Raw genomic sequence first — 113,935 nt, forward strand, 5'->3', positions numbered from 1 at the left:
GGTCACTGGGGAAGGTGCATCTGGGTGAGGAAGCAGTAGCAGGATGTAGTATGGATGCCCCAGAGCCAAGATGAGGATTTAAAGGCAGAAGATGACTGTAAGAGGAACTAGTAGCAGAAGCTTGGGGATGTGATGGCTATTTGGAAATGGAGGAAAGAGTCAGAGAAGTGAGCAATTTCCAGGATATTTGGAAATATATTGGCTTGAGGTTACTCCTATGAAATAACTTGACCAAAAAAAAAAAAAATCAGACACTCTCAGAACTGAATGTTTCTTTTGTTGTCATTTTACAAATGGGGTCTCTAAGCCCAGAGGTGGCACATGGGCTGCCCAGACCTGCCCAGACAGGGCTAGGTAGAATATGGTTTCATGGAGTTCCTGTCACGACTCAGTGGTTAACGAACTCCACTAGCATCCATGATTTGATCCCCATCCTTGCTCAGTGAATTAAGGATCTGGTGTTGCTGTGAGCTGTGGTGTGGGTCACAGACACGGCTCGGATCTGGCATTGCTGTGGCTGTGGCGTAGGCTGGCAGCTTTAGCTCCAATTCGACTCCTAGCCTGCCAACTTCCATATGATGCAGGTTCAGCCCTAAAAAGACAAAAAAAAAAGAGAGAGAGAGAGAGAATCTGACTCCTGACTCCTAGTGGAAGAGGAGAGTTCCTTTCAGTAGAAAGCACCCTCACTGAGTATTTACTCTGGTCTAGGTGCTTGTCAAATACTTGGGTCACCAACATGAACCATACCTGGTCCCTGCCGCCAAGGACAAGCAAGCAGTCACCATGAGATGAGAATGTCTAAGAAGAGACACGGAAGACCATGTCTGTACCCAGTGCCTTATAAATTGGAGAGGGAGTCTGCCTCCCACCTATGGCAGCTGGAAAAGAGGCAAGGAATGCCTCCCCCATCCCCCTACCCTGGCACCTTCCAGCAGCCTTCACAGGTAGGCTTGGCTGGAGCGAAGTGACTGAGGGAGAGAATATGGGAACTGTGGGCCTTGTGGGAACCTTGAAGAACTTCCACTTTTACTCTGAGGGAGGTAGGAGCCATGGGAGGAGAAAGAGCGGGAGGGACAAGGGGAGAGCAGAGAGGCAACTGTGGAGGCTCAGCAATAATCAGGGAGAGAGATGAGACAGCTTAGTGCAAGAGTGGGGAAGTGGCAAGGCTGTTGAATTCTTGGTGTGTTTCAAAGGTGGATACCGTGGGATTTGTTTACATTACCAGGGATGCAGGGTATGAAGGTCAGGAGTGGAAGATGATGCCAAGGTCTAAGAAGATAAAGAATAGACTTACATTAACTAAGATGGGGAAGACTATGGAGGGAACAGATTGGGAGGGAATAGATTGGAAGTTCCATTCTAGACACCATCAGATTGAGAGACCCCTGGACCTCCAGATAGATTGTGAGAGAGGAAGCTCCCTGACTTACCACCGCCCAGAGTGCTCTGATACTACAGGACTCTAAGGCAGAAGTCTGGAGCTTTATTTAAAATTATTTTTTGGATCATGGATCCATTTTCTCTCCAGGATAATGCTGATGTCTAGTTATATATTTTAAAAAAGAAAAAAAAAAAAAAAGGAGTTCCCGTCGTGGCGCAGTGGTCAACGAATCCAACTAGGCACCATGAGGTTGCGGGTTCAATCCCTGGCCTTGCTCAGTGGGTTAAGGAGCCGGGATTGCCGTGACTGTGGTGTAGGTTGCAGACAAGGCTTGGATCCTGCATTGCTGTGGCTCTGGTGTAGGCCATCAGTTACATCTCCGATTAGACCCCTAGCCTGGGAACCTCCATATGCTGTGGGAAGCGGCCCCAGAAAAGGCAAAAAGACAAAAAAAAAAAAAAAAGGTCCAACTCCAGGGATTCATAAAACATTGTATCACGTCTTTGCTTTTTGTTTGTTTTTTCTTTTGGGGGTTTTGTTTTATTTTATTTTATTTTATTTTGCTTTTTAGGGCCACATCCAAGTCATATGGAGATTCCCAGGCTAGGGGTCCAATTGGAGCTGTAGCTGCTGGCCTATGCCACAGCCACAGCAATGCCAGATCCAAGCCGTGTCTGCGACCTACACCACAGCTCACAGCAATGCCAGATCCTTAACCCACTGAGCAAGGCCAGGGATCGAACCCGCAATCTCATGGTTAATAGTCAGATTCGTGTCCACTATGCCACAATGGGAACTCCCTGTATCGTGGCTTTGGGTCATTCTCACATTTTGGGAGTCTAGGACTTCACAGCTTTCCTAACAGCCCCTCTGGGCCCCCAGACTGACCTTTCTGCCCCTCCCCCACCCATGCCTGTGGCACTCAAGTGCACAATCTCCCATTCAAGCCTTTGGCTCATCTGCACTGTTCTGCAGTCCCTTTTTTGCACAGGGACTCAGGAGGGGCTAGAGTTTTTCTCTGCACGGTCCACATCTAGCCCAGAGCCTGCCTCTGCAAATTTCATGACTAAAACTGCTTTTCGATTGATTTTTGACCACATCATATTCTTTCCATGAGCTAAGAAAAGGAAATGTCTACCCAGGCTGTACGGAGAACAATGGGTACATTCGCCGGCCCTCAGAAGAGTTTGTGTGTACTTTGGGACAATGTTTATTCATAATTTTATGGGCCACTTTGTGTTGCCCACAAATATCAGTGCACCATTTATTGACATTATATCTGAGCAGTGATAAGACATAAGAATTAAACCTATACGAAGGGAGCAGAACTTCCTCACACTAGGCTTCTGCCCCAGGGACAGCCTTGCTCAGACTTCCTTCCAGGTGGGCCATGGGGCTGATGCATAAAGGACAGGAGACCTGGACAGTAGAGACACAGCTGCCAGTAGAGGTGCCCCCAGCTCTGTGCCCTCTGCCACTGCTTATGGGAAGATGCTCCAGCCATACTTTTTGCCCTGCAGGGCTCACGGGCTAACCTGCCCTGATGCCTGGCACCTCTATTCTTCACTCAAATTCTCAAGGCCAGCAGAGTGTGGCCCCTCCGGAAAGCCCAGGAGCTGCACCTGCATGACCTCTTCTTTCCTGCAGCCCACCACCTGCCCAGATCACACCTTGGCAAGTAGCCCTATGGAAGCAGTGTTTGCTTATGGAATCTTTTTCAGATATTATCAACCAGCCTGTCTCAACTAATTCGCTCAGCCATGGCTTTGGTTTCGAGGGAACTGCTGGTACTGAGATAGGACTACAAAGAACAACAGAATTTTGCTTAAAGCCCCACCACCAGACACATAAATAGGTACCACCCCTTTGGAAAATGATTTGTCAGTATCAGCTAAAGTAGACTATGCTCTCCAACCAGGCTGGGCTGCTAAGTGCTTAATAACTGGCTCTGGAGTGCAGTTCCAGCATGACTACTGTTTAATATATTTATTTATGTTAAAGAACAAGGTAAAAGAGAAACTAGATGTGTGTCAGAACTTCATTCACTTAATGATGTGAGCAATTTCTTTCCTGAATCAGATACATAATCGTTTTCTAGTACTGGAAAAGTATTTTCTTAAATTTTGGGGGGGCTTTTTAGGGCTGCATCTGTGGCATATGGAGGTTCCCAGGCTAGGGGTCCAATGGGACTTGTACACCATAGCCACAGCAATGCCAGATCCAAGCTGTATCTGCGACCTACACCACAGCTCACAGCAATCCCGCATACTTAACCCACTGATCGAGGCCAGGGATCGAATCCGTGTCTTCATGGATACTAGTGTGGTTTGTTACTGCTGAGCCACAATGGGAACTCCCAATTTTCTCAATTTTTTTTTGGTGTTATTTACCTTATAGCTATAGAGATGACACATTGGTTACTTTAGTCTGCATTATGAACATTTTCTCTATACTTTCTTAAGTCTGACTCTAGACCATCAATACAACAATAATATATTCAGCCCGGATTTGTAGCATTTATCAATTTCCATGGTGTCTGATTCCGTATTACCAACGTGGATGGACATCACTGAGTTTGGAGCTGGGAATTGATGAGTAGTATCACATTATATAGCGTTCCTGCCATACAGATACAATAGACAAATAACATCAAGAACAACAAGAATGCAAGGGAAGGAAGGTCAGAGTGGGGCAAAACTCTACAAACTCCTGATAATCTAATGGCTTGCTTTCAAGAACCCAGACAAGCCAGCTCTGGCACAGCACTGCCTAGGTGTGCATGTGAGCACCAAAAACACAAACAAACAGGAATGTCCACAGGAGTGTTACCCCTAAACACCCAGAATGTCTCTTAGTGGTCAATGGGATGAATAAATTACAATACTATAAACTAAGCAATGAGAACCGCTACTGCCCACTATAACATGGCTGGATCTCACAAATACAGTGCTGAGTGAAAGAGGTCGGACACCAAGGTGCTTCAATCATGACTGCATTTATATAAAGCTCAAGAACAGGTCAAAGAAGCTTATGATGTCACAAGATAGGAGAGTGGAACTTTGGGCAGGAGGGGTGGGAAAGTGATTGGCGGGGCAGGAGCGGGGCTTCAGGGTGCTGATAATGTAGGGTCTTTTCCTTGATTTTGGCAGAGATTACGAGGGTGTTCATCTTGTGATAATTCACCTAGCTGCATGTACATTAGCCAGGCACTTTTCTACATGTATGTTATACATCAATAAAAAGTCTATTTTTTAAAGCCACCAGCATGAAGGCAAATGCCTGCATCCTCCAAGGGGGATGTGTCAAAAATGCTGCCCTGGGAGGCTCCCTGGAACTTGCAGAGCAGTGCTTTCTTTGAAAAACCACCTCCTCCCTCAAATGTCAACTGTTGACAAGGGCTGAAGAGACAAGGGGGAGAGGAGAGGAAGGGGATGGATACTTGCAAATGGACAAACATTGTGGCAGCTGAGCTGGGCGTGGGCTCTGGGGAAGGAGGGGAAGGAGAGCGGGAGAGAAGAAAGAACGAATTGTTTGGCAGAACTTGCCAGCATCAAAGCACAGTGCCAGGTGCTGTTCTGATGCTGTGTGTCAGCCACCCCTGCCAGGTGGGTCCTGCCATCATTCTGTCCATCTCACAGATAACACTGAGACTGGGGAGTGAGGTGTCACCACAGAGCCCTCTAGGCAGACTCGGACCCCAGAGGCTGTGCTCCCCTCACCCCAGCCTTACCACTCCCCTAGGAAACTGTGTGTCCCTGCTGGGAAGGAAATGCCAAGAAGGTCCTGGAATGCTCTGCCCTAGAATGTTCTGCCAGTGTTCACCTTCCTCCCACACTGGCCCTGAGCCTCCATAAACTGGGGGCCCAGGCACACTGTTGTCGATCAAAATTAGCTGTGGTTGATAAAGCAGGGACATCAAAGGGGCCCCAAGGAGGAATAAGGAAACAAAGAAAAAATCAGGTCAAATGCTCCCCAGCAAGTGCTGATACCTAGAGCTTTGCAATCAGTCTTATCTCCCTTCCCCACCCTCACCCACCTTGAGTCCTGCAGGACAAGAACCTGTCACCTTGGGGCAGACAGGCCAACTCTTCCAACCCTTGGGGGCCATGGCATGAGCTCCAAACGGGGAAGAGTATTTGAGAGACCTCTGGGCCTGGCCCCCAAGGCCATGCTTCCTCCCCAGCCACCTCCTGCTCTCCCAAAGCCCCTGGCAGCCCCAGGAAGAGCAAGCCCTTTTCCTTTTCTTTTGTGGATTAAAATCTAGATCAAGTCAAACCTCAGTCCAGTGCCCAGCTAGAGTCTCGGGGATCAAGGAAGCTGGGAGCAGAAAGCTCAGGGGTACGGACCAGCTGAGCCAGAGGCAAGCAGCCTAGAAGGTGAGGACAAGGCCTGCTCGATGGGCTCCAGGGTCTGTTCTCCCGGGTTCCGGCTGTGCTCTGGGCCCAGACCAGACGTGAGGGCTGCAAGACACTGTTCACTGCAGAGGGAAGCATAGCTTTCTGCTGGGGAGCAAGAGTGAGCAGGAATGGCGGTGCAGGCTAAGGAAGGAGAACTCATGGGAAACAGGGATTCTTGCAAGTGCAGGATGTTCCCACAGTTCCTGTGACAGCTGACGGTGGCATTGGAGGACCACCTGCTTGCTTAATATCAATCACTAAGCAAGGATGCTAAGGTCACGGGCCAAGGCCAGTTGCAGGGGTGGGAGTTCCAAGGACCCACAGGGCTCCTAGGGAAAGTATGAGACCTCCTCAGAGGAAAGAGTCTGCAGGAGGTACCTGCCTCCTAGGAGGCCCTCAGGTCATGTCCTCCCTGTGCCCAGCCTTGACCTCTTTACAGAACCCACTCATGCTGACTGACCCTTTGCTCCCATGGGGGCTGGTAGTCACACCTGTGAAGTGACTCCTCCTATGTCATCTTTCTCAAAGCTTCCAGTTAGGGTTCATTGCTGTGATGCTGTAGATTCATTGTCACTACAATTTGCTATGTGGGAACCCCTCGCTTCCCCCAGGTGGCAGAAGCTAAGGCAGTGGACTGAATCGAAGCTGGGGGGGACTTCAGTGAGATAGATACCAGAGCTGCCATCCTCCACACAAAGGGCTCAGGAAGGAACTTAGAAGAGAAAAATGCCCTGGGGAAACTTTCTCGACTCTGTAAAGGCCAGTGAGCACAAGTGTTTGTGTTCTGTGAAGAGCGGCTCATGCTTCAAGGGTTCCACCTTAGAAGAGCCAGTGTGCAGGGAAAGCCCACCCCCTCCTGCAGCTGCACCGATAGACCCCCACCCACACCCTAGGCCGGGGAGGAACAAGGAAGCAGCTGTAAGGTTTCCTGCTTCCTTACCCACAGCAGCGCCCTCTCAGGGGTTGGGGCGGAGGAAGGCCCAAGGGACAAGTGACGCCAAGGGACACCAAGGTTGGGAAGGGATGATCTCAGGCAGGTCAATCACCCGGAACTCGGGGACAACATAAACCAGTCACAAGACAAATGGCACCTTCCAGCTTCCAACAGTGCACTGGGCTACAGGAGAGACATTTTTTTTTCTTTTTTTGCTTTTTTAGGGCCACACCCACGGCATATGGAGGTTCCCAGCTATAGCCACCAGCCTACACCAGAGCCACAGCAACGAGGGATCTGAGCCACATCTGCAACCTTCACCACACCTCATGGCAACAGTGGATCCTTATCCCACTGAGCGAGGCCAGGGATTGAACCCCCGTCCTCATGAATGCTAGTTGGGTTCTTTAACCACTGAGCCATGACAGGAACTCCTGGAGAGGCATTTCTAATTCACCACTTTGAACCTCAGTTTTCTCATCTCTAAAACAGGAGTAATAATCTCCCAGAACTGTAGTGAGGATTAGATATTTATATATTTTTAAAAACTTGGCACAGTGTCTGGCCCATTAGAGAAAGATTGGTTCCAGCTTTGGCCACTGGGATCTCTTTCAGGTTGGTTCCCATATGCCTTTGCTATGCCCCATCCTTGTTTTTTGAAAATGTCCTTATTTTCTGGCACTACAAGAAGCTCCAGGCTCATCCTGTATGTTCCCCACCCCAGACCTAGAATCAGCTGTTTTACCAGGGAGTCGCCCTTTCTTTTACTGGAGAATGATAGTCAGAAACTAAACATTAACACTGGGCATACTGGTTGCTACTGGGCGATCTCAGCAGAGTGAGATAATATAGGTAAATCATGTACACAGATGTACTTACATTGTTGCTGGTATCTATCCAGCTGTGGATGTACTGAGCTGCACTGATGTCTCCATTCTAGTCTGGTCTTCAGGATTCACTCTAACCTCTTTGTGTATCTGTAACTTCCCTCTCCTGCCGTGTAAACAGCCTTTACCATCCCATTTCCTTCTTTGTTCAACCCCAGCACACCTGTGAAGCAATTTCAGCATTGTAGCCCTCTGGAAAACAAATTTACCAATTAGAGTATGCTGTTTACAGCCCCTTTCATCTTTAGCCTTAAAATTTCCAGGCAAAACACTGTTTTCTAAAGTAATTCTGATCAGCCCCCTTTCCTACCAGCCACTTCAATGTGGCAATATGGTTATGGCATGCATTTGTGTAAAATTTGTGTCAGTCATCAACTTACTACCTCCCAGCTTGAATGCACCCTTCAGCAAGGGCTCTGAGTTGTAATTCTGAGCTGCGTTTTCTTTAGAGCGAGCACCGTGAGCTTTCTCAGCAGAGGGCACTGGAAGGACATCGAAGGAAGTGCCCTTCTGCCATTTCCAGCATGGGCCAGGAGAGGGCAGTCTGAACTGCAAATTTGCAGCCTGGATCTGATGATGGCCTTTCCCAGAGCCCTTGGAACACAGAGCAGGGAGCCCCTGGCAGCAGCCTGTGTGGCCTGCTGTACGCCGGCCCCCAGACTTCCTCTCCAAGCCCAGCTTCACATATTGAGCTGCCGCCCCCATGCAAGACTTCACGTGGCCCAGGCACTCAGGGCGCCTCCTGGCCCCCAAAGCTCCCTGTGAACTCTCTGCTATTTGCTGGGCTGACCACACCTTCTCCAAGGAGATCTGAACCCCTTCCAAGTTGGTCCTCTCTTAAGCACTCTCCCTCAGCCCTATGGTACTATATAGTTTCCTTACACCTCAGAGTTACTCTTACATTATGTACTAGTTGTTTATTGACTCTTCTGCTGTCCCAGGAGCACTCCTGGGAGAGAAGTTTCCTTGGCCCCAGAAAAACATGTCCTAGTTTAATAAAGCTGCCCAATTAAGGCATCTTGGGACCAAGGCTAGTGGGATGAGAAATGCAAACTCAGGCTGGTGGTTGTGCCCCTGGGTTGGTGGCAGGACAATACAAAGTATGGGTGAGAATTAGTGCAGTTTAAACTCTCATGAACTTTCAAAATCTGGCTTATCTACTGAAGGCTCACATGTGAACATGCATACCCTATGACCAGGCATTTCCACTCTTGGTTAAGTACCCAACAAAAAGGCATATAAATGTGCACAAGAAGTAGTAGTAGCCCCATTATTTATAACAAGCAAACACTGGTGTGGCTACATAGCAGTTTTCATTCAATGGAATATACAAGATTGGGAATCAGTAACTTACTGCAGCCTGGCACAGCATGGATGAATCTCACATACGTACTATTGAGGAAAAGACATGTTAAAAGATAAACTGAAGCACATTAAAATTTTCAGGAATTCGAGCATAGCTCAACTAGAATGAGGCAGCACCAAACTGAAGGTCCCTGAATGTGCTCCACTGACAGAGGCTGGGAAAGAGGCTTTTATAGAGAATACCCAGAAGCTAAACAAGGAAATTATCTGACTGGCTATAGCTTATGCGGTTAACTAACTTGGCAAAGCTGAGTTGGCTGTTTGTGATTGGTTGTTCTTCAGTTTCATTTTCTCAGATTCCAGTGCATTGATTCTGGCTGAGGTTTTCCTTTGCCTATGAAGGCTACCAAGCCAGCAGAGACATCTCAGTCTAACAGACTCCTTGCTTAATTACTTTAACAGAAGCAGGGTTTGTGTTAGATATTTTAACAAAAATTACATTTATTTAAAAATAATAGTCATTTTTTGCATGATTAACAGTAGATTTTTTTTTTTGCATGATTAACAGGAGAATTATGAAAAAATGAAACTCCAAGATGCTCCAGGAGAGGCTAAGTGTTGAGGGTCCCTGCCCACTCTGGGGGTTCTCTATTTTCACAGCCAGAGTAGGCCAGGAGCTCTGCAGTCAGGTACCTTGGGCCTTAGAGTGCCTCTGAGGACTGTGCTGGCCTGTACATCTCATTCAGGTATTCATAGGTACCACTGAGCTGCCCCAACTTCTGTGCCAAGGAAAGGATTCATGCAGCTAGCCACTTGGTCTCTCATTTGTTCTGGATTGTTCGTTACATAAGCCTGGTCCAGGTTCTGAATTTTAGCTCAGAGGGATGATGAATTTCAGTCAATAAACAGATAATCAGGAATGGGAAATTTATAATATAGAGAGCAAGTAATCTCAATGAGAAGTGAAAAATTCTCACTTAAATGATAGTAATAACAGAGGTGCAAGAGTTCTCTTTGTGGCTCAATGGGTTAAGAATCTGACCAGGATCCATGAGGATGCAGGTTTGATCCCTGCCTTCATTCAGTGGGTTAGGGATCCAGTGTTGCCACAAGCTGTGGTGTAGGTCGCAGATTCAGCTCAGATCTCTTGCTGTGGCTGTGGTGTAGGCCAGCTCCAATTCAACTCCTACCCTGGGAACCTCCATGTGCTTCAGGTGCAGCCCTAAAAAAAAAAAAAAAAAAGAAAGAAAGAAAGAAAGAAAAACAAACCAGAGGTGCAAATGAAACTTTTAAAAGTTCCAAAGATGAAACATTCTATTCTTAGGAATTACTGATTAGGAGATTGATTAGGGTTTTGTCCATCTGAAGGAGGCATGAAATTGGTTTATAAAACTCTTTTTTTCTTCTTACACTCAGTGTAGGACAGGGACGGAGCAAAATGAAAGAAAAATAGTGGAAGATATTTGTATTAAACTTGACTTAGAGAGTAATTTTCTTGGGGAATACGATTCCAGAGGCTAAGGTGGCCAGATTTGAAAGAGAAAAGAGGCCTCTCTAGGAGTTCCCTTATGACACAGCAAGTTAAGTTGTCACTGTAGTGGGCAAGCACAGCCCCAAAAAAAGAGAGAGAGAAAAAGAGGCATGTCTTGACTGAAATGTCCTCAAAGTTGGGGCTCTGAAAGAGGGCCTTATTTGGGGGATAACAAGATCAGGAATGATGGCATGTCCCAGGAAGATCCAAGGGAAAAAGCAGCTAATTATCAGCGAGAAAATGGAAGTGATGCCCCCAAGAAAGCACAGATCCAGAAACTGCTGAGAGCTACCCGCTAGAAACTGGTAGCAGCACTTGTAGGACCATCCCCACCCCTCCTTCACCCCACCCTCAGACCCCAGACTGGGACAGTTCTACACAGCAGTCACCAAATTTGGACAGAATCCATTTAACATTCATTCAAGTAATTACGAGTACTCAGGCACTGTTTAGGTCAATAAAAATTCCCTGATCTCCTATTTCAAACTGGTTTCCTAGACACTAAGTCTATGTCAGGATGTGATTTAAAAACAAAACAGGCGTTCCTGTCGTGGCTCAGTGGTTAACGTATCCGACTAGGAACTATAAGGTTGCAGGTTTGATCCCTGGCCTTGCTCAGTGGGTTAAGGATCCGGAGTTGCCGTGAGCTCTGGTGTAGGTCGCAGACGTGGCTCGGATCCCAAGCTGCTGTGGCCATGGTGTAGGCTGGTGGCTACAGCTCTGATTAGACCCCTAGCCTGGGAACCTCCATATGCTGCGGGAGCGGCCCAAGAAATGGCAAAAAGACAAAAAAAAAAAAGATAAATATAGCATGGTGAGAGGGAAAGAGTGTGGGGTGCTGTTGTAACTAAGGAGATGAAGGAAGACCTCCTCACTGAGGTTACACTTCAGGGGAGACAGGGAGAAAGTACCTGAATGAGCTGTGCTCCAGCTTCTCCTGTTCAAGGAAGAGCTAGGAGGCCAGCCTGGCCACAGGATGGCACCGGGACACTTGAAAGAGCTCTGGCAACTCTGGAAAGGCTGATTTTTAAGGGGGAACACCAGCGGAAGAACTTGAGTTAAGGAGGTATCAAAATCGTCCAGCCAACAAATAATGAGGCTCTTTCCTCTTTATTCCAACCAACGATGAGGATGTGCTCACAGGCAGAGGAAGGAAGGAATGCACTACCTGCTGACGTTGCTTCCTGCTCCTTGTACCTGGTGGAAAAGCAGGCAGGTGGCCCCAAACCTCAGCACCACTAGGAAAGGCCAGGAGGGTTTAAACACTTTGTATTTACTTCCTCACACTTTACCACAAGCTGGGTGGCTTAAAACCATGAAAATTTATTCTCTTACAGTTCTGGAGGCTGGAAGTCTGAAATCAAGTTGTCCCCATGATGACTCATACCTGAAGGAAGCTCCGCTAGCACGTGTTTTCTCCATAGGGCACATCACAGCCTGCTTGTGCTTAGAACACGAGACAGCACGTTGGCACTACATTCAGCGCCACTTTAAACAACAAAATCACCAACAACAAGTACAGAAAAATTGAAATGTGTGGCACAAATAGACCGTGAAAAGGACACTTGTTTACAGCTTGAGAGCTGAAGCAAGAAGGCAGAATGGTGTCTTGTTCCATCTCAGCTGGGAGCCTGCGTTGGGTGACTCAAATTTTTCCCACTCTGTGCCTGTCCCAAGCTTTCAGAGGTGGCCTCTTCCGAGCAGCTGACCCAGGGCCCAGCCCAGTGTTCAGAAAGAGTGTTAGCCATTCACATGAGGAAGGGCCAGAAGCCTGCCATGCCCTGGCCAGGTAACAGGCAGTAATGCAAGCTCCTATTTATGCACAGAAATTTCTCTTTCTGGAGTGGTATGGGTCCCAGTAAGAGTTGAGGGTGTTCCAAATGAGGCCCAGGAAATTGTTTTTATCAAGTGCACCAGATGAGATAACAGCATCAGGCTAAGGGCTCTTCTCTGCACCAAGCATGCCTCACACCCTTCCACATAAAAGGCACATTTCATCCTCAGAAAGCTGAAGTGACTTGTCCACTGTCACAGAGCTGGCCAGAGCCCCAGACAAAAGACCCTGACTTCCTGTCCAGACTCTCCCACTTTCTCAATCTCCTAATCTGCTCTGAAGTTGAAAGTAGTTGGAAGGAGAATAGAAAAAAGAATTTGAAAGACGGAAATTGATTAAGAGGGCTCCTAAATCTGATTAATTTCTTTTTAAAAACATTTTTAAAAAGTTAAAGTATAGCTGATTTAAAATAATGTTGTGCCAGAGTTCCAGTTGTTGCTCAGCAGTAACAAACCTGACTAGTATCCATGAGGATGTGGGTTCAATCCCTGGCCTCACTCAGTGGGTTAAGGATCCAGCGTGGTGGTTAGCTGTGGTGTAGGTCACAGACATAGCTCAGATCTGGCATTGCTGTGGCTGTGGTGTAGGCCAGCAGCTACAGCTCTGATTTGACCTCTACCCTGGTAACTTCCATATGCCATGGGTGTGGCCCTAAAAAGACAAAAAAAAAATCGTTGTGCCAATTTCTGCTGTAAGGTAAAGTGACCCATCATACGTATACATTCCCTTTTTTATATTATATTTCATCAGGGTCTATCCCAAGATACTGGATATGGTTCCCTGTGCTGTACAGTAGGACCTCACCGCATGTTCATCCTAAATGTAATAGTTTGTGTCCACTAACCCCAAACTCCTAGTCCTTCCTACTTTCTCCCCCCTCCTCCTTGGCAATCACAGATCTATTCTCTATGTCTGTGAGTCTGTTTCTGTTCTACAGATAGGTCCATTTGTGCCATATTTAAGATTCCACATGTAAGTGATATCATATATTTGTCTTTCTCTTTCTGACTTACTTCACTTACTATGATCATGTCTAGTTGCATCTATGTTACTGCAAATGGCATTATATTGTTCCTTTTTATGACTGAGTAGTATTCCATTATGTATAAGTACCATATCTTCTTAGTCCATTCACCTGTTGATGAAATTTAGGTTGTTTCCATGTCTTGGGCATTGTGAATAGTGCTGCTATGAACATATGGGTGCATTATCTTTTCAAATTGTAGTTTTGTCCAGATATGTGCCCAGCAGTGGGACTGCTGGATCATATGGTAGTTCTATATTTGATTTTCTAAGGAGCCTCCATACTTTTCGCCATAGTGGTTGTACTAATTTACATTCCCACAAACAGTGCAGGAGGGCTCCCTTTTCTCCACACCCTCTCCAGCTTTTGTTGTTTGTAGACTTATCAATGATGGCCATTCTGACTAATGTGAGGTGGTACCTCATTGTAATTTTGATTTGCATTTCTCTAATAATTACTGATGTTGAGGATTTTTTCTACTGGCCATCTGCATGTCTTCTTTAGAGAAATGTCTATTTAGGTCTTCTGACCATTTTTCGATTGGTTGTTCAAATCTGGTTAATTTCTAACCTGAGCCAAGTAATATGGAGAAATAACACTGGAGGGTGAGGAGGGCAGACTTAGGCTGCCCAGGATGGACCTTTTATTGAAGAAGTTGAGCTGAACTCTGGGGCAGCAGCAGGGAGGGTGGGAAAGAGGTGGCTGTGAGGTTGTCAAATGCCACCTGCCCAACTCATCCCCTTCCGTTCCTCCCCCATCCCCCCATTCCCTCCCCCTTCTATCCCTTCCCTTTCTTCCTGGCCCACTGCTCAGACTGCCACTGTCTGACCCAGCTGATGGAGGCAACCAGGCAGCTCTAGGACTGGTTGCCCCCAAAGTAGGCTCTGTAAGCCTTGCTGCTTCAGCCACAGCACTGCAGGTGGGAGGGACACCTTTGGCTATGGGTCTCTCTCCTTCTCGTGTGCTTGCCACCAGGATTTCTCCAGGTTTCCCTTCCCTTCCACCTCATGTGGTTGCCACGTAACAGAGCCTCAGAACCACTTGGGGAGTGTTTTAGAAATGCTGATGGCCCGACCAACTCCATGAGAACTTCTGGACTTGGAGCCAGTAGTGCTGCAGTTGTACATGAGTATGAATACCTGATGCCTTCTCCTCAGCCCTGCTGAGCTTTGCCAAGCCTTGGCACCCCGCCCCCAACCCTGGAAACCCAGAATTCTCTGGAAAAAACAGGTAAATGATGTTACTCATAGTAGTTAGAGAGAAGACACTTAGCCTATGTTAACTTAAATGTGTCACACATTCTTAAATACTTTGAATGTATTAAGAGGCTAAAGGAAATCTTTATGTGACCCAGAAACACTATCTGGGTATCTTCCAAAAACCTCCTTGCACAATTATTTTAGAGTGTGGTTTTTTTTGTTTGTTTGTTTGTTTTTTGCTTTTTAGGGCCCCACCCACTGCTTATGGAGGTCCCCAGGTTAGGGGTCAAATCGGAGCTACAGCTGCCGGCCTACGCCACAGCCACATCAATGTACAATCCAAGCCATGTCTGTGGTCTACACCACAGCTCATGGCAATGCTGGATCCTTAACCCACTGAGTGAGGCCAGGGATTGATCCTGCAACCTCATGGTTCCTAGTCAGATTCGTTTCCGCTGTGCCATGACAGGAACTCCTCGAGGGTGGTTTTAATGAAACAGAACTAGATGTGATATTTTTCACACAATATTTCACACCAGTCACAGTCAGAAAGATTCCTTTATTAAATATTCTCTGGTCAGCACCTTATCTGAATGAGCTTTATGATGCAGAAGAGCATTTGCTTTTAGGGGGAAAAGGAGGCAATTTCTTCCTCCAGCCACAGATAGGAGCCCAGTGCAGGAATTTCCTTAGTTAACACCAGGCAGGACAGGTGAGTGGATGGTGGGACATGCCGTGTGGAGGGAAGGCAGGTGCTCTGCTTGGGGTGGACCTGAGTACAAGGCCGGAGAGCTGGGAGGATAGGAGTGTTCAGAGGATGGCACAGAGGGTGAGGGGTGGAGTTTCGGGGGTGGGGTGCATGTGGCCTTTTGGGAAGGTGAACTTGGAAGGCCTGGCCTGGGAGGGGTCCAAATGCCATGCTACCGCCCAGTGTAGGTGGGGGTTTCTACTTCCGGAAAGACCCTCGGCTGCAGTGATGGAAAGTGGCTCAAGCAGCCTGGAGGGGCCAAGAGACCAGGACAGAGATGGTTATGCAGGCCTGAGCTGAGACAGGGGTTGCCCAGCTGGAGGATTTGCTGAAGGCAGGTCTTTTCTCTTGAGAGGTGGTTAGTGACACGGGTCAGGCCAGGCTGTCCGTGAACAGGCCTTGTGAAGCACACACGGAGAGACTTGCCTACTCACTCTGGACTCTGCCCTGCTCATCTCAACTTCCTCCTTCCTAAGCCTCTCCTGGAGGAGACAGGGATGATGAGGCACCTCGGGGTATACTGTGGCCGCCCACCCACGTGGAGCCCTTGTAGCCTCATTCCCAGGACCCAGGAACTGCAAGGGCTTGGTGTCCAGTGGATGGAAGAGAGGGCTTCGGAGATGCCTTGGACAGCTTAGTGTCTATGGAACACTGTCCCACAGAGACTTGGCACAAGCAAGAGAGGAAAGAGCAAGAGCTGGGAGGCAGGGATGCAGGGATTCGATCAAGGTCCCAGGATGGCCATGTCCTCCTGTGCGTCTCTCCTCCCAGATCATCAGCCCAGCAGCCCAGTGGATAAGGATCTTTAAACATTAGAACTAGAAAGGGCAACTGCAGCCTGTCTCCACTGTTTACAGGGAGTAAAGGTGTGTTCCTGGTTAAAGATGGGCAAATGGCAAAGCCCGCCTGAGATCCACCCTTCCTATCATGGAGTCCAGGGCCCTCCTTTGGTAATAATTTGCTGGATGAAGCCATGCGTTCCACGTCTTTCGAAATTCCCTGTGGAGTCTAGTGCTGTTCTTAGAACTTAGAGCCAGAATCAACTGATCTTTGTCCTTGGGGCAAAGACCCAGTACATGCCCAGTCCAGGGATATAAGGGGCAAGCAGGTCTGAATCCTTGCTCTCCAAAACAGGAAACCTGCTCCAGTTCCTGTGTCCTGCTCCAGATCTGTCAGGGCCCAGGTGACGGTGATGTGGTCAGTTCACCAGGACCATGGCGATGGGTCAGAACACCGAGGTGTGGAAGCAAGTGTTCCAGGAATTAATTCAGGAGGTGAAGCCATGGCACATGTGGACCCTGATACTAGACAGAAGCCTTCTTCCCAACATCCTGAAGCCAGGGTGGACACAATATCAGCAGTGGACTTTTGCCAGGTAAGGAATGTGATGGTAATATTCCAGAAAAGTCTTGCTTATTTCTTACTGTGCATACTTGTTACTTGTTCAGCTCATACTTACAAAGTGAAGATTACAGGAAGTAAGGTGCCCATCATCCAAGGATGTTTTAGCATCATTAAAGATTTTTTTCCTTATATGGAACCCCAAAACAACAGCAGGACTGGCTGATGCTCAGATAGAAATCTGAGGGTGAGGGGAAAGCATGAGAAGCATCAGGAAAAGAGAAGCAGAGGAATGAATGTTATTTCCCTCAACTGCAGGAGAGTTGGCTGAGCCAGGCTCAGGGCGTATGCTCCCTCCCTGGAAGGCCTGGGGTCCAACATAACCCAGGGGAGAAGCCCTGGATGCTGAAGAGACCCCCCTCAGGGAAGGGGTTGAGGACCAGGGAGCTGGCAACACACAGCAACCTTACCCCTCTCTACTTGGAGAAGATGGATCCTTTTAAAAATAGTGTCCTCAGAAGTCATCCAAAGTCTCACCCTTTTTTTCAAATGGGAAAGCAGAGCCCCAAGGATTGGGGGTGGGAGCTTTGGACTTGATCCCAGAACTGGGGCCATGCTCATTGCCTGCATACCACCTCCCCCAGGAGAGGGTCTGGGTAGAGGAAGCAGAGCTCTCCTCTCCTGGTGGCCCGTACTTTTCCCAGGCCAGGAGCTGGCACTGGGAGCATCCTTTGGAGCAGAGTCTCAGCTCACTGCTTGCAGTTCTGGAGGTGGGAAGTCAAAGACCAAGGTGCCATCTCCTCTCCTGAGTCACAGGTTTTTCATTGTAGCCTCACATGGCAGGAGTTAGGACGCTCTGTGGGGTCTCTTTTATAAGAACACAAATCCCATTCACAAGGGCTCCACCCTCATGGCCTAATCGCCTCCCAAAGTCTCTACCTTCTGGACACCATCAAGGTGCCATCTCCTCTGGCAACATCTCCTCTGGCAGCCATCTCCAACATGGCAATTGTTGGGGAGGGGAGACACAAACATTCAGATCACACATATCTACACTCACCTGTACCTATTTGAGGCTTGCAGCTCAGGGTTCCTGGGGGTGCTGTACTTGTAGCCTTTGACCAACTTAGATCTATGTTTGAAGAAGCCTTGGTTTGTGGTCAGGACACTGGAGTTCCAGTCCTGCCTCTTCTATCCACTACGTCTCTAAGCATGACAAATTCCCAGTGTGTTCCTAAGCTCTAAAGTAATGACATTAGACACAGAATTTGCCCAAGACCCCTTCCAGCTCTGATGGCTTGTGATTTGCCGTTTTCATGGCAGACACACCTGTGGGTCACAGAGTGTGTTGGCGGCACAATGGAGACAGGAACAATCCATGATCCCAGTCAAATCATGTCTCCATGTGCCCCTCGGGCATAGCCCACAACTTGGCCATAATGAGCCAACTGAGGGTCCTGTCTTCTGTCTCCACAGGTTTCAGTGCTCATCATGCTCTCGGAACTGGGCCTCCTCCCAAGTTCAGGTCCTTTTCCACATGCACTGGAGTGAGGGGGAGTCCAGGGGCCAGGTGAAGATGAGGATCTTTTCCCAAAGATGTAAGAAGTGCTCCCAATCTTCGTTTGAGGTTCCCAAGTTCACAGAAGAGAACATCTCAAGGATCCTGAACAATCTGGTATTGCGAATTCTGAAGAAATGCTACGGAGAAGGATTTAAGTTGGTGGAGATTCCTATCATCAAGGAAATTTCTCTTGAAGGGCCACATGACAGTGACAACTGTGAGGCATGTCTGCAGGGCTTTTGCATCCAGAGTGGGTTAGGTCTGGCCACGCAGACACCAATGTCCCCATCACTTCCTACAATAAGCTCACCCCCTATTGAGATAGCAATCCGAATGCCTTCTCCCACAAGGAGTAGCACCACAGAGGATGCAGTGAAGAAAAAGAAGGTAATACCCAGACCCTGGTTTCCTGAACCTACACAAGCTGAGAGCCTCCCCACTTCCTGGAGCCCAAGAGCAGACACCAACTCCCAGAATCAGAGAGCAGACATCAGCTCCCAGAGCCCAAGAGCAGATACCAACTCCTCCCAGAGCCAGAGAGTAGACATCAGCTCCCAGAACCTGAGAGCAAAGACCAACTCCCAGAGCCCAAGAAGAAAGACCAACTCCCAGAGCCCGAGAGCAAAGACCAAATCCCAGAGCCCAAGAACAGACATCAGCTCTCAGAGGTGGAGAGCGAATACCTACCTCCAAGTGGAGAGAAGAGTCCAAGACTCCCTCTCCAGGGAGGTTGACTATTCCCACATAGCTCAAATTTTCAGGAGCAGGAATTTAGGCTGTTGCTGTTGTCTTATCCTAATAATCATCGTCATTGTAATTGTTATAAAAATCACTATCTGAGCCTCAAAGGCATGATGCTGAGTTTAAAAACTCAGACACACAGTCTAATCCCACTGATGTGAAATATTCAGAATACATAAATCCAGAGACAGGAAGTGTCTGTCACTTCCCCTCAATCATGGGGCTGGAGGTGGGGTGGAGAAGGAAATGAGGAACAGCTATTTAATCTGTAGGGTTTTTTCTAGGTGGCGGATGATGAAAATATTTTAGAGGTAATGGTTGCACAACACTGTGAATATACCAAATTGCTCACTTTAAAATGGTTAATTTAATGTAAATTTCACATCAGGTGGTGCTCACTTTAAAATAGTTAATTTAATGTAAATTTCACATCAGCTTAAAAAAAAAAACGAAAAATGCTATAATTTCATTCATTCTCTGGAAAATGGAGGCCAAAGCATTTATGGCTCCCCAAATGATCTGGAATTCTCATGAAACCCAGGACCCTGTTACCAGGAAATTCTACATGGACCCTCTGACGTCAGTCTGTGGCGGCATTTGCTGTCTGAAGCGTTAGACCGAGAACTCCGGCTTTTGGAACACTGGTCTCTGCAGAGGAGCAGCACGCACCTGAGGGCTGAGGCAGGACCATCCACCAAGGTGGGGAGATATCCTTACAACTCCATGTAATTTTTCTTTATACTTTACTATTTCTTGTTGCATGTTATATAATGTGTGCTAACCTATTAGTAGAATGGTATAGTGAAATAATGTATAGATAAATGCATTTGCCACAACATTGTAAATCAACTATAATTTTAAAAATGAGAGTAAAATAGATAAATACGCATCCATTAGGAGCGTGTGCTTATTTCTCATTGTAGGTTTTCTCTATCAAAAACATCAGGGCAGAATTCCCATTGTGGCTCAGTGGGTTACAAACCTGACTAGTATTGATGAGATGAAGGTTCGATCCCTGGCCCCGCTCAGTGGGCTAAGGATCACATGTTGCCGTGAGCTGTGGCGTAGGCCAGCAGCTGCAGCTCAGATTCAACCCCTAGCCAGGGAACGTCCATATGCTGCAGGTGTGGCCCTAAAAAGGTGGGAGGGGGATAAACAAAACCAAACAAAACATCAGTGCAGGAGGGTGGGCAGGGGTGGGGGTAGTCAGGAGCCTGTTCTGAAGGACCAAGGGCGGAAGTCTGTGCTTCCATTCTCACCAGGATTCTGAAAGCAAGTTGCTTTTTAAGTTTTCTGTTCTAATTAATGAGAATAATTTTAAGACTCATTCTTTTTTTTTTTTTTAATCTAGAAATAGGAATCCTGCTGTTTATGTGGCTAAAATGGAAACAATAGACATTTACAACAAATGTTTCTTTTCACTGCCCTTCCTCTCCTCCACCCATCTGGTCCTCTCACCAGGCACAGGCTGGGTCTGGCAGAGGCCCAGCCCACAGGCTCCTCCCCCTAGAGGAAGCTCTAGAATTTGTTCATTTTGAAAAACCAAAACTCTAAAGTCTTTAAATAACCACTCCCCTTTTCTCCCTCCCCTACACCCCTGCTAACCACCATTCTTTCTGTTTCTAGGAATTTGGCTTCTTTAGATACCTCATAGAGTGTTTGTCTTCTTGTAACTGGCTTATTTTCCTTAGCATGATGTCCTCAAGTTCCATCCATGTTGTCTCTTGTGACAGGATTTCCTTCCTTTTTGAGGTTAAATAATACTCCTTGTATGTATGTACCATATTTTGTTTATTCAGCCATCCACTGAGAGACATTGGGTTGCGTCCATCTCTTGGCTGTTGTGAATTATGTTGCTGTGAACATGAGTGTACAAATATTTAGTTGAGACTCTGCTTTCAATTCTTTCAGTTATATACACCACAGAACAATATCTAAATATCTAAAAGTATCTAAGTTTCTTTCCCATTCAAACAGTAATAAGACCCATGGAGGAACAGGAGTGGACACAAAGGGAATTACTTTCTGGAGCTAACTCTTGACGATCATCATGAGTTACCCTAAATTGGTGCCTGGCAAGCATCCCAAATGGTGGTTCTAGAAAGCTAGACTCAAGAAATCTGGTGTAGATCTTGCTATTAATTAAATACACTACTCAGGGTTCCTATGTGGCTCAGCAGGTTAAGGACAGGGACCCAACATTACCTCTATGAGGGTGCAGGGTGGATCCCTGGCCTTGGTGGGTTAAAGATCCAGAGTAGTTTAAGTTCCATCATAGGTGGCAGATGCGGCCATAAAATTAAAAAAAAGAAAAAATGTGCTACTCATGATTTCACTGAAGTGTCTTTGCCCTTTAACTTCCAACATATGAAGAATGGGTATAATAATAAGCTTTGGGAACCAGAACATTCTTCCCCAAGAATTACATTTTGGAGTTCCCGTCGTGGCGCAGTGGTTAACGAATCCGACTAGGAACCATGAGGTTGCGGGTTCGGTCCCTGCCCTTGCTCAGTGGGTTAACGATCCGGCGGTGCCGTGAGCTGTGCTGTAGGTTGCAGACGCGGCTCGGATCCTGCGTTGCGGAGGCTCTGGCGTAGGCCGGTGGCTACAGCTCAGATTCAACCCCTAGCCTGGGAACCTCCATATGCCGCGGGAGCGGCCCAAGAAATAGCAACGACAACAACAACAACAACAAAAAAAAAAGACAAAAAAAGCAATGTGAATGAAGGAATAAAATGTAATTCTTTTTTTTTGTCTTTTTTGTTGTTGTTATTGTTGTTGCTATTTCTTGGGCCGCTCCCGCGGCATATGGAGGTTCCCAGGCTAGGGGTCCAATCGGAGCTGTAGCCACCGGCCTACGCCAGAGCCTCCGCAACGCAGGATCCGAGCCGCGTCTGCAACCTACAGCACAGCTCACGGCACCGCCGGATCGTTAACCCACTGAGCAAGGGCAGGGACCGAACCCGCAACCTATGGTTCCTAGTCGGATTCGTTAACCACTGCGCCACGACGGGAACTCCCACATTGTTTTAATATTCATTCCTATATTCTACTACAAAAATTACTCTTCCAAATTATGCATCAGTCCATATGATTCATGTAAAATTTTCGAACTTCTATTATTTCCTCTAAGATGCTTTAGAATATTTCTACATTTTTATATTTATATGACTAAAGTAAATAGTATTTCTACAAGCCTCATATTTAAACAATACATTTGTTTGGAAGTATTATAAAATAATTATATGTCAATATAGTACTTTTTTAGTTATTTTTATGTAACAATGAGACAAGGTTTTTGCACAAAAGACTGATTTTATTGAAATAAATTTTACACGAGTTATGGACAGTCAATTTATGTGAAAGTCCCATTGTCCCCCTTTTCAGATGTATTTTTACATCTGGCTGTATATAACATATCTTGGGGAGTTCCCATTGCAGCTCAATTGATTAAGGATCCAGCACTGCTGCAAGCGGTGGTGTAGGTCACAGGTGCAGCTTGGATCTGGCGTTGCTGTGGCTATGGCATGTGCCAACAGCTGCAGCTCTGACTCAAACCCTAGCCTGGGAACTTCCATATGCTGCGGATGCTGCCCTAAAAAGACAAAAAAATAATAACAGTAACATATACCCTGGCATGAAATAAAATTCCAAGATCATTCACTATTATGACTAATAAATTTGAATTATATTTTTAAATGCAAATATGAAAATTGTTTGAGGTTCAATTAAAGTGACTTCTCATTTTCCTACTCATTTCATCTCTTAACCTACTTCTTAGAGTTTGTTTTTAAGTTGAAGCAGTGCTCTACTGAAGCATTACCATGTAGCTTTAGAATATTCTGTTTTATGTCTGTTGAGGATAAATATTTAGAATTATGATTAAGCCTATCAAGACAATGTTATGGTATCATTATTAACCATTCTAGGATAAGAAAATAAAAATTACCCTTCATTTCTAGCTCAGATTAACTTCCAAAAAACTCAATTGGCTAGACCTGTGCTGTCCAATATGGTAACTACCTTTGCCTATTTAAATTTAAATGTAATTGAAAATTTAGTTCTTCAGTTACACCATACCTTGTCCAAGGGCTCAAGAAGCATGTGAATCTGGTGGTTACTAAATTGGACAGCATAGATATAAAACATTCCCATTACTGCAGAAAGCTCTACTGGATAGCACTGGGCTAGACCAAAGAGTTGTTGAATCATATAGAAACATGTGAATATATGCATTTTTTTCTTCTTAGTCACAAAAACTACTTGTTTTAACTTACCATCAACACTTTCACAATCCTGTCTATTTTAGCCCAATAGTATAAAAATAGATGTTTGTACAATTTCTCCACATTATACAGTATGATGTAAAAGTCCAAATCCCTGTAATGAATCTCTGCTTTGCCAGTGTAAACCCAGCCTCATGAGCTCCCTCTGGACCACAGAGTCTTGGCCACGGGCAGAGTTCTCCTGTGCTACCTGCAGAAAAGCCTTGCTAGGAACTCCTCGTCAGTGTGGTCATTCCTACTACCTTATATGGCCACCTTGAAGGATGGGTCCCTGGGGGCACTGCCTCTGCTCCCTGCTCTGAGATGGGTCCCAGGACCACTAAGGTGTCCACTCAGGGTAGGCTGACCATCCATGCAGGCCATACAAGCTTCCTGTGACCAGCCAGGCCCACACTTCCTCCACTAGGCTGCCGTCCAAGCCCAACGCCTAGGCAGACAATCCACCCCTTCTTCCTACCTTCAAGGCCCAGTTTATACCTAGTCTTTCCTGAGAGCCTACACTAATAAAATATAACTTAAAATGTAGGAAAATAACAATTTGTATAAAGCCAAGGAAAGCTGTTCTCAGTAAAAGAAATAATGCATTAAAACTCAAAATAAAATAAGCTCTCATCTGACTAGTCCAATATAAATACTCTTTTCATAACCCCTTTATCCTTTGATGCCTGAAAACAGTGCAATCAACTTCAAAATTTGGTCTTTAAGTGATAATTTTTAAAATAACACATTTTCTAAAATAGTATATGTGTATTATTTGGAAACAAGTGTATGCAAATGAACCTCTAAATTATCAATATATAAATCATCAGTTCTCCAGTCCACAGAGAGAGGTATTCACATATTTGAAATTTGAAAATCACTTTTCCTAACTATGACCCTGGTTTCTAGACTTTGTCTTTAAGCCCAAACCATTCATTATTCCTCTCTGACATGACCCACAACCCAAAGATTTATAACTCCACAGGTTAAGAAGATTCCACAGTCTTCCGATAGAGGGCTTCAAAGCTGAAGGCTGAAAGACACTTTGGTGGTATAGCTGGGAACAGATTCTGTAACAAAAGGAAAAAAATATACTCAACCATTCTCCATCCTATTATAAAGTAAAATTACATGCTGTGCCTATGTCAAAACACAAATTATTGATGCTTCATTCTTTGACTACAGAGATAAATGCATTTTTCACCGTTACAAAAGTGTAATCATGCTTTAGAGATATTTAAAGATAGAAGAACACAGTATTATTAAGTCTCATCTTTTGTAATCTTTCCAACCAACTCACACAGCTACATCAACATCTTGGAAACTGTATGATCGTAAGATAATATAGGTTGATAAAATAGAAATAGATGGCCAAGGACTTGGAACTATGGATACCAGGTGGAAGGGGATACAGTTTCTAAGAGAACTTTGGGCTATACCTAAACCACACGCAAGCTTAGTAAATAATCCTCTGTCCACTGGTTGCTGCCTTCTTTCTCTCTTTCTCTCTCTGTCTCTCTCTGGTCAAAGGTTGGTCTATACCAATAGCTCTCAAGGTGTGTTTCTCAGACTTATGCATCAACATCATCTGGGAACATCACCCCAGGCCTGATAAGTTGAAAATTCTGAGGATGGGGCGTGCAGCTGATTCATATGTTCACTTCCTCATCATTCGTGGATCACATGAGGTTGGATGTCCATGTGGACTGACTAAATCTACTTTTTTTCCCTTGTAGCAGTAGACTATCTCAGACATTAATCGGATGGGGAAGGAGAGAAAAGAAAGAAGACAATATGATGAAGGAAAAAAAAACTTAAAAAAATTCAAAGCATCTATCTGATCACATACAGGTTGAACTCTTAAGAAATCACCATTTTTGTAGGTCAAAGCCAGCTGAATATTGGCAATATCATTTGGTTCAACTTAATATGAATATATAAAGGATAGAATTATTATAATTATTTAGAAGTAAATGAATTAAAAATCTAAAATTAACTTTTAAAATCAAACTATTTTAATTGCTTACTACATATATCCAAAGATTAATATCTATTTTCTCTAATTCACTCTTGTATTTTTACATAATAGCACTAAAATATAATTATGATGAATCAAATAAAGTACAAGAAAGTTTTTCACAAGAGGAAAATCATAATCTGTTGATGGACTTTTAGGTTGTTTCCATGTCTTGGCTATTGTGAACAGAGCTGCAATGAACATGCAGGTGCATGTGTCTTTTTCAAGGAAAGTTTTGTCTGGATATATGCCCAAAAGTGAGATTGCTGGGTCATATGGTAGTTCTATGTATAGTTTTCTAAGGTACATCCTTACTGTTTTCTGTAGTGGCTGTACCAGCTTACATTCCCATCAACAGTGCAAGAGGGTTCCCTTTTCTCTACACCCCCTCCAGCATTTGCTATTTGTGGACTTATTAATGATAGCCATTCTGACTGGTGTGAGGTGGTATCTCATGGTAGTTTTTATTTGCATTTCTCTAATAATCAGTGATGTTGAACATTTTTTCATGTGCTTGTTAGCCATCTGTATAGCTTCCTTAGAGAAATGTCTATTCGGGTCTTCTGCCCATTTTTCATTTGGGTTATTGGCTTTTTTGCTGTTGAGTTGTATAAGTTGCTTGTCTATTTTAGAGATCAAGCCCTTGTCAGTTGCATCACTTGAAACTATTTTCTCCCATTCTGTAAGCTGTCTTTTTGTTTTCTTTTTGGTTTCCTTTTCCAAAAGGAAATGCGCAAAAGCTTGTCAGTTTGATTAGTTCCCACTGGTTTATTTTTGCTTTTTATTTCTGTTGCTTTGGGAGACTGACCTGAGAAAACCTTCCTAAGGTTGATGTCAGAGAATGTTTTGCCTATGTTCTCTTCCAGGAGTTTGATGGTGTCTTTCTTATATTTAAGTCTTTAAGCCATTTTGAGTTTATTTTTGTGCATGGTGTGAGGGTGTGTTCTGGTTTCACTGATTTGCATGCAGCTGTCCAGGTTTCCCAGAAATACTTACTGAAAAGACTGTCTTTTTCCCATTTTATGTTCTTGCCTCCTTTGTCAAAGATTAATTGACCATAGGTGTCTGGGTTTATTTCTGGGTTCTCTATTCTGTTCCATTGGTCTGTCTGTCTGTTTTTGGTACCAGTACCACAGTATCTTGATGACTGTGGCTTTGCAATATTGCCTGAAGTCTGGGAGAGTTATGCCTTCTGCTTGGTTTTTGTTCCTCAGAATTTCTTTGGCAATTCTGGGTCTTTTGTGGTTCCATATAAATTTTTTGATCGCTTGTTCTAGTTCTATGAAAAATGTCATGGGTGATTTGATAGGGATTGCATTGAATTAGGAAGATGTGGTATATATACACGATGGAATAAAAAACAACAAAATAATGCCATTTGCAGCAACATGGATGGAACTAGAGACTCTCATACTGAGTAAAGTTAAGTCAGAAAGAGAAAGACAAATACCATATGATAGTACTTATATCTGGAATCTAATATACAGTACAAATGAACCTTTCCACAGAAAAGGAAGTCATGGACTTGGAGAATAGACTTGTAGTTACCAAGGGGGATGAGGAGGGAGTGGGATGGATTGGGAGCTTGGGATTAATAGATGCAGACTATTGCCTTTGGAATGGATTAGCAATGAGATCCTGCTGTGTAGCACTGGGAACTATGTCTAGTCACTTATGATGGAGCCTGATAAGGTGAGAAAAAAGAATGTATACATGTATGTGTAACTTGATCACTATGCTGTACAGTAGAGAGTTGACAGAACACTGTAAAATAGCTATAATGGAAGAAAATAAAAACCATTATATAAAAAAATAATAGAATAGATAAATAGATAAACAATAAGAGCCTACCATATAGCACAGGGAAGTATATGCAGTCTCCTGGGATAGACTATGATGGGAAATAACATTAAAAAAAGAATGTGGTGTGTGTGTGTGTGTATAGTGAATCAGTTTGCTGTATAGCAGAAATTGGCACAAGTTGTAAATCAACTGTACTTTAATTTTTTTAAAAGTCTGATTTAATATTCCACAATGTATCTTTTGTAGTACTTGGATCACAATAGATCATGAATAAATAGTTGATGAATGTAGTACATGAATCATTGACCAAGATCGAGAAAGCCCTCAAATCAGTGTGTTTTCAACTGAATCAACCACATCTATTCTAACAAAAAAATAATAGCTAACTATTGTTTCTCTCTACTTCTGTTAATATGAGGTCCTATGTTTTATTTCTATTCCTGTTAGGCTTTTTTCATAACATTAATATTTATTCCATTTTCATTTAAAAAAACAAAAAAATCATGCAAAGATAAACTTTCACAAATTAATGGTTCTATTATTTGTTTCATGTTTAACACAAATTTCTCATTTCTTTAATAAAATTTCAGGATTCAAGACGAGGGATGGCCAAATAGATTAGAAGTAACTGTATAGAAATTTCTTAAGTGAGAAAATTTTAATTTGCCAATAAATGGTATATTTCATTAATGTCATGAGACATCTGAATGTCTGAATGTGACTAGTCCTCTTCAGACACCTACTAACGAGGGAGGAGTAAGCTCACATGCCTGATATTTTCTGAGAGGGACTGAGGGAACCTGCCCCTGGGGTGCTCATCTTCAAAGTCATGGGGATCAGGCTCCCTCCTCCACAAACCCACACACATGGCATCTTTCAGGGCTGTGCCCAGCTTATCAAAAAAAGAGAACTGAAAAATTAAGAGATAACTTGCAGGTGGGGATTAGAACGAAAAAGACTGATTTATGCCTTTACCTGTGTCCGTGTGCTTGTTGCAGGAGGAAAGGACTCCAAAGTTTCTGGAACATTCTAAAAATAACCACTGGGGAAAACATTTCTGCCCTTTGCTGAGGTACTGGGACTGCCCTGTTCCTCTCACCATCCTATGGGAAACCCAAACCAAATGGATCTGTCTACTCACCTGCCATCTTGTTTTTTTGATTTTTAAATAGGTATACCTTAACTTTATACAAGAGATGACTTTTTTAAAAATAGGAGATAGCTTTCCATTTATTTAGGCATCTTTAATTTCTTTTAATGAGGTTTGTAGTTTGTGTTTTTTGTTTTGTTTTGTTTTGTTTCGGTTTGTTGTGTTTTTTGGGTTTTTTTTTTTTTTTGGCAGTATTCATGGCATGTGGAAGTTCCCTGGCCAGGGATCGAACCTGAGCCACTACAGTGACTTCACCCAACCCTTAACCCACTGCACCAGAAGGGAACTCCAAGATGACTTTTTCTAAAGTTGAATTTAAATGGGTTTTGATATGGAATACTATTTTATCAATATCTTTTCGTTAGAAACCCATATAAGTTTAGTAATGCCACCTTCACATTTTAAGCACTTGTTTCTCTGTCGCATGGTTGAGGATGTATTAAGCATTCTAATGCACTAGGAAAATTTGATGATTTTAAGGAAAGGAAATGTATCTCTCTCCCCCTCTCTCTTTTTTTTTTGGCAAATAGAAAAATAATTTACAAAGTAACCTGCTCCTCCCCAATTAACTTTTTGTCAGCTTGACTTATAGCAATAAATGCATTGATGAGTGAATGGAATTTTGTATATTCATTTAAAATAATTTTACATATGAGTAACCAACCTCTTTCTTTAAGATCTTCAATATAGGCTTTCATAAATTCTTTATCAAAATGTTGGCGATCTCGTTCACTTTCTACCAATTCATCACCATCTTGACACTGGGTATTCTCAATAGGATTGTCCATAAGGCTTATAAATCTATTCAAGAGAGTGTGGGAAATAACACATTTTCACATGTGCATTTGTAACTGTGCAAAACTCCTCTCAGAAATCAACCTTTGTGACATTAAATCCCAATTCTCACTTCTCCTTGGACATCACAGCTGACCACATAATATTAGTGTCACCAGTGTAATTCCACTGGAATCAGTTTACAACAGAGACTGTGCAGAGACTTGATGGGGGGAATGAGTCACAGACAGAGGACAGAGGGCAGGAAGCCATTAGGTGGACAATAATACCCAGCCTCCCCATCAGATATGATGTCTTACTACGTTTGATATTACTTCCACTTAGCGACATCAAACTCTTAAAATGGCTACATTGAAAAGGCTCAGATGAAATCCCTACAGAAGAGTCGTGGGTTTGTTTTTTTTTTAATGGCAACATTTGCGGCATGTGAAATTTCCCAGGCCAGGGATTGAATCTAAGCCACAGCTGCGACCTACACCACTGCTATGGCAACACTGGATCCTTGACTCACTATACTCAGCCAGGGATTGAACCCGAGCCTCTGCAGTGACCTGAGCTGCTGCAGTCAGATTCTTAACCTACTGTGCCACAGTGGAAACTCCCAAGAGAATACTTAAAAGGTGGACTACCGCTACAAAAAAAGAAGCTAAAGAAGAGAAGCTTCTTAATTTCTTCACAATTTTGAAAGATATTTTGAAATTCTCTGGTGGCACAGTAGGTTAAGGATCTGGTGTGGTCACTGCAGCAGCTTGGGTTGCTGTTGTGGTGCAGATTTGATCCCTGGCCTGGGAACTTCTGTATGCTGAAGGCATAGCCAAAAGAAAAGATCTTTTGATATGAAAGATGATATAATTATTTTAATTCAAAATAATTAAAAATCTTTCAAGTACTCTTTGGTTGCACTTGTAGGTCCTGCAGTCTTTCTTTTTTCTTTCTTTATTTTTTTTTTTTCTTCTTTTTGTCTTTTGAGGACTGTACCTGCAGCATATGGAAGTTCCCAGGCCAGAAGTGGAATCAAAGTTTTAGCTGCCAGCCTACACCACAGCCACAGCAACGTGGGATCCAAGCCTCATCTGCAACCTACACCATAGCTCATGACAATGCCAGATCCTTAACCCACAGAACAAGGCCGGGGATCAAACAGGCGTCCTCATGAATCCTAGTCGGGTTCATTACCACTGAGCCATGATGGGAACTCCAGTCCTGCAGTCTTTGGGTGTTAGTGTTGTTCTCCATGGTTTGTAGAAGAGATGTTATATATGTATATAACACCTATTTTAGTCATATATCTTTCCCAATTCATTTTCCTTGAATTTTATTTAATGGGAAAACAAATGTGTTTTAATTCTCATATAGCTGGATCCATTCAACTTTTCCTTTGCAATTTCTTTTAAAATAATCACTGTATGGAGTTCCTGTTGTGGCTCAGTGGTAACGAATCTGACTGGTATCCATGAGCATGTGGGTTTGATCCCTGGCCTCGTTCAGTGGGTTAAGGATCTGGCATTGTCCTGAGCTGTGCTGTAGGTCACAGATGCGGCTTGGATCCCACGTTGCTGTGGCTGTGGCGTAGGCCAGCAGCTGCAGCTCCGATTCAACCCCTAGCCTGGGAACTTGCATGTGCCACAGATGCAGCCTTAAAAGACAAAACGAACAAACAACAACAAAAACCAAAGCAATCACTATACATATCTCAAAATTTGAATAATGCAATGATACTTTTATGTAAAGCAGCAATCTTTTGTCCTATCCCTTTGCTCCTTTCCCATACCAGAGGAACCACTTTCATTGGTCAATCATTGTTTTTACTTCATCTCTCTGAAATATCTTTTACCATAGGACAAATCCTTTAATGTTGTTCAATCAACTGGACATGTTCGTCCCCTTTAACTCCCTCTACCTTCCTAACCCCTCCACCAAGTATAATGGTTAACTACACATTTAATTTTCAACATTTCATTATGAAAATTTTCAAACATTCAGAAAAATTTTACAGTGAGCACTCTGTTCCCACCACCTAGGTCCCGCATCTAACATTTTACTGCACTTGCTTTTTCACCTTCTCACCCCTCTAATCCACCCATCAAGCCATCTGGATTTCCGACGCATGTCAAAGCACATCCCAGACATTGAGTACTTTTTCTTTTACACTGCTAATGTCAATACCAGCCGCGCTCTGATCTGTAACCACATTTCACTTTCCTATCTTGCCTGCAGTTTGAGTCTCAGGAGAGAGACGACAGGGGACCCCAAAGCCCCAGATTCTGGCAGGACATACTAGCAGGGAGCCAAGGGGATGTGCTTTGGAGTCAGCCTCAGGGGAGGGTGCAGCTGAGGCTTTTCAAGTCCATTTCCGAATTAAGAAAGACTGTTCTGTTTTACCCCAGACCCCAGTTTGTATCACATTTGTATGGATGATTTTTCATAGTTTTGAGTGGTTTTCAGATTCCTTTAAGGAAATGCAAAGAAAAGCAAGGCAACCAGGGAGGATTCAACAGCCACTGACCCATGCAGGCCAGTGGTAATGGGAATGTTGAGTGACCGACCAGGGAGCCCTGGGCAAATGCCCCAGTGTGCCTTCAATCAGCAAGTAGCATTTGTCCAGAAATCCTCTGAGCTCTACCTCTGGGTGCTGCTGGCCCCAAACTTCAATATTCTGTAAAAGTACATCAGAACTTCCTGTTCTCAGAGTACAGGAACCATCTAATCTGGCTCCTGAGATGGGTTTCAGGTGCTCCTCGCTCTTACCTTTGTGTCTGAATGGGCCTCTACTGGGCTCTCTGTCTACTCACTTTAAGGGTGTAGATGAGTCACAGAGGGCAGTTGGGAGCTCCACCAAGTGGTCTCCGCTGACGACTAACAGGGTGAGCTTCTTTAGGTTAAGCAAGGCATAAGGAAGATAGGTCAGCTTATTCTTATACAGGAGAAAGGTCTGCAGTTCTTCTAGCCTGAGAAGATATAAAAGGGATTAGAACACAAGGACTTACATAGCTAAGAAAACCAAAGTGAATTACAAATAAATTTTAATAGGAAATCCCTACTTAGTTTCTTTTTATATGTGACCCCTATAAGAATAAACTGAGTTTAAAATTTAATTAAAGTCATGCCAGGTGACATAATTTTTAAAAAAAATTTTTACAACTTAATTGCCAGTTGAAGACAGAGATAAAGCAGCAGGATAAGCAAACTGTACAAACTGTACAGTGGGCCATGATGGAACCTAAAAAAAAAAATCAGGAGTTCCCGTCGTGGTGCAGTGGTTAACGAATCCGACTAGGAACCATGAGGTTGTGGGTTCGATCCCTGCCCTTGCTCAGTTGGTTAAGGATCTGGCATTGCCGCGAGCTGTGGTGTAGGTTGCAGACAAGGCTCGGATCCTGAGTTGCTGTGGCTCTGATGTAGGCCGGCAGCTACAGCTCCAATCAGACCCCTAGCCTGGGAACCTCCACATGCCAAGGTAGCGGCCCTAGAAAAGGCAAAAAGAGAAAAAAATCAGTATATGCTCCCCACAAGTGTCTACTGCATTCCCAAGGGTTAACATGGCATGGGAAAGAAACTATATTAGAGTTGGAGTAAGAATAAACAAGTTCAGCAACATATTTCCTTTTGCATATCATGAAAACAGTTACCCTTCTCTCATCATATTTTAACTTTAAAATAGGAATAAATTTTCAGATGAAAAGAAAATGAGCAAAACATCTCCAAATATGTTTTACTTGGTTTTTCATTTTATTCTAATCCAGTGACACCCCCCCCCACCTCTAGTCTTTTTTTTTTTTTTCATTCATCTGCAAAATTTTGACTGATCCCACAAATATTTCATAAAGTTCCCCCTGTGTTTTTGTTTGGTTGTTTGTTTAAACTTTATGGCCTTACCCGAGGCATATGGAAGTTCCAGGACCAGGGATTGACTCCAAGCCGCAGCTGCAACCTATGCCTCAGCTGCAGCAATGCCAGATCCTATAACCTGCTGAGCTGAGCCATGGGTTGAACCCCTGCCTCCATACTGACCCAAGCAGCTTCAGTTGGATTCTTAACCCATGAGCCACAGTGGGAACTCCTCCTCTTGTGTTTTAAACTAAAACAATTCCCGCTTAGTATCAAAAACGTGGAAAGCATCCGTACACATCATGTGTACCAAGAGTTGAGAAAGGTCATATGAGATAGCATTCAAGACTAAGCTATTTCCGGCCTCTGTGTCCTGACAGCTTACATATGCTACTTTATTTTTTTAAGCTGTTTTTTTTTTGTCTTTTTTGTGTTGTTGTTGTTGCTATTTCTTGGGCCGCTCCCGCGGCATATGGAGGTTCCCAGGCTAGGGGTCCAATCGGAGCTGTAGCCACCGGCCTACGCCAGAGCCACAGCAACGCGGGATCTGAGCCATGTCTGCAACCTACAGCACAGCTCACGGCACCGCCGGATCCTTAACCCACTGAGCAAGGCCAGGGACCGAACCCGCAACCTCATGGTTCCTAGTCGGATTCGTTAACCACTGCGCCACGACAGGAACTCCTATTTTTTTAAGCTCTTTTTATTTGTATTTTATTTTATGTATTTATTTTTTCATAGTCACACCCACAGCATATGGGAGTTCCTGGGCCAGGGACTGAATCCAGGCCACAGCTGCAGCAACACCAGATCCTTTAACCCGCAGCACTGGGCTGGGGATTGAACCCATGCCTCTGCAGGGACCTAAGCCACTGCAGTCAGATTCTTAATCTACTGTATCACTGCAGGTACTCCTACTCATGCTACTTTATAAAGAAGACTGTGGATTCTAAGAGGCCAGAGAGTTTGTTTCATTCACCACTTTGAACCCAGCCCATTCTCTGGGCCTGCCATATAGGACCTAGTAATATTGGTAGAATAAATGAATGAATCTTATGTGACTCAGTATAATAGTTATTATTTAAACATGAAATAGCTACAAGGATATAATTTCAAAACCTCACTAGGCATATCAGTTTTGTTTACAATATTATGTATGAAAAATCAGTAAAAGAAACAAAAATTATTCTGATGTTCTATATAGAATGACATGTTTTGATTCTGTACATAACATATTTCCTTTTCTACTTCTGGGGAGTAACGGCAAGTTAATCATTTGATTCTCTTGAGGACTAAGGTAAATTATTCACCCATATGATGAAGATGTGTTCAAATGCATATATGCAGATTTTTTTTAACAGTAAATACTGTAGTACTACATGTGTCTGTGGTTGGTTGAATCTGAAGATGCAAAGGAACTCCAGGTCTGGAGGTTGATTATAAATTATGACAATTAACCCCATCACTGGTCAAGGGTCAATTAACTGCACATGTATATGTATGATGCAGACTGGGAATTGTCTTATTCTATAAAGAACCAAACTAATTTCCTGGAAACAAGAAATTCTGGGAAATTAGTTGATCTCAGAGAATATTCATGTGTTATGCATGTTTAATTTTTTTAACATGTTAATTACATATTTTATCTCCCACAAAAATACAGTATCTACAGGGGTTTAGTGGATTTCATGTTATCTTCTTTCTGTCAGAGGCAGAGCATAATTTAAAAAATATTGCTGTCTTGACAAAAAGTGAGGCATGATTATCTATAGGTCTCTACTGCCAATAATTTTCCTTCATTTTTTGAAACTTTTTTTTATTATACTTGATTTACAATGTTCTGTCAATTTTGGCTGTACAGCAGTGACCCAGTTATACATATATATACATTCTTTTTCTCATAATATTTTCCAACATGTTTCATCACAAGTGATTGGATAGAATTCCCTGTGTGTTATACATGTTTAAAATGTTAGTGACTAACACATATACCTCACCTTTAGAATGTGAGTAGCTACCTGTCTATGTCTTGTGGCAGGTCATTGAGGTTATTGTTGCTGATATCCAACCACTGCAAATTAGACATCCGCAGGACACAGATTGGGACACTGGAAAACTTGTTTGCTGAGATATCTACGAATGAAGCTTGCTTCAAATTACTTAACTAGAAAAGAAGAATAAAGTATTTGAATTACTTTTTAAGAGTGGGTATTAAGTTTGAGTAATAATTAAATTGATGTCTTTTCCCAAAGGCATTTCGCATGAACATATGGAAATCAGATCAATATGGTATGTATTTTGAGCCCCTTCTCTGTGTCCTTGACCGTGCTATAGCCCATGCTGGGGGCGCTAAGATGAAGAGGCCACAGTGGCTGCCCTCAAGGAGTTTATACTTTCATAAACAAGCAATGCAATTTTATGTAATAAGAACTAGTCTGAAGAAGTTTCCAATTTAAAAATGTTCAATAACACAGAAAAATAAATGGTTAGTCTACCTAACATCACACTGGGGTGAGAGTCAGGGGTCAGGAACTATTTCCCAGAGAACAGAGTACACGAATTGGGTCCTGAGGTTCCTCCACAGGTGGAAAGGTAGGGGAGGAAACTCCATGTGGGGACCAGCATGTGCAAAGTCACAGAAGGCAGAAAGGACAAGCCTCAAAGAAAATATAATGACCTGGGAAAGACTGTTTTAAGAGTTTGGGCAAATTTTCAGGAGGCTCACATTTGAACTGGTAGAAAGACACGGCAAACAACAGAAACCTCCCTCTGAAGGGTATGTCCGTCCACCAGGACTGACTGACAGAGTAGACATGGGGTGTGGGAGCAAGACAGGTCAAGGATGAGCTGGCTTGCTTGTGGCCTGGCCCTCTGAGAGAAGGCTGGGCCATGTCTAAAGTGGGGAGGACTGGGGAACGAGCAGCTTGTGAGCCCTGGCTGTGACCCTCACCAGGACCATCGTCCGGCATTTCCTGGGGTGGCATGGGTGCTGAGAGTGGAAGCAGCCACTTTTTCCTGCCAGAAGTTTTCATGAAAGGAGAACAGTATGCCTTCTAAGACAAGATAGACTCAGTGGCCAAGGCCTTAGCAGAGCCTTGCCAGTGATACTATTTTTAGCCTATTCATTACCAGCAGGATTTGTGAGGTCCTTCTCTCTCTTTAAGCACAAGAAGCTAGTTGAGTTTTACTGGGCCATAAAAATTGTTCACTTTCATCTGCTCCATTTTATCAGAAAATGATGTAAAATCATTTCTGCAATGAATACACACCAAAAGAAACTAATGGATATTTTTAAATTAATGGCCTTCTCAAATCCTATCTGTAGGACTGCTTTAGTTATCTCTAAGTTTTGTTATGAGTATATGAATTTTTAAAATTTTATCCCCTTTATTTATTTCTACTTGTTTCTAATTTATTTCCCCAATATGGATTGAAAAAAAAAATCAGGATCTGCCTTACAGACAATAGGCATCATATATTAAATAAGCCTTAAATAAAAATATTTGCATGAAAATAGGATTTTCTCCCTAGTTTTCCTTTGACAACATTTCTGAACTTAAATTCAGGTTGCAGCCAAGTGCAAGAACATTTTTAAAGACTTTATAAATAGCTGGATTACAGTGATTAAAATGTCAGGAGAATGTGATATAAATAAAGATGGATTTCATCTTTTAAAACTTTTCCCCTCTATTATAGACCGTTCCATGTCATAAACCAAATAAAAGTAAATTGTAGTACAAAAATTTTCCTTTCTTACTTCAAAAGGGAGCTCGGTTAATTCTAGATTTCCAGAACAATCCAGTTTCTCTAGATTTTCACAATCTCCCAGTTCTGGAGGAATGCTCTTCAGATAGTTGAAACTCACATTGAGTTCCTTCAGGTTCTTCAAACGACCTGAAAACAACCAGAAAAAATTAACATCCGTGGTGTGGGTCCTTTAAGCTCTTTTAAGGACAGAAAGCAAAATGAGGAGTTCCCACTGCAGCTTAGCAGTAACGAACCTGACAAGCATGCACGAGGATGCGGGTTCAATCCCTGGCCTTGCTCAGTGGGTTACGGATCTGGCAACAAGCTGTGGTGTAGGCCAGCAGCTGCAGCTCTGATTCGACCCCTAGCCTGAGAACTTCCATATGCTGTGGGTATGGCCCTAAAAAGACAGAAGAAAAAAAAAAAGGCAAACCAAAGATGCAAAACATTTGTATAAATGATGGTGGGGAAGACATTAAAATAATTCTGTATTTTTTTTAAGCACTCTGTATTAAATGTCTACTCATCTTTCATCTTGAGCATTTTGGTCCTTGATCAGAGAGCATTTCTTTGCTTATTCTTTACTTGTTTAGCCCTTTGTGAAACTATAGTCGAAGTGAGTGTGGGGGTCTTGTCAGTGCCAGCACCCACAGAGTGAAAACCCCTTTGAAATCATATGATGAATGAAGTAATAGGCAACGGCTCTCAAGTGGTGCAGTTCCTAGGAAGCACAATGACCAGTTATGGCCTATTGGTGGACTTGAATGGGAAGTGAGCTAAGTACTGAAATATGTACGTAATTAGTGACCCAAACAAGGAGACTGTTTATAAACTCCATGTGATTCATTTATATTTGGCTTCATATTTGTATTGATTTAATTATGATTCATCATGCTACTAAAGAACATGCTTTACAAAAGCCTAAGTCCCTTTCACAGGCAGAAAGTGAACACACTAAGAACATCAGGCAATAGTCAGATTGATTGAGAAACACTGCATCCCATTTCAGTCTTGACTGAATAAACACATGATCAGTTCCAAAGCAGAAACTAGCCCAAGAGTAAATATATTTAATATTCCAAAAATCATGTCATGCATGTTCCAAGGCAATGAAGACTTTAACATTCTTAAACCTTTTTTTTTTTTTTTTGGTTTTGCTTTTTGGGGCCACACTTGCAGCATATGGAAGTTCCCAGGCTAGGGGTCGAATTGGAGCTACAGCTGCTGGCCTACACCACAGCCACAGCAATGCATGATCCGAGCCTTGTCTGCAACCTACACCACAGCTCACGGCAATGCAGGATCCCTGACCCACTGCGCGAGGCCAGGGATTGAACCCACATCCTCATGGATATTAGTTGGATTTGTTTCTGCCACATCCCAGTGGGAACTCCCTCTTAACCTAATTTTTAAAACTAGTAAACCAAAATTATTGTTTACTTTTGCAAAGCAGGCACTCAAACTACAAATTTCTTGCCATTTTAAATGAGAAAGGGAAACAAAGACAGTATATTGAAGGCAGAGCCATTTCTGAGTCAATTTTGTTGGTCTCACTGTTTGAAAATAATGGTGAGACTGTGAAAATCAATGGCCCCTCTAACTTACCCACCTGGTATACGCTGCGAATTTATCATCAGGTATTGGTGTCAAAATAGCAGGACAGGATAGGGGGGCTAATATAAAATAGGCAAAGACTGTTTCTGTTCTGGGGAGAGCTGGGGAGCATACAGACTAATGATCTCCACAGCCCCAGCTTCTGTAAGACAATGTATTGCACAATCCTTGTGTAGTTTAAATAAGGAAAGTAGAAGGTTGGCACGGATGGTGTGAATGTCCTAAGCTGTCCAGTTTCAAACACAGGAAAGGTAAATTTAGCTATTGAAGAGTTACCTGATCTGGTTGATGGAGGCATTTGCTCCAGCACATTAGGGACACATTTATACCAACTGTATAAGCATTTGTTTATTATGAGGGGAAACAAAGAGAAGACAAGGTAACTGGAGAGAAAGCTGTATACCAGCTCCTTCTAGCTAGCTCAAAGACAAAGTGATGTTCCTAGCTAAAAGAAAAAGCAATAGCTTTAGAAAGCCTAAGTTGAGTATAACATTTTAATAATTTATAGACACAAAAAATTACATATGTTTATATTCAATTGTTCTCCTTGCCACTTATATCCACTACGCCTGATCTCATTCTAGAAGCACTGTTTTTCCTTTCTCAATATCCTGATAAGAATTTGGCGTTATTCATCTGAGATGCACTCAACTGTCTCCATCAGAGGTGGTGAGCAGCATTATCTTCAAGCACCATGAACTTGAGGTTCTGGAAAAAAGTTTTTCACTGTGACAAGGGCCCCACATCACAAACAGAAAAATAAAACTGTGAAGGCACTGCTATGGTCTGAAAATTCATACACTGAAATCCAAATTCTCAAAGGTGGCATTATTAGTAGGTGGGGGTCTTTGGAAGGTAATTAGGTTTGGAAAAGGTCGTGACGGTAAAGCACCCATGATGGGATTCATATTCCTGTAAAAAAAGATCTCTGTTTTTAAGTATTGTTCTAAAAGATTCTATGGGAGTTCCCATCATGGCACAGCAGTAACGAACCCAACTAGTGTCCCTGAGGATGCCAGTTTGATCCATATACCACAAGTGCACCCTAAAAGGAAAAAAAAAAAAAAAAAAAAGATCTCACAGAGTACCATAGCCCCCTCCACCATGTGAGGATTCAACAAGAAGACTGCAACCTAGAAAAAGGCCCTCGGCCAACCATGCTGGCATCCTCATCTCAGACTCCAATAAGTTTATTTCGTTTATAAACCATTCATCTGTGTGTGTGTGTGTGTGTGTGTGTGTGTGTGTGTGTGTGTGTGTGTTTTAACAGCAGCCTGAATGGACTAAGACAGGCATTGTAGTTCCAGCACATCATACTTCTCTATAGCTAAAGAGTCTATTCCTTCCTGGAATGTTCCAGGATCTTTTCCAAATGAAATGAAATCTCCCTACTTACAGCCCATTCTCCCAGGGCCCTCAGACCTAATTTCCAGTGAAAGAAATATAATCCAATTGGGTCACAATTTGTTGTCTAGAGGCTTCTTGTTTCAAGAGGCCAAGGAACACCTTAAGGAATTAACATACTTTAAATTATTTGAATTTAAAAGTGATTTCAATAATTAGCTATTTTATACCCATATAACGGTAATTTCCAGGGAGTTCCACAAAAGAGTTAAGAGGATCACTCATTTGATGTCGAATGTCAGAAATAATTGTCCTAATAACGAGAAAAAGAATACCCTGTTTGGTGACAGTTCTCGGAGACAGCACTCAGAGAATCCTACTCCCTTTACAAAACACAACCATTCATTATATAAGAGCTCAAAACTCTTCACTCTCACATTCCTCTTTCTTGCTTGACTGCCACATCCTATAGTGGATTTTTTTTCATTTATGTGTATTTTGTAAGAAGTTACACCTGCTCCTCCAGGAAAGGACCATGTCTTAAATTAATATATGTTGAGTTTTTTCTGCATGTTTGGAATGATTCCCCCTAAATGTCCATAATACTTGTGTTTGGAAAGAAAGGAGATGTATTCCAAATGCTCCAAGTTAAAAACTCAAATATTATCTAACAAGCAAGTATGGAAGAAAATCATTCCCTAGAAGAAAAAAAAAAAAGGTTAATCACAATGTTGCCTAAATGATTCCAAAACTCTCTATTATTTTGCCCTTAATTTTCTTATAAATGTCCTATGTAATGATGAAAAATTTTATACCCAAATGTCCTAAGAATCTCCAAACTGGGGATATGATACATTTCTCAGCCACATGAGAAGAATAGAATTTTTGTGACTTTGCCTAAGTCACAGATGTATCAGGATGAATTATATTCAGTTGACTTGAAAGAGATTCAAGTTACAGGTTGGATAAGATATGTACATATGACTCAGATCCAGGATGAAGTGTATAAAACTTCTGAGACTCCTTTCTGCCTCCTTCCCACAGGTTGAAATGCAAACAAACAAACAAAAAAAACCTAAAATAGAGATTTTTGGAGGTGGCCAATGTTATAAAGACCATCTAATCTGACCCCTTATCCTACAAATGAGGATACTAGGATCCAAAGAAATTATAATATTAGCCCAAGTTACTCAAAGTCAGATTAGAATCGTGTTTTCAGAATCTTAGACTTATTATCCAATTATTTAGCTTGAATTTAAAATATCTGAAGAACAAGTTAAATAAACCATGCCATAATCACCACTCCTCCATTAGGAAGAAGGAGGAAAGTTTGGATATTCTGATACTGAAAAATAACACAGATAAAGATGACGATGATGGTGGTGGCTGCTAGCAAATGTTGGGGGCTAATCTGTTTTAAATACTCTATTTATATTATCTATTTAATCCTTACAACACCTTATGAAGTAGGTAATGTTATTATCCCCATTTTATAGATGGGGAAACTGAAAGCCAGTGAGTGATCTGCCTAAGGTGACCTGCCAATAAGTGAAAGACCCAGGCAGCCTGACCCTAGAGTCTATCTCTGCCTTCAGGGTGTGATGAGGGGAAACAAAGCTTAGGCTGGAGAATGTGGTGTAAGACCATCTGTGTAAATATGTTTAAGTTGTGCATATATTTTAACGTATATATTTATAAATGGATAGAACTACAGTGTAGATCTCTAAAAGAACACTGGTATGTGTACAATTTTGATACCCAGGAAACTGTGAACAATCCTTGCTGAGAGTTGACTTGACATTTTAATCCTTTCTAAAAAGTTTAATTTTTTTTTCTTTGGTGCTGCTAATGGATGAGGGGATGATATGTCTCCAGAAAGGCTTCAGTGTCTTGGAGGAAATTATGTGCCCAGCACATTGGTGCTTATAGTCTCATCTGATCCTCACAAGTGAATGAAGTACATGATCACACCCACTTTACAGATAGGGAAACTGAGGAGCAGGGAGGTTAAGTATGGTCCCCAATCACACTTTGGCCTCCCACACACACCCCTCACTCACTGCTCTTTTCTGCTCCCCAGGTACCAAGGATAACACCCTCACTCCTTCACCCAGTGGTTCTCAACCCCAGCTGCACATACAAATCATGTAAGGAGTTTTTAAAATGCTGATTCCTAGAACCGAGGCCCAGAGATCCTGATGGAATTGGTTTGCAATGGGTCCTGGGCATTTGGTATTTAAAGCTCTTTCAGGAGATTCTAATATGCAGCCAAGAATGAGAACCACTACCCAAATCAAACTGGCTTCAAGAAAAGAATGAACTTTAATCTGGCTGGCAATAATTTCAAGGGGGACACTTTAAGAGACTAATAAAAATACAAATGAAGCAAACATCTGTGGTGAAGTTTCAGACCGCTGTGAGCATGGACCAACCCACACTGATGCCTGAACCCCTTTCCAATGCCTCCATGCTTGCAGCCCATCTTCTTGCAGCTGAACACAGGGTTCCCCAGCCAGCCTGATGAGATGGCAAAGATCCCTAGTCTAGCTCACCCACTATGGCTTCTCAGAAATGCAAGGCGGAATATGTCTACATGAAAAGGATTTTTTTTTTTTTCTGCACCCAAGGCATATGGAGGTTCCCAGGCCAGGGGTTGAATCGGAGCTACAGCTTCCAGCCTACATCACAGTCATAGCAATGCCATATCTGAGCCACGTCTGTGACCTACACCACAGCTCATGGCAATGCCAGATCCTCAACCCACTGAATGAGGCCAGGGATCGAACCCACATCCTCATGGATACTAGTCAGGTTTGTTATAGCTAAGCCACATGGGAACTCCTGAAAAGGATTTTTAAAGAAATCCAGTCCTTGGAAATTTTATTCAGTCATTTATATTTACTGTGTGCCTCCCCCAGAATGACTCGGAAATAGAAAAGTCTGGTTTTTGGTCCAGGTTCCTGGGAAGTTCCCATGTCTAGACCCTAGTGATAATGGCTAAGTCAGCTAAGGGCACTGGGACCTCCTCTCTCCAATCTGTAAAATGAAGTAGCAGGAGGTAAATGGTGCTAACATGTTGAAGATGGTACTATCCAGTTATAAAAATTCTAAAGGTCCTTTCTACCCTCCCAGAAACTGGGCAAAGTACTGAACTTTGTCGAGTCTTAGATTTTGTATTACCCTAGGAACAAGCTAACAAATTTGCCTGTTACTGTATCATAGATACTGGCAGAAGACACGAGATTTCTGGGTCAGAGACCACCTATATACATCAGTTGCTCTTATCCCCTGAGTCTCTGGAGGATGACACAGGTGGCCCAGATAAACGCTACACCTGAGGTGCATCACAGCTGAAGAACGGCAAGCTTGGATAAGCCACTGCCTTCATAGCAAGTGGTAAGCGAGTCTGCTCTTCGTCCAGGGGAGTCATCTCACATCCCAGCCTGGGTATAAAAGCAGTCAGGGCCTCATAGTCTTGGCGCACCCAGTAAGACGTGTATGAGACGTGATAAGCCTGGCAGGCATTGTGGGAATGGAGCTCTCTGCAGCCCCCAGACCTTTGCCCCTCACACCCAAGCGAAAGAGAAGCAGTGACGATGGTCACTGTGGTCTTCACCTAAGATGAAGCAACTGAACAACACAATGATTGAAAATAATAACATTTTGATCACAGTAACATAATAAGCTAAACTAAACTTACAAATGGACTGGTATATGGGAATAGTATATTCTATCTTTTCTTTTTTCCTTTGGCTGCACCTGCGACACATGGAAGTTCCTGTGCCAGGGACATTGACTGCATTGCAGTTGTGACCTGAACCACAGCTGTAGCAATACCAGATTCTTAATCCACTGCACCAATATATTGTATCTTATGTTTACGAGAAATATATTAGTGCATGTTTGTATTCCTAAAACTAAAAAGAAAATACTAATAGTTCCTAAACACAGAACCGCTCACTCATGAGACTTGTTATTTCTGAGAAACTGGCAGGTGCCAGCATATGCTGAGTTCTGCAGGTGAGATTGCGACATCACCACCCAGTGGGGACACTGCGAACCATCAGCTCTGGGAGAGCAGCTCTGGGAGAGCAGTTCTGGGAGCACGTGGAACAGCCCTGCCCAGCAACTTCCTGGGGCAACAGGAGGAACAAGGGTTCTCAGTGTTGCCTGCCCACCAGCTGCCTGCTAGCCAGGCGAGGGTCCTGGAGCCTCTGGCTAAGGAACATACCAATTTCAGCTGGAAGACGGGAGATTTGGTTTTTTGGCAGATCCAGAATTCTCATGGCTTGAAACAGCTCGATATATGTAGGAATGATTTGAATCAGGGTATTGCTTATGTGCCATTCTTTCAGGTGCGTCTGCTCCTTCAAGGAATCTGGGAACTCCTAGAATAGAATGGATTCCATCAATCAGAACTAGTTCCTTCGTGTGTCGGAGTTTGGAAGCACAGTGCACAGAGCCAAGGATGACATGCGCTTATTTCAAAAACAAGAAGCGAGAGAGTTTGCAAGAGCATTAGCCTTAACTGCCAGCTCTACAGCCATGCCAAAGAGAAAGCATGACGTGGCCACTGTCATTAGCTTCACACTAGTAGGTTAGCCTAGTTTCAAAAAGAGCTGCGAAATCATGATGTTATTAAAATCAAACGCCGGGTGAACACTGACAACCTGGCTCCCACCCAAAGCCGCAATACATATTATTTATTTACAACATACCAATGTAACATCTTCTAAAAATAAAATCTGTCCATGTCTTATTTTCTTTCTTTCTTTCTTTCTTTCTTTCTTTCTTTCTTTCTTTCTTTCTTTATTTATTTGCTTTTTCGGGCCACACCAGTGGCATATGGAGGTTCCCAGGCTAGGAGTCAAATCAGAGCTACAGCTGCCAGCCTATGCCACAGCCACAGCAACACCAGACCCCAGCCATATCTACGACCTACACCACAGCTCACAGCAACACTGGACCCTTAACACACTGAGCGAGGCCAGGGATCAAACCTGTAACCTCATGGTTCCTAGTCAGATTCGTTTCCGCTGCACTACGATGGGAACTCCTATGTCTTATTTTAAAATGTGGACTACATTTCCCTTCCTCTGTACTAGTGGCTTTTTGAAATATTTGGCAAACATCTAATGACTGCTGTGCCTAACTTCTCAATGTTTTTACAAGAGTATAAGAGGGAAAAAGCCCAGAAGGACAGTGGGGAGATCTGGATGCTGTCACCTTCTAGTGGGGAGATCTGGATGCCTGGGACCCCACTTCTGAAATGACAGAGAAAAAAGCAGCTAAATCCAGGGCTTCCCCTGGCTCAGATGTTCTGGGATAAAGCCATAAGGGTATTGAAAAGATTTAAGACTTTAGAGGAGCAGTTTACCCAGTTCAAGAAATTCAGTTCACAGCTTTATGAGCCCCCACTACAAGGGATAGCTGTACTGAGCATTGAGGGACCTATATGTTCCCTAACCTCAGGGAGTGACCACAGCACATCATCAGCAAAGTGGGGCAGGAATGTAGAGGAGAGAGGTCAGGTGGGATGGAGGTAGCAGAGAGTCCACAGTGGCCCTTTGCGTGGTACTGGGTACTTGTAATGCGCTATTAAGATCATTGCGATTGGATACATGGGTTAAGCTTTTTTTTTTTTCCTCGATTTTTTGTCTTTTCTAGGGCCGTGCCAGCAGCATATGGAGGTTCCCAGGCTAGGGGTCTAATCGGAGCTGCAGCCTCCAGGCTACGCCACAGCCACAGCAACGCGGGATCCAAGCCGAGTCTGCAACCTACACCACAGCTAACAGCAATGCTGGATCCTTAACCCACTGAGCGAGGCCAGGGATCGAACCCACAACCTCATGGTTCCTAGTCAGATTCGTTAACCACTGAGCCACGATGGGAACTACGGGTTAAGCTTCTAACTTAAAAAAAAAACTTTCACTCTAAATATGCTTTCACATGACAGTACCATAAATAGGCAGAGTGGGCCTTCTTTTTTTTTTTTTCAGGGCCAGGTCCCAGGCTAGGGGTTAATCAGAGCTGCAGCTGCTTGCTAGTCTACACCACAGCCACCAGTCTACGCCACAGCCACAGCAACATACCACCACGACTTACACTGCAGCTCACTGCAATACCATATCCTTAACCCACTGAGCGAAGCCAGGGATCAAAACCACATCCTTATGGATACTAGTCAGGTTCTTAATCCACAGAGCCACAACAGGAACTCCCAAGTGGGCCCCATTAAGGTCCATTAAAAAGGAGAAAACTGAAACCCAAAGACATTTAAATGGGTCACTTAGGGTAAGAAAAGGCTACATGGTTTCAGGAACTAGTACAAAATGAACATGCAGGCCCCTTGCTAAAAATCATGAAGAATTTCAAGACAGTGACAGCAGACCATTAAACAAAACACAGGGCCCTTCTCAGCACAGGGCCCTGTGTGACTGCCCCAGCACCCAGGCCTGGCAAATGCATCCTGGTGCCTCCAGATCTGAAAGCAACCCACACTAGGCCAGAGAGTTTCCTCCTGCAGCTGAGACAAGAGGATAGCTGAGACATTAGAGAGCTGACCCCAGGTGCTAACATCACCCTGTTTATTGAAGCTTCAATTATCAAGGGCCTCATAAATAACTTCTCTCATATCGTTTTTTCAATAATGGCACACTTGGATGGAAAGATTATTATGCCTTCTAAAATTACATCCATAACATGAGAAAAATCTTGAGAGCACGTTAAGTAAAAATAAAAGGAGGCATTCCTGCTGTAGGGCATCAGGATCAGCGACATCTCTGGAGCACTGGGATGCAGGTTCAATCCCTGGCCTGGCGCAGTGGGTTGAGGATCCAGTGTTGCCACAGCTGTGGCTCAGATCTGATCTCTGGCCCAGGAACTCCATATGCCGAAGGGTGGCCAAAAAATAAAAATAAATAAATAAAGGGAATAGTGTGAAGATGGCAGACTGAACATACATATATACTTTTGCTCCTCTTCATGAACGAATTCTTTTTTGAAGGCATAAACCTTACAGAAGGACAAAGAGGAAGAGAAGGGAGGTGGCCGTAACCAAGTGTCAATAGCTAGAGAGCTGGACAATGACAGCCTATCAATCTTAGACCTGCTCAATCTTAGACCAGCAGCAGTGGAAACAAAACAAAACCTGACCATCTCACCTGATCCCCTGAGGCTCAGGCACAGGAAAAGGAGGGCATGTCTAGAGGTGGAAGGCAGGGCTAAAAGAAGGTCAGGTTCTTAGTCTAGAACCAGATCCCTGCCCTCATCCATGTCACAGAGCTACTGCTCCTGCAGAAGATTGAGGCTTATCCATGGGAGGAGTCAAACAGAGTCCCTGGATTGGGGACCATCAGGCACATCTAGAGAAGGGAGGTGGCAATTACAGGATGAGTGTTGGATACTGAGCTTTCTCCTCCCCAACCCTCCTCTGTCCAGAGCATGGGCTTCCAGGCCTGTCTGCCTGCAGAACAGGAGACAATTCTTCTCTGTGGCCTACAGACAAATCAGAAATACTCACTCCCAGGGGGCAGGATGAGGTAGGGAGCATGCTGGTGACATGGGGGCTCTATAGCAATGCCGTCAAAGACAAAGCCCTGGCCTGACACACACTGGGAGCTTCCAGGCAGCTTCTTAGTGTTCCCGAAACCCAGTGCCTCCAGACCTCCCAGAGAGCCCCAACATGCCAGACAAAGACAAACACCTTAAAAGAAAAAGTAGACTCTGAAAGACAACATCTTCTTAAAAAAGCTATCAATCCCAAGATAGATAAGACATTATCCCATGAAATGAACACAAGACAAAATTTTTAGAAGAAAATGTAGGACTTATCTATAAAAGTAGAAAAATAGAGCCGCAAGAATCTAGAATCACAAGATTCATTCATTCACAAAACAAACAGACAGCTCGTGGAAATTAAAAACTTGATAGCAGAAGTGAAGTTTTCTATTGAAGAATTGTTACATAAACTTGGGGAACTCTCCATGAAATAGCAGAGCCTGGAGGCTTTCAGCTCACAAGGAATGACTTCCCCCAAAACCCCACCCCAATCAAGCACCCTAAGCCATAGATAACAGCCCCACAGCCAGTCCTAAGGGACCCCAGGGGAGCTCTCCCCACCAAGACCCCAGAGGCTCCCCTGCCCGTTCACCCCTTGATGACCTCCTACAGAGGCCAGGGCCGCTGCCTGGTGTGATGTTAGAGGCCAGAACCATCTCGTGGCCAGGGGCACCCTAAGATGGCGAAAATCCCTTAATGGAGCTTCTCACTCCTTAAGTAGGTATAAGATTGAAACACAAATCTCTCTGGGGGAGGAAAACAGCCAGTGAAATTCATACTAATGAATGATGTATGCGGCCCCAGCCTTCCCTGGGTGGGTACCAATGAGGACAGGGTACCGGCTCAGAGAACCAAGTGGAGGGGAAAAAAAGGCTGTAATGAAGATACCATCCACATAGGTCCCCTTGGGGTCTCCCCAGCCTGTTGACTTATAACTCCCTTCCTATCCCCTCATCACACTAGAAACTTAATAAATGCTCTTTAAAATGATTTTCCAAAGGTGCTGTGAGCCGAGAGGACTCAGCAAGTTCACCAGCACACAATGGCACATGATTTCCCAGTGGTATTTAATTAGAAATCCAGACAGGCCCTCCTTCTTGCCCAAGAAGAGGCCATGTCCGTCAACCCACGGATCTCAATGATGGGGATGCAGGAGAAAGACCCCTGAAGAGGTTTTAGTCACAGTCTCTTCCAGTTTTATAAGGTTGTGTCCTCACAAGTCAGTGTCACAGAATATCCCCTCATTTGATCCTCAGCAGTCCTCAGAGGGGGTCACGGCAAGCTTTAGCACCATTTGACAGAGAAGGAGATAACATGTATGCAAGTGGGATCAACTGCCTCAGGTCACATGGCCAATAAAGGATCACCCCAATTATTTGGTCTCCCAGCCCAGAGCCCTTTCAGCCACAAAATGGAAGGATAAAAAGAGACAGAGGACAGGTCCCACTGAATGGACAGTAGCCTGAGTTCACCCTCACCCCACAAGGTGCTGCTTTAACCAGAAAACCATAGACCACAGGCAACCCTGAGATGAATCTCCAAGCCAAGTGGCAGACTGGGGGAAGTGGGACCAGGAAGCACCTGTACACACCTGAGGAAACAAAGAGGGGCGCCTTTGTCCTGACCTCGGAAACCCTGAGGCAACTGGCTAATGGATCTATGAAAATCCTTTGTGGCTCTACTCTCTGTAATAAATCAACAAAGTCACCGCCCACAGAGTGGTGTAAGGCAAGTCAAATGCTCAATGCATTTAAAAAAAAAAGGAAGAAAAAAAAAAGGAAAGAGTTATTTTTAATGTGGGGGATGGGACATGGCAGATCAAGCATTTTAAAGGCTGCGCCATCCTGGGGAGCTGCTGGAAGGGATCCAGGGGGATCCCACTGCTCTCCCCAGGACTAATAGTCTTTCACTGTGGGAGAGACATGAGAACCCAGTTTAGAGCCAGCAAGTGCTTCTCCACATCCTGGGAAAAGCCTCTGAAGACCAGAGTGCCAAGGTCAATGCCCTGAGCTCAGCCTAGCAGCAGTCATCCTCCACAGCACTGCAAAGCGCCTCCACTTGCTTCAGGAACAGAAACGCATGGACTCACCTTCCAGTGCTCCCCGAAAAGTTCAAACACAAATTCACTGCTCCGTTTGTGTCCCTCCTTGGAAAGTGAACTCTGCCTTGCAAGAGAATTCCTTTCAATCTTGTCCAGAAGTCTCACACTGGTGTCTACAAAGCCATTCTTGCAGTACACAGCCTGAGGGATGCCTTTCCTTCTGCACTCAGCCACGAAGTTCCACTCTTCCTTTATCCTAAAATGGGCAGCAGAGGCCCTGGTTACCTCCTGGGAATCACCATCACTTGCCTGGAGGAGCCAGGCAAGCTACCTGGGCACAGGCGCAGGCCTTCTCATTACTTGCAATTTCCCAACTGCAGCCCTCCCCATTACTCACCCCCCCGCCCCGCCCCGTCCCTGTCCCTCATTTCTTTTTTTCCTCTGCTGTGGGAACTGTAAGGGGATTTTAAACTCTTGGAGTTGTAAATTATTCACAACTGACTAAAGAAGTAGAGGAGATGCATTAGATGGCTAAAATTTCTACCTGTGCATTTGATTGACTAAAATTTCCTTTAATATTACGAGGTCCCACCCCAAATTTTTAAAAAATGCAAGGCCACAGGAATTTGTTGATCTTTCAAGATAGAAATATACAGGCAGCCCCAGTTTATAAAATACTTGACTTTATCTTTTGTCTTTTTTTTTTTAGGACCACACTTGTGGCATATGGAGGTTCCCAGGCTAGGGGTCTAATCGGAGCTGTAGCTGCCGGCCTGCACCACAGCCACAGCAACACCAAATCCAAGCCACATCTGCGACCTACACCACAGCTCACAGCAATGCCGGATCCTTAATCCACTGAGCCAGGCCAGGGAACGACCCCATAACCTCATGGTTCCTAGTTGGATTCATTTCCGCTGCACCATGACAACAACTCCTAAAATACCTGACTTTAGAAGATCATGTGTCAGCCACCTTGGGAAACTTCACTCCTGCAGATGCACCTGTTATTAATAAACTCCAGGTCCAGTCAGACACTGGAGCTGGCCCAGGACTCCTCAGCTTCCCCTCCATCCCCAGTACCTTCCTGTTGCTACTTCTCTGACCTGTCATTTTGTAGTTTTCTGCATTAATGACTTATCTCCCCAACTTGGTCATAAGCTCCATGATGATGGGCCATGTCTTGATGCCCTTCAGATGCCCACACAGTCATTAGAACAGTGTTTTTGCACATGGGGACGTTTATCCATGTAGAGGTTTGATATCTGCTCGGAGCCTTTAAAAGATTAATTTTCTATGCAGTACAAAAACAAAGTTCATTGTGGTTGTTCTTCAAATCTATTACAAAGACATTGTCTCAAAATAAAGTAGCCCACCTTGGATAGCAACTTGGTGAAAACACACTCAGGAAATCATTTGGGCCCTGCTCAGCCCCACCCAGGGACTTGGTAGCAGGCAGGATCCAGGGCTTCAACAAGGGGCTATTTTAGAAACATGCTGCACATGCAGCCCCGTTCTCTATATGGCCTGAGGCAGTACAAACGCTGAATACATATGAAACAAACCTTGTAGTAGAGAGTCAGTCCTAGTATGGAAACTCTTAGGTGGTATGGGGGTGGGGGGAAGAAAGTACACTAGAATCACCGTCAGCCCTGGGGTCCTAAGCAAGCCTAGGGGGGTTTAGAGGGACAAGAACATCTTTGAAGACTGGGCATGTGCAAAGTCCTGGCTTGGGCTGCAAGGCATTGTCAACTGTAAGAAGAAATGTAAGGTTGAAAAAAGCAAGAGAGTCTTGGGTATCCTTGGGAAAGCTGGAGCCTTGGAAAGTTTTATCCAGTCCTAAAGGGGTGTGCACCTTTGCCACTGACTAGGCTATTTTACAACTCTGCAGAGATTGAAGTTAACTGGTAGAAAGTTGATAGCAATACAAATCACTCTTGTCTACAGACACAAATGAATTCTGACCCGTGAAGGGACAACCTCCCCCTACCTCTGAAAAGCTAGTTTGTCCCATTTGCGAGTTCATTTCAATATGCCTGATCTCCAAATGTGTCTGTCCTTTGGATTCTCCTTTAAACTGGCTATAACATCTTACTGCTTCTCGCATATAAATAATGAGAAAAATAAAATCTTTAACACATGTTCCTTTTACATCTGTAACAGAGTCATCATTTCACCTTTTAAAAAAATTATGCTTTGATTGCGGCTGCAGCTCAGATTCTATCCCTGGCCTGGGAACTTCCATACACCTCAGGTGCAGCCAAAAAAAAAAAAAATATATATATATATATGCTTTAGCACAAGTTAGGTGCTCTGTGATCACTCCAAGTTTCAGAAGTTGGGCAGGGGAGTTCCCGTCATGGCGCAGTGGTTAACGAATCCGACTAGGAACCATGAGGTAGCGGGTTTGGTCCCTGCCCTTTCTCAGTGGGTTAACGATCCGGCGGTGCCGTGAGCTGTGGTGTAGGTTGCAGACACGGCTCGGATCCCGAGTTGCTGTGGCTCTGGTGTAGGCCGGTGGCTGCAGCTCCGATTAGACCCCTAGCCTGGGAACCTCCATATGCCGCGAGAGCGGCCCAAGAAATAGCAACAACAACAACAAAAGACAAAAAAAAAAAAAAAAAAGAAGTTGGGCAGGGATGCTGTGAGGTGGGGTGAGATAGCCCAGATCTCTTCCCCATGTTCCTTCTTGTCCTGGGATTATTTTCACCTCCACACTTATGTAGCTTCAATTGCTTTCAGTCCTGTTTGATTCTTTGTTTCACCCCGTGGGCACTCAAGATTAGGTCTTTGCTTGGAGTGATCATAATTTCCCATTCTTGAAGTTCCCTGTGGCCTAGCCGTTGGGGACTTGGCATTGCCACTACTGTGGCTTGGGTTCAGTCCCTGGCCTGGGTACTTCTGCATGCCATGGGCATGGCTAGCAATAATAATAAAAACAATAACTTCTCATGCCTAAGATAACTTGATGTACAGATGCTCCAGGAGAACAAGTGAGGAGGGAAATGAAAGATAGATTCTGGCAATGTAATATGATAGCTATTAAGCTCTATATAACACATCTTTCCTATATCACATATTACAAATTGATGTGACTATTTCACATATCTTGGTACAGTCAACATAAAATAGAGAAAACCAGGAAATTAGATATGCTACTTAAAAAATATTTAAATGCCTGTCCATCAACAGATGAATGGATAAAGATGTGGTATACACACACACACACAATGAATATTACTGTTACAGCAGCTGCCCAGCAGCCCTGAGCCACAGCGTATCAGCTCTGGTGACAGCCCTGTGGCTATAGTGTACCAGCTCCAGCAGCTCTGTGGCTGCAGTGTATCAGCTCTTTTACCTGGCGAGAAACCAAGCCAGCACTTGGAGAATTGGAGAACTCAGGTTTATTATGCTGGCAGGCTCAGAGGAGATTGCTCTCTGGAATCTGAGCCCCAAAGAGGGATTTCACAAGGCTTTTATGGGCTAGTTCTTCCAGGTCTGTGCTTGGCGGACCAGAGTGAGAACTGGCAAAGTAATAGATGCAGAAACAAGTTTACAGAAGCACATGTGTGGGGGAGGGGTGGCTGGGGCAGTTGGCTGGACTTTGCTTGGTCATCATGGCCGGGGTCTCTCCTTTCTGCATTTTTTTTTTGTCTTTTTGCTATTTCTTGGGCCGCTCCCGTGGCATATGGAGTTTCCCAGGCTAGGGGTCCAATCAGAGCTGTAGCCACCAGCCTACACCAGAGCCACAGCAACTCGGGATCCGAGCCGCGTCTGCAACCTACACCACAGCTCATGGCAACGCCGGATCGTTAACCCACTGAGCAAGGGCAGGGACTGAACCCGCAACCTCATGGTTCCTAGTCGGATTCGTTAACCACTGCGCCACGACGGGAACTCCCTTTCTACATTTTTATCAGGACATTTTCTCCTACATTACTAGTCATAAAAAAAGAAATAATGCCATTTACAACAACATAGATGGACCTAGAGATTATCATACTAAGTGAAGTAAGCCAGACAAAGACAAATACCATATGATACCATTTATATGTGGAATCTAAGAAAAGGACACAAAAGAACTTATTTACAAAACAGAAATAGACTCACCTAGAAAACAAACTTATGGGGACCAGAGGGAAGGAGGAGGGATATTAGGAGACTGAGATAAAAATATACACACTATATATAAATAAAACAGACACCCAGCAAGAACCTCTTTTATATATAACTAAATATATCTAACTGAATCACTTTATTATACACCTGAAACAAAAAAAAACACTGTAAATCAACTATACTTCAATGAAAATTTTTTAAAAATTTAAATACCAAATAATTTTTGGATATCTTTTTTTTTAAATGCTTTATGTCTCAGTCCCTTTAACATTGAATGATATTAAGAAAAACCTAATGAAAGTCACACTGAGAATATAAGCTATTTTTACAATTTCATTCTCTTCCTTGAGAATAATTAACAAAAATAGAATGTCATTGTCTTTATACTTTATCACCTATATAATTGAATAATCTTCCCCTTGAGTCAATTTTAGTAGAACTTCAAATACAAAATTAACATACAAAAAATGCCATTAGAGCTCTATTAATTAAGTCAATAAGCGTGCAAATATAAGACTCTTTCCTAGGAAATGAGCCCACAATTTTAGCTTACATGGCAAATGGCCTCATTGGATGAAAATCTCCTCACTTAGAGCTTAACAATAGTGCCTCTATCTCTCCCTCTAAGTGACAGATTTTCATTCAGGGAGAGTGATGTGCTGTATTTTATCTCTACTTAAAACTTTTAAGTGTTGGCATATACCTCATAGAACAAATACAGCTATCACAAAATGAAATATCATATAGTGAGGTAACAGAAAGCTAGAGGGTTTTGCCTGGTTTAGCACATTTAAATTAACCAGATAATTGCCTTTTATATCAGGCATTCATCAGTTTTTCAATATATTAACTTCCCCACAGATAACAGATTTTAAGAAACTAAAGGTTAACCTTCATATAGTCCTAACAATTACAGAATGAATCATATTATGGAACTTCAAAGGTATCTGCAAAAAGGGTAAATTCACTACATTCATTTCTGCAGGTCCTGGGAAACTAATAAGTTTCTTTCTTGAACACCATAAACCTCCCACCACCCTCCCTCCTCACCATCCAGCTAGTTTGGTGGCTGGTTTTCTTATCTTGAGCTAGAAAAGCCTAACAAATTCCCAAGGTGTTTTCTGTCTTAGGTTAAGATATGACACAGCACAAGCCCCATGGCACCGAGCCTAATGCAGGGCCTTCCCTGTGTACGTGAGACTTGTGAATGTGGACACAAAGCCATTTGGCACCACGAAAGGGACCAAGATCAAGAGGAAAAAAGCTTGCAGAGCTTGGTTCTCAGCTCCTGCAGGTAGCCCCAGTTGCCAGAACCCGTAGGGGGTCCCCTTGACTACAGACATCTCCATAGACCTTCCAGGGCTTGAGTTCCTGTTCAGTTGTCCCACCCTAGAGGAACCCCAGATGCTGGGAGTGAGAGTAAGTTGGAGCAGGGTTAAGAGCCACTTGGGGCTGAAAAGGCCCTGAGACCTTATGTAATTCGTGCTATAGATCCCTAAGACCCATTGCCACCAGTGTCGCCTAGGCAAGGCCTGAGTGCAGGATAGGGAGCAGCTATCACATGGCTCACACGGGGGTGGGGAGGGCATCAGACAGCCAGCTAAGAGCATCTAAGCTGTCTTCTCAGAATGTGCTGTAGAGGAATTTATTATGTCTTTGTTTTTTCTGTGCCTAGTATGGTGCCTGGAATACATGCGGGTCCTTATAGCTATGAGTGTTATTGTTGCAGGAATTGAGTATTCATTGTGGGCAACAGTTTAAAGATTCTGAAATTCAGTGAGCCAGTGTCACTGACAAGGAGAAATCTCAGAGGAGAAGCAGCCCCTCCACAACAAAACTGCAGCCAGCTCAGACCTCTATTCTCTAAAGAAGCTACAAGGCAAGTAGAGAGAACACATACTTTTCCAATGCACTTTTCTCGAGCCTTTCTGCCTCCTTCTTCTGCCAAGCTTTGTGCTTCTTGACACGAGTTTCCCATAAGGCTCTGACGACAGAAATGTCAAACACGACGACTTTATGTCCCATTTTGGGAACATGAAATTACCTGTTTTAAAAAAAAAATATGTATATATATGTTAGATCCATACACCTACAGAAAAAAACTTTTAACTTGAACTTTAAAGTATGAATAAACCAACTTCACCAAGAATGATGCAATGCCTTGTTTCTTCCAGGTGGTTGCTAATGTTCTTAAGGTTTGAGAGTACTCTTGTCTGAAGTTAAAGTTCAACACTCACCTGGGGTCATCTCCTCTAAACTGTCGTACTTTTCTCCCTACCCCTCAGCTGAAACGTGGGTTCCCAAGTCCCCTGGTCATTTCTCAAGCTTCATGGCTCCACATTCTATTTGAATTTACTTCCCAATAGGTTGTAACATACCCAAAGGTAAGTTTGATGAAGTAATTTACACACACACACACACACAGGCGTGCGCGCACACACGCGCGCGCGCGCGCACACACACCACACACACACACACTTATCCGAGGCTAAACACTAGCCACTATTAAATAACAAAACCAAGCATTGCACCAAACCCCACTGAGTACCTTCCCACCTGGAACTGACCACACAGCCTGGGCTCTTGTCCTGTATGGTTCTCCCTGCAACATGAACCCTCGCAAGCTCCTGATCTCTGTTTAAGTGGTTTTCCAAGTGCAAGGAAAGTCAGACTCAGGTACCTCTGGGTCATCAGCTCTTAGTGAGATCTAGCACAGTGCCTGGCACATAGGAGGCCCTCCAGAACTATTTGTTGAAAGAATGAGTAAATGAATGAATGGAAGTGAATAAAAGATTTTCGTCCAGATTGCTTTGCTCTCATCCTACTCACCAAGCTTTCTCTCTTCTTTTTATTTCCCCACCTCATCTTTACTGTGTTTTTTAAGATAACCTTTGCTCATTGCAAAAATAAAAAAATCAGGACATAAAAGTGCATTTCAACATTCACTCCATTAAGCTATACTTATCTCCCTTATCTAAGTAAAACAAGTTTCTAGATATATTGTTTTTAACTTCGCCTATCTACAGCATCGAAATCTGGCTAAATCTATTTCCTGATTTGCACAAATACATGGAGTGTCAGTTGGCAAATAGTAGGGCTGTTGAATATGCTCTGTACCAATTTCAGACACTTCTACACAGCAGTAAAATGGGGATAGGAAAACAAATACTTAATGTTCAGACTCAAGTTTGTTCTCTCTACCAGTGTCTTGCTATCAATGTCTGAGTCAGACATTGATCTGGCTTGAGTTTGTGCAGCTGAACATTTGGAGGTCCATAAGTTTAATCTGAAGAACTGAAAACACCGACCCCAATTGATTTCCTTCTTTCCTTCAGCTTCTCATATCTGGGGCTATCTTTTCTCTCCCTTAAAATTCTTTTACCTAAAGGAGATTTTTTTTTCTTTTTTTTTGCTATTTCTTGGGCCACTCCCGCAGCATATGGAGGTTCCCAGGCTAGGGGTTGAATCGGAGCTGCAGCCTCCGGCCTACGCCAGAGCCACAGCAACGCGGGATCCGAGCTGCGTCTGCAACCTACACCACAGCTCACGGCAACGCCAGATCGTTAACCCACTGAGCAAGGGCAGGGACCGAACCCACAAGCTCATGGTTCCTAGTCGGATTCATTAACCACTGCGCCACGACGGGAACTCCTAAAGGAGATTTTTGACAAAGGTACAAAGGGTGCAAGTTTTTGTGTGAACATTATGTTTTCAATTCCCTTGGGTAAATTCATAGGAGAAAAGTTGGAAGATCATATGTTAACTCTTTTTTCCTTTTTAGGAACTTCCAGACTGTTTTCCAAAGTGGATGCACCATTTTACATTCCCACCTGCAGTGTATGAGGATTCCAGTATCTCCACTTGTTATTTTCTGTCCTTGTATTATACCCATCCTAGTGGATGTGAAGGATATCTTGTTTTGATTTGCAGGGAGCTGGGAAGATACAAGGAGCTGAGGAAGGGAGCTTGCCTGAATGGTGCAATTCCGAAGGCAGGCTCCTAATCAGAAAAAGGGGCCTGTCTGAACGGTGCAATTCCGAGGGCAGATTCCTAAACAAGGAGACGTCTGCCTGTACAGCGCAATTCCGAGGACAGAGAAGACAATAAGGCTCGCCTGCTGACATTGGTGGGGAACTGAATTTTCCAGGAAACAATTTCCATTTTGTGTTAGTGGGGATTGTTCCATGGATGACTTAGTCTTTTCTGTTATTCACTTGTTATTCAGTTTTCCTCAGTCTTTCCTGATTATTTACTTATTATTCTTATTTTTCATTCTTATTTTCCTGTGGTGATTTGTGATTTAACAAAATTACAACAATGATATAATAAAAATTTCATCCTGAAGGACTTTCCCCTATTTAAATTCAGCTTAGTTAAAACATAGTGTTTATCTACTAACGAGTTACATAGTAAACTTTAGAGTTAGGATTTTAATGAGGTTCATAGAAGTTAGACATATATTATCCAAGAAACCTAGCTGTGAGTTTTGTCCTTGATTTTAAAACCTTTTAAGTGATAGCTAGTTAAGTTGGTTTATATTTTCTTACACTGTCTCCCTGCCATAATGCTTTAAAGATAAGCACAGTCTAAAAACAAGATTTGTGAATGCCAAATTCTTGTGTCTGTGACCTCTTCAAATTGTAAAGACTGGCTGGCCATGGGATGATTTGTACTGAGTCTCCTCCTTTCCACATGATATATTGTACCTAATTGCCCTTAAATTGTACTCACTAAATTTAGTTAAAACCAAGATCTTAAAACATGATGTATAGCTGCTATACCATGTACTAGTTAACCAACGTACTTTTAACACTGTGATGTAAACTGTAGTGAAAAACTGTCTATACAATCAACCACTTATGCCAATAAAATTTGAGCAGTCCAGTGCCCTGAAAGAAGGAACAAAGAGGCTGTCTCCATATGTACATTTGCCGACACTATCCATCTCCTATCAGGAAAGTGTATACTCCCTGGCTGCTGGAGCTGGCCTCCAGCATTGATTTACATTTCCCTGATAACTAATGATTCTGAGCATCTTTTTATGTGATTATTGGCCATTTGCATATACCTTCTTGAAAGAAATGTCTAGTTAGACTCTTTGCCCATTTAAAAAAAATTTTTTTGTCTTCTTAGGGCTGTATCTGTGGCATATGGAGGTTTCCAGGCTAGGGGTCAAACTGGAGCTACAGCTGCCAGCCTACGCCACAGCCACAGCAACACGGGATCCGAACCATGTCTGTGACCTACACCACAGTTCACTGCAACACTGTATCCTTAACCCACTGAGTGAGGCCAGGGATTGAACCTGCATCCTCACGAATACTAGTCAGATTCATTTCCTCTGAGCCAAGAGGGGAACTCCTTTGCCCATTTTTTAAATTGAAGCTATTTGTCTTTTTATCATTGAGTCATAATAGTTCTTTACATATTCTAGATACTGGACTTTGACCAGGTAAATAATTTGTAAAAATTCCCTCCCATTCTGTGAGCTGTCTTTTCACTTTCTTGATTCCATCACTTTTAACCTAAATGGATGGTGATAGTAGATGTTAGATTTTATGGGCAGACTCATTGAGTCAACCTTTTCTGACAAGTTCTGTCTTTTAATTGGTATATTTAGGCAATTTTGTGCAATTAAGGATATATTTAGATTCAGGTCTACTATTTCATTATTTGTTTTCTGTTTGATCCCTCTTTTGCTTTCCTCTTTCATACTTTCCAACCTTCTTTTGTGTTATCTGAACATTTTTTACTATTCCATATTATTTTCTCTATTGTGTTTTTTTATTATATTTCTTTGTGTGCTCTTTTCTTTTTCATGGCTGCCCTCAGGAGTATAAGATAAACACTTAACTTCTCTTGGTCTTCTTAGAAACAGCATTTTAACCATTTCAAGTAAGATGTAGAAACCTTACTGACATATAGGTCCCTTTATGCTCTTACCATTACGTTGTAGTTGTCCTATGCATTACATTATTCAATGTTGCATTTTTGACTTCAGATCATCAATATTATTTCAAAGAATTCATGAGGAGGAGGCTAGCCCACCATATCTACCCTGATATTTTCCACTCTGGTATCATTTGCTTTCTGTCTAAAAAACTTCCCTTAACAATTCTTTTAAAGGAGGTCTGCTGACAAATTCTCTATTTTCCTTCATCTAAGAATATCTTTTTTTCACCTCCATTCCTGAAGATTATTTTTTTGCTGGATACAGAATTCCAAGTTGACAGTTCTTTTCTTTCAGCACCTTAAAAAATATTGTGCCAGAGTTCCCGTTATGGCTCAAGGATAATAAACCTGACTAGTATCCATGAGGATGTGGGTTTGATCCCTCGCCTTGCTCAGTGGGTTAAGGATCCAGCACTGCTGTGAGCTGTGCTGTAGGTTGCAGATATGGCTCGGATCTGGCATTGCTGTGGTTATGGCATAGGCCAGCAGCTACAGCTCTGATCTGGCCCTAGCCTGTGAACTTCCATATGTCACAGGTGTGGCCCTAAATAGACACACACACAAATATTGTGCCAAAATAGCCATACAGACCAATGGAACAGAACAGAGAACCCAAAAACAAACCCTGACACCTATGGTCAATTAATCTTCAACAAAGGAGGTAAGAATAGAAAATAGGGAAAAAACAGTCTCTTCAGCAAGTGGTGCTGGCAAAACTGGATAGCTGCTTGGAAATTAATGAAACTAGAACACACCCTCACACCATGCACAAAAATAAAATCAAAATGGCTTAAGGACTTAAACATAAGACAAGACACCATCAAACTCCTATAAGAGAACATAGGCAAAACATTCTCTGACATCAACTGTGCAAATGGTTTCTTAGATCAGTCTCCCAAGGAAACAGAAATAAGCACAAAAAGAAATCAACGGGACCTAACCAAACTGACAAGCTTTTGCACAGCAAAGGAAACCATAAAAAGAAAAAAAGACAACCTACAGAATGGGAGAAAATAGTTTCAAACAATGCAACCAACAAGGGCTTAATCTCCAAAATATACAAACAACTCATACAACTCAACAGCAAAAAAACAAACAACCAAATTGAAAAATGAGAAAAAGACCTGAATAGACATTTCTCCAAAGAAGACAGCTGGCCCACAAGCACATGAAAAATTGCTCAACGAACTGATTATTAGAGAAATGCAAATCAAAACTACTATGAGGTACCACCTCTCACCAGTCAGAATAGCCATCCTTAATAAGTCCATAAATAACAAATGCTAGAGAGAGTGTGGAGAAAAGCGAACCCTCCTACACTGTTGATAGGAACCTAAATTGGTACAACCACTATAGAAAAGAGTATGGGGGTACCTCAGAAACTAAATATAGAACTACCATATGACCCAGCAATCCCATTCCAGGGCATATATCCAGAAAAAACTTTCACTGAAAAAGATGCATTCACCCCTATGTTCATTGCAGCACTACGTACAATAGCCAAGACATGGAAACAACCTAAATGTCCATTGACAGGTGAATGAATTCAGAAATAATGCCATTTGCAGCAACATGGATGGAACTAGAGATTCTCATACTCAGTGAAGTAAGTCAGAAAGAGAATGACAGGTACAATATGATATCATTTATATCTGGAATCTAACATATGGCACAAATGAACCTATCTACAGAAAAGAAACAAACTCATGGACATGGAGAACAGACTTGTGGTTGTCAAGGGTGAAGGGGAGGGAGTGGGATGATGGAATGGGAGTCTAGAGTCAGTAGATGCAAACTATAGCATTTGGAGTGGATAAGCAATGAGATCCTGCTGTATAGCACAGGGAACTATATTCAATCACTTGTGATGGAACATGATGGAGGATAATGTGAGAAAAATAGAGAATATATATATATATATATATATATATATATATATATATACACATATATATATTTGGGTCACTTTACTATACAGCAGAAATTGACAGAACATTATAAATCAACTAGAATTAAAAAATTTTTAAATATATATATTGTGCCAATTTTCTCCAGCCTCCATGGTTTCTAATGAGAAATGCACTGTCATTTAATTCATAATTTCCTGTGGGTGGAAATTCATTTTTATCTGACTACTTTCAAGACTTTATCTTACGGTTTTCCGCAGTTTAATTATAATGAATCTTGGCATGGATTTCTTTGGACTTATCCTATTTGGGATTTCCCCAGGCCTTCTAATCAGTAGGTTTTATATTTTGCCAAATTTGGGGGTCTTCAGCCTTTATTTCCTTACCTATTATTTTCTGCCCTGCATTCCTTTTCCCCTCTATCTAGGACTTTAATAACATAAATATTAGGCCTTTCTATATTGTTCCACATGTTTGGGGGTTTTTTTTTCCACTTTATGGCCATACCTGCAGCATATGGAAGTTCCCAGGCCACAGATTGAATCGAAGCCATAGCTGCGGCAACACCGAATCCTTTAACCCATTGTGCCACTCCAGGGATCAAACCCACACCTCCATAGCGACCCATTCCACCCAAGTCGAATTCTTACCTGACTGTGCCATGGCAGGAACTCTTGTTCCATATATTCTTGAGGCTCTGTTCACTTTTGGTAAATCTCCTTTCCTCTCCTTTTTTCCAATTGGTAATACCCAGTTATCTATCTTCAGATTTCCCCTATATCATCTCCACTATATTTATGAGCCTATCCTGGGGTATTTTATTTCAGTCATTGTCTATTCTATTTATAAATTTTCCATTTAATTCTTTATGTCTTCTATTTCTTTGTTGCTACCTTCTATCTTTCCATTCATACCTCAGGGCAGAAGGAGAGTACCCAAGAAAGGACAAACTTGGAAGAGATTCAGGCCTCATTTTAGAAGTTATGGTTTAGATAGCAAGGAATTCCTCTGTTTGGTCAGGCTGGTCTAGCTTTCTGGACATCTAATAGGCCACCTCCTAGAGTGCGGGTAGAAGATCAGCTGATCAGCAACCAGTGGCATGGTCATGCAGTGCAAGTCCAGGTGCGGGCAGGGGCAGGAGGCCTTCAGGGTATGTAGACCACACAGCAATGTGCAGGAGTGGCAGCTTGGTGTGCAGACCCTTCAGGCCACAGGCAGCTGCATGCAGGCCATGTGGGGGCTTGTAGAGAGAGTCCAGGTACAAGCTTGGGCAGGGGGCCTTCAGAGCACATGGGCTACAGACAGGCTCCGTTTGCTGGATCAAGCAAGAGAGCTGCAGAAAGTTATTGCTAGCCAAGGTTGCCAGGATGCAAAGGGACCACATTCTGGGCTTGTGGCTGGGAGAGGCTCCAACAGATGTCCCACACTGCTGATCCCCCACCCACATTGGAAAAGCATGAATTCTTTTCCTCTTACATTGTCCCTCCAGTGTCTGTTCACTTCAAAGGACAAAACTTAAAGGAATTCCATTGTATATCTCAGAATATACAAACTGAAGGGCGCATTCCAAACTGAGAGGTAACAAGGTGAGAAGTGACACAGTAGGTGAGCAGTAAGTGACCAATTTGGTTTGGGTTCCGACCTCACATTCCAACCTGCCCTCTGAGGGTTGGACTCCCATTTTCACTTTGCAGCGCTATTCAGCTGTTCTGTGGGCACCACCCAGTGGCCATCTGGAAGGTGATGGTCCACCTGGAGTTCTGTTCTCAAAGACTGATATGTGGATTAGGGTCAGGTCTATACAGGAGCAGCTGGAGGAAGAGCCCAGGAATTTATTAGCAATCTTCAAGGTTGTTCTTCTGAGTTCCTCCCTCTTGGTGATCTTCCTAGTCCTTTCAGATTCCTGGGGCTTGCTTTTCCATCCTCTGGCCAGAGGCCTGGGGCTTTAGCTACCTACAGGCTTTGCTGTGCATGTCCTACGAACTGCACTGCATCTGGGCCAAGCAGCAGGAAGACTGAGAGGAAAAAACAATGAGTGTTTCCTCCACCCTCTGGGATCCACAGCTCCTCTGATCAGAAAAAAATATATATATCCCCTCCTCAAGGTCTCGGTGACTGAGGTTCTCTCCTACCAACATTTTCTCCCCACCACCTCTCACTCTGCTACTGCTACAGAATCCTATGGGGGCTGAGGCATGAAAGGATGAAGAAAAGAAAAAAAAGAAAAAGTAAAACAAGGATTTATCCCCACTCTCTAAGTTTTGGGAGTCTCCTTTCTCACTCCTTGAGTAAAATTAGATGCCTTGTATTCAATTCTGTGTCTCAGGCTGCGTTGAGTTCAGGCTGGGGAATACTGGAAGGGGACAATGGGAAACAGACCATAAGTTCTGTGTTGCTTTGAATTCTGGTGTTCTTCCCTCATTCTCCTGCAATTCTTTACTTTTCAGGGCCTTCCTATTGTTTTTCTGTGTGATTTGTCCAGGTTTTATAGCCGCACTTAGTGGGAGGGACAGGCTGAAGTGTGCCTGCTCCATTCTTACCCCAAACCAAAAATCTCTGCATTTAATTTTTTATTTACCTCCTTCCTTACTCTGTTACCTTCAGCTCTGGAGCACCTAAACTGCAAATAACTTAAAGCTTTGAATTTTGATGCAAAAACCTTCATAAAGCAATGCCAATAGCCAGTAATGGGGAAAAAAAATTTAAGACAAAGGATCAGGCAGCCTAGCTTTTGTGAGAAAATATCTGCACATAATCCAAGTCTATACATAAAAGCAAACCAAAAGGCCAAAGTAAAGTGAACTGCTTTTGAGCAGTGTAGACAGCCAGTCACCCAAGAGTAATTCAAGCCTGAAGGCCTGCTTGCTGTCCAAGGTGTGTGTGTGTTCTAGATCAGCCAGTCATGGCTCCAATTTTCTTACTGAATTTCTTTTATTTTCTTAGGCCAGTAAATGCTTGAGAAGTAACCAGATCTGCATATTAACTCTACATTAATCTGCACATTAATTTTTATGCAGTAATTTGGAGAAATATCATTCAAATTCCTATCTTAAAGGAATGGTCTCTTCTTGATGCCTTTGTGTCCTATTTTTAAATAGCTATAAAGCAACATTAGTCTCGGTATTTTGGTGGAAAGGAATGTGTTCTGTTTGTCATCTAACCACATTCACTATTTTCCCTGTATTTCACGAAGCAGAGAAAGAGATTTATTCTTCAACTAAGAGGGGTTTGAATGTGCTAGAATTTAAATTGGGATTTTGCCTATCAGATGTTCTGTTGGTAAATGGGTGTAATGAAAACTACAGACTCTAAGAATGATAAGTGATGACCATGTTTGCTGGGGATCTATAGGTAACATGCAGAGATCCTGGGAAGCTAGGATATACCAGCTGGCTTCCTGTGCAGAACAGGGCTCAGTCCAGGCCTCTCTAGACACTGGACAGGTTCAACTTTAATCCAGGAGGTAGTGGCCCCATGGATGGTGCTGAGACTGGGAAAGGGGTTTTATAACAAGATCCCATGAATCATTCCATCCAGGAAAAGAAAGCCACTTTGGGGAGCAGAGGGGAGGCAGATTCAGGGACAAATGTGGGTGCCAATCCCTTAGCATCTTGGGGAAATGGAAGCCCGCTAGCAAATTCAAAAAGCTAAACCCTTCTTTGTAGCATGAACTCCATTCAACCCAGTCTTTCAGGCAATGACATAAATGTAATTCTCTTTTTTTTTTTTCTGAGAGTTAAGTTTTATTTGGGGCAAAATGAGAACTTAAGCCTGGGAGACAGCATCTCATGTAACCCTGAGAAAACTGCTCTGAGGAGGCCAGGGGGGAGCTAGGATATATAGGAGTTTTGCAACAAAGGGCAGGTGGTAGGGAAAACGTAATTTTCTAAGCATTAACTTTCTGCAGAACTACAGAAATATCACCATGGTATACCCTACTAAAGCAGAAAAAAGAAAAATTCAGCTTTTCAGGATCCAGGCTGGAAACCCTCAAGGCAAATAAAACAATAGCCTCTTAGTTACAACCAAGGAGACTCTCCTGATGTAGCATAAGAATGCTAAGCTTTAGCCTGGGCCTGCATTGAACTTGACAGCAAAGATCCATGGTTCCAAGAGGGCTCTGACTCCAACTCCCTGCTGGAGATCTGGCTTCGCGTGGTGAGAGCAGAATCACGAGAACAAGCCTCCCCAGGCTTGGCTGTGCTGTCCACAGCCACAGAGCATCTTCCAGAGAAGAAAACACCGGAGAGTAGGAGAGGGGAGGGAAGAGAAGTGGCACTCACTGAAACAGAAAGGACACTGGCACAGAAAGTCATCAGGCTCCCTGCCCTCCAGGGCCTAGTGTTTCAGGCCCAAAGGGAAAATATCAACAATCAGACACTCTCAAAGGTTGGAGTCACAGTGGAAAAAAAAAGAAAAAAAATTTTTTTTTTCCTGGAAAAGCCATTTGCTTGACTGTAGGGGTTAGCAAACATTTTTAGTAAAGGGAAAGAGAGTAAATGTTTTATGCCTTGACAACCAGCAGATAAAATTGAAGCTATTATGTGTATACTTAGATAACAAAAGATAAAAGGCTCTGCCTGACCCTCCCTGCTTGCCTGGTGTGGGACTGCCAGAGCAGAGAGCTTGCCTCCATGCCTCTGCCCACTTGCCACCTGCTGGAGGCATTCTCAGGACAAGACCTACCGGCCCAGGACAGAAGGCCTGGCAGCCACGAGCACAGGGGCTGGGGAAGGGGACTTGCTGCAGTCAGCTTCCCTCTCTGTCCCAGTGACACCCAGATGCCTGTGTATCCTCTCCTCCTAGCCACCTCCAGCTGGGCAGCTGACTGGAGGCTAGGTGACTTGCTAAGTCACCAGCTCCTGAGCGTAGATTTGACTGCTTGGTGCCTGGCGGTTGTCAACAGTAAAGTCTCCAAAATGTAAATGGCAGCTAGCATGGACCTTGGGCAGCACTGAGATACAGCTGGCCAGGCAGACAGGTACAGAGAGTCTGGGGGAATGGGGATAGAGGGGGTCACTCCAGCTTAATCTCCATGGCTCACGGTGCTAGCAGCAGGGCCCATGTGCCAGGCCTGAGGGTGATCATTTGCTGTACCCCAGCTTTTGTGAATAATAAAATATAAAATATTTTGCTTTGGAGGATGTGATGGCTTTAAATTACATGCACAAATTCTTTGGCATTCTTCCTTTTAAAAAGGTAGAGCTTAATTCCTCTCTCCTAGAGCAGGGGCTGGGCTTAGTGACTCACTGCTAATGAATACAATGTGGTGAAAGTGATGGTGTATGACTAATGAAAACTAAGTCCTACAAAGTATTACCCTCCTCCTTGGATCACTCACTCTGGGGGAAGTCAGCCACCACGTCCTGAGGATGTTCAAGCAGCCCTATGCCGCCCTATGGAAAAGCTTCATGTGGAGAGAAACGGAGGCCTCCTGCCAACAGCCATGAGTGGAAGCTGTCTTAACAGCAGATCCTAAAGCCTCCATGAGTCCTTCAGATGACTGTAGCCCTGGCCAAAATCTTGATTTCATGAGAGACCCAGAGCCAGAACCATTCAGCTAAGCCACTCCAGGTTTCTGACCTTTAGAAACTATGTGATAACAAATGTTTATCATTTTAAGCTGTTAAGTGTTGGGGTAATTTTTATGCAGCAGTAAATAATAAGGTGGACAGTAAAACAAGAAGCACATATAAAAATCAGTCTTAATTTATAGTGACATCTGGTGTCTACATACAGCTGCTTCCTTGACATACCCACTCAGATACCTCACACACATCGCAAAAGAAACATGATTCCCTCCAAACTTGCTCATTTAGAATCGATCCATCCCTGGCTGCCTTAATTCCCCATCTCAGAACAATTTCATATTTATCTAGAAGTCACTCCTTTATGCTTTTTCTGTCTTCTCACCCAGTCCACCCACCAGATGGACGTGCACAAGCGTGTGTGCACGCGCACACACACACACATATCCATTTATCTTGTAAGTCTTAGATGGCTTGTGTTTCTCACCATCAGTTAGTGCCACATCTGGCCTCAGTGGTGCAAAAACCTCCCAGCTGGTCTCCTGGCTTCCCACCACACCAGGTCCAATCCATTTGCTACACAACAGGGAGCCCCATCTACCAGTGAGAACTAGATCATGCTGCCACCTGGCCCAAGTCCTCCAGAGACTTTGGAATGAGAGGGAGACCCCAGCTCCTCAGGGAGACCCTGGCACAACCTGCCCTCAGTCAGCCCCTCCCACTGGTCCCTCTGCCCTCCTCCTCAGAGCCTGTCCACCCCCTGCTTCTTCCCCCGCCTCAGACCCAGCACACTCTGCCTAGATGCTCTCCTCCTATACATGTGGCTCCCCCACCCCCACACTCCTGAACTCACTTTCAGTATTCTCTACTCAGTGTAGCCTCTGTCTCAGAGAGAGCCCCCTGCTACTCTCTCTCTCTCAGACTGTTGCTTACTTATTTCATTACACATAATATAAGTTGAATCATTTGACCATTGGTTTAATTATGCTTTGTCCAGGGACCGAGCCATGATTTACTGGCAGAAGCAGCCACCTGAGGGGCCCCAGACTTGGGCTCAGAGCCTGTCTCCCCAAGTCAGCCAGTCACCCAGTCACAGACATGGGAACTGTACAGGCTGCGAGGGCTGCAGATGGCAGGCTCCCGCTTCTGAACCTCAACACAGAAACCCAGGATATGAAGCCAGTTTACTTGGCGTATATTTCTGTTCTCTAATTCTTGGGAACCCTAAATAACTGACATTTAGGGACAGTCATTAAATGTACAAAGATGAATGTCCTTGCCTCTGACCTCAGTCTAGAGAGGAGAACAGATGTTTAAAGGGATACATTTCAATGCAGCATGTGGATTCAACAACAGAGGCTGCGGGAGCTGCTGTGGGAGCCAGAAGAGGAGGGATGCCCTCAACTGTGTGGTGGGGTGGGGCTGGGGATGGAAGGTCGTGGGTAGTCCTGCAAGGACTGTGAGGAAGGGGAAAGGGCTATTCTTCCAGGTTTGAGTAGCTTTCCACACTCGCTCCCCAAGCCAGGTACATCAGAATCACTTCACAGAACCACCCATACCCTGAGCCAGAGGGCATGACTGGAAAAACACGTCCTCATGCACCAGAACATTTGACTCCACTTAGAATCTCATGCCAGGGTTCCAGGCAGGAGGGTGGACTTTCTGGTCACCTAGTCCTCTCACTTCTTGTCAAATGATAGGCTGGGTTGTAAGGGGACAGGGGCTGGGTACAGGGCTCAGAGAATCTGCGGTGGGAAGAATCTGGGAAGGGCTGGAAGGAGACTCGACAGAGTCCACAATACAGACACCAAGCCGTTCTTGGTGCTCCCTCTGCAAGGTTGGGAGGGGGACAGCAGAAAAGGCACAGGAGAAGGGCACAGAGCTGGTGCCAGGGGTCGCCCAGACCAGCCCTGGGGAGAGAGGCCTGGCTCCCTTCCTCCCCAGCTCAGAGCCCCCAGGACTCCACTTTCCCTTGGACTGAACAGGTATATCCACCATGTGCAGAAGACACCTATCATCAGCCTTGGACCCAAGAGAACATCTGTAACCAATGGGAACTTCTGGTGACATCAAGGTACAGTGGGGACAAAAATATGGCAGGCAAGGGGCTTCAGTGGCCCATGAATTCCATTCAATCCTCACATGAGGCCACTGCCTGGACTTCAGAGTTAGAAGCCTGAGTGGATTTTCTGGTAGAAACAGTAGGGTAAATAGGAGCTAATATTCAAGTGAGGTGAGTCACAATAGTCACAATATTTTAGCCAAATTCTAAATCAAAGTACATTTTATGTCACCTGATCAGTTTCCCTGGGGACACCCATTATCTTTATGGTAATTTGTTAAAGCAGAAAATCTGGCCAGGGGAAGCAGAGGCTTCAGACAGGATGAACACAGTCTGAGACAGCCTGCTAGCCTGGAGTCCTGCCTCCCTGCTTACTGCTGCGTGCTCCTGAGACGGTTACCTAACCTCTCTGAACCTCCGTGTTCTCATCTGGACACGGTGCAACAGCAGCACTGAACTCACAGGATTAGTGGGAGGATCACATGAGATAATTTGTGTCAAGTGCTTAAGACAATACCTGGCACACAGTCAAGCTAATAAAAAAAGTTAGTTATTTAAAGAAAAAAAGAAAGGAAATCAAGACAGACATTGCCCCCAATTAAATGTAAGATAAAAACAAGAAGTACATGAACATCTGGGGATTTTTCTCCACTGGGCATGGTTACAGAGGTTTTGTGGGAAGACACCCAGCCCTCAGTTATGGGAGAGGATCTGGTCCAGAAGACTCGCCAGCACAGCTGAGCTGCTTACAAAACGGGACAACTCTCCTCTGTGTCTCCAATCACTTTTCCACTCTCACCCCCACGCCTCTCCTGGAAGACAGACTTCACCGTCAGATGTCAGTCGTCACTTTCAGGACACTGAAGACGCACAAACAAAGTTGATTTATCTCCCATGGACAGCTCTTTGGACCAGAAAGTTTTGAGCTTAGCCTCAGGCACCAGAGCAGTACGCTGGGAATAACCCATTAGCCAGGAACAGGAGTGTGGGGACCTCGCCACAGGGCAGCCAGCAACCTGCCCCTGCACAGGCTCTCCTTCCCCATTCAATTCCAGTCCCTGCCCTTAAATGCAGATTGACGTGTGATCCTCAGCCCAGGTTCCTTGGGGAGGTTCACCGGTCATGCCTCGCACAGTAGGGAGAGACATAAACAAGGAGGCACTGTCCCCCACCCTCCCAGTAGGTACCACACACCCCCACCTTTGCCTTCCAGCACTTTTAGGAGCAGCCTGCACTCACCCCCCATGCCCTCCCGCGGGCCACCTACCTACCCGTGCCTGAGCTGCAGCTCCGAGCCCCTGCTGCTGCCCGCCGCCGAATGGAATCCAGGCTCCAAAGCCTGTTTACACCCACAGCAGCCACGCACTGGAGCCGGAAGCACTCCAACTGCCCGAGCCTGCCTGCCTGTGCGCTAACAGGCTATATTTGTAAGCTGATAATATGATCTGTAGGCCATGTGCTGATAAACTATCTATCTATTCTATGTGACTCAGCCCAGCATGAGACAAAACTGACTTGAGAGGGGAAGGCTTGGCACAACGCAAATGACTGGCCCGCCAATCTGAGCCCCATAACCCAGGATTATCTGCACCTCCCTCCACATGGCAGTGCCTTTTGACATTGGAAATCCTGAAGTGTGTTATATAAAACAGGCCGGAGAAGGCAAAGGTTTCCAAATTCTTAGCCCACCGAGTTGAGAACCAAACAAAAAACAGAATAAGAAAGTCATAGAACCAAAGATATATAAATTTTTCTTCAGTATTTGAAGCAACAAATGTCCAAGGTCTAGATTTCATTTTTACATTTTTTTCTTTTAATTTCCTAAAACATATGCAAGTTTAGGTTCTCCTTAGGGATTTTACTAATTGGGCAAAGATGTTTTCCTGACATCCAACATTGAGCCAATATGACAGTCCATTAATAAGCAGTTATTGTGTCCACACAACCCCTCCGTGCCCCTTCATGACAATAGTTCCCCATACACTTTCACTGAAAAAGTGAAAAATCGAAAAATCACCTTTTGTATAACATATGCATAATAACTTTAAGTACAAAATGGTTTGATTTCTAAAGGACTATTTTCTACATGGAACATTTTCTATTTGTTAACATTTTAATTAAATTACCATTTAAAATTGTATATTAAGTTAGTGAGGCTCAAATAAATCTTTGTATGTTGAATCATACCTCTAAAGTACTGGAAGGGCAGAGCTCCCATTGTGGCTCAGTGGGTTAAAAACTCGACATAGGAAGTTCCCGTTGTGGTTCAGTGGTAATGAATCCAACTAGTATCCATGAGAATTTGGTTTGATCCCAGGCCTCACTTAGTGAGTTAAGTATCTGGCGTTGCTGTGAGCTGTGGTGCAGGTTGCAGACACAGCTCAGATCCTGTGCTGCTGTGGCTGTGGCTATGGCCGGCAGCTACAGCTCCAATTCAACCCCTAGCCTAGGAACTTCCATATGCCACACATTATCGCCCTAAAAAGCAAAAAAAAAGAACTCAACATAGTGTCCATGGGGATTCAGATTCAACCTCTGGCCTTGCTCAGTGGGTTAAGGATCTTGTGTTGCAGCAAGGTGCAAGCTTCAGCGTAGGCCACAGATCAGCTTGGATCTGGTGTTGCTGTGGCTGTGGCACAGGCCTCAATTGCAGCTCCAATTTGACCCATATGTTGTGGGCACAGCCATAAAAAGGAAACGAAAAAGAAATAAAGTGTTGGTAGTGCTTTTTATTACTTGGGATAGAATTTTTATATTTCTCTCTTGATAAATAATGTATATTACCTAATTAGTAACTAATGTTCAGTGGGGTTTTTCAGCCACACCCACAGCTTGTGAAAGTTCCCAGGCCAGGGATCGAACTCTTACCATTGCAGCAATCCAAGCCACAGCAGTGACTACACTGGATCCTTAACCTGCTGAGCCACCAGGGAACTCCCTAGTTTGGTTTTTGTTTTGTTTTGTTTTTTATGGTATTCTGAACTAAAGAATATAAATTGAAAAAGTAGTTTCAGTTCATATTCTATTAAATACTATTTCAATTTATAAGAGAGATAAATATTCAAAAACTTAATCATATTTAAGTGGAAAAAAATTTTTTTTCCCACAAATGCATTTGAAATACAGTGGAATGCCTTTATGATGCTGGTGTTGGAGAAATGCGCCATTGTATAGCCAAGGCTCCTCAGACTATACTGTGTAATCAGTAGGTCTGAGAAATTTAGCAAATGAAAATAATTTTCGGTTACATTTGCATTTCAGATAAACAGCAATTACTATTTTTAATGTGTATCTGAAATATTATATGACATACTTATACCAAAAAATTATTTGTTGTTTATCTGAATTTTTTTGGCTTTTTATTTATTTATTTTTTTGTTTTTGGCTTTTTAGGGCCATACCCATGGCATACAGAAGTTCCCAGGCTAGGGGTCCAATCAGAGCTGCAGCTGCCAGCCTACACCACAGCCACAGCAACGCCAGATCCAAGCCTCGTCTGAAGCCTACACCAGAGCTCAGGGCAACACCAGATCCTTAATCCGCAAGCAAGGCCAGTGATTGAACCCGAGTCCTCATGGATCCTAGTCAGGTTTGTTAACCAATGAGCCACGACTGGAACTCCCTATCTGAAATTTTTCCTTTTTTTTTGCTTTTTCTTTTTTTTTTTTAGGTCCGCATCCGTGGCACATGGAGGTTCCAGGCTAGGGGTCTAATTGGAGCTACAGCTGCTGGCCTACGCCACAGCCACAGCAACGAAGGATCCAAGGTGCGTCTGCGACCTACACCACAGCTCATGGCAACACCAGATCCGGATCCTTCACCCCCTGAGCGATGCCAGGGATTGAACCTGCAACCTCAGGGTTCCTAGTCGGATTCGTTTCCACTGTGCCACAACAGGAACTCCTGAAATTTAAATATAAGTGAGTGTCCTGTACTTTACCTGGCAACCCTCCACCCAAACTACCCAGGATCTTACTAAAATGCTGAGTCTGATGCAGAGGGGGCAGAGAGGAGCTGAGAATGTATCTCTAACAGGCTCCAAGTGATACTAAAGCTGCCAGTCCAGGGACCACAACATGAGTAGCAAGGATCTGGAATTAGCATAGTCTGGCAGTGGTATCCAGGATTGGCTCCTTGCTGGCATGGCCTGGATAGACCCCTCTGCCCCTCGGAGGTTCTGACTCAGTAAGTCTGGGGTAGGGAGTGGGAGGTCTAATGGTCAGTATTTTCAGCATGCTCCATGCATGGTTGCTTCTGATTCACAAGCCAGGATGTGAACCAGAAAGAATTTTAAAATACAAAATGTACTATGTTCATGCAAGGAATTACTATCATTGTATTAAACTCACTATGTGCAGCTTGTTGAATCTCTGGGCTAAGTGTGTCCAGAAAGACCTCCAGCAATAAGATTTTGTCCTGTGGTCTTCACTTCCCAGTTCCATGACAGCTGGAACAGCCCAACTCCTACATGGCCTTACTATTACCAACCCCGGCCAGTTTCTCAGAACTCAACACTGTTTTATGCAATTCAGTTCCATCTGGGCTTGTCTCCTCATGAAATGCAGTCCACAGACCACAGCTCTAGCACTTCCGTGGGGAAGTGTATTTGTTTGCCTCACATCTGAAGGGGTTCCACACTCAAGCTCACCCAGACATCTACCAAGGACCGAATGCTTTCTTACAGCCACTCTGAGTCTAGGACTCCTGCTGGAACGTTGAGTCACATGCACCACAAAAACTTTCTTCCAAGTAAACCCCTGGTCTCATCAGCCCAGCGCCCCCTACTCGTGACATAATTACAGAAGAATGAAAAACCCAAAATTTTATAAACCGTTTCATCCTACTTCAATGACCATTACTAAATGTTTCCCACCAAAGCAAGTGGGGAGGGCTCTTGACTCACCACTTCACATCTGCTGGCTAAAACTCTCAAGCACAGGGAGTTCCTGTCATGGTTCAGTGGTTAACAAACCCAACTGGTATCCATTAGGACATGGGTTTGATCCCCAGCCTTGCTCAGTGGGTTAAGGATGGAGCGTTGCCATGAGCTGTGGTGGAGGTGGAAGAGGTATAGTGCAGAGGTGTGGCGTAGGCTGGTGGCTGCAGCTCCGATTGGACCCCTGGCCTGGGAACCTCCATATGCCATGGGTGCAACCCTAAAAAGACACATACACACAAAGTCTCAAGCACAGCACACTGAATTGAGAAAGACTGCACTGATTATTGAATTCAGGTGACCTTACTAATTATTAAGCCAGTTTTTCAAAAGTATTTTGTCCAACTTTCTAATTGTTTCATACAGGTCGAAATCGCCTATTCAATCATTACTGAAAGTGGAAACTACAATCATAAAAACATATATTTTTGTCTTTTTAGGGATGCCCCACAGCATAAGGAAGTTCCCAGGCTAGGGGTCAAATCCAGCTGTAGCTGCCGGCCTACACCACAGCCACAGCAACGCCAGATCTGAGCCGCGTCTTCAACTTGCACTACAGTTCACAGCAACGCCAGATCCTTAACCCACTGAGCAAGGCCAGGGATGGAACCCACGTCCTCATGGATACCAGTCAGATTTGCTTCCGTTGAGCCATGATAGGAACTCCCATAAAAATAATTTTATAAGAAATCTCTCATACATGCTTATTTTCCCTCAATAGGGAATCATTTATTAATTTACCAAGTATTTATTAAGTGCCTACTACGTGCCTGGAAATAGGCCTGGCATTAAGTATTTGGTAGTAAATTGAACAAGGAAGGATCTTGCCCTTTTGAATGTCAGTTTCTTAGAAGAGTTTCCTCTAAGCAAACATTTAAATATCCAACTGTAAATTGTGATTAATGCTGTGAATCTAAAACACAGCAGGGTGCTGTAAAAAAAAAAAAAAACAGGATAGACATTCATGATCTCTTGTACTGATCAGAGTTCTTAGCTTATAAAACGTCTAGGAAGACACAGCTAGAAGACGGCCAAGGAGAGAACCTCAGAAGAAACCAAATCTGCTGATACCTTAATCTTGGATTTACAGTCTCCAGAATTTCAGAAAATAAATTTCTGTTGTTTAAGGTCCTCGGTCTGTGATATCTGTTATGGCAGCCCTAGCAAACTAATATAATAAATAAATTTTCTAAGGGCATTGGATACGAGAGTAATATAAAAATTAGTGCCACAAAAATGGAATATATTATTAACTTTAACATTAAAAAACAAATATTTAGGAGTTCCTGTTGTAGCTTAGCAGTAAAAAACCTGACTAGTATCCATGGGGCCTTGCTTAGCAGGTTGAGTATCCAGCATTGCCATGAGCTGTGGCACAGGTCACTGATGTGGCCTGGATCCTGCATCACTGTGGCTGTAGCTGTGGCCAGCAGCCGCAGCTCCAATTCGACACCTAGCCTGAGAACTTCCATATGCCATAGATGCAGCCCTAAATAGCAAAAAAAAAAAAAAATTAGGAATAATCCAACAAAATTATACAATACCACTCTATATAAAACCATAAAATTATTAAAATAGATTAAACAGCACCTAAACAAATCTTCATGAACTGGAAGACTCAGTATGATACAGATAGTAATTCTAAAGTATCAATGTGCTCTGATCAAAATCCTGGCAGAATTTTTGGGGAATTTAGAAAATGGTTTAAAAATTATATGGAAATATGAAAGGTCAAGAGTAGTCAATATAATCTTGAATATGAAGAATAAAGGAGAGGACTTTTGTAAAGTATAAAGCTGCAGTATTAAAGATAGAATGGGGACTTCCTGTTGTGGTGCAGCAGAAACAAATCTGACTAGGAAACAAGAGGTTGCGGGTTTGATCCCTGGCCTCACTCAGTGGGTTAAGGATCTGGCATTGCTGTGAGCTGTGGTGTAAGTTGCAAATGCAGCTCAGACCCTGAATTGCTGTGGCTGTGGTGTAGGCCAGCAGCTGCAGCTCCAAATCGACCCCTAGCCTGGGAACTTCCATGTGCCACCTCAGGTGCAGCTCCAAAAGGCAAAAAAGAATGGTATTGATATGAGAAGAGATAGGCAGAATAAGGCATTAAAAAACACAACAAAACAAAACAAAAAACCTCACACAAATACCTGAATAATTGATTCCTGATGAAAAGGCACTGTAGAACAGTAATACAGGAGTAATCTTTTCAGTAAGTGGTGCTGAGTCTCTGTATAGATTTGTATATAGCCACTGTAGCGACAATCCAGATTTTATATTGCTGTGCAACAAATTCCCACAAACTTAGTGGCTTAATACAACATCATTTATTATCTTACAGTTCCCATGGGCCAGAAGTCCATCCTGACTCAACCGAGTTTCCAGAGTAGAGTGTACACTTCAGAGTGCCCAGGGTCATTTGCATACAGGAAATCCTCTCCCTGGAGCACTTTAACCCACCTCTGATACAGCTTGGTTTTGTACTTTGGCCTCCTTCTGTCCCTCCACTTGAATTCAATCCATTTCAAAACCATTAAGAGCTGTGAAGAATGCCTGGATGCAATCAGATACAAAATCCACTTAAGAAGCATTTAAAAATGACCTCCAGATCTTGTGAAACCAACAGGATCCCACCCAGCTTGCCTTCCCAGCCTCACTCCAAGGAGTTTGCCTATCCATCTGTCTGCTGGGAGCCATTGACCTTGACCTGGTCAGTGGGCCATCAGGAAGTGACTGCTCCCTCCCATCAGCAGTTTTTGAATAACACTAATATAGCCCTTGGCATAGATTCCTGGGCTAGTTTATCTGGAGGGAAGGGAGAAGGAAGAAGGAACCCAATCTTGGAGATCTCTGTCTCCCCCACTGCACTCAGCACAGAGCAGCTGATGAGTAAATATGAATTTGATTGGAAGGAGAAAAATTGGGGTGAGAATTCTAAACCACAGCCATGTCAAAAAGTCTAAATAAGAATTCCCCTACCCTAACATGGTTTCCAGTAAATGCATCAACACTTTTTCATTTTGTATATGGTGAACTCCCTTGAATGCGCTGTCCAGAATTTAGCCCTGCTTGGAGTAGTTAGGACTCACTTTTTCTTTCCTTCACTGTTGAGGGGAAGAGAGAATTCTTTTTATTTCCTGGCTCAAGCTAGGGGGCGCAAGTTGTCTTCCTTTGGAGCAACTCAAAGACCTTGCTCTCACTCATCCCACTTTGCCTTTACTTTTTTTTTATTAGTACCATACCTGTGGCAAATAGAAGGTCCCAGGCTAGGGGCTGAATCGGGGCTACGGCTCATGGCCTACACCACAGCAGCACCAGATCTGAACCACATCTGCGACCTATACCACAGCTCACGGCAACACCAGATCCTTGATTGAGGCCAGGGATCGAACCAGAGTTCTCATGGATACTAGTCAGGTTCATTTCCGCTGAACCACAAGGGGAACGCCTCACTTTCTCTTTCAGAAAGTAAGGCTGAAACTAAACTTTTAGTCAGCCGTGGATAGGTTCTGCAGATGGAGTTAAGACTTAGCCAGAAAGGGGAGTTCCCGTCGTGGCACAGTGGAAACAATCCAACTAGGAACCTCGAGGTTGTAGGTTCAATCCCTGGCCTCGCTCAGAGGGTTAAGGATCCGGCGTTGCCGTGAGCTGTGGTGTAGGTCGCAGACGTGGCTCAGATCTGGCATGCTGTGGCTGTGATGTAGGCCAGTCGCTGTAACTCCAATTCTACCCCTAGCCTGGCAACCTCTATATGCCGCAGGTGTGGCCCTAAAAAAAGGACAAAAGACAAAAAGAAAAAAAAACAACAAAACCAAAGCAAAATAAAAGACTTAGCCAAAAGGAAACCAGCACAAGCAGACACACTGCACTAGAGGCTGAGGAATCTGAGCTGTCCAGATCAGGTTTCTGAATCTCCAAGGCTGGGGAATAAGGTAGAGAGGAAGGGCTGGTGAAAGACAAGAACTCCAGCAGTTTACAACAGCGTGGACAAATGAGGGAAACTCCAATTCAAGTTCCCACCAAGAACTACCTGCAAGTTCACAGAAAAAGAAGGACAAGAATCCAATCAACATAAGAAACAATGCAAATCCAAATAACAAGATATTATTTTCACAAACAAAATTAACCAAAATTAAGAGGCTTGGGAGTTCCTTGGTGGCACAGCAGGTTAAGGACCTGGTGTTGTCACTGCTGTGGCTCCGGTGGCAGCTGTGAGTCAGGTTCAATAGTTGGCTCAGGAATTTCTGCATGCGTTGGGGAGGCCAAAAAAATTAATAATATTGTATACGATTTTTTTTAATTAACTTTGTTGCAGACAGCTGCTAAGTATGGTGGGGGATGGGGTGGGGGTTGCTGGGGAAGAGGGAAGAAGGGAGGGAGAGATCAGTGCAGCCTTCTCAGAAAATAATTTGGACAAGTCCATCTTGTAACCAACCAATTCCAGTGCTAGAAGTTTACCAGTTAGATACATTCCCAAGCAATCACCAGGAGCACATACAAGGGAATTCACTGCAAAATGCAGAAACACGCCAAGTGTTTCTTGATAACTTATGCTATGTCTATATAGAAATTCATACCCATGGAGGAAAGACAGTCTCTTCAATAAGCGGCACTGGGAAAACTGGACAGCTACATGTAGAAGAATGAAATTAGAACATTCTCTAACACCATACAGAGAAACAAACTCCAAATGGATTAAAGGCCTAAACGTAAGGCTTGATACTATAAAACTCCTAGAGGAAAACATAGGCAGAACATTCTTTGACATAAATCACGGCAGTATCTTTTTTGATCCACTTCCCAGATAATAAACAAATGGGACCTAATTAAACGTTAAAGCTTTTGCATAGAAACCATTTAAAAAACAAAGTCAACCCACAGAATGGGAGGAAATCTTTGTGAATGAAGCAACAGACAAGGGATCAATCTCAAAATATACAAACATCTCATTCAGTTTTATATTAAAAAAAAAAAAACCAGAAACATACAACCCAATAAAAAAAAATGAGCTGAAGATCTAAATGGGCATTTCTCCAAAGAAGACGTACAGATGGCCAGTAGGCACACGAAAAAAAATGCTCAACATCTCTAATTACTAGAAAAATGCAAACCAAAACTACAAAGGTATCACCTCACACCAGTCAGAATGGCCATCATCATCAAAAAGTCTACAAACAATAAATGCTGAAGAGAGTGTGGAGAAAAAGGAACCCTTCTACAATGTTGGAAATGTAAATTGGTACAACCACTATGGAGAAGAGTGTGGAGCTTCCTCAAAAAACTAAATATAGGAGTTAACTCATGGCTTAGCAGGTTAAGGAGCACCTGCTCCTTACAGCTGTGGCAAGGGTTTGATCCCTGGCCCAGGAACTTCCGCATGCTGCAGGCATAGCCAAACAACAAAAAAAACCAAAAAACCTAAATATAGAACTATCATGTGATCCAGCAATCCCAGCCTTGGGGCAGGATCCTGGTTCCCTCTCAAGGAATACACATAATAATATAGGCATTTTATACACCTAAGAGAAAAGTTCTATTCCTCATGCTTCTTTTAGAAATGAATATTTTTAAAACTGAACAGCTTAGAGTCCTTCCTTATCCTTCTCTCTGATTTAATTGCACCCTAAACACAAAATCCATAAGCTAAAGATTAGGCACCCTGAGCAAAATTGCCTGTGGGTTAAAGATTATTAGCACATGATGTTTTGCAGGAACTTTCCTGGTTTGTTCTAATCTCTGATCAATAATCCCTTTTCGCAAGTACTGTTATTCTAGGCAATAACCCAGAAGACCACCACCATGAACATCTTCTGACTCCAGCTTTGATGACTAAGATTCCCCCAAAGAAGAATGCACGTCTGTCCCAACCCTGATTCCTATCTGAAAACCTGTTTTTCTCCTTTTTACTGTAAAACTTCTCAAAATTATTTCGGGGGGGGGGGGGGCACAGTCTTTAGGGCATTAGCCTGCTGTGACCCCCCCCCCTTTGCCTGGCAAAGCAATAAAGCTATTTTTTTTCTCCTTTACCCAAAACTCTGTCTCTGCATTTCAATTTGGCACCGGCAACATTACTTGGGTTTTATCCGAAGCTGTCAGGCACCAAGTTCATTGGAATCAGAGGCCTCACATTGCCCAGTTAGACGAATTCCCCAGCCTGGCTTGCCTCTTTCCCCTATCTTCCAGCCTGCCTGAATGTTGAAGGGACAATGACAGAGGTAAGACACAACAGGTCCCTCCCTATAAGTCCTTTGATTAAAATAGGCTTTGGGAGTTCCCATGGTGGCACAGCGGAAACAAATCCAACTAGGAACCATGAGGTTGCAGGTTTGATCCCGGCCTCCCTCAGTGGGTTCAGGATCCGGCGTTGCAGTGAGCTATGGTGTAGGTTGCAGACTCGGCTCAGATCTGGCATTGCTATGGCTCTGGCGTAGGCTGGTGGCTACAGCTCTGATTAGATCCCTAGCCTGGCAACCTCCATATGCTGCAGGTGGTCCCTAAAAGGACAAAAGACAAAAAATTAATAAATAAATAAAAATAAAATAAAATGGACTTTAAACCTAAAACCTCATCACTGTACTGCAGAAATGGCTGTTCTTTGTATTAACTATTTCATCGGGGTTATCTCGACCACTGAAATGTGAGAATTGGCTTTTTAAAGCTAAAATCTATCCTACCTCCAAATGCGTTTTCTTCCTTGAATTTGAGACAGACACTGGAAGTCTCTCTTTTGACTATACTGTGTTTTGGTTCAGGTATTCTTCTTGGTTGGTTGGACAGTTTTTAGTCAAATTCCTTTTTCTCTCTCTCTCTCTCTCTCTTGCTTTCTTTTTTTTCATAGGCCGCATTTGCAGCATCCAGCAATACCAGATCCTTAACCCCCTGAGTGAGCCCAGGGATTGAACCCACATCCTCGTGGATACTAGTCAGGTTCGTTACTGCTGAGCCACAACGGGAAACTCCCTCAAACTCTAATTTGTGTGATTTTATTTTTTATATTAATTTGTATGATTTTAAACACACAGTTCTGTGTCTCTTGCCCGAGTTTTTAATAGAGGACCACTCAGAGTGCTGTCAAACCCAAGTGCCTGGGCCTGACACCCGTTTCAGTGTATTTGGCCCCACAGTGCCTCGGGAACAAGAGGGCGATCCTGAGCCATCCTGAGACCAAGAGCATGTGTCGGCGCCCTCCATAAGGGAGGAAGTGGGCTGCCTCTGACTGGGGAGGCCCCTCCCAGGGTCTCCTAATCCCAGGCCCCTTGTGGGTCTCTAATACAGCACTCACTGGCCAGGCTGGGTGGTCTCTGTCAGTTTCAGCAGTGACTGAGCAGCGAGATGTCCAATGGCCATCCCAGAGTTGCCAATCAACTTCCCCACCCAGAGGCAGCATCGCAAACTACAGGCATTGCTGACTGTCATTAGGTGGGGTCACCTCTCACCATTGCATCCCCATAGCCCAGCCCTTGACCAGCAACATAAGAGACTCATTTAACACTCATTGAATAAACAGTCTGTGGCTCCCCAGCCCAATGATAAATATCTGGCCTCTCAGGCGCCTCAGCCCTCCCTTCCCCCTCCCCCTCTTCCTATCCCCAAACTTTGCCCAGATTCTGTCAATTGCACACACTTGACTTTCTCTGCCCTCTGTACCTGTGGGGAATGCAGATCTTTTCATTGAGTTCTCATCTTTGAGTACACAGAGATTCCATGAGGGTTGCAGGCTGAACTCACACCAAACATGCTAACATCACTGGATTCTGGGACTTGGTTCCCTCCTCTGAAAACGGGGAGGCAATTTCCATGGGTCTTAATTCAAGTCTAAAAGTCCCACCAGCGCCCCTTTAGATAAGGAAGTGTCAATGAGGAGGTGCCGCTCTGTTCTGCCACAAACCTGCCCAGCCTCTGTCAAAAAGACATTTAAGTCCACAGATGGGATTTGTTGTTTCATCCATAAAGTGAGACTAATATTCCCATGCTATTATCTACATAGCACACTGGATTGTTCAGAACCTTGGAGCACAAAGTGCACTATAAGTATCCTGTAGTTCTTTCTTTCTTTCTTTCTTTTTTTTGTCTTTTTGTCCTTTTTAGGGCCACACCCTCGACATACGGAGGTTCCCAGGCCATGGGTCCAATCGGAGCTGTAGCCACCGGCCTATGCCACAGCCACAGCAACACCAGATCTGAGCCATGTCTGGGACCTACACCACAGCTCACAGCAACACTGGATCCCTAACCCACTGAGCAAGGCCCCAGGGATAGAACCCTCAACCTCACGGTTCCTAGTCAGATTCGTTTCCACTGTGCCACGATGGGAGCTCCATATTTTCTTTAACCCTCCCTGTAGCTCCTATAGTTGGGTGATTAGCCTCCTCCTCTGCACTGCCCTCCCCCACATCTGGCTTCTAGAGTATGAGACCAAGTTTCCCATTCTCTCTGAATCTCAGCATGACACTTGAAGATTTTTAACAAGTTAAAAGGCCATACAGGGGGTTGAAGCACAGCAGGAATTTGCTGCTGTGGAGTAAAAATGCTACCGTCATAAGTAAATGGGCTGCCTCCCATCCCACCATTGTGACGGGGGCCCTATCTACCTCCCCCCCCCAAATAACTTAAAATTTGGAGTTCCTGTCATGGCTCAGTGATTAATGAATCTGACTAGGAACCATGAGGTTGCAGGTTCTATCCCTGACCTCACTCAGTGGATTAAGGATCCCATATTGCCTCGAGCTGTGGTATAGGTCGCAGACACGACTCGGATCCCGAGTTGCTGGGGCTCTGGTGTAGGCCCGCAGCTGTAGCTGAAATTAGACCCCTAGCCTGGGAACCTCCATATGCCACGGGTTCGGCCCTAGAAAAGACAAAAAACCAAAAAAAACCAAAAACTTAAAATTTGATTCTTCTGAAATGAAGATATAGGAGCAAATAACAGCTCTTCTTTAGCACCTGTGGATCCGTCGCATTCACAGAGGTAGACAGGAACACTGAAATAGCCTCAGGTGCTGCCAACTTGTTCTGCTCCAGTGTAGATCCAGTGCACAGAGATGGTGACAACTGAACTGAGACAGGAGGGAAGGCGGCCAGGGCATAACCCTTAAAGAATGACACAGCCCAATTAAAAAAAAATTAAAAAAAAAAAAATGACACAACCCTAGAGAAAGACTAGATATGACAAAAACTGTTAAGAACCAACTAGTCCCAAGATGGCAGAAGGTTCAACTTCTGGGGCTTGAGCCTCCTTATGCGCTCATTGTAATACGTTAGCATGCTGAACAACACATCCACAGGTGGGGCGCCGTGACAGTTCTGAGGCTGACCATAAAAGACCAAAAAGTGGGCAGTCGTCCAGTTCCTGGAAATCCCTGCCCTTCCCTGTAATAGATGCAGTAACCCTCCCACCCCTTAGCCTATGTAATTCCTCAGTCCGTAAAAACTCACCACCCTCTATTTTGGCTGGCTCTCACCTTCTGAGGCTGACGGTGTTCTCTCTGTGGGATGTGTGTTCCCTGCTTTCACTTTACTGTGGCTTGATCTTGAATTCTTTCCTGCAAGAAACCAAGGACCTTCACTTGGTGGCCCATCCCAGGAACTTGCCTGAGACCTTGGCTGTGACCATCCTCTCCTGCCCCATTTTCCTGCAACCTCTTTACAAAGGACATTAATAAATCTACTTCTGAGAGTTCCTGTTGTGGTTCAGTGGGTTAAGAACCCAACTAGTATTCATAAGGATGTGGGTTCAATCCTTGGCCCCACTCAGTGGGTTAAAAGATCTGGTGTTGCCCTGAGGTGTGGTGTAGTTTGTGGCTCAGTCTGGCGCTGCTGTGGCTTCAGAGTAGACTGGCAGCTACAGCTCCAATTCAACCTCTACCCTGGGAACTTCCATATGGTACAGGTATGGCCCCCCAAAAAAGGGGGAAAAAAAAATACTTCTTACCTATCACTTTGCCTCTCACTGAATTCCTTCCGCCAAGATATAAAGAACCTGACTGAGCTTCGTTAAGTCCTGGAATGAGTTGTGTGGTTCCAGCACTAGATAAAAGCTTCATATTTGTGTGCCTGACAAATGAGGTAAATGCTGGGCTTTTACATTAGAAATTAGGAGTCAATGATATTGAGAAACTACTCATGACTTTGGACATATTTAATAACAAACTAAATGATGTGGAACACAAAAATGTGAGGTTAGAGTGTTACTGAACTCGAGCTCGGCTGCTCATTGCTCAAGAATCCAATACCAAGAGACAAACATTGGGTTAAAGAAAAGATAGCTTTGTTAAGGAAGCCTGCAATCCTGGGGAGGAGGGAGATTCATCCCAAAGAACCAAGCCCCCAGGTTTTGTTTGGAGATTGTATAGGGAAAAGAGGAAGGGGCGACATGCTGGGGAGGGGGCAGTCTTCTGTTTTCAGAGATGACTGTCTCTACCATGCAGTTCCAAGCAGCCATCAGTTCTCACTTGCGCTTGGAATACTATCGGACCCATAAATCTCTGGTCAGCTGGAGAATAAGGAACAAGGGTAAAGCTGATAGAAAAAACGAATCTTCACTCTTTTTTTTTTTTTTTTTTGTCTTTTTAGGGCTGCACCCACAGCATAAGGAAGTTCCCAGGCTAGGGGTCTAATTGGAGCTACAGCTGCCGGCCTATGCCACAGCCACAGCCACGCCAGATCCTAGGCGCGTCTGCGACCTACACCCCAGCTCACAGCAACGCCAGATCCTGAACCCACAGAGCAAGGCCAGGGATTGAACCCGCAACCTCATGGTTTTTAGTCGGGTGCATTTCCACTGAGCCACGATGGGAACTCTCGAATCTTCAATCTTGATATGCATCAAGTTTTCTCCATCAGCAGCAAGCTAATGGTAGAAATTAGGCATAATAATAATTAAGAAATAGATCTGGAACAATGTTGAATTGCTGAAAATCTCTAGTATCAGTCTCACTTCCTCAGTTACAATCCCCACTGTCAGATTTTTTCCTTCCCAGTATCAATCCCCACTGGGGAAAAGGGTGAAAATCCATCATCTGTCACTTCTTCAGGATGAGCATGGGTGACAAAAGATTCTTAGAGTGGAAGAATCTGATGTAAGAAATATTCTTTGGTTCCCAGACATGTTGGTCGAGATTCCAAAAGAGGCATCTTCATTACCAATCTTTTAAGCAATTGTTTTGCAAAGAGTCATCACGCCAATTATGACCCACTTGACTAGAAGATAAAACCCCACAATAATTAGTAAAAGAGTTATTCCCAATGTTAGGATTCCTTCAGCCACTGACATAATCTTAGAGGGAATCCAAGAAAATAGGTTAGTAACCCAATGGAAGTATGGTGGTCTAAGGTCTGTTGGAGCCAGGTGGCCTATTGGGTCAGAATGATCTTGATTGTTTTAAGCACAGTTAATCTTCAACATCAGGGTCAGCTGGTTCCCATTCTCTTGAGGCAAATTCTTGGAATTGTGCAAGCCATAGATTTGGTACTGCTCAACATGGAGCAGCTTATGTCATGGCTACACTCTGGTCATCATGCAGTTAGCTTTTTTCCTCTGGTGGCAGTTACAGTATCTGCAGCACAGCTCAGGAATGTGCATCAAACACTGTTATCTATATCCTTCAAGGAGGAATTAAAGATTCTGTGACTCTATTGTCCTAATCATTAACTGTTTAAGCCTGCTCTTTTGTGACTCAGGGGAGGCCCAGGAGACTATAGGTTTTCTACAGAAAGGAGACAAAGGAACATATGGAAGGGTTGTTGTACCTGGAAGGGTCCTACAGGGTCCTGTTTCAAGAGGACTCCAGCTAGGGGATGCACCTCTCCAGGACAGCTTTGAGGACTTCACACTTCACAGAACCATCAAAGTGCTTTTAGGGTAACCCAGGACACAGCTGAATCTGTGGTTAATTCTGGGTTTGTGGGAAGAGGCCACTCTGATGGTGCTGGGAGACTGATGAAATGCAATGAAACCCAGACTGCCTGTTTCCCAGAACTTTTTCCAGAAGCAGGCCTGGCATCTCAACAGGTGTCCCAGCCATCAGTCCCCCAGGAAGGCAACGAGCTCCTGCCACACACTGGCACTTCCCTGCCAGCCTCCCCTTGCTCCACACCCCACCCCTGGCGCCAGCAGCACTTCCTTCCAGCCTTGCTAGTAATTCAGGAATTTACATCCAAGAGGTCAGTAGCAAATCCCCCAGCCCAGCCCCCTCTCCTGACCCTGAACTTCTGGATTACCTGCCTCCTAGCCTTTCCCTCCCAGTGGCGGACACACATCCTTCTTGATCACCTTAGTCTGCCCGGGACTTCAACACACCTTTCTTGGGAAAGCACGTTTCAAGAAATAAAGCTTTTCAATAAAAGATCAAACGCCTTGAGAAATTACGGGGTGTGCAGGTTTTTCCACCATTCCTCCAACCTGGAATCACCACCCCACGTCATAACGGGTTTGCTTTTTTTCTTCTTCTTTAAAAGAGTAAGTCTAATGGTAGAGACATCAGGGCTAATTAATCTCAGTTTAACGAGACCCAACCTTTTCCTTCTCTCTTTGTTTGGCTGCTTCACCGCCCCTCAAGCTCCTCACCTCCACCCCCAAGTGTTTAAGCATTGTAATGCACACGGGCCTCCGCCTCCCCGCCCACCGGAGGGCCGGCCCCGCCGCCCTGGGGGCTTGGGCTGAGGGAGGAGAAACTCCGTGAAGGTTACCGTCAAAGCGTGTATTGGGACCAACCTGTGTGAGGAACCCCCCAGTTTCCCTGGACATCCTGGCTCCTGCTTCTTCTAAGACCTTCTGGGGGAAGCATATTCTAATCTGGGATAGTTTTCTTTTCAAATTCCCATTTTCACTTCAGAAAAATTGGTGTTTTCCTTTGGGTGTTTTGGCAATGACTGTGAATTAAATTCAGGCATATATATATATACATGTTTTTCCTTCTAAATTGTTAGGAGCCCTGGATCGAAGGAAGATGGAGCACTTCTCTTCCAGGTAGGAACTGATCTTGAGTGTGAATTTTGATCACTAGAGATTGCCAGTTTAGGAAATCTTCAACACTTCTCTGTCGTCTGATTTCATCTCATTCAAAAACTGCTGTTTTTCCGAAAGACCTGGACCTTAAAGTTACATCCACCTTTGCCACTGGCTTTTAACATTTTCAATTGGGTTACTGGCTCTGCCTATGAAATAACTAGTGTTTTCCTACTTTCTTATAAAAAAAAAAGGGGTCAATATTACAACGAAATTAAAAATCTGCTTCTAAGAAGGTTAAAGGTATGGACAGGTTTTCAATATTTGGGAACAGTTAAGAATAATGAGAAACTTTTTAACTTTGATCATCTTTTAAATGACTGGTTGAAATGAAATAGTGTGTAAAATGTGATTTGTCAATTATGCACAATGTCATCCAGCCATTTAAAATTCTTGTGTGAAAACTATGCAGGAGAAAAGCATATGTTATGTGAAATAGAAGATAAAAGATTGATAGCTCCTTAAGATTATATACATATGAGGACATTAGCATTAGGTAGATTTTATTCTCATTTTTCTTTATGCTGTTCCATGAATTTGCCCACTTAAGAAGAAAGGAAAAAGAGAAAAGTGTTGCTTGCTTTTTTCTTTCTCCCTAGTGGCTTTGTGAGCAGAACACCCAGGTGTTAACTCGAAAGGGATTTTATTAGCTTTGTTTTGCTAATGGAGGTCTGATTTCCTCTTCCTAGTGTGATTTTGATCATGGCCTTTTCCAAAGCAGTTGAACTGGGATTAGTTGCTGGTAAGAGACTGTTTTTGTGATCACTAGCAATTTTCCTGCAGCCTGAAATACAGATTCCCAGAGTTGATTTTGTCGTTCAGGATTGGGCCACCGTGAACATGCCCGTCCGTCACCAGGAGACCTGGCCTTCAGAGATGACAGCCTTCAGTCCCAGGAGGAGCCTGCAATTCGTCATCGACCTTCCCAGTTTGTACCATCCACGGGAATCCAGAACAGTAAGACCTACCTGCCTTAGATTACAGTGTGGTCTCACTGTCCTGGTCCTTCACATGTTTCCTGAGTGTCTTTTTGACATTCAAGTGGGCACCTACCTGATTTGGGAGCTGAGTGGATGGCTAGACTTGTTTTGATTACAGAGGCGAAATAGGCGTTGTGTGCTTCACCTCCCTGGAGCTCAGTTTTCCTCACCTGATCTCACTTCACACTGGGGACTCTGGGTACCACCACTGGCCTTTGTGAGAAAAAAGAGTTCTCTGCTCAAAAACACAGGTAGCAGAAGGAACCCTAAAAAGTAGGGTCTTATTCTGTGAGGTTTACAATGTTTAGATATCTGCAAACATTTGGGAGAGATTAAGCCCTCATCGCTGTGTTAACCTTTGTTTACGGGAACTCAGATGTTCAGTCCCTCCACTCTCAGCCACCTCTTCTTACGTTTCAGGTAAGGAGCTAAACAGAACCTGCTGTCTGAATGGGGGCACCTGCATGCTGGGGTCCTTTTGTGCTTGCCCTCCTTCCTTCTATGGACGAAACTGTGAGCATGACAGGCGCAAAGAGTAAGCCACTGCAAGGGGCTAGGGGTGGAGAGGAGAGGGAAAGAGAAGTGGGCATTTAAAATTTGCGTGTCCATTCATTCTCAGGAACTGCGGGTCTGTGCCCCATGATACCTGGCTGCCCAGGAAGTGTTCCATGTGTAAATGCTGGCATGGCCAGCTTCGCTGCCTTCCTCAGTCATTCCTACCTGGTTGTGGTAAGCGGCAGGTCCCCCTTTTTCCCTTTCAGGTTAGTTAGTTGCTTGTAGACACTTAAAAACACTCACCTCTCTTACCTCATGGCTTGTGTGAGACTGGCAGTCAAAGGTCAGCTTGTAAAAGCTCCAAGGACTCTAAATGGGCCCATCACCTTGGCATCCTTGATTTTTACTTCCTCAAAATCTGGCTAGTTGTGCTGCTTTTAGATGGAAAGTTATTCCAAGTCTATTCAATATTTTATAGTGTGTGAAATTCTATAAAGGAAAATAAACAAGAAAAGACTTGGCCTCTTCAACACCCAGAGAAGCTTGCTGGTGTTCCTTTCCTTGGGTGGGAAGACCTAGACAAAGTTTCAGGGTGACAGCTCAGTGCCCGCCCCACAGTAGGGTTGGGGTACCCAACTCCAGTTATTGCCCTTCAATTCCACCAGATGCCTGACCTCACTCCTTTAGGAACTTCATGGATCCTAAAAGGCACCTGTACGGCATTCCCTGGTGATTGGTTTTAGAACCCTTTCATCTTACTGGTTTTTTGTTGTTGTTGTTTTAACTAATTTGAGGAAAATAATGACAGAAGGGCCAGAATGGACTGGAAGTTTGAGATTAGCAGAAGCAAACTATTACATATAGAATGGATAAACAACAAGGTCCTATGAATAGAACAAGGAACCATGTTCAATATCCTGCAATAAACCATAGTGGAAAAGAATATGAAAAAGTATGTGTGTGTGTATATAAATATATATATTCATATGTATATGAAAAAATATATATAATATTTCATACATGATTCATGTATGAATATGTCATATATATGAGTCATATATATATGAATCACTTTGCTATACAGCATAAATTAACAACATTATAAATCAACTATACTCCAATAAAATAATTTTTTTTTAATAAAGGCAAGGACATAGAGGAGAAGAAGAGGAGAGGGTTATGCTCCCTACCCCAATCTGAGCCAGATTTCTAGGGCCACCCTGTTCAGAAGCCTCTCCTAGTTCTGACCCAGTAGATGTTAGAAATTAAAAATGTTTGACAAATTGAAATGAAAGCAAATGCTTCATTGAGTACAAGACAGAACCCCTGATGCAAAAGACATATCCTTTTGCATTGGGTGAAATCAGGCCCAGGAGAGGCAACTGGCAAGTAAGTGTGGGTGGAACGACTGTACAGGAGGTGACCATATTTTCTCCCTAAAATATATGGGACCAGGAATGTGTCAGCAATTGCAGGCATCAATGGCTGGAGTATATTACCAGATGTGAGAGCATGTATCCAGGGAAGACCAAATTAACTGTAGGCCCATGGCTAATTTTGTCAAAATATTTTTTTCAGAGGAGTCCAATTCTACATAATCGGTATTATTGATCCCATAAGCACACTGTACTCATCAAATGTTGGGCCCTAACTGATTTGGGGCACTTTTAGATGTGCCATGTATGTGGGCAACAGGATAAAGTGCTAGAGGAATTTCCATTAATGACCAAGTGTCCCTACCTTCCAGATGGCCATGTGATGGATGAGCACCTCACAGCTTCCAGGAATCCAGAATTAACAATGTCTGCATGCGCTTTTATTCTACCTGGCATCTGCCTTGCCATACAGAGTTATTACTAATCCACAGTTTGCATACAACATTTATCATGCAAATTTCATGACCTGTAAAGGGTTTCTCTCCACTGTCCTGAGAGATGAGCATTTTTTGTTAGTTGCCCTGAGTAGTGAATAGATTTCCATAAGGTCCCTAGCATTTCCTTTAAGTACCAACTACTTTTCCTCTACCCTGCCCTCTCCAAAAAAAATGTAGGCCATATCCTTGGCCCAAGTCCTGTGTTTCTTGACACATATAACTCTACCAAGTGTTTATTAATATTTTCCTTTAAACAACTGAATTCTATCTTCAGATTATTAAAGGTTACTCCTAATGTAGGACTAAGCATAAACTTTGAGTAGGGTTGATCAATCAATTAAAATAATATCTTAAAAAGGAAAGGAAAGGAAGCACCTGTGGGGGGGGGTGGCAAAGGAGAAGGGAGGGAGCAGATACTAGAGGTGAGAGACAAGATGTGGGGATGATGGAAGTGTGCCTGTGACCCCTGGGAGACTAGGTAGAAAAGTGGGAGCAAATGAGAGGGGCTTTAGAAAATAAAATGGATTACCTGATGGATGATTGCATGGGCACAGAGAAGCAAGTTAAAAAGCAAAGATGAAGGGCAAGTTTCTATCATCTATAGGAAGCTGTATAAGATTAGGACACCTGTTTTGTCAAGGATATGTAAAGAAAATGAAGTATCCTCAAAGAAAAATTCTATCTAAATGTCTCCCACAAGACTGCTTAATGAATTATGTTTTCTCCATTCTATGCAACTATTTTAATGGTTGTAAAAGAAAATTTTCACATTTAGTTGTAAACCAGGTGATAAAACTATACATTGTAAAGTTCATCTTAAAAATACATTGTATATCTGGTGTGCCCAGTAAAAGTGGGAAGTACATCGACCACTACGTGAACTGTGGTTATTTCTAGGTGGTGGGATTTTTCTTCCATGTGCTTTTCCATTTTCCCTGGTAAAGCTGTGTTGTATCTGTTTTCATGTGGAACGTGATGACTACAGAAGGCTTAAAACTAAGGAAACAAAGAGTCAAGAGCTCAGGGCAGTACCCAGTTTTGTTTGGCTTGTGGTATGTGTGTGCTTTTCTATAAGGGACAAGATTACATTATTTAGAGACTGCTGGATCCACAATTCATGTTTTTCCAAATTAATGGCCTATAGATGAAAAACTCCAAATGAGTGGGATTTTTTTTGCCATGTCCAATGGATAAGAGGCAAACTGGGATAAGCAGGGAAACAGTGAGGGATACCCCAGGGCAGAGTGTTAGGGTGGGTTGCCTAGTAGGGAGGGCTGGTCTGGCCACTCACTGGCAGTGGGACCCAGTTTCCCATGTTCAGTGGCATTAAACACATTCACATAATTGGACAACCATCACCACCATCCATTCCACAACTTTTTCATCTTCCCAAGCCAAAATTTGGTAAACAATAACTCCCCATTCCTCCCCCCTGAAGCCCCTGGCAGCCACTAGTCTACTTTCTATACCCATGAATTTATCCCAGACACTTCATATAAGCAGAGTCGTCTAAAATCATGAACTAGAGGTACATTTTGGGAAATGGTGTTCAAGGGGATACAAAAGACTCCAGATTCTACCCTCAAAAGGCTTACAGACTTCTCAGAGCAAAGTGTCTGCATGGGAACCAATAGACACCTGGGTCCACACTGGCAGGAAAGCATTTTGCCCTTAGACCTTGTTACTCCATGGTGGGTGGACTTGCCCTGGTTCACTCAAAACACTTGATGACCTAGAAGCCTGACCACAGAGACAGGTTTACTGCACAAGGACTCAACCTTAACCTTGAGGTATAACCACCTTTAAAATATCATCTTAATAGAAAGAATTTTTAGAGTTCCCCTTGTGGCTCAGCAGTAACAAACCCACTGGTATCGGTTTGATTCCTGGTCCCATTCTTTGGGTTAAGGATACAGCATTGTGGTGAGCTGAGGTATAGGTCACAGATACGGCTCGGATCTGGTGGGGTGTAGGCCAGCAGCTGCAGCTCTGATTCTGACCCCTAAGGGAAGTCCCCTGGGGATTTCCATACACCACAGGTGTAGCCCTAGAGAAAAAAAAAATTTTTTTTTTTTAATGACATGAAATGTGTAAGGCAAACTGTCAGGTGAGAAAGGCAAGTGTGGCTCCAACTAGAATTTTTTTTTTTGTCTTTTTGTCTTTTTCTCTTCTAGGGCCACACCGGCAGCATATGGAGGTTCCCAGGCTAGAGGTCTAATCAGAGCTGTAGCCACCAGCCTATGCCAGAGCCACAGCAACACAAGATTCGACCGCGTCTGCGACCTACACCACAGTTCACGGCAACACAGGATCCTTAACCCACTGATGGAGGCCAGAGGTCGAGCCTGCAACCTCATGGTTCCTAGTCAGATTCATTAACCACTGAGCCACAACAGGAACTTCTCAACTAGGAATCTTAAAAGGCGAGCAACATGAAAATACTGAAGTTGTTTCCAAGTAGGGGGATAAACTTTAAGGGGGACAGGAAGTCCCCACCCTGACCCTACAGCCATCTCAGGGCACAGCTGATGAGTGACAGTCCTTTCCCGACTCCAAGTTCCTTAGCCAAAGCCGGTGCCTCTGCTGCTCTAGGTGGCTCACCTGGTGGAGTCTGCATGGATTCCTGAGGAGTCTGCATCCCCGGTCACCAGGCCCTTCTCAGGCTGTGGCTTCAGTACCTGCCCACTGACCATCCAAATGGGCAGGGAGGGCCAAGATGTGCCCTGGGAATCCCCACAGCAAGCAATCTTAGGGGTTCTCTCCTAAGGAGGAAGCTTCTCCCTGCCTAGGTTCCTTTCAGCCAACAGCAATTTCCAGAGTCACAGTCCTGAGCCATTAACAGCCAACACTTACTTCTGATTCATCCCCCAGTGAGTCATGCCTCCCTGTGGGCCCCACTCCCCACTATCTTCTCACACACCGTCTGCTTTCCTGCTGCTTCGGTAACACTGAATAATTGGCTTCCCTGTAGGTAACTCCTGTGGTCCATAATCACTTATCCTGCCTTATGTGATGTTATAAAACCTGTGGGTCATTTCACACACCAGTTTATTCAGAGAATACACACCCAACAATTGATGGTGAATTTCCTCCTTTTCCCAGCTTACGCATTAATCAGGGACCATGAGCTAGTTCCATTTACTAGTGAATATTCTCCTTTAAGGGACCCTCTCTAACCTCAACAAGGTCCTAAAGCAACCAAAGACAAAAAAAGCGGGCAGGGGGCGTGGAGAGCTCAGGGAGCCTGACTACCAGACACCTTCCCTGCGAGAAGACCTCCTATCCCAGGTGCCTCTGCAGCGAGTGTGGTGGTCCACATCACCACATCCCCTTCCCTCCAGAGGGCTTGGAGCTATGACTTTGTAATTTTTATTTTATTTTTATTTTTGTCTTTTTAGGGCCAAACCACAGCATATAGAGGTTCCCAGGCTAGGGGTTGAATCAGAGCTGTAGCTGCCAGCCTACACCACAGCCATAGCAATGCAGGATCCAAGCCACGTCTGCAACCTACATCACAGCTCACAGCAACGCCAAATCCTTAAACCACTGAGTGAGGCCAGGGATTGAACCCTCGTCCTCACGGATGCTAGTTGGGTTCGTGAAACACTGAGCCATGATGGGAACTCCACTGGAGTTATGACTTCTTTTTCTAAAAGCCTCATTTAAAAATTTTTTCCAAAACTGACAACATGATTCTGTTCTATGTTGTCTATGCCAACAGTGGGAGAGTTTTCAGATTTTGCTGATTTTGAAAACTAGATATATGTACTCCTTTGATAAGAAAAGGAATAAAAAAGATGAACACTTCTCATTAAAGAAGTGGGCAGGAAAGGGAGGGCAGAGCAACTCAGGAGTGAAGTCAGGCCCACCACCAACTCTTTGCTCAGGAAAGGAAAGGAAAGGGCCAAGGGCCAGCGCTGACACACTGAAGGACCAGGAGAAGGAACCACCCATGAGAAGAGTCAAGGTGGAGGAAGCTTCCAGAAGGACGCCAGCCATACTAAGTGTGATGGCGAAGTCAGGAGGGAATGGAACAGAAGCCCAGTTTAATCAGTAGAAGTTCCCAGGCCAGGGGTTGAATTGGAGCCACAGCTGCCAGCCTACACCGCAGCCGCCAGCCTACACCACAGCCATAGCAACACCAGATCCAGGCCACGTCAGTGACCTGTGCAGCAGCTTAAGGCAACACATGATCCTTAACCCACAGATCAAGGCCAGGGATCAAACCTATATCTTCACAGACACCCCACTGTGCCACTCCCAAAACAAGGTCTTTTTGTGCCTACATTGATTCATTGTCATCATGTGTACTTGGGTGTTGTCTGTGTCTCTCCACAGGGACAAGGATTTGAGCTCCATGAGGCTGAGGTCTCATGTGCTGTTCATTGCTATATCTAGAAAAATGCTTGGTAAACAAGCAGGAGCTTATGGAGCCTTCCCGGGACAGAATAAGCACTCCCCACCCCACCACGTCTTCTGCCTGCCCCTTGTTTGTAGTAAAACTTCAGCCTCCAAGACCTTCCACAAGTTCCAAAGAATAAATTTATTCAGAGAAGTGAGAAAATGCAGGAAAAAAGGAAAACAGTCAAGCAAGACAAAATAATAATAGTTTAGTCATTAAACAAAGTCAAGGATATCAAGGGCTATAGAAATATTCTCAGTCAAATCTTTTGAGCTGTATTGCAGATACAGAAAGCCCCACCACGGAGTTTCCATCGTGGCGCAGTAGTTAACAAATCCAACTAGGACCCAGGAGGTTGTGGGTTCTATCCCTGGCCTCGCTCAGTGGGTTAAGGATCCGGCATTGCCATGAGCTGTGGTGTAAGTCAAAGACGTGGCTCGGATCCTGCGTCGCTGTGGCTGTGGCGTAGGCTGGCGGCTACAGCTCCGATTAGACCCCTAGCCTGGGAACCTCCATATGCCACAGGTGTGGCCCTAGAAAAAGACAAAAAGACAAAAACAAACAAACAACAACAAAACAAAAAACAAAAATCAGAAAGCCCCACCAGGTAGAAGAAGTTAACTATGTGCTGACCACAAGCACATGGACCCCAGATGGTTGGAACCAGAAGGTTGATGATGTTGACTCTCAATTACCTCACCACCAACCAATCAGAAGAACACCCATGAGGTGATCACATACCCTGCAACCCTCTCCCTCACCCTGTCTTTAAGAACCTTTCCCTGTGGAATCTAATTAAAAAAAAAAAAGTGAGGAGTTCCTGTCTTGGCAATAGAAATGAATCCAACTAGGAACCACAAGGTTGCAGGTTCAATCCCTGGCCTAAGCGGGAAAAGAATCTGAAAATAGATATATGTATGTGTATAAATGATTTACTTTGCTGTACACCTGAAACTAACGCAACGTTGTAAGTCAACTATACTCCAGTAAAATTTATCAAAAAAGAAAAGTTTCTCAGAAAGCCAATGGGGAGTTTGGGTTTTCTAAGCACTAGCTGCGTGGGCTCCTTGCTTGGCGTCCTATAATAAATGCTGCACTTTCCTTCACCACAACTCGATGTTAGTAGACTGGCTTTCCTGGGCAATTGCAAGTAGACCTGAGTTTGTTCTGGTAGCAGTAAGTGACAAACAAATCCTTGGAAGAGTAAGTGAAGGAGCCTTGCCCTGTATTGTTATATTGCAAGGTTTCGTTTTTAGGGCTCTTACTTCTTTAATCAGCTATTTCTTCAGCTACATTATAAGACAGTGTTATAGCTGCTGACCCCACCAGAGCCCTCACCTCTGAAGGAGCTAGGCATGTCACACACAGAGCCACATGTTACCTTTCCTCCAGCTGCTGTCATGACCACAGTACAGCAATGACTGCACATCCCCCAAGTCCCTTGGGACCCAGGAGAGGTCTGGAGCCCACACAGGTGAGAAGTAAGGAAGTGAGCTGGACCCTGAGCAGTGCCTGGAGCACAGTGTCCATCTGGCCTCCAGGGTCTGTTCTGCCCACTGCTTCGGAGTTGAGTGACTCAGGGTAACTCAGGGAGCTGCTGCTGCACCTGCAGAAGGATGATGACAGGTGCCTGACAAGGAAAACGCCTAGAGGTTCTCAGTAAACCAGCTGTCCTTGTCTTTATCATCACTGCACATAAACCAGTCTTTATTAGGCAAATGCCATGAATAAAATGTGTGGTATGACAAATATATAACAAGGCTATATACTGCTAAGGAGGCCTTCAGTCACCAAGGGGCCAGGCAGTGGTGATTGATGAGGGTTTTGAGTCTCTACTGCCTTGTGTGGAAACTTTCTTAACAAGGCAAACTGCCTCTAGAAACTCAGCAGTGCTGGGGTTTGCTATGGAGAAAACCCAGTGGTTCTGTGGGAGGACGTTAATTCTCTAGATCTCACTTTCCTTGTCTCTACACCAGGGATGATATCAATACCCATGATCAAAGGATCCTTGTGAGGATGACGTAAGAGCAAGAGTGGGCAAGGGCCCCCCTGGACTGCATCCTGCACCCAGTAAGGACACAATGCCTCATTTAGAGTCAGGACTCAGGACAGTGCTGGGCACCACCCAGGATCTGCCTCCAACACAGGAAGCGTAGGGGTGGGAGCAAGTGACTCAAAACCAAAACTGGCTCATGTCCCCTCGGTCCCTCCCTGGCCTGGACATGAGGCCCAAGGCACATCATGTCACTCTTCAGTTTCTTACCGATGAACTGAGACCGGCTGACACGTGGGCTCCAAAACCTCTGTGGCTCTGACTTTTCAAGTTTCTCACAGTTGTCTGGAACTTGTGCAAGATGGTTTCCGACTTGTCACCTAAGAGCACAAAACCAATGCCATCTAGAGGGACCACCACAGAACTTTCTCTGCCCTCTCCCCAACTTCCTGTACCTGACAGGCTTTCTCATTGCTTCATCAAGGCTTTTTTCCTCCACTTCCTTCCTGAATTCTTCTTCTTCTTCTTTTGAGGGTTGCAGGAACCTCCTGAGGCATATGGAGATTCCCAAGCTAGGGGTTGAATCAGAGCTATAGCCACTGGCCTACACCACAGTCATAGCAATGCCAGAGCCTTAACCCACTGAGCAAGGCCAGGGATTGAACCTGTGTCCTCATGGATGCTAGTCAGATTTGTTAACCACTAAGCCACCATGAGAACTCCGCTCTCCCTCTCTCTCTCTCTCTCTCTCTCCCTCTCTCTCTCTCTCTCTCTCTCTCTCTCTCTCTCTCTCTCCCTCTCCCTCTCCCTCTCCCTCTCCCCCTCCCCCTCCTTCCCTCCCTCTCTCTCCCTCTCCCTCTCCCTCCCTCCCTCTCTCTCCCTCTCCCTCTTCCTCTCCCTCCCTCCCTCCCTCCCTCTCCCTCTCCCTCTCTCTCTTTTTCATGTTATGGCTGCACTCACAGCACGTGGAAGTTCCTGGGCCAGGGATTGAATCCAAACTGCAGCTGAGACCTATGCCATGGCTGCAGCAACACTGGATGTTTCAACCCACTGCACCAGGCCAGGGATTGAACCTGAGCCTCCCCAGCGACCTAAGCCACTGCCGTCAGATTCCTAACCCACTGCACCACAAGGAAACTTCCTTCCTGACTTATTGGTCTGCTTGCTTTCTGCTTGGTGAACTTTTCCCAAACTCTCACGTTAGCACCTTCACAGCCTTTCCTCTCATTTGAATTTTTCATCTATATTACACTTTTTTCCCGTCTTTTTCAGAGTGTGGTTGAGGTGCCATCCTCACCTTAGAGATGACGTCTCAGCTCTTCAACTGCCCCTCACTCGAACTGCCTGGCATTTGGACTGATGGATGACCACATTCTAGGTTCTCTGGCTCATGACCATCCCTTTAAGACATGTCACAGAATATGAACTAGGAGGGGGTTTGCTGGCAAGTGGGTTTCATGGTTTCCTTTTCCTTCTGTGGTCTGTAGGCCTCCCAGTCACTTTTCTGAACCCATAGACTTGTTGTAAATGGCCTGGCAACCTGAGATCTCTGCTCTGAAACAGAAGGAGCTCTTTGGGGGTGAGGACCAGAGGCTGCTGTCTTGGCTGCAGTGAGGTCCGGAAGCAAGTCAGTCCAGCACTGCAGACCCTTCCAGGTGCCCCCAGGGTCAGCAAGGCCCCTCTGGGTTACAAAAGGATAGTCTGTCTCTTTTCGGAGGGAGACAAGATCTGGCCTGCTTGGCCTTTGTCTCAGGCCTAAAGTAGAGGCAAGCCTGCCCTGTGGCAGGTCAACTGCCTCCACCTGGAAGTTTAGAAAACACAGCTCAGATCCACTCCTTAAACGTGATGCTCAGACAGCCTTTGACATAGCAATGTTAGCCCCCAAAAGTGTAGCTTCCAATACCTGTCCCTCTCTTGTGGGCTTACTCTGCCGGGAAGTCTGCTAGAAAACTTGTACATACATGATCCCATTTGATGATTTCAATTGCAGTGTTGGGTAACTATCGTTACCTTCACCTCACAGAGAAAGACACTGAGACTCAGAGAGGGTGACTAACCTACCTAGGCCACACTACTGGTAGGTGAAGATGGACTCCAAGAATGACTCCACCTTCCAGCTCCTGAAATCCCATGCTACATTATAGCTCTCCATCCCCAGCATCATCTCATTCCAAAATGTGGGTTTGGATCAAATGAAATCTAATGTTACTATTTTTCTTTAAGCAAACAAACATTTAGCAGGGAGGAAAAACAAACAAACAAAAACATGTTCGCCGTATGCAAAGTATTGTCCTAGGTGCCTGGGCCCAACATACCAGGACACATAAGACATAACCTCCACAGACCATGGAGCCCCTTTCCTGGGGTATGAAAAGACAGCTACACAAAGGGAACAAGCACAGAGCAGGAGGTGCTAAGTATGGAGCTACTGGAAATAGTCAAGTTCACAGTTCAAATCTGAAACAATCACTCTGTGGGGTATAAATTCTCACCTTATGCTATAGGACACATCTCATCACTACAGCCAGCAGACCCTTGGCAGGTATTCCAGGAGAGCACAAGGGTGGAGGGAGGCCCTCAGTTCCATCTGCCAGCCTTCTCCCCACCCCATGCAGAGGTGGCCCTGGCTGGTTGCTGGCTCACAGATCACCCGCTATACCCCTGACCAAGGGCATCAGTACACAGCCCCTGCACACGGGCTCTCACTCACACATGTTCTCACTCACCTGCATCCTGGGTGGGTAGTGGAAGAGGAGGCCGATCACACTGCCACCAGCCCACCCCTGTCTCCACGCAGCAAGCCTGGGGCTGGCCAGAGAACCACTGCTTGATGGTTCACCTCCACCCTTCCTGAGCTGTACCCTTGAAACACAAGACGTGCTTGGCCAGACGTGCCTGGACTCAGCAGCCTCATTTTTAGTGTCTGGAAAGACCCCAAAAGTCCTTGCCCAAAATAATCTTCCCCATGGTGCTGCTTGAGAATCTTCCCTCATTCTCATTTTTCTTCAGAGAATGGCAGAGCAAAGACTCTGGTGAAAATGCTGTGTAATCCAGGCAGCCCGCTAACTGGCATCTCCTCCCAGCCAAGCAGGAATGGCTTATCTGAAGGTAATGGAATATGGATCAGATTTATAAAGGAGTGGAAAAGGTCAGGCCAAAGGAGACACAAGCCCAGGCCCTGTCAATTTCACAACTCTGATCTTTTTCAAAGCATGATTCTAAATGAGGTTCTTAAAGATAAGTCACCAGGAGGACAGATGAAGGCATCATAAAGGGGTCCAGTGGTCCAGTGGTCCTGGCCACACAAAGACATTTGAGGCCTTGGAGGGAAGCTTCTGTCGGAGTTTGCCAAGGATGCCTCTTAGAGAACCTCCAGTTCCCAGCTCTGTATCAGTTGGGGTCTATGGTGGGCAAGGGTCTGGGGAAACAGGGCCTGTGGGTCAGCAATTCTGTTTGTCAAGTCCTGTTCTGCCTTTCCCCAGGCTGCCCAGCAGTCAGGAACCTGCTCACCAATAGATCTCCTCCTTCATCACCACCCCCTCTCCAAAGGATCGCCATCATTTAGGGCGCTTCCCCAGCTCATCTTATGCCTTTTGTCATGTTTGCTGCATTTCTTATCAATTTTCCTTATCCTGTTGGAAATGCATTAGATTAGACAATGTAATTGAAAACACTTTGTAAATTTTAAAATGTCCTATAAAATCAGTATTCAGTGTTTAGCTATGCAGGATCACAATCATGACTCAGGACTTATGACCTCTCCATTAGGTCAAGTGGAGCCTGGAAGTAAGGAATCAGGCCTGGGAAAGGCATTGCTGAGAGAAAACGGAGGGAGATGAAAGATGCTCAACTGCTTCCCATATAAGAACCCATGGGTCCTGGTGAAAGAACACAGGTCTGCCCAAGGTTAGAACCACCAAAGATGGCAGAGTCAGGGACACAGCCCTGTAGTAGACTACTAATACAAATTTCCAGACTTGCTTCGATTTGGCCCAGCCATCCAGAGAGACCTCTTTGCTCACAGTGACCATATTAAAAAAAAAAAAAAAAATCATTGTCTTTAAGTAGCAGCAATCTCAAGGAATAATAGGTTGGAATATTTGCAGTCAAGACTGTCCTCAAGATGCTGTATGGGAAGGTCATCATACCTTTGCAATCTTGGCCACATGCACTTTTTAAGTCTGTGCCTGATGCTCTGGTGTTTGGGCCATACACTCATGAAGATTTCATGTTTACCATTCAGTCCTTGGCCACATCATAAGAGAAGTTAAGCATTTGTTCTGCATTGCATAGATAATGAAGCTGAATTGTTAGGAATCATGTGGAATAAACTGGATTCTAGAACCCACAGTGTTATACTGTAAGACCTCACTTTCTATTAAACGAACCCCAGCGATCCCATTCTATTTTTCTATTTGGTCACCCGTGCCCCCACCCCTGCGCCCCCGCAGCTTTTTTCCTGTGTCTATGGCATGCAGAAGTTCCTGGGGGAGGGATCAAACTTTCACCATAGTGGTAACTTGAGGCATAGCAGTGACAATGCGGGATCCTTAACTGCTAGGCCACCAGGGAACTTTTGGTCATCCATTTTTTAATTGACCACATTGGCTGTAGTTATTTTCTTTTCTTTTTTTTTTTTTTTTGGTCTTTTTGTCTTTTTAGGGTAGCACCCACAGCATATGGAGGTTCCCAGGCTAGGGGTCCAATCAGAGCTGTAGCCACTGGCCTACACCACAGCCACAGCAAGAAGGGATCCAAGTCATGTCTACAACCCACACCACAGCTCACGGCAATGCCGGATCCTTAACCCACTGAGCAAGGCCAGGGATCAAACTGCATCCTCATGGATGCAGGTCGAGTTTGCTAACCAGTGAGCCATGACAGGAACTCCCAGCCATAGTTATTTTCTATTTAAGGATTAGAGATTTAACTTTGAATCCCCTACCTCCTCCCTATTAAACCGACCAGAGATGTTGACATGTCTTAGTCAAGTGTGATTCAATTACACATTAATCACATTTTATATGGATATTTACTATTTATAGTCTGTGTGCCTAATATATGGGCCAATTTCAAACAGATACAAACATATCAGCTTCAAGAGCACTTGCAGGCTTTGAGGTCAGACTGATAAAGGTTTGAGTCTCAGTTCTGCCATTTACAGCTGTATGATCATGGGCACATTGTTTAGTCTTTCCCAGACTCAGTTTTCATGTCTATAAAACAGGGACAATAACCTCATTGAGGACAGGCAGTAAAGAACCATAATATAATGTGAAATGTTTCATAATAAAACATATATAAATATTAGTTTCACCTTTCCCTACCTTTCTCATAGAAAACAAGTCTCCCATACTTAAATATTGTATCCTCTAACTAATTTTATACTCCTTCTGACTATGAAACAATAAGATAACTAATATATCTTGGGTAAAGCATTATGGACTCTTGCAAGGAGTGCAACGTACTCTATGGAGACTTAGGAAGTGAGACCATCATTATGTTAACAGGAAAGTTCCATGGTACCAGGCATGTGAAAGCCTTCCCTCATCCAGACAGCTTATCCCAGAAAAGCAGCCAAATAAGGGCTAGAAACATCATGCAACCCATATAAATACTTCCCGTATTGCAAAACCCACATTAGTGAAGAGGTTGGGATCAGCTAAAGAAATGTGTTGACTCTCTGATATCTGCGTTATTGACCTTGAACTGGCCTTGTAAAAGGTCTGCCATTGTTAAGAGACAGTATTTGCATCTCAGCACTGAGTGAAAGCATATTCCTCTTATGAGAGCCTTCTCAGAGCCCTATCGCAGAGGACAGAGATGGCCCTTCCTGGGGGGTCTGCCACTTCCTCAGTCTGGGCTGCAAGTGTGTTTCCTGCCAGCCCTTTTCTCACCAATAACTCACAACTTCTTGGTACCCACTCAGCTCCCAAGCTTAGTAAGGCAGCCCCCTTCCTTATAAATGTGGTATCTCACAAGTCTCATTGTGAATCTGCTGGTTGGACCAGGTCCCCACTTGCCTGGAGCTAAATGGCTCTTGATGGTTAGGATTCCTGGTGTACAGACTGGTCTCACTAGATGGGTTTTCCCTGGCCCATCTGGGGGGAGGGTTTTTTAAATGTGGGTTGTTATCTTTTACAGGAGAACCCTCTTTTCATGCTATTTATTTTACTCTCTCCCATTCCATCCCCACCACTACAAGCAATAACTCAGTTCTTAGAGCCGAGAGTGTAGGCTGCTCTGAATGCAAACATCTTAAGAGCCAGCCTTTGGGTCCCCCTGGAATTTTCCATTATCATTTTGGGAAAACCATGTCAAAAATTGAATCACAGCAACAACAACAACAACAACAACAACAAAAATAGGAGTTCCTGTTGTGGCGCAGTGGTTAACGAATCCGACTAAGAACCATGAGGTTGCGGGTTCGATCCCTGGCCTTGCTCAGTGGTTAAAGATCTGGCATTGCCATAAGCTGTGGTGTAGGTTGCAGACGCGGCTCGGATCCTGCGTTGCTGTGGCTCTGGTGTAGGCCGGTGGCTATGGCTCCGATTAGACCCCTAGCCTGGGAACCTTCATATGCTGCGGGAGCGGCCCAAGAAATGGCAAAAAGACAAAAAAAAAGAAAAAATTGAATCAGTCCAAATCCCTTATTTTCAGGAAAGGAGAAAGAAGGAAAGACTTTGTATGACAACAACAACAACAGGAGCAACAACATCTCCATCTATTAGGGCCTCTTCTAGGACAGGAGCTGTGTGAGGAGCACAGCAGTTATACTGTCCACATGCTCTGCCTGATAGGCATTTCACGAGTCTTCTCCTCAGGCTGTGGTCCCTGCTTCTCTCCCGTCCTCCATGGACTACTTCAGCCGCACGGCTCTGACAGCTACCCTACTTGGCCAGGCCAAGTTCAAGGAGGAAGTTGTTGAAACCCTCAACTCAGAAAATGATGCATTTCTACTCTGTTGGGCTGTCTTAGGAACAGATATGGCTGGAAACCAACCCAGCAGCAACAGGTTCTGCAGTATCCCCATAACTCATGTCAGAAAGCCTGAATCCCAGGTGCTGAGTGGGCTCAGAAGCTGTGACCCTCTATTGCAATAAGCACACCTAGCACCCGGGTCTTGGGATATTAACACCTTTCTCCACTAAAAGGAGTCAGGGGTCCAACGAGAAATGGCTGATTCCAGGGCTGGGGCAGGAAAAGTACATGATGAGCGGGAATATCTTGTGCCAAAAAGTAAGGAAATGAAAAAGAAAAAAAAAGGAGTTCCCACTGTGGCGTAACGGGATCCGCAGTATCTTGGGAGTGCTGGGATGTAGGTTCAATCCCCGGCCTGGCACAATGGGTTAAGGATCTGGCGTTGCTGCAGCTGCAGCTTAGGTCTCCACTACAGCTTGGATCTGATCTCTGGCCTGGGAACTCCATATGCTGCAGGGTGGCCAAAAAAAGGAAAAAAAAAAAAAAGTAAGGATATGCTCAAAGAAGGATAGGAATGTGTCAAAAGACATAGAAGCCAGCTTGAAGAGGCCCCTCCCTGGCCAAATCTGCAACAATCTGGGCATCAAAATTTTAAGTGATAGCAATGAATTATAATCCATTGGTAAAATAATAATCTGTGAGTCCACACTGACAACATATAGACAGGCCAATAGACTGATAGATGAGAAGAGTAAACTCTACCGTAGAATGCCAATACATGTAGAAGGAAAAATAGAATTAGAAAATTATAGTTGCAAACATTATAATAAAAAATGTTACAGGCAGGAGTCATTAGTGGATGCCTAAACTGGAGGCTGAAAGTTTGATGAGCAATAAGATACTTACATAGTCTATAGGGTTCCCTCAAAGTACTTATTAATTATAAAGGGAGAAGTAATAACTCTACAGTGGATAAAACTAGCAGACACCACCCAGATCAATGATCAACACTGACACCACCAACACTGAAACAAATGGCTATCTGTGCGTTCCGCTGGGTGCCCTGAACAGGAAACGTCACTTCAGTGCCACTTAGGCCAAAAATCCATAATCCGATTCAAATGACGATAAGATAGCAAACAAAACCAAGTGGAGGGGTATTCTACAAATACTGACCTATAGTATTAAAAACTGTCAGTGTGATGGAGGACCTAAATTAATTCATTAATTAAGAGGTCAAGGAAGGAAGTGTTCCAGGTTATAGAGGCTAAAGAGACATGACAAGTAATGCAGTGTATGTATGAGATGGGATTGGATCCCGGGGTGGGGGAGTGGGAAACTGCTATAGGTGCATTGAGAAAATCTGAAAAACATTTGTATCTAAGATAATAAATTGTTAAATTTCCTCATTTTGACTACATGGTGGTTATATAGGTGACCGTCCTTGTTCTTAGGAGATACACAGTGAAGTATAATGTACTTAGAAGAAAAGGGGCATGATGTTTGCAACTTTTTTTTTTTTTTGGATACACCCATGTCATATGGAAATTCCCGAGGTAGGGACTGATCTGAGCTGTAGCTGCAACTTACACTGCAGCTGCAGCAATGCCAGGTCCTTAATACAAGGCACCACAGTGGGAACTCCTGCAACTTACTTTTAAACAGCTCATAGGAGTTCCCACTGTGGCACAGTGGGTTAAGAATTTGACCACAGTGGCTCAGGTTGCTGAGGAGGTGCAGGTTTGACGGCTAGGATTAAAGGATCTGGCATTGCTACAACAGCAGCCTAGGTCACAGTGGTGGCTTCGATTTAATCCCTGGCCCAGGAACTTCCACATGCCATGGGTGTGGCCAGAAATTTTTTTTAAAAAAAAGTCTACAAACAACAAATGCTAGAGAGGGTGTGGAGAAAAGGGAACCTTCCTACACTGTCCCTGGGAATGTAAATTGGTACAGCCACTATGGAGAACAGTATGGATGTTCTTTTCCTTTTTTTTTTTTTGTCTTTTTGCCTTTTCTAGGGCTGCTCCTGTGGCATATGGAGGTTCCCAGGCTAGAGGTCTAATTGGAGCTGTAGCTGCTGGCCTACACCAGAGCCACAGCAACTCGGGATCCGAGCTGCATCTGTGACCTACACCACAGCACACAGCAACGCCAGATCCTTAACCCACCAAGCAAGGCCAGGGATCAAACCCGCAACCTCATGGTTCCTAGTCGGATTCATTAACCACTGAGCCACGACGGGAACTCCTGGATGTTCTTTAAAAATCTAAATAGGGGACGGGAGACGCCTGGATGGGGGCTGGGCACCGAGACCTCGGCTCCAGAGGTTAGTCCGCGAGAACGGGCTGGGGGGGCAGGGCGGAGCGGAAACTGCTTGGGAGGCCTAGAAAGCATTTGACGGGGCAGAGACTGCCTGGGAGACTAGAAAACAAAGCTGTCGCAGAGAAAGGGAGCAATACTCTAGGGGCAGGGAAGTGGAAAGCCGCATCAGAGGGAACCTGGGAGAAGAGCCTGGTCTGCGCCCGTGCTGGGGAGGGGAGAGAAGAAGGGGTGGGTCCCCATAGAATACCCCCCACGCCACAGCAAACTTACAGGCCCGCTAGCTAGCTGAAAGCTGTGCTTCCCAGTGCATCCCCTCCCCCCACCCCCACCTCCCCCTACGCTCTCGCGGAACCTGGGGCTGCCTGCCATCCAGGAGGGCTGGCCTCAACAATTGCCTGAAGCCTACCACCACAGGGGCTGTCCCTGCACAGGCCTGCTTGCCCTTTGGAGGGGCTACACTTCCTCAGAGCAGCACCAAACACCACCAGCCCCCGAGAAAAGGCCTGCAGCCCAGAAAAGCTAGAACAAGCCTAGCCAGGCAGTGAATAGATCTGCCTAATTCTCCGACGGTTTTTCTGAGTCAGGCAGCCCCGGGGAGGAGCCTCTTGGGTTTCCAATGGCCCTGCTACCCGCCCAAGCCCCCAGGGGGTGCCCCACTCCCGCGGAATAGCTGCTCAGCACCACCAGCCCCCTGGAAGAGCCCCTGCAGCCCAGAAAAGCTGCAACAAGCTTGGCCAGACTGTGAAAAGATCTGCCTACATTCGCAGGCTGTCCTTCTGAGTTGGGCTGCCCTAGGGAAGAGCCTCCTAGGTTCTCAGTGACCCAGATAGCTGCTCCAGCCCCCAGGGTGTGCTGCACTCCTGAGGAACAGCTGCCCAACACCGCCAACCCCCTGCAAGAACCCCACAGCCTAAAAACACCAGAGCAAGCTCTGCATGACCAAGTGAAATCTGCTACCATCGTGGTGTGGACCTCCCAGTCCTGTCTGCCCTCAGGAAGTCCTCCTTTGCTTCAAAGAAACACTGTTAGCCCCATCAACACTCCAGAAAAGCCACACTGCCTCAAAAAAGATTGACCAACAACGCCAGCCCTCAGGAAATATTCCACGGCAGTGACAAGGCAAACACTGCCCAATAACAGAGAGTACAACTCCCTCAGGAGAAAGAAAACAACAAGCAAGATGAAGAAGCTGAGAAACCACCCCCAGTCAAACCAACAGGAGAACTCACCTAAAACAGTCAACAATGAAACAGATCTCTGCAGTCTGACAGACCTGGAGTTCAAAAGAGAAATAGTGAAAATATTGAAGGAATTAAGAGAAGATATGAACAGTAATGCAGATACCCTCAGAAAGGAACTAGAACATATAAGGAGGAGCCAAGAAAAACTAGAACATTCATTTGCAGAGATGCAAACTGAACTAAGGGCAGTAAAAACCAGAATGAATAATGCAGAAGAACGAATCAGTGATATGGAAGATAGAATAATGGAAATCACTCAATCCGGTCAACAGACAGAAAACCGAATCAAAAAACTGGAAAGCAATATAAGAGACCTATGGGATAATATAAAGCGGGCCAATCTACGCATAATAGGAATTCCAGAAGGAGTAGAAAAAGATAAGGGGATGGAAAATATATTTGAAGAAATTATCGATGGAAACTTCCCAAATCTAAAGGATACTGGGTTCAAGATACAAGAAGCACAGAGGGCCCCAAACAAACTGCACCCAAATAGACCCACACCAAGACACATCATAATAAAAATGGCAAAAGTTAGTGATAAAGAGAGGATCCTAAAGGCAGCAGGAGAAAAACAGAATGTTACCTACAAGGGAACCCCCATAAGAATATCAGCTGATTTCTCTTCAGAAACACTACAGGCCAGGAGAGAATGGCAAGAGATATTTAAAGTGCTAAAAGGAAAAAATATGCAACCTACAATACTCTATCCAGCAAGAATATCATTTAAAATAGAAGGGGAAATAAAAATTTTTTCCAACAAACAAAAACTTAAAGAATACAGCAACACAAAACCCAGGTTAAAGGAAATATTGAAAGGGCTTCTCTAAACCAAAAAGAAAGGAAGGAAAGGGAAGAAAAAAGAAAAGAAAAAAAAAAGAAGAAGAGGAAGAACTAGGACTGAGGAAACCACAGAGAGCAGTCACTCAAATAAGCCAGCATACACATTTAATCATGAACATGCTTCAAACAAAATAAAATTAAAAAGAAAAAAAAAAAAGAGTCATCAAAACCATAAAATGTGGGCAAGGGATGTTAGGAAGTAAATAACCCTTTTTATTTGTTTGTTTGTATGTTTCTCTTCTTAATTTTAATATAGTAATGAAGGGTTTGAACTTACAGGACCATCAGGCTAAAACACACAATTATGGGAAGGGGTTAGCATACTTAAAAAACAGGGCAACCACAAGCCAAAACCAAATATTGCATTTGCAAAAAATGAAAAAAAAATACACTCAAGCAGATAATAACAGGAGACCATCCAACCAAAAAAAAAAAAAAAAAAAAAAGAAAGGAAGAATGGAAAACCATAGAATCAACTGGAACATGAGGTTCAAATGGCAATAAATAATCATCTATCAATTATCACCTTAAATGTCAATGGACTGAATGCCCCAATCAAAAGACACAGAGTGGCCGAGTGGATAAAAAGGCAAAAACCTTCAATATGCTGCCTACAAGAAACTCACCTTAGGACAAAAGATACATATAGATTGAAAGTGAAAGGGTGGGGAAAAATATTTCACGCCAATAGATATGACAGAAAAGCAGGAGTCGCAACGCTCATATCAGACAAAATAGGCTTTAAAACAAAAGACATAAAGAAAGACAAAGAAGGACACTACTTAAGATTAAGGGATCCATCCAAGGAGAGGATGTTACTATCGTCAACATATATGCCCCAAATACAGGAGCACCCAGATACATACAACAAATATTAACAGACATAAAGGGAGATATTGATCAGAATACAATCATAGTAGGAGACCTTAATACCCCCCTCACATCAATGGACAGATCCTCTAGACAGAAAACCAATAAAGCAACAGAGATCCTAAAGGAAACAATAGAAAAGTTAGACTTAATTGATATCTTCAGGACACTACATCCAAAAAAAGCAGAATACACATTCTTCTCAAATGCTCATGGAACATTCTCAAGAATCGACCACATATTGGGACACAAAGCTAATCTCAATAAATTTAGGAGCATAGAAATTATCTCAAGTATCTTCTCTGACCACAATGCCATGAAATTAGAAACCAACCATGGGAAAAGGAAAGAGAAAAAACCTACTGCATGGAGACTAAACAACATGCTACTAAAAAACCAATGGGTCAATGAGGAAATCAAGAAGGAATTAAAAACTACCTTGAAACAAATGATAATGAAGACACAACCCCTCAAAACCTATGGGATGCTGCGAAAGCAGTGCTCAGAGGGAAATTTATAGCAATACAGGCCTTTCTCAAAAAAGAAGAAAGATCCCAAATTGACAACTTAACCCTCCACCTAAATGAATTAGAAAAAGAAGAACCAAAAAGTCCTAAAGTCAGCAGAAGGAAGGAAATTATAAAGATCAAAGAAGACATCAATAAAATAGAGACTCAAAAAACAATAGAGAAAATTAATAAAACCAAGAGCTGGTTCTTTGAAAAGGTAAGCAAAATTGACAAACCCCTGGCCAGACTCACTAAAAAGAGGAGAGAAAGAACCCAAATAACCAAAATTATAAATGAAAAAGGAGAAATCACAATGGATACAGCAGAAATACAAAAAACCATAAGAGAATACTATGAACAACTATATGGCAACAAGTTTGACAATCTGGAAGAAATGGACAATTTTCTAGAATCTTACAGCCTGACAAAACTGAATCAAGTAGAAACAGACCAACTGAACAGACCGATCACTAGAAATGAAATTGAAGAGGTCATAAAATCACTCCCTACAAATAAAAGTCCAGGACCAGATGGCTTCACAGGTGAATTTTATCAAACATATAAAGAGGAATTGGTGCCCATCCTCCTTAAACTCTTTCAAAAGGTTGAAGAAGAAGGAATACTCCCAAAGACATTCTATGATGCCACCATCAGCCTCATTCCAAAACCAGACAGAGATACCACCAAAAAAGAAAACTATCGCCCAATATCATTGATGAATATAGAAGCAAAAATTCTCAACAAAAGCTTAGCCAACCGAATCCAACAACATACCAAAAAAATTATACACAATGACCAGGTTGGGTTCATCCCAGGTTCACAAGGATGGTTCAACATATGCAAATCAATCAGCATCATACACCACATTAACAAAAAAAAGTCAAAAATCATATGATCATCCCAATAGACGCAGAAAAAGCATTTGACAAAGTCCAACATCCATTCATGATCAAGACCCTCGCCAAAGTGGGTATAGAGGGAACATTCCTGAATATAATCAAAGCCATTTATGATAAACCCACAGCAAATATAATACTCAATGGAGAAAAACTGAAAGCCTTCTCACTCAAACCTGGAACAAGACAGGGATGCCCACTCTCACCACTGCTCTTCAACATAGTTTTGGAAGTCCTAGCCACAGCAATTAGACAAACAAAAGAAATAAAAGGCATCCATATAGGAAGAGAAGAGAGAAAACTGTCACTGTATGCAGATGACATGATACTATACATAGAAAACCCTAAGGACTCAACCCCAAAACTACTTGAACTGATTAATAAATTCAGCAAAGTAGCAGGATATAAGATTAACATTCAGAAGTCAGTTGCATTTCTGTATACCAGCAATGAAATATTCGAAAAGGAAGACAAAAATACAATACCTTTTAAAATTGCACCTCACAAAATCAAATACCTTGGAATACACCTGACCAAGGAGGTAAAGGACCTATATGCCCAGAACTATAAAACTTTAATCAAAGAAATCAAAGAAGATGTAAAGAAATGGAAAGATATTCCATATTCCTGGATTGGGAAAATCAATATTGTAAAAATGGCCATACTACCCAAAGCAATCTACAGATTCAATGCAATCCCTATCAAATTACCCATGACATTTTTCACAGAACTAGAACAAACAATCCAAACATTTATATGGAACCACAAAAGACCCAGAATCGCCAAAGCAATCCTGAGAAACAAAAACCAAGCAGGAGGCAGAACTCTCCCAGACGTCAAGAAATACTACAAAGCCACAGTCATCAAAACAGTGTGGTACTGGTATCAAAACAGACAGACAGACCAATGGAACAGAATAGAGAACCCGGAAATAAACCCTGACACCTAGGGTCAATTAATCTTTGACAAGGGAGGCAAGAACATCAAATGGGAAAAAGAAAGTCTATTCAGCAAGCATTGCTGGGAAACCTGGACAGCTGCATGCAACGCAATGAAACTAGAACACACCCTCACACCATGCACAAAAATAAACTCCAAATGGCTGAAAGACTTAAATATACGACAGGACACCATCAAACTCCTAGAAGAAAACATAGGCAAAACACTCTCTGACATCAACATCATGAATATTTTCTCAGGTCAGTCTCCCAAAGCAATAGAAATTAGAGCAAAATAAACCCATGGGACCTCATCAAACTGAAAAGCTTTTGCACAGCAAAGGAAACCAAAAAGAAAACAAAAAGACAACTTACAGAATGGGAGAAAATAGTTTCAAATGGTGCAACCGACAAGGGTTTAATCTCTAGAATATATAAACAATTTATACAACCCAACAGCAAAAAAACCAATCAATCAATGGAAAAATGGGCAAAAGACCTGAATAGACATTTCTCCAAAGAAGATATACAGATGGCCAACAAACACATGAAAAAATGCTCAACATCGCTGATTATAAGAGAAATGCAAATCAAAACTACCATGAGATATCACCTCACACCAGTCAGAATGGCCATCATTAATAAATCCACAAATAACAAGTGCTGGAGGGGCTGTGGAGAAAAGGGAACCCTCCTGCACTGTTGGTGGGAATGTAAACTGGTACAGCCACTATGGAGAACAGTTTGGAGATACCTTAGAAATCTATACATAGAACTTCCATATGACCCCGCAATCCCACTCTTGGGCATCTATCCGGACAAAACTCTCCTTAAAAGAGACACGTGCACCTGCATGTTCATTGCAGCACTATTCACAATAGCCAGGACATGGAAACAACCCAAATGTCCATCGACAGATTATTGGATTCGGAAGAGGTGGTATATATACACAATGGACTACTACTCAGCCATCAAAAAGAATGACATAATGCCATTTGCAGCAACATGGATGGAGCTAGAGAATCTCATACTGAGTGAAATGAGCCAGAAAGACAAAGACAAATACCATATGATATCACTTATAACTGGAATCTAATATCCAGCACAAATGAACATCTCCTCAGAAAAGAAATCATGGACTTGGAGAAGAGACTTGTGGCTGCCTGATGGGAGGGGGAGGGAGTGGGAGGGATTGGGAGCTTGGGCTTATCAGACACAACTTAGAATAGATATTCAAGGAGATCCTGCTGAATAGCATTGAGAACTTTGTCTAGATACTCATGTTGCAACAGAAGAAAGGGTGGGGGAAAAAATGTAATTGTAATGTATACATGTAAGGATAACCTGACCCCCTTGCTGTACAGTGGGAAAAAAAAAAAATCTAAATAGAGCTACCATATGATCCAGCAATCCCTCTCCTGGGCATATATCTGGAGAAAACCATAATTCAAAAAGTTACATGCACCCTAATGTTCATTGCAGCACTATTTACAATAGCCAAGACATGGAAACAACCTAAATGTTCATCAACAGAGGAACGGATAAAGAAGATGGGGTACATATATACAATGGAATATTACTCAGCCATAAAAAAGAACCACAAAATAATGCCATTTGCAGCAATATGGATGGGCCTAGTGATTACCATACTAAGTGAGGTAAGTTAGACAGAGAGACAAATATCATGATATCATTTATATGTGGAATCTAATTTTAAAAAAATACAAAAGAACTTACCTATAAAACAGAAACAAACACAGATTTCAAAATCAAACTTACGATTACCATAGGGGAAACTATAGTGGGGAGGGATAAATTAGGGGACTAAGAATAACATATACACACTCATGTATATAAAATAGATAATTAACAAGGAGCTACTGAATAGCAAAAGGAAATCTACTCAATAGTCTGTAATAACCAATACGGGAAAAAAGAATGAATGTATGTATAACTGATTCATTTTGTCATACACCTAAAACTAATACAGCATTGTAAGTCAACTATATTATAATGAATTTTTAAAAAATGAAGTGGGAATTAAAACATTAAAAAAAAAATTAAGGAGTTCCTGTTGTGGCTCATTGGGTTACAAACCTGACTAGTATCCTTGAAGATGCAGGCCTCACTCAGTAGGTTAAGGATCCGGCGTTCCCGTGAGCTGTGGTGTAGGTTGCAGATGTGGCTCAGATCTGGCCTTGCTGTGACTGTGGTGTAAGCTGGCAGCTGCAGCTTTGATTCAACGCCTAGCCTGGGAACTTCCATATGCCATGGGTACAGCCCTGAAAAAAAGAGAACAAATTAGTGAGTGGCCAGAGGTAGTGGGTAGAGAGAAGGAGGGAAATGACTGTGATTATAAAAGGACAACATAAAGGGACCCTCACAATGGAATAAGTCTGTATTTTGACTGTGATGGTAGACACACAAATCTGCACATATGCTAAAACTTAGAGCTACATACATATACACACAAATGCATATGAAACTGGTTAAATTCAAAGCTTGTTTGGCTTCCCTGTTATTTCCTGGTTGTGCTATGGTACTGTAGTTATGCAAGTCAGTTATGCTAATTCTGGGGGAAACTGGGTGAAGAGTACATAGAACCACCCTGTGCATTTCTTTGCAACTCTCTGTGAATCTTTAATTATTCCAAAAGAAAAAGTTGAAAACCAGAAAAGAGCAAGCCTCTGACAGAGCTTGTGTGGGCTGCCCTGCTGACACTGTCATGACCTCTGCTCTCAAGAGATGTCCTCTTGGGAGTCTGGCCTGAGTGTTGTCCCCTCATCTAAACTTATCTGGCAGCTCCTAAAGCTTTGTATGAAGTCTTAACCCCTTTCCCCCTGTAACACATCACAGGGGAACAGATAATGGAAGCACAGGGCAGAGATCCATAGATGCCTGAGTGTGACCTTAAATCATGGGGTCAGCACTCAGTGCTGGAGCTCACACTGGATTAGGGGCTTTCAAGTCAGCTGCTTGGGTTCAAACCCCAATCTGTCATTTCCTATCGATAAGACCTCACAAAAGATGCTGCTTACTCTTTTGTGCCTGCGTTTTCTTATCTCTGAAATGGGCATGGTGATAGACCTTTA

General features: G+C 43.9%; 3 protein-coding genes and 3 long non-coding RNA genes across 9 annotated transcripts; 2 read left to right on the forward strand and 4 right to left on the reverse strand.

The window, feature by feature from the left end:
- Window positions 1–15,031: 15,031 nt before the first annotated feature.
- LOC125123046 (uncharacterized) lies at window positions 15,032–20,601 on the reverse strand. 2 transcript variants are annotated; one of them, XR_007133965.1, is made up of 3 exons: window positions 20,531–20,601; window positions 17,642–18,279; window positions 15,032–16,822 (listed from the first exon to the last, which is right to left on the reverse strand). It is a non-coding gene; the product is annotated as an uncharacterized LOC125123046 (long non-coding RNA). The 2 variants fall into 2 exon arrangements; XR_007133964.1 differs by having other exon boundaries at window positions 15,032–18,279.
- On the forward strand, window positions 16,394–23,600 carry RTP3 (receptor transporter protein 3). The gene is made up of 3 exons (XM_047772188.1): window positions 16,394–16,615; window positions 18,058–18,810; window positions 23,528–23,600. The coding sequence occupies exons 1-3, from the start codon at window positions 16,455–16,457 to the stop codon at window positions 23,598–23,600; spliced, it is 987 nt and encodes a 328-aa protein (XP_047628144.1). The 5' UTR covers window positions 16,394–16,454.
- LOC125123055 (uncharacterized) lies at window positions 20,656–21,352 on the reverse strand. The gene is made up of 2 exons (XR_007133966.1): window positions 21,089–21,352; window positions 20,656–20,739 (listed from the first exon to the last, which is right to left on the reverse strand). It is a non-coding gene; the product is annotated as an uncharacterized LOC125123055 (long non-coding RNA).
- Window positions 23,601–23,858: 258 nt separating the features above from the next.
- LRRC2 (leucine rich repeat containing 2) lies at window positions 23,859–70,025 on the reverse strand. Of its 3 annotated transcripts, none has more exons than XM_047772161.1 (9): window positions 69,887–70,022; window positions 55,067–55,210; window positions 49,096–49,303; window positions 43,678–43,834; window positions 36,499–36,635; window positions 34,760–34,905; window positions 31,706–31,861; window positions 28,783–28,919; window positions 23,859–24,218 (listed from the first exon to the last, which is right to left on the reverse strand). In XM_047772161.1, the coding sequence occupies exons 2-9, from the start codon at window positions 55,189–55,191 to the stop codon at window positions 24,169–24,171; spliced, it is 1,116 nt and encodes a 371-aa protein (XP_047628117.1). In that variant the 5' UTR covers window positions 55,192–55,210; window positions 69,887–70,022; the 3' UTR covers window positions 23,859–24,168. The 3 variants fall into 3 exon arrangements, with proteins under 3 accessions (XP_047628117.1, XP_047628127.1, XP_047628136.1); XM_047772171.1 differs by having other exon boundaries at window positions 69,883–70,022; XM_047772180.1 differs by lacking the exon at window positions 28,783–28,919 and having other exon boundaries at window positions 69,887–70,025.
- An 11,131-nt stretch (window positions 70,026–81,156) lies between these two features.
- LOC125123057 (uncharacterized) lies at window positions 81,157–83,178 on the reverse strand. The gene is made up of 3 exons (XR_007133967.1): window positions 83,013–83,178; window positions 82,495–82,641; window positions 81,157–81,325 (listed from the first exon to the last, which is right to left on the reverse strand). It is a non-coding gene; the product is annotated as an uncharacterized LOC125123057 (long non-coding RNA).
- Window positions 83,179–83,957: 779 nt separating this feature from the next.
- Window positions 83,958–89,988, forward strand: TDGF1 (teratocarcinoma-derived growth factor 1). The gene is made up of 5 exons (XM_047751756.1): window positions 83,958–84,063; window positions 87,380–87,514; window positions 87,958–88,072; window positions 88,157–88,266; window positions 89,780–89,988. The coding sequence occupies exons 1-5, from the start codon at window positions 83,958–83,960 to the stop codon at window positions 89,890–89,892; spliced, it is 579 nt and encodes a 192-aa protein (XP_047607712.1). The 3' UTR covers window positions 89,893–89,988.
- Window positions 89,989–113,935: the final 23,947 nt, after the last annotated feature.

This window comes from Phacochoerus africanus, chromosome 1, assembly GCF_016906955.1.
Source record: "Phacochoerus africanus isolate WHEZ1 chromosome 1, ROS_Pafr_v1, whole genome shotgun sequence".
NCBI lineage: Eukaryota > Metazoa > Chordata > Mammalia > Artiodactyla > Suidae > Phacochoerus > Phacochoerus africanus.

Excerpts from the sequence above, each read along its gene's own strand:
- RTP3 (XM_047772188.1), top strand. The coding sequence starts at position 16,455 with ATGGCGATGGGTCAGAACACCGAGGTGTGGAAGCAAGTGTTCCAGGAA. Across the intron at positions 16,616-18,057 it reads CAGCAGTGGACTTTTGCCAG|GTTTCAGTGCTCATCATGCT; the intron begins GTAAGGAATGTG and ends CTGTCTCCACAG. Across the intron at positions 18,811-23,527 it reads ACAGACATCAGCTCTCAGAG|GCCATACAAGCTTCCTGTGA; the intron begins GTGGAGAGCGAA and ends CCATCCATGCAG.
- LRRC2 (XM_047772161.1), bottom strand. The coding sequence starts at position 55,191 with ATGGGACATAAAGTCGTCGTGTTTGACATTTCTGTCGTCAGAGCCTTA. Across the intron at positions 49,304-55,066 it reads GAGAAAAGTGCATTGGAAAA|GATAAAGGAAGAGTGGAACT; the intron begins GTATGTGTTCTC and ends TGCCCATTTTAG. Across the intron at positions 36,636-43,677 it reads CCGTCTTCCAGCTGAAATTG|GTCGTTTGAAGAACCTGAAG; the intron begins GTATGTTCCTTA and ends GGTTGTTTTCAG.
- TDGF1 (XM_047751756.1), top strand. The coding sequence starts at position 83,958 with ATGACTGTCTCTACCATGCAGTTCCAAGCAGCCATCAGTTCTCACTTG. Across the intron at positions 84,064-87,379 it reads CTGGAGAATAAGGAACAAGG|GATTGGGCCACCGTGAACAT; the intron begins GTAAAGCTGATA and ends TTTGTCGTTCAG. Across the intron at positions 88,073-88,156 it reads GAGCATGACAGGCGCAAAGA|GAACTGCGGGTCTGTGCCCC; the intron begins GTAAGCCACTGC and ends ATTCATTCTCAG.